Source organism: Callithrix jacchus, chromosome 12 (assembly GCF_049354715.1).
Source record: "Callithrix jacchus isolate 240 chromosome 12, calJac240_pri, whole genome shotgun sequence".
Taxonomy (NCBI): domain Eukaryota; kingdom Metazoa; phylum Chordata; class Mammalia; order Primates; family Cebidae; genus Callithrix; species Callithrix jacchus.
Window position 1 is genome coordinate 82,095,061 of NC_133513.1, and position 144,179 is coordinate 82,239,239.

At 39.5% G+C, this 144,179-nt stretch overlaps 1 protein-coding gene across 2 annotated transcripts; it reads right to left on the minus strand.

Moving 5' to 3' along the window:
- Positions 1 to 6,078: 6,078 nt before the first annotated feature.
- Positions 6,079 to 100,775, minus strand: SLC16A12 (solute carrier family 16 member 12). Of its 2 annotated transcripts, XM_054243078.2 has the most exons (8): positions 100,322 to 100,775; positions 99,340 to 99,463; positions 28,738 to 28,983; positions 19,315 to 19,418; positions 16,783 to 16,926; positions 14,251 to 14,830; positions 11,857 to 12,116; positions 6,079 to 8,767 (listed from the first exon to the last, which is right to left on the minus strand). In XM_054243078.2, exons 3-8 carry the CDS (start codon positions 28,845 to 28,847, stop codon positions 8,505 to 8,507), a joined length of 1,461 nt encoding a protein of 486 aa, XP_054099053.1. In that variant the 5' UTR covers positions 28,848 to 28,983; positions 99,340 to 99,463; positions 100,322 to 100,775; the 3' UTR covers positions 6,079 to 8,504. The 2 variants fall into 2 exon arrangements, with proteins under 2 accessions (XP_054099053.1, XP_078202101.1); XM_078345975.1 differs by lacking the exon at positions 16,783 to 16,926.
- Positions 100,776 to 144,179: the final 43,404 nt, after the last annotated feature.

The window sequence follows — 144,179 nt, forward strand, 5'->3', positions numbered from 1 at the left end:
TGACCTATGAGTTATGGGTAGCCATAGGTCTGGTCAGGAAAAAGATTCCGGTCAGAAACATCTCCTGCACCTGGCCAAACCCTGGCACAAAGATTTCTTGTTAAAACAGTTTGTGCAATGCCTGTAACTGAAACCTCATCTTTTCATGTTTGGGGCATGTGCAATCCACCTTTTCCCAACATTCCAGGGCTCCTTTGTGTGAACAGCTCCTCTTCCCTGGGGTTTCCATTCATTTGTGCACAACAGCTATTTAATTAGGCCTATCTGGATTGAACACAGTAGTATCTTTTTTTACATTCAGGCATCAATCAAAAGTTTGTTATTTAATATCTTTTGATCAACTCTTCTCTTTTCCACTTTTGTCCCCTTTCTGAAACCTACTCCATAAAGGCCAAGGCTCCAGAGCTTCTACTATTTATGTGACATTTCTAACAAGGTGTCCTGTTTAGACACACTAAATTAGGAACATCAAATGTAACCTGTCTGTTCTAGACTCAAGAGCAATTTGCACCCAAATGAACCTGTACCCCAACCCTTCAATCAGCCCCACTATTGCTAGTGTTACAATTCTCCTTAGCAGTTTTTTCCAAATTCATTTGTTCTTTGCACTCATTTATTCATTCACCAAGTATTCTTTGAATGCCTGCTCTGGGTCAGACACTGCTCTAAATAATGAATAAGTAAGTATGATCCCTATCCTCAGAAAGCTTGTGGTTTTGTGGAGCAGATGAAATTTTAAAATAAACACACACATCAATATATATGATTGTAACTAAAAGATGTTCTTTGAAGGAAAATAACAGTGCTATGAGAATGTGGGTGGTAGGGGCAGGAGAGGGATGTATAATTTAGATGAGGGCAGTGATTAAAGATGGATTCCTAGGGCAGTGACATTTAAACTGAGGCCCAAAATATGAGAGGAGAGTGAACACAGGGATTAACATGTGCAAAATGCCCCAAGGTGTGGGGTAGAAAGGAGAGGCTTGGTACTTGGAGGAACTAATAGAAAAACTGGGCATTATTCATAGTTTCGGCTTCCTCCTGGTTTAGGCTTGGGAGGACACAAATGTACAGGAATTTATCCATTTCTTACGGGTTTACTAGTTTATGTGCATAGAGTTGTTTGTAATATTCTCTGATGATGGTTTGAATTTCTGTGGAATCTGTGGTGATTTCCCCTTTATCATTTTTTATTGCATCTATTTGGTTATTCTGAAGTTGAAGCAGCAATTAAAAGCCCACCACACAAAAAAAGCCCAAGTCCAGATGGGTTCACAGCCGAATTCTACCAGACACACAAAGAGGAGCTGGTACCATTTCTTCTGAAACTATTCCAAATAATTCAAAAAGAGGGAATCCTTCCCAAATCATTTTATGAGACCAACATCATCCTGATACCAAAACCCGGCAGAGACACAACAAGAAAAAAAATTTCAGGCCAATATCCATGATGAACATAGATGCAGAAATCTTCAATAAAATACTGGCAAGCCGATTGCAACAGTACATCAAAAAGCTTATCCATCATGATCAAGTAGGATTCATCCCGGGGATGCAAGGCTGGTTCAACATACACAAGTCTATAAACGTAATTCACCTCATAAACAGAACCAAAAACAAAAACCACATGATTATCTCAATTGACGCAGAGAAGGCCTTTGACAAAATTCAACAGCCCTTTATGCTAAAAACCCTCAATAAACTCGGTATCGATGGAACGTATCTCAAAATAATAAAAGCTATTTATGACAAACCAACAGCCAATATTATACTGAATGGGCAAAAACTGGAAGCATTCCCTTTGAAATCTGGAACTAGACAAGGATGCCCTCTCTCACCACTCCTATTCAATATAGTCCTGGAAGTTCTAGCCAGAGCAATCAGGCAAGAAAAAGAAATAAAGGGTATTCAAATAGGAAAGGAGGAAGCCAAATTGTCTCTATTTGCAGACAGCATGATAGTATATCTAGAAAACCCCATCGTCTCAGCCCAAAAACTCCTGAAACTGGTCAGCAACTTCAGCAAAGTCTCAGGATACGAAATCAATGTGCAAAAATCACAAGCATTCCTATACATGAATAACAGGCTTAAAGAGAGCCAAATCAAGAATGAACTGCCATTCACAATTGCTACAACAAGAATAAAATACCTAGGAATACAACTAACAAGGAATGTAAAGGACCTCTTCAAGGAGAACTACAAACCACTGCTCAATGAAATAAGAGAGGACACAAACAGATGGAGAAACATTCCATGCTCATGGTTAGGAAGAATCAATATTATGAAAATGGCCATACTGCCCAAAGTAATTTACAGAATCAATGCTATTCCCATCAAGCTACCAATGACCTTCTTCACAGAACCGGAAAAACCACCTTAAACTTCATATGGAACCAAAAGAGAGCCCACATAGCCAAGTCAATTCTAAGCAAAAAGAACACAGCAGGAGACATCACACTACCGGGCTTCAAACTATACTACAAGCTACAGTAATCAAAACAGCATGGTACTGGTACCAAAACAGAGATATAGACCAATGGAACAGAACAGAGGCATCGGAAGCAACACAACATATCTACAACCATACAATCTTTGATAAACCTGACAAAAACAAGCAATGGGGAAAGGATTCCCTGTTTAATAAATGGTGTTGGGAAAACTGGCTAGCCATGTGCAGAAAGCAGAAACTGGACCCCTTCCTGACACCTTACACTAAAATTAACTCCAGATGGATTAAAGACTTAAACATAAGACCTGGCACCATAAAAACCCTAGAAGAAAATCTAGGCAAAACCATTCAGGACCTAGGAGTAGGCAAGGACTTCATGACCAAAACACCAAAAGCATTGGCAACAAAAGCCAAAATAGACAAATGGGACCTCATCAAACTCCACAGCTTCTGCACGGCAAAAGAAACAGTCATTAGAGTAAATCTGCAACCAACAGAATGGGAAAAAATTTTTGCAGTTTACCCATCTGACAAAGGGCTGATATCCAGAATTTACAACGAACTCAAACAGATTTACAGGAAAAAAACAAACAAGCCCATTCAAAATTGGGCAAAGAATATGAACAGACACTTTACAAAAGAAAACATACATGAGGCCAACAAACATATGAAAAAATGCTCATCATCACTGGCCATCAGAGAAATGCAAATCAAAACTACATTCAGATACCATCTCACGCCAGTTAGAATGGCAATCGTTAAAAAATCTGGAGAGAGCAGATGCTGGAGAGGATGTGGAGAAATAGGAACACTTTTACACTGCTGGTGGGAGTGTAAATTAGTTCAACCATTGTGGAAGACAGTGTGGCGATTCCTCAAGGCCTTAGAAATAGAAATTCCATTTGACCCAGCAATCCCATTACTGGGTATATATCCAAAAGACTATAAATCGTTCTACTATAAGGACACATGTACACGAATGTTCATTGCAGCACTGTTTACAATAGCAAAGACCTGGAATCAACCCAAATGCCCACTGATAATAGACTGGATTGAAAAAATGTGGCACATATACACCATGGAATATTATGCAGCAATCAGAAATGATGAGTCTGTGTCATTTATAGGGGCATGGATGAATCTGGAGAACATAATTCTCAGCAAACTGACACAAGAACAGAAAATGAAATACCGCATGTTCTCACTCATAGGCAGGTGACGAACAATGAGAACACATGGACACAGGGAGGGGAGCACTACACACTGGGGTCTATTGGGGGGAATAGGGGAGAGACAGTGGGGGAGGGGAAGCTGGGGAGGGATATCCTGGGGAGAAATGCCAGATGTGGGTGAAGGGGAGGAAGGTAGCAAATCACACTGCCACGTGTGTACCTAGGCAACTATCTTGCATGTTCTGTACATGTACCCCAAAACCTAAAATGCAATTAAAAAAATAAATAAAAAAGATAAATAAATAAAATGTTTTGAAGACAAAATAAAAAAGAAAAAGAAAAACTCTGCACTAGAGTATAGTAGAGTATGAGGGATGAAGCCTGATGGTGGGAACTACACCCTGAGTGACCTTATAGGTCCAGGGTAGGCACCAAATTCTCATACCCTGTAAATTCTGTGATCCTGAAATAGGCTTTGCTGTTCCCCGTTTGAGCTTTAGAAACTTAGGGTCAGATATCTGGATTCATCCACCTGTACTTGGGCCGAACCTCAGGTAATCACACAGAGGCTCCCCACATCCTTTCTCCCACTCCCAAACTCTTCCCCACCTTGACCCATATCCACACCCTGCTCTGGCCCCAGTTGCAAAAATAGGCTATCCAAGAATGAACATAGGTTTTCATCTTTCCTAGGACAAGGTCCTTGAACTCTTCCATCATTACACTGGTCAATGAGAAAAGACCTAATTTGCCATCACAAAAGGAACATTTTTATGGAAAAACTTGAAAAGGGCTGCATTAGAAATGCTAAATCTAAAGCCTTTTAATGTCAAAAATAAACTTTCTTATTTAACTCTAGACCAATCTTAGGTCCCAGATTCCTCAGAAGGACCTCTGACCCTTAAGCAATTAAGAGGAATAATAAGAGTAATAACGATCACTCTCATCTAAACCTCAAAATCTCTTGTCATTGGATTGACTCTCTTGGGTCATGAGAGAAAATAAAAGGCCCTTTTCGCTTAATTTAATGCAGCTCTAGACCTCAGGTAGACAGATCCTTAGGGTGCTGGGAATACGAGGAGAACATGTTAATCTTCAGTTGAGACACTCAAAGCCCATAGCAAGAAAGGGCCCCAATCAGCTTTGTAAGTAACGATGTGGCTCATTAATAGGTGATACTAACCACACGTGTCCCCCATTAGCATGAACAAATTATTCTTGCCAGTTCAGTTATTCCCTGACAGCTGAAGGAAACATGTGCTGCTCACATGTTAATTTATTTCAAATTGCTTCATCAAGGGAGAGGATAATTGGTAGATAATTGTAGATGTGGGGGGATCAGTACGTTGAGTATACTATTCATTCTACTTTTGCATATGTTTGAAAAGTACCATAACCATAATGTTTTGCCTTAAATGTCAGTCCTTTTATCATTATTTAACAACTTCCCACTCCCCCAACCAAATAGTTTTCTATGCTATGTGACAAAATCTCAATTGTCTGTCATTGGCAACTGAGCTAGCAACAGATAAAAATCTACTGTTTGACAAAGTTATAAAAAAACTCCTTTTTTAAACTCAAACTTTCATGTGTGAGAAAAGATACTCAAATGTCGACTCTTAATTTGTACTCTTTCATTTTCAATAAACAATTTCAGAATTAGACCTACTGGGACCAGGAAGGGGAGTGCCAAATAGACATTACCATTCTCATTATCACAGCAATGGTGAAGGCACTTCAAAAAGAACTCAACTCCTAACTGAGAAAGCCTGACTTTGGTAATGTGGAAGACAAACAGTGGAACTAACTCACTTTTGGGACAAAGTATGCTTCCCAACCCTCAATGCTCCCCAAAATAAGCCTGGATCACCCGCTAACTCTAAATGCTCTTCAAAAGAAGGCTGGATCAATCAACAGCAAATTAAACCACTGAGCTTGAAAGGAATGGTTTTGATAGAACCTCTTGGGAAAACTCTTGGAAATCTCCAATCTAGAAACTTCCTTCAATATTGATTAGAAGATTGAAGCATAATCCACAGGATTTTATCTGCCCACGGGAATGTCTGTTTCCAAACAGATTCTTGAACCCACATAAGATGATCCAAGTAGGCACAGGGGAAGGATACTCGCTTCAGCATCAGTAGCATCCCAGTTTTACAGGATTTCACACTAGAGGAATGCAGTGGATGCCGAGCTGTGGGAACTGGTGCCTCAGTTTCCACATCTACAAAATGATAATAATAGAAGTCACTAGGGGGGTTAAATGAGACAATGCATAGGAAGTGCCTGGCACAATAGCTCGCACATTGGAAGAACTCAATAAAGACTTATGGTTTTTGTAAATCATTTAATTACTTACCGCATCTTAAAATGCTGACCACATCTTAGCATGATCTAGACAGGTCCACTCACCATGCAATCCAAACCCCTTGTCCACGGGAAAAATGTCTTTCCAAACACAGGACAATAAACTCATTTTATTTTGCTTTTGAAATAAGAAAATATTAGCATAAATATTTCATCTATTAATGAAAGTGCAATCTGAACAAAGAGCCCAATCATACAGTGTATCTACAAAGTTAGATCATGTCTTCCACTTTTCTACTCAGAGAATTCCAAAGTAGAACTTACAGTAGTAGAAAGAAAAATTTAAGATGTAAAATTATCCCACTACAATTTTGTTCTTGATTCCACAAAATACACCATTCCCATGAATTTTTCAGGTTTGAAATAAACAGTATAGGCACATGGAACGTTAACAGTAAGATTCTGTGTAGAAGTATAAAAGAGTAGACCTTAAGATGTACATTTTTCTTACTGTTTTTCTAAAAATACTGCTTCAAAAGAGAAAGCAAAATGCAAATCTACGCATGTTTAAAGTCAAATCTCCCATACAAAATCTTTAAAAGTTCTTATCATTATGCTCATTTTTCATAAATACTTATAATACTTCCAAGGAATTATATTGCAGAACCACATACACAAAATTTTGTTGTGATTATGATGAAAAAATATGTATAAGAATACTTGTAACTATTTATATTGTTTTAAATCTTGAGGCTTGAAAATTCAAAAAATGATATTTAGGGCAAAGTGCTATTCCAAACAGATATAACTTCATTGCAACTTTGACTTTTTACAGATATTTTCCAAATACTTTTAAAATTGCAAATGACAAAGTCAATGGGGTTCAAAACTAAATTCTTAAACTGAGGAGAAAACAGATAACATTTACATTTCTCTTTTTAAAATAACTGTGAAATACTACCGTTTTCTCTTATCAAATCAAGTCAGTATTTCATTCTGAAAGCAAGGTATTAACATGTGATTTTATGAAATAAATCCAGGGATAGGCAAGCTCTCTTGCTGAGCATACACAGTAACCCAGGATCTTCCTCATTGCTGTTTTCTTTACCCCCAGCACTTGTGAGGCCTCATAGGAGACAGTGGATTAAATAGCCTTCAGGATCAAAACAGTTCCTTGACATTTGGATTTTAAACTATAGAATAATTAAAATTGATTGCATAATTTGCCCCTTTTTTACAGGTGTGACATGATGTGGGATTCAGGATAATAATTCTTCAGACTTAAAATGGTTGGAGTCAAGCTGGGGGATCTGGACATTTTCTTCCCTCCATCCCTTCCCTCTTCAATCTGAAGACTCAGAAATTATCTATCCCAAACCATAGAAAAGTAGAGTATTTGAGGGTGAATAAACTTCTAATCTAATAAGTAGATTTCTAATTATTATCCATAAAGAGATGAAAAGCAGTGGACAATGGAACAAGAATTAACACAGGGAGAAAATAATCTCACCTTTAGAATATCTCTAGGATAATATTTTTCAGATAACTGACCCCCTCCAATCCTCTTTTGGGCAATGATGAAACTAAATGTCTGATCTGCAAAGAAAACTCTCACCAGAGACCTGCTGATTCAAGAATTCAATTCCTGCCCAATTGGAATACTGCCAACATTTTTTCATCCTAACAGGAATGTGTCTGCAGTTTAAGATCTTTTTCTCTAAAGGTAAAAAATGAGAAGTTTTGGTATTGTTAACATTTCAGGTAAGATTGAGAGGTTGTCCTTGTGCCTTAGTATGTTCTGCTAAATTTAGAGTATTATATGTGATGGTAACAAAGGTGAGAGCTTGGAACTCAGTTTTAGGAAAAGAGCTTTCAGTTTTCCAGTGGACAATTTCAAATAGAACTTACCAGCCACCCTTTAAGATCTATTCCAATCATGGCATTCCATGATTATTTAGATTCTCAAAGTGGTGTCTACCCATGAGCAGAGGCAAGGGCTGGCTGGAAGACCAAGAGACAAAAAAATGAGTTTCTTTCTATACTGGTCACCACCTTTTTGAAGAATCTCAAGTATCCTTTAACAACCCCAGGTAAAACCCTAATGAGAAACTCCATCATGAAAAAGGTATGGCATCTTCACTCTCCACCACCACACCCAAGCTGACCTTCCTTCTCCAAATCAAACGAGGTAAGCAAAGTGACATATTAATGTTTCCATTTTCTTTCTGAGGAGGGAACATGAAGAGGCTGAGACTGGATGAAATCTGCCCTTGAAATTATCCCTAATTACAGCTAATTATATCAGTTGTGTCCTTACATTTCTTCTAGAGCCATGCTCATTGACCAAAAGATATGAGTTCAGTTATGAGTACAAATCCCAAAGGAGAAGCCTCTGGGCTAGTCCAGCTTTCTTTATTATGTGCTTTTTTCCCTTATAAATATTAATATGGTAATGAAACAATAATAATTTCCTTGGAAGGTAATACTTCTGCCAAAATAAAAAGTTTCAGAAACATGAAGAATCTGGTGGCTCCACCTCACTCAACCCTGAAGATTCTGGGGCTCGAGGTCATTGGTCACGTGGGACTGTAACCAGGCACTGTTGTAGCCACAGACTCCCCATGTTTCTGATCTAATTCTCTTGTCACAGAATAAGCCACTGCTCCATTGGTCCATAACTGCAGCTTGGGATCAGATTCTTTGGCAATGAACTGCAGCTGGGTTTTTCTCATTCTCTTTACAAGTCTAGCAAAGCCAAGCAACACAGAGCTAAATATCATTGAAAATCCACAAAGGAGGAATGCTGTAGTGTAGCTGCCAGTGGTATCTACCAGCCATCCTGTAACAAATAACAGCAAAATTATATTGTTGAGCTGAAAATTCAATTGTTTACCCACTCTCAAATCCTATTTGTGAGGATAATAGTGGATTGATAGCAACGCCAATTGTAATTTTGAGACAAAAAGTAGGTCACCTAAAAATATTGTGCAGCAACTGAAAAATACATTGTTTTCCAGGAAAACTTCTAAAGTGAATTGATTGTTGTTATGTAAAGTACTTGGAAGAGCATCATATACTTGGTAGTCACAACATAAATATTAGTTACTATTAACTCATGAAATCTGGTAGAAAGCTAAAAGTAGCATCATTTAAATGATTAAAGTTGGAATAATTTAGGGTGTTAAGAGAATGTATTTGTACAAAATGCCAGTAGTATTCACAACACCCATACACTATTTTGAGTAACATGACATGCTTCAAAGCAGAATCCACATTTTCAACTGGATTCAGTCCTTATACTCTATCCAGTTTGAAAATCTGAACTTTGGGCCATTTCAGAAGTTGCAAGTGCAAAGTAGCTTTTTTTCTTTATCTTTATTGCAAGAAATTAATCTCAATATCTATCTCAACTCTAAATTTTGAGGAAAACCAGGGCACATGACATGCAAAATAGTAGCCACAATGATTAGAAAACCAGTGGGGTAACATTACACTTTGTCAGGCAATTATTTTATAATAAACAAAAGGTTTTTTTTAATTCCTTCAAACTTTTCTTATCTGTCAAAAAAAAACTCATCAGAGAAGTATATGGTTTCTTCTCTTACCCACTTCACATCCATTCATCAAAAACGGCATGTAGAAATTGTTATAAGCCCCACAAAATTTCCTGAATTTAAACTACTCTCAAATATTTTAGTTATTGTTTGATTTACTTGTGCATTTCTATAGCGCCAAACAGATAAGACTGCGTAGAGAGTTGCCATTTGAAAGGTAGATAAATAAGAAAATGGTACAATAAGAACTCGTGTCTTAATCCTCTCATTCCCAGTAATGAATATAATGTCTGATTTGCTAGTAAAGGCCATGGACTGAGGAAAGGATTCATGAATCCCAATTTCATTTGTGTCCTGTGTCCTTTGACAGAATGACACTGTGTCTAAAGGTTGGTGAACACTAAAATAGGCTATGGAGGGAGGGTGTGGTAACATTTTGGGGACAGTTTTCAAAAATAGAGCATTAAACATAAAGATCTATATATATCATGGAGTTTAAACTGACCAGGATTTTTCATCTGCACCAGTCAAGTGGCCACATTTCCCCTAGTTTGCTGTGTTTATTCCACCCAAATTGCTGGATTTGGAAATAGCCTGCAACAGTCTATTCACAATAATAGCTAATAGCAGAAACCCTGCCTTCCTCAAAAAATTTCCTGCCTTCTTTCTAGGCAAAGTTTTGGGTTATTTCTCTTTTGCCTGTCTGCAGAGCCCTTGTTCACTCTCTCAGTTTTAATCTAGGCAGATAGTAATGTGGAACAGTAATTCTCACTATTTACCATGCATGAGCATCACAACAAAGTTGGCTGAAAATGTAGATTTCTGGAACTCATCCCGAACATTCAGAGCACAGGTGGGAGTGTCAAGGAATCTGCATTTTTAACAAGGTTCCTCGGAGACTCACATGCAGGTGGTGTAGACCACATGCTTTAGGAAGGAGAAACAGATTCCAACCTGTTTACTGCTGTCTCTCTCCAGTATGATAAACACAATGGTAGTTATACAAGCAATAAATATTTGTTGAATTACTTATTTAATGAATGCAATAAATATTTGTCAAATTATTTGCTTAATCATGCTTTACTCTATAGCATTTTAGAGTTTATAAAACATTTTAGGTGCTTTATATGATGACTCCCAAATCTATATACAAATCAGGCCATCCATTAAAGCTCACATTTCAGCCTTAAACAGCTCTATTACGCATTTTTACCTGTATATTTCAGAAATTTCAACATATCTAAATACCATATTCATTATTTTTCAGGCAAAGCCACTTTCTTGCATTTCCTTATTTTTTCAACCATGACATTATTTTCTAAGTCATCCTTGACTTCTTTCTCTCATTCACCTCTGTATGCTAAACTCTGCTGAAATTTTTTTTAACTTCCTCCTTTCCCCCAGAGCTCATCATCGTTTCTGCTGCAGCAGCCCTAGCTCAGGCCTTTATCAGCTGCCTCCTAAACTATTAGAATGGAATCTTAGCTACCTCTCTCCTCAGTTACTAGATCAATTGCTAGATCACATTTTCTAACACATACACTTTACCATATTATTCTTTTACATGAAAACTTTACTACTACCTATAGTCTATGAAGAATAGAGCCCAGTTCCTTTGTCTGGCACCCAAAACACTCCACTATGACACTGGCATTTATAATTTCAGCCTCATCACCCATTTCCCCCTGTTGGAATCCTTTTCTCCCACAAGACTTCCCTCTGAATGTACCCTACTTATTTATGTATTTATTTATTTATTATGTATTTATTTAGAGACAGAGTCTCATTCTTTTGCCCAGGCTGGAGTGCAGTAGCATGATCTTGAATCACTGCAACCTCTGCCCCCCAGGTTCAAACAATTCTCCTGCCTCAGCCTCCCGAGTAGCTGGGACTACAGGAGCATGTTGCCATGCCCAGCAAATTTTTCTTTTCGTTTTAGTAGAGTTTGGGTTTCACCATGTTGCCCAGGCTGGTCTTGAACTCCTGAGCTCAGGCAATCTGCCTGCCTCAGCCTCCCAAAATGCTAGGATTACAGGCATGAGCCACCACACCCAGCTTGCCCTATTTATCTATATAAGGCTAAACAATTGCTCCAACCCCCTGTTCTCATCATTAATATGGAAAAGAATCAGGACCCTAATTTGGGACTTACTCTTTCCAGGTAGGCTAAGGTTCCTACTTGGTTGGAAAAAGATTATAAAACAAGGATGTAGGTGGAACCATGATGGTTTTGGGGGCTCTTTATATCCCTTTTCTCTTTCACTTTTCCCCAACTTTCTTGACAATCCTTCTCATTGACTGCATGTGGGTTTGCTGTTTTCACATCAATATGCCGAAGAGAAGAGGTGATTGGGGTTTCTCTCTGGAAACTTACCTGCAATGGGTGGGCTCACCAAATATGGCACTGCATGAAGGAAGTACACCACACCAAGCGCTGATGACAAAGAGGTGGTCCCCACTATCTCTGCAGTCACTACTGGGATCAAGGTCACGTAGGCACCATCAAAGTAGCCAAAGGTACAAGAGAAAGGCACGAGCAGAGGGAGACTTTGAAGCATTGGGAGGCAGAGATAGCAGAGCCCATCCATTCCCACAGCAAAGAGGTAGCAAACATACTGGTAATTCTTCAGACACCTGTAGATTTGAAGAACAAAAATGAGTACAAGATGTACACATTCTGTAAAAGAGCTTTAGAACAACTGCTATGCAGCAGTAAGCCTTGCAGTTATTAATGGAGATACTGTTCCCATTGAACATTATCTATGCTGTCTTCACAACCTTCTTTCATGCAAATGCAAGAATTCATCTCTCTAGGAAGCATGGTGTGGTAGAAAGAATATATGCTCCAAAATTAGAAAGGCAGAATATTAAAACTAGTTCTACCACCCACTGCCTGCCTAACTCAATTTCTTTAGCTATAAAATGGAAAGTTTATCTATCTTATAGGGTTACTCTAAAAGTAGTCATGAAATAACATGCAGAGCAGGGGTGTCCAATCTGTTGGCATCCCTGGGCCACACTGGAAGAAGAATTGTCATGGGCCACACATAAAAAACTAACACTAACGATAGCTGATGAACTAAAAGAAACAAGAAGTGGGGGTGTGCATAAATCTCAAAATGTTGAAAAAGTTTACAAATTTGTGTTGGACCATGTTCACAGCTGTCCTGGGCTGCACGCAGTCCATGGGCCGCAGGTTGAACAAGCTTAATGTAAAGCATCAGGAGGCTAATTTTCCTAGAAGTCTACCATATTACAGGCTTTTAGTTATGTTATCCATTGGTATCTGGCACATCATAGATCATAAATACTCAATAAACCAAGTGGTTACACAAAGGGGAAACTGTAATACAAAGACATTAAAATGATTTGCCAGAGATGATGGAGGTCTTGGAATAGGACAAAGTCTTATTTCAAGATTTTCAAAGTGCAATTTTCCCTATAACTTCAAACCCATCTATGATATCCATTATTTCGAAGACTCCGTATAATGTCAGCTTCAGCAGCTTATGCTTTACATTTTTCTACCCAAAGCCTCATTTGAACCTCACAAAATCATATAAGGTCAACAGGCAAATATTGCACTAGCTCATTTTATAGATAGAGATCATTGAGGATATGAGGGTTAGGTGACTTTCTATAAGTCAGTGTTAATAAGGAGCAGAGCCAGCTCAAGAACTTAGGTCTTGTATGCCTCAGACTAGACATGCCTCCATTAGACCTACACCTGGCTGCTTCTTGCCGAGTTATTTGATTGTGAAAATAGGTACCCTTTGCTCTTCTCCTTCTTCTTTAACAATTAAAAATGTGGAATTAGTACTAAATATTATATTCATAACACTGGAGAATGGCAGTTGGGTTCTGATTAATTACCAAAAACATAATTTGTAAGAAGCTACATGATGGTATTAGCTCTGCAGGTCACATCTCAAGTGTGAATAGCTCATCATTTAGGAGAATATGAGTAGCTTGCACTCTTCAGTTCAAACAGATGAGCATTTACTGAAGAAATTACTTGGTAGATTTCTTATAACTTTGGTTTCTAAGTGTACAATTACAAGGAAATTATTTGCAGTTTGCACTGTCAAACATAAATATGAGACTACAAATAATGTGTTATCATTGCACCTGATCCTCCTGCCTGAACTGGATTCTGCTCCTTTTTCCATTGCTAGTCAATCTGGAGTGGTTCAAAGAAACCAGCACCACCACACCCAGCCAGAAGTTGTCTTGCTTGAGGACTGACTTGTCTTGGGATGGAATTAAATCTACCACCAGAACTTGTTGTTACCCTAAGCTTCTGCAATTGAGACACATCTGGCCCATGCCTTTTTTTGTATTACCTGTGAACTAAGAATGTTTTTTTATTTTAAAATGGTTGGAAAAATCAAAAGAAAAATATTTTGTGACACAAGAAAATTATAAGAGAAATTCACCTTTCAGTGTGCATAAATAAAGTCTTATTGGAACACAGCCACTCTCTTTTGTTTGCATATTGTCTGGGGCTGTTTTGTACTACAACAGCAGAGTTGGGTAGTTGTGACAAAGAACACATGGCCTACAAAGCCAAAAATATTTACTATCTGTCCCTCTATAGAAAATGTTTCCAATCTCTCATCTAGAAGAACCAGCAAGGGAGATGCCTTCAGATACTGCAGACTTGTTAACATTATTCAGACCTAGGTATTCCACAAGGTAAGGGGCTGAGGAGAAACTCAAGGCTTAAAGTCCCCTGTTTGGGGACCAATTGTGGTTTCATGAATTATACCTTCTGTTGGTCAGCCATCCAAATGTGATGTTGCCAATAATGTCAATCACTCCAAGTATGGACATAAGAAAAGCAGCTTGCTGATGACTCACTCCAACACTCAAAGCATAAGGCACCAAGTACACAAAGAGAGGGCTGCAGCCATAAGCCATAAACAGAACGGAGATGGCCAGCACAACAAAGTCTGACATCAGTAAAAACCTATACTCCTGCTGCAAACAGCAACAAAGGCAAGTCTGTGCCCATTCTTTGGTCAAAGATGAATACGGAGACACCCGCTTAAAGTCTTCTTTCTGAGTTCTACAGACATGGCTCTGTTCTGGAGTTGTGTGGTCCTCTTTAAGAGTAATTGGCCTCATCAAGGCACCACAAACACAGAGATTCAAGACGAAGCCCCCGAGAATGAGTAAGGCTCCCCGCCAGGCAAACTGTTCAATAAGGAGCTGAACCACAGGAGCCAGGATGAAGGTGCCAATGCCACTTCCTGACATGGCGATCCCATAAGCAAGGGCTTTCCGTCTGTTGAAGTACTTGCCAACCATGGCAATAGCTGGAGAGTAACAAAGTGCAAATCCAAGACCTGGGGATAAAGAGAACTCTATGAGTGCTGGTGTACCAAAACAGCCAACGGGAGAAAATATCTCAGAATACAATTATTTTATTAAAGAGAATCTATATTTCATTAAACTCTTTTAAAGCTGCTTTTACGTCAAGCTTAAAATGAGTCTCCCTTCACCAGTCATTCACAATTTAGAAAATGTAGGATATATACGATTTTCTTCTTAGGGACAGTACCCTTAAGGAAATACGACTTCATAAACAAAATCAGATGAGGAACATGAAAATCATTATACAAACTAAATTGGAATTCACTAGAAAATTTGGATAATGCCAACCAAGGAAACTGATCCCTCCTCCATTTTTAAACTTAAATTATCCAGACAATTGCTTAAACTCTTCACTGCCTATTAAAGACACAACACTGATAATCTGTGACCACTCTGGAATTTGGATTCAAATAGCATATATAATCATGAAAATTCCAGGGTAATTTTACAAAGTTGGGAAACATCATGCCAATTTTATATGTGAACATAGCCATGTATATTTTCATATGTGAAAATATCTCCTAAGGTCAGTAGACAAATGTTGATACTCTAGAAAACTTTTTAAAGACCTTCAACTTTTGGGCTGGGTGCAGTGGCTCACGCCTGTAATCCCAGCACTTTGGAAGGCTAGGGCAGGCAAATCACTTGAGCTCAGGAGTTTGACAATAGCCTAGGCAATATGGTGAACCCCACCTCTGCAAAAAAAAAAACAAAAAAAAAAAAACTACAAAAATTAGCCAGGTGTGGTGGCATGTGCCTGTAGTCTCAGCTACTCAGGAGACTGAGTGGGGAGGATGATTTGAACCCGAGAGAGAGAGAGGTTGCAGCTGAGATTGCACCAATGCACTCCAGCCTGAGGACAGAGCTAGATATACCCTGTCAAAAAAAAAAAAAAAAAAAAGTCAAGTTCTATTACTTTTTAAGTAAAGAAAATTTGAAGGGCTTTGAGCCTGGATTTTATGGCAGCTAGAATGTCAGAGAAGGAAAAGGAGAACCACCTTCAGAAGCTCCTGCTTTCATCTGCAGTTCAGGGTATCCAGCAACCCAGAGTTGCCTGGACCCAGAGGGGTTTCTGGATGTGGGACTTTCAGTGTTAAAACCAGGACAGTGCATGGTAAACTGGGATTCATTGGTCACCATAGCAGCAGTCAGGATCTTTGGGGTTTTTAGGGGTGGATGTACCTTCTTTAGCTAACACAGCCAAATTTATAGACTCACTATGAGGTTATGTCATTTATAGACTTGATTCATGCCACACCAATCGCCCAAAGCCCAGGCAGGAGTTGGTGCTACTTTCCACACCCCTTTGAGTGACGGGCAAACTCTTACTAAAGTCCCTCCACCCAACTCATCTTGTTACTATGCAGTCCCTGTAAGTGTGATTTATTGAATGCACATGTTGCCTTTTTCCCACGGAATTCATTATAATTTGCTAAAGTGATACTTCCATAGCATTGAGAAAGAATGTGTAATATAAGAATATTCACAATAAAGGGCTTTTTAAAATTAGAAACTCCCATTTATTGGACAGTGGTATTTCTTATAAAGTAGGAGCAATGCAGATTGACCATCAATAGTATTTTAATGTCTTGGCAATAGCTGGAAGAATGACCATTGCTGAAAACTCATGTTGCCCTGGGTAACATGTTGTTTCTTCTGAATACAGAATCTCAGCCATACACTAATTCCAAAGAGAAAGCTGTATTGCTTTTACCATCTGTCTGAATTAAATTGGTGATGCATTTTCATTAGGGTAGTGTAATCTCATTTCCAGCTCTGTTTAACTGCTAGGTAGGTAGACACAAGCTAGGTCGACTAAATTATGCATTTAACAAAATGAATATTTTATGAATTACTTTTCGTTGATGTGCTTGGCAACCCCTGGTTGGAGTGGGGTGACACAGGGAGTATAAAGTGCCCTTACCGGTAAGAACTCCCAGAGTGAGGTAGAGATGCTTCAGACTTGTGGCAAATGAGCCCAGGATGAGTCCAGTAGATGCAAGCAAGCCACCCAGCATGATTCCCACTTGACAGGATAAATGGTTACTCACAACACTACCAAGTGGAGCTTCAAAAACAATAAGAAATAGGTTCAACAGAAAAGGCTTGAGGGTACTGTGAAAACCACCCTTTTAATTCTGCAGCTTTGGAAACTAAGGCCCAGAGAAAGGAAGTGACTTGTCCATGGTCCCATAGACAATAAATATCAGAGCTGGAGCAGAACTCAAGTCTCCTGACCTGCATTGCAGTGCTCATGCCTCTTCATTCCATCATAATGGCAGGATGGTAGGGTGTTTTTTAAACAGTTGATCAACTTTCTCTAAATTACACATCACTTGCACTGGGTTGTTTACTATAGTATTGATCATATACCATTAGCAATAATGGTGACAGTTAATTGGTGGAGAAAGAAAGTGGACAACACCATGTGACCAGCGGTGTTATGTGGCAAAAAACCAGGGCAGAGACAATAGACAAAATTCACAATCTGGCATTGCTTTCAGCCTTCAGCATGCCCTGTGGATGAGATATCAAAGCCCAGAAAATCTAAGAAAAATGCTTCACGCCATGGTGACATTTTGGTTGGTCTCACTTGATTTGTGACTTACCAATGTATCAGAATAATGTTGACTTCAAGGCTCATAGAATATTAAGAAAAGCTAGAAAAGGCCAAAAAGGAACTGAAGCTCAGGGGTATATGGAATGCCCAAGGTCACCAACAAGAGCACCTAACACCAAGTGTGAGGTTATTTAGCCCCCTTACTCTTTGAGTCTCTCACACTAATGGCAGAAGTGATGCGTGAGGAAGGCATGTGACTTTCTTTCTAAGGAAAAATTCATGCTGACATCAATAACTCTTAGTAGCAAGATCAGAAGAGCTGATTCTCTGGGTGTCTGTAGAGTATGATCACTTTTGTATCGATCAGACTGAAATTGGGAGCCAACTCAACTGTTCATCACAGAGCAGATCTGTTCCCACTGGGTGTCCCAGATGTGATTCTGCAGACTGACATCCATATTCTGAACTTTAATGTTCTAATACTATGTCACAAAGTGAGTAGATGGGTATATGGTAACTGCGTACAACAGCCATCTTGGTCTTTCATAGAATTTAAATATGTTGCTTCTGACAACCCTCCTCAAAGCTTCACATAGTCATTATAATCATATTGGTCACCTAAGGTCATTTCCTCCAATTTGGGAAATTATGAATGTCCTCCAAAAGATAGCAGTGAGGGAAATGAATCACCTTTATCTTCTGAGAAGACAAACATGGCTTCTTTGGCATGCTGATACAAAGGCTGTGAATAATGAGACCCTGAAAATCAAGTGGTTTTTAAAAAAAAAGACAGATTCTAAAACTCAAATATATGTATGATTTTTTGATCTCTTAAGACCTTCTTATTAGTTGAAAGAGTTGAGTTGATTTAGCCTTCTCATGAAACCTGCTTTTAGTCTTAGAACTGCTCTCAGCTTCCTCCAAATCAAATATACATTTCAGTACAATTCAACTGATACCTGAGTATATGCATTTTTTTCCAAAAAGAAATGCAAGTCAGTACCTAGAATGGAATAAAATGATTGTGATGAGTTACTGAACATAGGTGTTATTTCCCTTTTGCCACTAAAACATGGCTTGAGGAGATGAAAATTTCCTAAAATACTCAGAACTCATTTAAATGAAAAGATTGAGCCTAGGCTACAAACAATTTGATTCATTCTTAGAAACTCTCTAAGACATCAATTTAATAATGTTAGTTTGAAACTTATTTTTTAAAAAGTCAGCTTTGTTGTCCTCTACTATATAGATGGAATGTTAATTCCATACATTTCTAGAATATCCTACATGCCGTATCTTCAGGGTTTCCTGAATTAAATCACAGCTATAACGAATATGTGAATATGTTTATCTCATGACTACACAATTCTATCCTTCCCCAATACTTCTCTAAGCATGAAGATTTATACATGAAAAAGATGAAATCCATTAGGGGAAATTTCAAACCCTCAGAAAGGGAACAGAATGCAATCCAAGACTTAAGATGTGATACAACACTGTTGGCACCCATTGAAGGAGCTTATACAGAAATGGCTCATGGCACTATCCAATAACTATATAACTGGATAATGAAAAGGCCATAGCATTTGGAAGAGAGAAGCCAATGCTTTTGGAAGAATACACTCTAAATTGCTTCCAAAATCAGAAATAACCAAATCATATATGTTCTTTTGAGTGTATGATGTAACTGGTCTACCTGACATCAGCCAAGACTATCAATTACAAGAGCAAGTCTGGTTGGCTTTGGATGAAAGTAGGATTGGTCTTTTCTCTATATCATGTAGTTCTGGCCAGTTTTTAATGTATCCCTTCTACTTAGGAAAACTAGTCATCAAAGTCAGTGGAACTTCATTGTCATATACAGTTCAAGCGTGGCCAGTAATAAATGATACTCACCACAGAGCATGGTCACACAATCTACAATGGAATGGATCCATGCCGTTTGTGCATAATCCTGAGTGAAGTATGTCTGGAACTCCACAAAAAAAATTGAGATACATCTGAAAAACACAATGCAGGCATTTTACACAAAAAGTGAATGAGTATGTATTTGAGCCAGAACTTAAAATGTTTGGTTCTATTAGCTGTTCCTGTCTCCAAGGGTTTTAATTGTTAGACTATAATAAGTGGGAAGTCAGAAGTTGACTATTTGGGTCATGCTGAGAACAAGAACAAGTGTTCAGCCAGCACAGGGGCTACTAAAGCCAAGCCTAAGGAAGGTTTTATGGAAACAAAGTCAGTTCAAGAACATGGATTCTTATTTATTTCTGTGTTTTGCCAATGACTGTAACTTCTAAGAGGTTGTTATACAAGTTAAGATTTGACAATAAGAATTATATATCACCAGCAATGTCACTTTTAGGATTTGTATAAAGAAAATAATCAGGTGATGATGATAAATAGCTGATATATATAGAGAGAGACAGGGAGATATATATATATATATAAGGATATATTACTCTGGAGAACTAATTTAGTCCACAAAATTATATTTATATATATGTATGTATATAAAAGAATATATTCTGTGGGATATAATAATAGATATATAAGAGGCTATATTCTGGAGTATAGCCAAATATCACAACCAATCTAACTGTTCATCAATAAAGGACTCATTAAATAAATTATGGCCTACCAATAAAATAAAACAGTAAATCTTAAAAATGATGATGTTGATCTGTATTTATTGATTTGGAAATAAATTTGCAATATAATGTTAAGGGAAAAATAAGTTACAAAATAGTTCATATAGTAAGAACTTATTTTTGTAAAAATAGTTTATGTAAATAGAAAATTTCCTGAAAGCATTATACACTAAAAATGTACATAATACATTATATGTAAATGGTGAGACTAGAAATGATTGTTTTAATCTTTATTCAGCATTTTGAATTGCTTTACAATAAACATGATTTCTCCTGTAACCAGAAATGTGTATATATGTGTGTGTATGTGCAGAGAAAGAGAGATATTTTATTGAAAAATAGATAATTACTTAGAGAAAGACCTGTGAACCAGAAGCAATAGTTTGCATCCCTGTACAAGTAGGAAGAGGCTTATGTGGATTAGCATGGTGTCCTCATTCAGGCAAGAAGCTTTTAGATCCCAGTGATAAAAGGGGAAGAAATAAGGCCTGTGGCTTTGGGATGAAACAAGAGGTTATTAATTTCTTTGGAGCTAAGTTCCAATTAATCCATAGAAACCTGTTATTTTCACCCTCTCTCTCCTCTCCAGTTGCTGCTGGGTGTGAAAGTAGGTGGGAAAGAGCTTGGAGAAGAAGGGAGAGAACATAAACAAGACTGCTGTTAGGCAAGGCCAGCTTATTGGGCGTGCAGCCTGCATATTCACACAGAGCCTGGCACTTAGAAGCACAAAACTTGATTTAATGCTTGGCTGTCACTGACTGAACTTAGTAATTTTATATTTGAATTTGTGTTTCATAAGTGCAGTGCAATAGAACAATGGAGACTTCATGTGAGCAGAGGAGATACATGCAATATGTGTTTCTGCAGTTCTGTGATGCACCATTCACACATAGTGTTAGAGATGATCCATAGGCATAGCATTCTGCTAGACCCATGATTCAAGTGAGTTCAATTAAGACTCAAAGCCAGTATCAGGTAAGTGTGTTACATCTACAACTTAATAAGCTTGAGGATAGGGAAAGAAGTGTCTACCTGCCCCAAGATGCTTTCTAGTGTGCTCTCCCAACTCTCACATTCTTTAGTCTCAATAGTTCAGGCCTCCAGGAAGGTGTCCATGACCACTCATCTCTCTTTTTTCCACTCTTATGTGTTTCAACTACATGCTGGACATTTATCACACTGTGTGGCAATTCCCTTTGTACTTGTTTATATTCACTAGACTGTTACCCTGTGACAGCAAAGACCATGTCTGTCTTATCTCACACTGAATCCCAAGTATCTAGTATACTACCTGTCCTGTACTTGCTGTTCATAAGGGAAGCAAGCCAGGAAGGAAAGAAAGGAGGAAGGGAGGGGGGAAGGATTAAAGCTGGTAGAGGAAGTGACTAAAAGACAAGGATATGAAAATGGTTGAGTAGCAACTTCAAGAACTATGAATGAGAAAGGAAAGAAGGAGGAAGACTGGATGGTAGTTATATAGGAACGTGTGGCTAGGTGAGGTAAAGTAGGGACGTGAACAAAATGAGTGTTGTATGCTGTGCGAGTAAATCCACAGATGGCGATGCAGAAGCTGGAGATGTAAGAGGAACACGGGATGTCTAAAAGAAAAGGGCCCCAGATGATGATGTTTTCAAATTATAAATCATAATCTCCTCTTTTCACTAAGTTGTTTTTGGGACTTAGTATTTATGTAATCATGTCTGTCCTTTGTCACTTTTTTAAAAGCTTGCTTTGTTTTCTGCCTGCTGGTTTTCTTATATGACTTCATTAGTCATATAAGTCAAACTTTAGATATACAGAAATCAAAATTAATACCTGAAATTCTTGTCTAGACATGCAAGCAGGCTTAACAAAGGCAAACTTTCTAATAACCACATACAGGCTTCTGAATGATTGTGACATTCATGAAATATGGGACAAATACTGTATCACTTCTTATCTGTTCTCAAAGGGGAAAAGCACCACAGAACTTTTCAAATAGTAGTTTCATGATCTTAAATAAATGAAATTTTATTGGGAGCATTTGATCATCTTACTCCAGAAGTTATGTTTGTTATTTTGGTTGTTCTTTGGAATATTTGGGCAATTACAGGGGAGCAGAGCTCTGATCCCTGATCCTCACCCTAGGTAACTGAGAGTTTTTGATAAAGCTTCTTAATCCCTCAGGGCCTCAGTTTCCTCATCTCTAAAATAAGCATTTTGGTAAAGAAGACTGTATCAGTCAGAATGGGCTGGATTTTGCTGTAGTAGCAAATGACTCCTAATAACTTTCAGGGTTTGTAGGCTCTGTTCATAAGAATGTGGAGACAAAGTTATCACCAAATTTCACCTGTTATGAAATGACATTCTCAAAGATAGCTTCTCCCAGGGGGCAACATGCTTGCTGTCTCAATCTTGCCACTGTGCTGTAAAATTTTGCTCTGGCTTCTATACAGTGAGTGCTGACAACATCTGGCATTTCATAAAGATTTTTCTCTGGTTGAGAAAATTATCCACTAAGTCAATACAAGAATTGATCTACTGGGCAGTACAGCCTAGTGGCTAAAATTCTGCCACTTACTAACCATGGGACCTTAGACATGTTCTTCAACTGATGTGTGTTATGAGGATTAAAGGATTTAATTCATTAAAAAATGCTTGAAGATGCCAACAAGCACAATGTAAGTGCTCAGCTCAAGTGAGCAATTATTTATGGGAATTCAACTATTGTTAAGAGAGTCTGAAAGAGCTCCACAATCCCATAAGATTCTAGATATCTAAAGTAACTAAGTTGATTTAGACCCAGTAGACTTAGAGAGAAATAGGTCTCAACCCTGGAGTGGAGACAAGGCTTTGGACATTTACGCCAAACATTGCTTTTTAAGTATCAACTCCAACTCAAGTAGTCAATCCATGGACAGAATAGCCTGCAATTACACATGAAGTGTGATTATTTTTATTTTTATTTTATTTTATTTGAAGTCTGGGTTACATGTGCAGGTGTACAGATTTGTTACATAGATAAATGTGAGCCGTGGGGGTTTGCTGCACCTATTAACCCATCACTTAAGTGTTAAGCCCAGCATGCATTACCTATTTTTCCTGATGTTCTCCCTCCTCCCACTCCCCACCCCAGACAGGCCCCAGTGTGTGTTGTTCCCCTCCCTGTGTCCATTTGTCCTCATTGTTCAGCTCCTACTTATGATTGAGAACACCGAGTGTTTGGTTTTCTGTTCCTGTGTCAGCTTCCTGAGGATAATGGCTTCCAGCTCCATCCATGTCCCTGCAAAGGACATGATCTCATTCCTTTTTATGGCTGCATAGTACTCCATGATGTATATGTACCACATTATCTTTATCCAGTCTATCAATGATAGGCATTTGGGCTGATTCCATGTCTTTGCTATTGTGAATAGGGCTGCACTGAACATATGTGTGCATACATGTTTATGTTTTAATAGAATTATTTATATTCCTTTGAGTATATACTCCATTATGGTATTGCTGAGTCAAATGGTATTTCTATGCAAAAATTGACAAATGGAATCTAATTAAACTAAAGAGCTTCTGCATAGCAAAAGAAACAATCATCAGAGTGAACAGACAACCTGCAGAATGGGAGAAAATTTTTGCAACCTGTCCATCTAACAAAGGTCTAATATCCAGAGTGTACAAGGAATTTAAACAAATTTACAAGAAAAGAAAACAAACAACCCCATTAAAAAGTGGGCAAAGGACATGAACAGACACTGCTGGAAATAAGACATTTATGCGGCCAAGAAACATATGAAGAAAGCGCAACATCACTGATCATTAGAGAAATGCAAATCAAAACCACAATAAGATACAATCTCACACCAGACAGAATGGTGATTATTACTAAGTCAAGAAACAACAGATGCTGGTGGGACTGCAGAGAGATAGCAACACTTTTACACATTTCATAGGAATATAAATTAACCATTGAGGAAGACACTGTGGCGATTCCTCAAAGATCTAGAATTAGAAATACCATGAAGTGTGATTCTTTTTTGTTGTTGTTTCAAAATAGGGAAAACTATTTATTTGGGCACCCACACACACACACACATACACACACACACTTACAAATGGTTGACTTCCTTAATATATAAAGCATTTCTATAGAGCAAGTATAAGAAAACAAGCAGAGAAATCCAAAGAAATACAGGCAAAAATTTGATATGGCAATTCTTAGAAGAAAAAATATGACTAATGAATATATAAAATGGTGCCTATCCAAATGAAGTGTGATACTTAAGGGGACCTCTGTAAGAGGAATTTGGAGACATTTATTTCCTTGGTACTATGACTTCTCATTGCTGATATGACAGCTCCTTGTATATTAAGAGGTTGCCCATGTTAAGGCAATGATTCCCATAACCAAGGCGGTTGTTTTAAAAAACACGTCTTGTAATACAGCTATTCTAAAGGATAAGCTGCAGAGTTTGCATCTTTGTGTGTGTGTGTGTGTGTGTGTGTATGCTTGCGTGTGTAGTGCGTATTGAGGGGCAAGTAGAAGTGTGGTATATGTCTAAGAATAGGTGAGGAAACTAGTTACGTATTGGAAAAAATAATAGTGGTTTCTGTGTTTGTGAGCATGTGTGTGTGTGTGTGTGTGTGTGTGTTTCAAGAGTCAATGGATTATGACTGTATGTACAATAACAAATAAACAAGATGAGAAGAAAAAAAAAGAATTCCAGTCCAGGTTTGTCCTACTAGACAAAAACAAATGTAGGCAAGTCAATCTTTCTGAGCATTAGTGTTCTAATCTCTTAAATAGAGGGTGAATAAATCACAAGGCTCACATGAGACAATGTGATTGGGAGACTTATCTTAGTCTCTCAGCCAAAAGCACTATGAGAAGCTCCACAAAAATGCAACTTTATCATGAATACTCAAGATTCCAGTATGATCCCTCCTTCTAAAGCATTGTGCCCACTTCTAGAACTCCCTCATCATGGGAATGATGGAAGCTTATACATGAAGGACCAAGATGAAAGGGATTCCTTTTAACTCCATGACTTCCTCAAACCCAGAACACAAGGCTCATAATATAGGTAAGTTTTATAGACTCATAATCCAGACCTCTTAATGTCCAGGGAGCTGTCATATCAGTGATGAGAAGTCACGATGTTAAAGGGATGATTCTCTCCCAATTCCTCTTACAGAGGTCCTCTTAAGAATCACACTTCCTATATGGCTAGCCAGTTTTCCCAATATCATTTGTTTATTTTTTTAACTATACTTTAAGTTCTGGAGTACATGTGCAGATCGTGCAGGATTGTTACATAGGTATACACAGGCCATAGTAGTTTGCTGATCCATCCCGCCATCACCTACATTAAGTATTTCTCCTAACGTTTTCCCTCTCCAATACCACCAACCCCTGCTGTCCCTCCCCTAGTCCCTCCACCCCCCAACAGGCCCCAGTGTGTGGTGTTCCTCTCCCTGTGTCCATGTGTTCTCATTGTTCAACACCCACTTATCAGTGAGAACACGTGGCCCACCACCACTTATTAAACAGGGAATCCTTTCCCCATTGCTTGTTTACATCAGGTTTGTCAAAGATCAGATGGTTGAAGATGTGTGGTGTTATTTCTGAGGCCTCTGCTTTGTTCCATTGATCTACATATCTGTTCTGGTGCCAGTATCATGCTGTTTGGTTACTCTTGCCTTGTAGTATAGTTTGAAGTCAGGTAGTGTGATGCCTCCAGTTTTGTTCTTTTTAATTGGGATTGTCTTGGCTATACGGGCTCTTGTTGGGTTTCATATGAAATACTTAAAATAGTTTTTTTCTAATTCTGTGAAGAAAGTCAATGGTAGCTTGATGGAGATAGCATTGAATCTATGAATTACTTCAGGCAGTATGGCCATTTTTACAATATTGATTCTTTCTATTCATGAGCTTGGAATGTTTTTCATTTGTTGGTGAAAGTGTAAATTATTTCAACCATTGTGGAAGATAGTGTGGCAATTCCTCAACAATCTAGAACCAGAAATACCATTGGACCTGGATATATACCCAAAGGATTATAAATCATTCTACTATAAAGATACATGTACACATATGTGTATTGCAGTACTGATCACAATAGCAAAGACTTTGAACCAACCCAAAAGCTCATCAATGATAAATTGGATAAAGAAAATGTGGCACATGTGCACCATGAAATACTATGCAGCCATGAAAAGGGGATGAGTTCATGTCCTTTGCAGGGACATGGATGAAGCCAGAAACCATCATTCTCAGCAAACTAATACAAGAACAGAAAACCAAATACCACATGTTCTCACTTATAAGTGGGAGTTGAACAATGAGAACACATGGACACAGGGAGGGGAACATCACACACCAGGGCCTGTTGGGGGGTGGGAGGTTAGGGGAAGGATAGCATTAGGAGAAATACCTAAGGTAGATGACAGGTCCATGAGTGCAGCAAATCACCATAGCACATGTATACCTATGTAACAAACCTATATGTTCTGCACTTGTGTGCCAGAACTTAAAGTATAATTTTTTAAAAAAGAAAAGCATCACACTTCAACTCGGCATGGTGGCTCACGCCTATAATCCCAGCACTTTGGGTGGGCGAGGTGGGTGGATCACCTGAGGTCAAGAGTTCGAGACCAGCCTGATCAACATGGTGAAACCCCATCTCTAATAAAAATACTAAAATTAGCCAGGCATGATGGCAGATACCTGTAATCCCAGCTACTCAGGAGGCTGAGGTGGGAGAATCGCTTGAGCCCAGGAGGTAGAGGTTGCAGTGAGCTGAGATTGTGCCATTGCACTCTAACCTGGGTGACAGTGCAAGACTCCAACTCAAAGAAAAGAATCACATTTCATAGTATTTTTGGCTCTAGGTCTGTGAGGAATTAACACACTGTCTTCCACAGTGATTGAACCAATTTATATTCCCACCAACAGTGTAAAATCACTCAGCATCAATTATATTATTTTAAACAATTCTGTAATTTATTATGACACATAATCTTACTGCAGCAAATATAAACATCTTGTTCTATCCTGCATTGTATCTTCGTTATGGGAGGAATATTGATGCCTGTATTGATGATGCCATCAAATAATTAGGCCAAATTATTTTCTTGTAATTTCTCTGCTGTCAGAGGAGAGAAATAAAGATTTCTATTTGAATGAAAGCACTTGTAGAGGAAAGAGCTAACACATGTGGATTTCCAATGCATATTTACTCCAGATATAAATGAGATGGATGAGTCTTAATGTACATGCAACTTACTTAAGCATATTCAACACTGTGACCTTGGAGAAAAGAAAGAGGGAGGAGAGAGCAGGCAAGAACGAGAGAATCCCTGTATCTATGCTTTCACTCTCCTTCAACCTAGAAGTCAGCCTTCACCACAACAGCCAAAATGCAAAATAAAGCAAAATAATTTAAATTCTAGGTTTTAAGCTTCTAAAGGCTCAGTGAGCCCTAGGGAGCCAAGGAGTTTTCCAGGATTATTTTGGCCTTGGTTGAATATATACCCTAACCCTGCGTAAGATTAACTGTGTGATATGTTCACATATCCACTGTAAACTTTATGATCATACTCTTGTCACCTGGCACCGCTTTTCCTCATCCCTAGACTTAAAGCCACATCGCACCATTATGACGATAATCTCTTGTCATTAGTTTACCCATAGTGTTTTACTTGATTTATGAAATATAGATCACACATGCTATCAGCTTTGTAAAACTTCAGTGAATAAAATCGATCTTAACTTACACTTATCAAAATGACAGATTTAAAAATTCTGGAGAAAGAGACTTGCAGAAATGATATTACCCTCCCCTGGAGCTATGCCAGCTTTAGCTAACTTACCTTTCTGGGTGTGCAGTTGCCAATAAAATCCTCAGAAAAGTGATTTCATTATGAAAATACTGTAGGACATATCCCATGTTGTTTCATATGTGATTAGTTTTGAATATTACATATTAATGAAGAGTGAAAAAGAAATACATGTTACATTATTTCCACATCTCTGGAGCTGCTTATGAAAATGAATGGCTGGAATAGTCACAGCATTGGTCTAAAAATGTCCTAAGACTCCAGGTTTAAGTACCAGATATTATAGAAAACACCACTATCTGGGACTCCTAAGTGCCAGAGAATCACATACTTTGCAAAGAAAAAGATACTTGAGCAGTCAACAGAAACACACACACACACACACACACACACACACACACACACACACATCTTCACAATGACAGCTTCGGAAACAGAATGAAGCAGATTTAAAAGAAAATACAGGGCTGGCTGCGGTGGCTCACCCTGTGATCCCAGCACTTTGGGAGGCCGAGGTGGGCAGATCACGAGATCAGGAGATCAAGACTATCCAGGCCAACATGGTGAAACCCCATCTCTACTAAAATACAAAAATTAGCTGGGCATGGCGGCACATGCCTGTAGTCCCAGCTACTTGGGAGGCTGAGGCAGGAGAACTGCTTGAACCAAGGAGGAAGATGTTGCAGTGAGCTGAGACCACACCACTGCATGCCAGCCTGGTGACAGAACTAGATGAAAGAAAGAGAGAAAGTGAGAGAGATTGAGAGAAAGAGGAAGGAAGGAAGGAGGGAGGGAGGGAGGGAGGGAGGGAGGGACGGACCAGGTCATCTTAGTAAGTCAAGAAGAAAATTCTACCTACCTTGTGACCGCCCGGGTGCAGATGGTAACAAGAAAACAGCCAGCCACAATCATCCAGCCCCAGCCTCCATCTGGAGGGGAGGTAGACCGAGTTCTATTTACTTTTGCCATGGCTTTTCTTTTTTCTTCTTTTCCAGGTTGCTCCAACAGCTAAGTTATGATGTTGGAAGAGTTTGCTGTCCAGTGACTTCCTGTTGGCATTCAAGGTTGGCATAGAGCACTACCTGGCACATGGGTTACTCATCATCTAAAACCAAAAATCAGGACATATTTATATCTTTTTGCTATGTTCAAATGTTGATTTTTTTTCACTTGGTAAAAATTGATCATTACTTTCCTATTAAATATGATTATTTGTAACTATGAATACTAGACTGTGGCAGGCCATTTGTTGTTCTTGGTACATGCTTTCTTTTTTAAAAATTTAATAGAACCTCTCAAATTTTAGTCAAATACATGTCTACTCTATTTGATACCATTTTTTCTAGCCTCTCTTGAAGACAGTTGTGGCAGTAAAGTGTAGTCTCCATGAAAGGGATGTGAGCAGAAGCATGTGTGCCACTTCTGGTTCATCAACTCCAAGGCAAAGGTACTTTTCGAGGACTTCCAGCACCCTCTTCCGACAGACTGGAAGATGGATGTGGACATAAAAGCACTGAAACCACACAGACCAGGACATCAGTCTAGGGGCTGGCAGCGCTACAAGACAGAAGCAGCCTGGGTCCTCAGATGACTCTGGGGAGACCTGCCCTCCTACTCTGTACTCTGCACATCTCTTTACTGTTACACAAAAGATAAACAAGCATCCATTTTATCTGTGCCTCTGTATTTTGGAGTCTCTCCATTACCACAGCTTATTCCATCGCCTAATTATTATACTGAATGAGTCTGACAGCAACTTCTTACCATTTTTTAAAATGCTATAATTTTTAAGTGTGTAATTGAAGTACAAATAGAATGACAAATAAATGAGACAAAGTATAGAGCCCAGAAGCTAGTATATAATATTTTAATACAATCTAAATAAAATTTTAAATATCAGTAAAGAAAAAAAGTATTATTCACCACATTCTGTCCAACTCTCCATTTAGCTCTTGACCTTCCAGATAAATTGATAAATGTAGAAAAATAAAGAAGTAGTTAAAAATCTAGGTGAAAATATAGGCAAATATTGATCTGTTCTCTAGATAAGAGAACTCCCGGCCGGGCACGGTGGCTCAAGCCTGTAATCCCAGCACTTTGGGAGGCCGAGGCGGGTGGATCACGAGGTCAAGAGATCGAGACCATCCTGGTCAACATGGTGAAACCCCGTCTCTACTAAAAATACAAAAAATTAGCTGGGCATGGTGGCGCGTGCCTGTAATTCCAGCTACTCGGGAGGCTGAGGCAGGAGAATCGCCTGAACCCAGGGGACGGAGGTTGCTGTGAGCCGAGATTGCGCCATTGCTCTCCAGCCTGGGTAACAAGAGTGAAACTCCGTCTCAAAAAAAAAAAAGAAAGAAAAAGAGAACTCCCTGAGACCAAGATTTTAAAAATTGTTAATTTGTCTAAATTAAAATTTGATATATCTGCATTAAAACATATGATTAATAGACAAAACCAAAAGGTAAGCCACAGGCTTGGAAAAAAACATTAGCAATACATACTTCAAGGAAGTAATATCCACATTCATTCATTCAACTGTAAATATTTACTGAATCCCTAACATATGTCAGGCACCATTTTAGGGCACTAAAGATTCAGTAGTGGTCACAATATACAAAGCTCCTTGTGGTGGGCAGACTCTAAGGTACCCCTGTGGTCCCAGCTCTGGTTGTTCGCATCTTTATGTAATCCCTTCCCTTGACCATGGGAGGAGCTGTGACTTGCTTCTATCCAACAGAATATGGCACCTGTGATGGGACCTGGCTCTCATAATCACGTCATATTACATAAGACAGCCTACTAGCCACTCTCACCCTCCCACTGACCTTGAAGAAGCAAACTGCCATGCTGCACACCTAGGAGAAAGACATTTGTCAGGGAACTGTGGGCAGCCTGTAGATGCCAAGTACAGCCTCCAACAGACAGCAAGAAAACGTGAAGATCTCAGGGCCTTTTGTTTTTCGCTTCTTCACCAACATTCCAAGTGAGCCTGGAAGCAGATTTTCCCTAACTTAAGCCTCCAGTTAAGGACAGACTCACTGACACCCTGACTGCAGCTTTGTGATACCCTTAGCCAAGGACCCAGATAAGCTATTTCTGGATTTGGGCCCCACGGAAACTGTGAGATAAGGTGCTGCTTAAGGTATTGCATGGCTTGTCAAAGAGGCTGCTAAATTACAGTCAGCGATGAATTTTTTGAGAGGAAAAATAAGAGTTTCAACACCTACTTTTTCTACAGAATTGAACAAACTACCCAGTTGCTTTTATAATTTTGTTGTGATCACTGGAAGAAATCTTAACATTAATTAAATGAAATATCATTTCAACTATGACAATGTATGGATTATTTGATGAACAAAGACTATGTACCACCTACCACCTGATAAGTTATGGGCAAAACAAGTTGTCTAACAAAAAAACATTTACTTTAAGACCACAACTTTCTCAAGAAAATGGCTTACAACAGAAATTTGTAAATGTGCATCTTTGAAGCCACTGGAACAAATTGGTGGCTTGTGATTTCAGAGAGTGCATACAGAGCAAGGGTAATGAGGCCAAGGTAAAAAGAATGATTCCCACGCATATCACTTAGTTTTGCTCTCTTTGAAGCCTTAGGCCTCCATCTTCATCCTGTCAACCATTCCATGACTCTGGGGAGACTGACAAACGTGATCAAGTAGACAACTTAATTTTATACTGAAATTATAAATCTATAATATCAAAAGTATTGGGAGACATATACTGGAATAAATACTAAACCTACTGACAAAGAGAAAAATAAAAGTTATCATTGGAAATGATAATATCACTAAACACTGGCCTGGTGATTAGTAATAGCCAAAATGCTGGTGTTGGGGCTAAGTGAAAATAACAATGATGGAGAGCTGCTGTTTACAAAGCACTTGCCACAGGCCAAGCTCCTAGCAAGCATCACTATAGACAGTATCTCATTTAATCCTTACAAGAACCAAAAAGAGTAGGTATTTTTTATCCTTATAGGTAAAGAAACTCAAGTTAAAGAGGTTAAGTAATTTGCTTTATTATTCTTTACATAATGAAGCAGCAAAAATGGGCTATGAACCCTGGTCTGACAAGGCCAGTTTTCCTAACCAATGTCCTGCACTGCTACTACATTTCCTAATTCCTTTGTATAAATTCATAAGCATTTTTGTCTAATTATACACACAATTCTTGCTGATGACACACCGGGAGAATGATGTGAATTACAGCCTGACATAGCTATAAATGCAATTATTTAAATGGTACCATTGGTATATCCCTGAACCATGCTTAGTCACTGACTTGACAAGCCATGGAATTTCAGAGCAAAATTAACCCTCTAAAGGTGTCTCTAACACTCTGGAGCTTCAGAATAAGTTTCTTCAAAATATAACATTGAGTCATAAATAAGTAGCTTTAACAATCATCTACTTTCTTCCCCACAATGAAACACTCAAGGAAAAACTCTTATTTTAAAAGATCTGCCATACCTGTATTTTTGCTTTCACACATAGCCTGCTGCAGCAGACAGAGTGGTAGCCTATCTCTTCCTCTATTCCATCATAACCCTGGCTTTGTTCAGATTTAACTCTATCTGCTGTCTCCAGTGGCCATCTGGGCCCAGTCCCTTGGTTCAGAGAATGGGTTTGGATTGGTCTCCCATTCCAAGTCAGTCAGTGATGAGGCACAAAATGGGAAGTAATTCTAGCCAATGAGCTATGAAGAGAAGTCCTCTGGGAAATGTTTCCCTGTTCTTAAGAAAAGACATGAAGAAGAAACAAGCCCCTCTTCTTATAGATTCTGGATGTGATACCTGGATCTACAGCAACCAACTCTTAACTATGAAGGACACTAACTTGAGGACAGTCAATGAGCCAAGACCCAGATGAAAATAACCTGGGACCTTCAGTGTTGTCACTGAGCTACTGAATTAATCAATTCTGCAGCCACCCTCTCTAGCCTGTTAGGCAACATAATAGATTCTACTTTTTTTTTCTCTTTAGATTCTACTTATTGTTGGGATTAGTTGAGATTTCTGTCACTTCTGACAAAAGAATCCAAACCGACACATTAGCTCCAACTGCATGTCATCCGGCACCATGATGTCACTTTGGTGACTTGAAACTGACCATGTGGGAGTATTTATACCACAGGAATCATAAATGGGTAAGCTACACATCAAAACTTTTTAGATCCCCTGAGAGAACCAGTTGTTAAACATTTATTAGCACACCACTGCAACTTCAGAGTAATTTAAGGTATATATAGCAAACACTGCTATGAAATATTAAGGCAAGCCAAAGACTAAGAAAGAGTTTAAGTTGCTAGCTAGCAACTTAACCCTAAGGTAATTTGTCTGTCTTCTAAGGCAGAGGTTGGCAAACTACTATTCTCAAGCAAAATCTGGCAGCTGCCTCTTTTGGCAAATCAATTTTATTGGAACACAACCATACACATTTGCATTTGCACACCTATTTACATTTGCCTTTGCACACCTATTTACATTTGCCTTTGCACACCTATTTACATTTGCCTTTGCACACCTATTTACATTTGCATTTGCACACCTATTTACATTTGCCTTTGGCTGCTTTCAGGCTGCAGTGGCAATTAAAGTACTTGCAACAGAGAAAATGTGGCTCACAAAGACTAAAATATTTAGTATCTGGCCTTCTACAGAGAAATTTTGCAGACTTCTTCTAGAGAGAGATGTTACACTAATCTGCAGAATAAAATGCCCATATTTGGGAGGATGAGGTGATATGGATATGTATGACTATGGTGGCTGAGTGGCTTTGTGGAACAGCAGCATGAACCAGCAATCCAAGGAAGATCTGGGTTCTGACTCCCCATCTTATGAGTTACATGAATTCAAGCAAATTAGTCTCTGAGGCTCAGGTTACTTATTCATAAAATGGCGGTAATAATATTACTTTCACAAAATGTTGTATATATGTAAATGAGAAAAAACATGAGGAATATGTGACACAAAAATGTAGATATTATTTGCCATGTGATTTAAACTCTTTTTATTTGTTCATCGCTCATTAATTCAATAGCTATTAACTGAGTGTACAATGTGCGCCATAAACTATTCTAGGAGCTGGGCTGTGAGTATTGCAAAAAGAGACAATACCCTGCTTTCATGAAGCTCACATCCTAGTGGGACAGGCAGTTCATAAACTGTTGAATAATGGCTTCTGAGCCTCAGCTTCCCTATTTGTACAGAAAATTACCTTCTGTCTACTTCACAGAATCAGAGTTACAGTCCAATGAGAACACCCACAAACCGGCAGCAATGAGCAGATCAAGCTTTATTATGCCTACAGTGTTTTTTAAACGTTTACATTCGTTGGCACTTGCAAATATCAGATATTATCCAAATTTCCAAATTCTTTTGAAAAATCACAAGCTCTAAAAAGATGCTGGGCTGTATTCCCTTGTAGCAGCCATCGGATGGGGCCAAGCAGCAATGACCCCTTTCAGACAAAGCCTGCGCTTCCACTTTCCCCCAACTCTGACACCCTGTCCTGCACATATTTGTGTGCAGTTCCGTGTGCTTCACTGCCAGGCCCTGGAGGCAGTAAGATTTTCAACTTCTTCCCATACTGTGCTGACATAAATCAGTGCTTTTTAAACTGTGAGTCATGTTTATGGCACACTTTATGCCTAGCATCCTCTCTTTCTCTCAATTCGAATAGAACCAGCATTCAAGTGTCTACCTTACACCCGTGACAAACACACACAATGGAATAACTGACCAATTGGACACAATTAGCTGCCAAGTGTTATGATGTGATATAATCAGTTGCACCAGTAAAAAAAGCACAGTTTAGAAACTTCTGCCTTCGTATAGTTCTAGCTTCTTCTTAGGCTTTTCCATTTAAATAACCCCCAAGGTTGAGTCGTTTTCCAGTGTAAGACTATAAATCCACCTACCTATAAACATCCAGTATAAGGACTGTCCTTAGTTCTACCCTGTGCTATGAAAGAACACTGAAACAGCCAGAGCTGTGCAACAGCCCCTTTAAAAAGCAACATAGTGTGATGGATCATGAATTAAAAGGTATCCACATTCTTTCAATGGCAATTCTATTTTTAGGAGGCCATCCTAAGAAAACAATGTAAGAGAAGCCACTATGGGCAAAAAATAATAGCTGCATTAACTATAATATGTAAAACAGAAACAACTTAAATATTTAACAACTAGGAAGTGTCTGAGAATTGTGACGTTCAACAGAAGAAACAGTACACAATTCATTACAATTGTAAACACGAAGACAATATTGTAATATGGAAAACATTTATGATGCAATATTAAGGACAAAAACCCTTATATACTTTGTGAGGGAAGCTATGTAAAGCTTATGTCAAAGTTGTATGCTCGTAATTGTCACAAAGAGTGGAAGAATATGTAAAAAGAAATATAACTGAGCTGGTATGATTCAGTTATTATTCATTTCCAAAACTGTGTTAAATATTTTACATATAATTTTCTTAAGTAGAGATTTCAGCTTTTTTTCCTGCACTGAACACAAAAATCTCTCTTGTACGGTTTCTCAAGGACTAAAAATAACTATCATTTATTGATGTGGCACATTGAAAATGAGGTGATTATTCAGTAGAGAAACACTGTAGGCAACAAGCCCCTGGCAAAATAAAATGTCCTGTTTCTTTACAAAAATATCATTAATTTTCATTTTGTTGCTGCGAAACTCACATGATTCCCTTTTTATTTGTTCCAGGTGAACATCCTGTCTTTGGCATATCCACATGTAATAGGTTAAGAACTGATTTGGGAAGATAACTCAAAAATGCAATCATATAAATCCAAGTAAAGCATTTAGATAATCATCCCAAGATGGTGATAGCATGATCAGCCATGTTCTGTTGTAAATCAGAGTCAACCTGGGTAAAACCACGGGAATAGGAACATCCTCATGGGACTGTTTCCCATGAGGGTAGGGAGAAACAGCCTCTCTGCAAACATCTGTATGCAATACTATTAGTAACAATTTCTCATGAATAAACACACTTGATCCTCACAACCCTCAGAGATAAATGCTATCTTTCCCTCTTCCTTGATGGTGAAACAGGTGTAGGCAGACTTTTGACAGTTCCTGTGGGCTTCACCTGCCAGGCTTCTGGAGGCTGTAAGATTTTCAACTTCTGCCCATAATGTCCTAACGTAAATCAAAGCTTTTTAAAGAGCCATGTGAGTCACATTTATGGTACGTTTCATGGCTAGCACCCTCTCTTTCAGAGAGAAGTGAAAGGACTCCCCTGACAACACTGCATGTGGGTGTAAATGGAGACAAGTAGCTCTGGCTGACTTTGGGTGGTGCACTTGTCCATCTGCCCTGACATTTCAAAATTGTTATTGGCATTTCTGTCAACAAGATGTCCAAGCAATGCTAACACTTAAGCACCATTCATGTGAGTGACCATGACAAACGGAAGGAGGGAGAAACTGACAAGGTTATCACAAGGGTATACGGCTGTTCATAAAACAACACGTGTGAGTGTCTTTCAAAACAGGTCATTTAATAGATTTATACGTATTCAGAAGAGATGTGCAGGTTAGACAGGGCGAACCTTGTTTCCTAGAGACTTTGAAGCAGCCTGCAGTTCTCCCACAACATTAGCCTGAACATTCTTGTAAATAATTAACCCACCTGATATTAGACAAACATAATGGGCAGGGCTTTTATTAAGTTAATAGTATTGCTGCCAGGTGTGGTGGCTCACATCTGTAATCCCAGCACTTTTGGAGGCTGAGGTGGGAAGATCATTTGAGGTCAGGAGTTTGAGACCAGCCTGGTCAACATGGTAAAAACCTGTCTTTACAAAAAATACAAAAATTAGCCGAGTGTGGTCACACACGCCATAATCCCAACTACTTGGAAGGCTCAGGCATGAGACTCGCTTGAACCCAGAAGAAGGAGGTTGCAGAGAACTGAGATCATGCCACTGCACCCCAGTCTAAAACTATAAGCTTGGGAAGCATTTACCATCTTGTAACTCTTCATTTTACTAATCAGCCTCCAATTCATATTATTTTGACATCAACCACTGATGAATTCTACTCATCAAATGTATGATATTCTATATCCCATTCTGGCTTCAGAAAAAAATTCTGGGATGAAAGAAGCACTACACAATAATGTTCTTCTAATATTACTCCTTATAGTGTAAGTTGAGATATAGTCTCAATTTCACCTTATCCTCTTTGCTTTAAAAAATAATCATTTGCAAAAAAAAATTCCTGCTAACATTCAGTAACCTTGCAGTAAAGCACTCCATTTGTGGGGCAACTCTTGTGTTGCCCACAGTAGTTTTCTAGAGAGGTTCCTTTTATCAGTAGAAAACTTACAAATTTCTTATAGTCAGTAAGCAACTAGAACAAAGGAAAGTGTATTCCTGGAGCCACTTGTTTCGGAAGGCCCCAACATTGGCTTTCTCTTGTTCTTTCCTTCCTTGACTCCTATTTCCAGCACCTTTACCTTTAGTAGTACTCTTACTTATAAATTGGTCTGTAGCCACAAAAGAGATAGGGTATGATGAAAAAATACCAAGAGTGGGCATTTGGGCTGAGTCCCAGTGACCCTGTATGAATCACTTCCTCTCTGCTGCTATTTCCTCATTAATAAAATCAGGATGCTGAGTTACTGATGTCTGTCTTCTAAACCAGATGACTATTAACTATACATTCAGTTAATGTAAGTTGCCTGGTAGAGGTAAGCACTCTCAGTAAACTCTAAAAACTTTACTCTTTGTTATTACTTAATAACTCTTTAAAGGTGGAAACAGTTCCTCTTTGTTATTGCTTAGGAATTATGAAATTTGCCAGTGTCCTTTTTTTATAGGCATTTCTAAAATATTCCTATACTACAGGTAATATTTTAAAAAATATCTTCTGATGTATTGCCCCTTTCTGGTAAGCCAGGTTCTTTTAAATGTTCCTTCTTGTCATTAAGGCTAAGTCAAGAAGCCTATTGCTGTAGGAATGAGAAATAAACCCCATCCAGAATAAACGTGTCCACAGCAAGGAATCATGAGATTGTGTTATAGAGGACATTCCCACCACACAGAAAGGGAAAGTAGAAGCCCACCCTGAGAGGAAAGGGAAACCAATTTTAAAGGAATGGTGATGAGCTGCCCAGGTTTCTCAGGGACGATGTCTCCTATTCCCTAAGTCTTGACCAAGGACAGATATGTGATATGGTGAAGTGATAGTTTCCCATCAGCCTAGGTAGTTGAGGGGGAAGCTCCAACAAGGAGGCCTGTACTATGTGTCTCGTGTGTAACTGCAGGAAGACATAACTTCACTGGTCCCCTGTGTCTAAGCAGTGAGAAACAGAGTTCCCACTGACTGTCCTTCACCTCCTAGGTGGCACAGAAGTGATGGGGGGATTCTCCCATGTCCTCAATGGAGACATGGAAGATAGCTGAGATGAGAGCCAGGGCCAAGGCAAAGGGAAGAGGAATTCCATGGCAAATGTGCTGAGCCAAATGGAAATTATAGGTGATCCCTCAGAAGTACAACAAGGCCAGGAGCAGGGGCTCATACCTGTGACCCCAGCACTTTAGGAGGCTGAGGCGAGCAGATCACGAGGTCAGGAGTTAGAGTCAAGCTTGGCCAAGGTGGTGAAACCTCTTCTCTACTAAAAAATACAAAAATTAGCTGGGCATGGTGGTACACACCTCTACTTGGGAGGACGGGGCAGGAGAATCACTTGAACCCAGTAAGCAGAGATTGCAGTGAGTCAAAATTGCACCACTGCACCCCAGCCTGGGCAACAGAGTGAGACTCTGTCTCAAAAAAAAATAAATAAAAAGAACTACAACAAGAAACGTGGGGAATTCCTCCAGGCCCTGGCCATACAGAGAACACAAACTATAAGTTCCCAATAAAGTAAACGATGAGGACAGAAGCCAGCACCTGGAGAGCAATAAGATGAGTTTCACCATATACAGATATTCAGGAGACCAGCAGGATGCCCAGTAACCAGTACTAGGAAAAATTCTGTATAGGCCAATGAGAACTTAGAAAACAACCAGAGGAACACACGAGTTCTCCCCTAGACCAGAAACACTCATGAAGAAGGAAGAATGAACACAAGAGAAGGGAGAAAACCCTAATAATCAGAGTAACTTCAGATTTGGCTGAATAATAGCCAAAGAAGGCTGATCTTAGATGAAAAATACTAAACTTGTGAAGATTGTTAAACATTTTCAAATTGAGGTATAACTTACATACGATAAAACATACCCATTTTAAGTCTACATTTCAAGTTTTGACAAATGTATCACTCATGTAATCACAACCACCACAATCAAGACATAGAACATTTTCATCACCCCCAAACATTCCCTCATGCTCCCTTGCACGTACCACCACACCAGGCTAATTTTTGTAGAAACGAGGTTTCACTATGTTTCTCAGACTGGTCTCAAACTCTTGGGCTCAAGCAATCCTCCTGCCTCAGCCTCCCAAAGTGCTAAGATTATAGGCATGAGTCACTGCACCTGGCCCCAGCAGTCTTTTTTTTTTTTTTTTTTAAATAGAAACTAACAAGCTGATTCTAAAATTTATATGGAACTGTACATGACTTATAAATGCCAAAATCATTTTAAAAAGAAAGAACAAAGGTTGAAGACTTATACTAACCAATTTCAAGATGTATTCTAAAACCAGAGTAATTAAAACAGTGTGATATTGGCATATTAAATTAGTGGAACAGAATAGAGAGCTCATATACAGACCTACACATTTATTCATATGGGAAAAAATGAATCTTGAGTCTTATTGTCACATTTTATTTTTTTGAGATGGAGTTTTACTTTTGTTGCCCAGTCTGGAGTGCAATGGCAAGATCTTGGCTCACCACAACCTCCGCCTTCTGGGTTCAAGCAATTCTCCTGCCTCAGCCTCCAGAGTAGCTGGGATTATAGGCATGTACTACCATGCCCGACTAATTTTGTATTTCTAGTAGAGACAGGGTTTCTCCACATTGGTCAGGCTGATCTGCCCAGCCTCAGGTTATCTGCCCACCTCCGCCTCCCAAAGTGTTGGGATTACAGGCGTGAGCCACCATGCCTGGCAAATCTTGAGTCTTATTGTCATTCTTATACAAAACCTATAGATAGAAGATGTAAACATAAAAGAAAACTATAAAACGTCTAGGAGAGAATAGAGGAAAAAAATCTTTATAATTTGGGGATAGCCAAAGGTTTTTTAGAGAGGACTACAGTAGCAAAATAAACTCCCCACTCTTGCCTTCATTTAAAATTGAGGCTTATGAAGAAGTGATTTATTACAGCAACAAAGAAGTTGTAATTTGTTTTATATCTATATTGTTATATGAGTAAGTTTCAACCCTACTGCAACTCACTAGAGAAGATTTCTAAATGAACTCTACTGTTGCCTCTGCAGTGGGGAGGTACTCTTTTAGGATACAACATTTGTGCCTCTTAGTGTGTCCCATTTGAAACTCTTTGATCTAGACACCTATTTCTGTCTCTGTAGAAGCAAGAGGGAAACACAGATAATATTTCTGACCATGTAAACTCAGTGCCCTCAGCCATAATCTGTTTGCCTGAGGATTGCCTGGTCCTTGAAATCCTCAGCAGAAGCCACATTCAGCCTATTCATTTGACCATCTCCTTAGCCAAATATCAGCCTCACTCCCAGCCCATCACTACCACACACACCTACCCTATGATACTATAAATTCCTTATGACTCACTGAAAAACTAAGACTTTATATTGTTTTACATGCTATTCCCTTTACCTTCAATTCCTTTCTTCCTCGCTTCCCCACCTGACTTACCTATCACTCCTGATTCCACCGCTTCTGCCTCTGAAAACAGATATCTCCCTCTTCCAGGTTTTTGGAGATCTCTGTGTATGCCTTTTTTGGCATTTATCAAATACATTCTTGTTGCCTATTTACCTGTCTGTCTCTCTCCTATTAGGCTCTTTAACTCCCAGAGCAAGTCACCTTTGCATCTTCCCCCAATTCTCCTCACTTTACCCAAACCCAAACAAAATACATGTGTGCACGCATACACACACACACACACACACATGCAAGCAAATACACTGCCTGGTTCAGAATAAGAGCTCACTCAATGCCTAATAAATAAATGAAATAAGTTCTGCCTATACCAGGGAGAAGCCCCTCAAGACACAAGAAATAAAAGCATAAATAACTGTCACTAGTTTTTTTTATAAATTTATCTATAGTTTCATTAAGACAAAAACTGACAGTGTAGTATGTAGTTTACATTTAAACAGTAGTTTTTAAATGGCCATTTAGCTGAAAGAAACATGGAAAGCACTCTATCTTCCTCAGAGAGATCTAATCTTCACACAGCAGGAAAATCAGCCACTGTAACTAGAAAATGAAGAGTATTTAACACAATCAGCTTCTGTCTAAACAGCGCACATCAGAACATGGCATTCATGTCACAGAGGTACCAGCACTTAGAGCTCTATTGTCTGACGCTGGGAACACACAAAAAGCCACAAAGTAATAACAGTAACAATGATTACTATTTAGGGGCCCTCCATCCACCAGGCTTTGAATTCACTGCTACATATATGTTATTCCATGTTATCTTCATCTCAACCCTGTGAGATAGGTATTATAATCTCCATTTTAAAGACAAAGCAAGGAATGCTCTACCCAAGATTCTACCAAAGGTCTAACTTCAAAACTTGTGCTCCTGCATATGATGGTCTCTCCCTGGCCTTTAAGCTGTGTCTTGGTAGAAGCCATACTGCCATGTTGGATGTTGTGGTCCCAGCAACAGTGCCTGGCATCTGCTAAATGTTGTTGCTAAACATAAGCCTCTTGCACACATTGAGAGGATGATAGATTGCCTCCCAATCACTTCACATTTTATTACTCCCTCTTAACAAGAATTCAATATCTGCCTCTACCCAACCCCAGTTAATATCCTGGCCTATGGCTAGGAAACAGAGAGGAAACCCTGTGAATTAAAGGGCAATTTTCCAAGTGGGCGAGAACTCCAACATTTCTCTGCACAGCCTTTACAGCAGTTTAGCAAAGGGTTCCAGCTGGTAGCCTTACAGACTTCTATCCCGGGGGCAAACTCGAGTTCCAAAGGGACAAAATGTGGGAGGAAGTTAAAGAAACCCCTCACTCTCTGCTTAGGCTTGTGGTCTCTGGCCCAGGCACCCAGTTGTTTTCATCCACTTAGAGCCTCTGGGTCCTGGAGATGCCTTCAACTGGAAATAGATTTATTTATTTTTATTGTTCAATGACATTACACATGTGGCATGAGACAATATATATGTATTATTCTAGGTGAAGAGAGACTAAGACTGCTTTTTTTGATTTGCTTATTTTTCCTTTCTGCTTCTTTCTGCTTAGTCCTCAAACAGATCCTGGTAACAGAGGAGTAAATAATTACTGACTTCAACCAGAAATTTTTGGATGTTTGTCAGAGACCTTCGGGCACTAAACTGAAACACTGACCTTTGCTAAAGAAACTGCCAAAGCTTCTACATTGTGTGTGATGCTTTGAGGACAGGAACACTTTACACAAGACTTAGAATAAACAGCAGAGTGATTTATACGGTATTTGGTCTACAGAAAAGAAGAAAAAGGTACAACTCGTGATTCACATACGAGGCAGAGAGTAGAAAGCAAAATTCTTTCCCACCCTTTCAGCTCCTGATCCACAGAGCCACTGATTCTAGGCAACATCAGAAAAATGCTTGTTTCTGAGTTGTTGAATGTGCAATTCATAACGAGGAGCTTGCCCCCAACTACATTTTCTGCAGTAACAGGGTTCTGCTACGAAGTTGGGTGTGCTGTCTGTTATGAAGTTGGTGCTCAATACTTGTGTAGTTCCATGAATACATTTTGTGTCTAACTCAGTGCCTTGCAGAACTCTTTTATTCTAATTTTATAGAATGGTATGGTATTATTAAGTCAGATTATATCAGAGGCTTCTTCGCTGCAAAGGAGAACCTGGGAATTTGAGATGCATTTCACAGAGTCTTTTTGTTTGTCATCAGAGGGCCTACTACTGAGAACGGTGCTGTTGTCCATACCACAATATTTCCCTCACTCTGTAATCACTGCCATCCGCCATGCTTTTGAAATGGGAGGGCCATGAGTCCATTATTTTCGTCAGCTAGAAATTAACCCCTCATGTCATGGAGTACTATGGAGAACTGGTGTTTGCAAGAGAGGGCAGGCAGAAGAGCACAGTTCTGCACTCAGAGTGTGAGCTCCCCAAGAGCTGGGACCCTGGACGCTCCCACTCCCCACTGTGTCTCCAGTGCCTGGGATCATGCCTGGGAGAGAACAGGGACTCAATAAGTAGTTTGTGAACAAACTTCCCAGTTCTGTAGTTCAGGATAATTTCTCAAATTACACAGGGAAACGGTACAAGGAGCTTGAGGAATGGGAGCAAGAAATTACCCATCCTTTATCTGTTTATCCACCATAACCAGCCTTGCCAGCACTGGGGTCATAGAATCCTAACTGAATACATCTCACTGGGTACACAGGGGTCATGCCTAGGCCTGACCCCAGACCAGGCCAAAGGTGGAAACACAAATTCACTGGCAGGTTTTCCCCTTCTTTCTGCTTTTGCAGAGTGAACCGCAGGAGGGCTCACCTACAGGGCCTGGCGCTCAGCCCACCGTCTGCCCCACATCACACAGGCCATCAAATTCCACAGGCCTGTAGAGATGTTTATTTTTGTGTTCTGTAGACTCTGCTCACTGCTTGAGCCACAGCAGGTCACACAAAGGACAAGGTGTTGCCAAGGCTGAGAATGTGGTGTACTCTTTTTTTGTAAGACCGGGGACTTGAATTTCTGCTGTGAAATGAAAGAGTTAGAAACGATTTTACAAAAATTCCTTCAAGATACGGATGGTCATTTTTGTCCCTATGAAATAGTTATTGTTGAACCAGTTCATTCCACCTCCCTGTAGTTTGGAACCAAAGAAAGTTTGATGAACTTTTTAACAAAGGCCTTGGAAGTAATTCCCAGATTCTTTGCATGTGAGTACAATCTGTACATTTTAAAAAATGTCCTTAGCCAAACACAGAGATAGTTAGATTCTTTTTTTTCTTTTTTTGAGGCGGAGTTTCGCTCTTGTTACCCAGACTGGAGTGCAATGACACGATCTCGGCTCACCGCAACCTCCGCCTCCTGGGTTCAGGCAGTTCTCCTGCCTCAGCCTCCGGAGTAGCTAGGACTACAGGCGCGCACCACCATGCCCAGCTAATTTTTGTATTTTTAGTAGAGACGGCACTTACACATTTGAAGAATTGTATAACTGTGTAAGATATTCTGTCCACCAACAAAATTACATGTACATATGGATTTACAGTCCCTGAACTAATTAATTCTGTTGTTCCCTCCTAGGTCTGAGACTCCCCTCCCGGATTAGAAGTCCCCTCTGTTTATTAAGAGTAGGACTTGGTGCCTTGGAGAACATAAGTTCTTTCTGGTTTACTGGGTATATGATTCAAGGAACTGGGAAATAGGGAAGACTTCAACAAAGACATAGTTTATAAAGGTGTGAGCAGTGTTAACAAAATCTAACAACACTATGTCATGATAGTGTGGGAGAATAATAGTTACATCAAGTTGAACTTCATAAAGGAAGCAGAGTCCCTTGGGCCTAGTAACAGTGGGAAACTATTACCACCTCTAGACTTAAGGGGGTACAGGGAGAGAGCAATTACTGGAATCTTGGAGAGTTGATGTAGAAAGTCCCAGTTAAAGAGAAGCAGTCAGTCCACAGGATCTGATGGTGAAAGATCTAAGGAAGTAAACACATCAACCACACCTCCTCCTGCATTCCAAGTCTCAGAGGTGACTGAACCCAGTGGGAGCCCAGCTGACACGGTTTACAAATGTTTTCATCCTCCCAGGTCAGAGAACGGGGTGGAAGTGGATGAACAGTGAACCTGCAGGGGCAAGCAGAAACTGTGTTGGATGCCAGTGTGACCCGTAGGCTTGCCATGCAGCACTCTAGGGTAAAACATCAGGTCAAGTCCTGAGCTCACTCTGGGCTTTGCCTTTAAACTAGATCAAGTTGCTGATGTCTATCAACTCAAACCTTCTGGCATTATTTCAAAGATGAAACTCGTCTGTGAAACCAATCTCCTGTTTCACTGCTCAGACTTAGGCACTCCCTTAATTTCACCCAACTATCATCTTTAAATGAACAACCCTAAAATCTGCATCTCTGCTTCCGGTCTTTCTCCCAAGTTACAGACTCAAATTTCCAATAGTCTGCAAGGTACCTCAAACTCTCACGTCCAAAAAAGCACTGGATAGTGCTCTCACCATTTCCAACTAGGAATGCTAGAAAACTTTGAGTCATTCTGACTCCATCTCAACTCTCCTAACAAGAGAATCCAACTCTTATCACTTATTTTTTTGTAATCGCTTTTACATCTGCCCTCCCACCTTTATTTTCCATTGCCTTGTTCCTGAACTGAGCCTGAGCCTGTCCTAGCCTGGCTTGTTCAATCCTGACTCTACCTGTTACTTATGGGCTGACCCTATTTAGACTTCTCTGCCACTTAGTAATCGTGAGCTGTCACTTAGTGCCTCGGTGCCTCATTTCTTTTTGCAGGATAGGCCCATATTTAGCACCTACAGCTGGGGACAAAGACCTCCTTTTCCATGATTCCATAGGGTGAGGACTCCAGAAGAGTTAACACTCCTGGCTCTTCTTCTCACTTTTTTCCATAAGAGGGGTTGCTTATCTGTTTCCTTGGGAGACATAACTCCACACACCCACCTCACACTCTTCCTTTTTTTTTTTTCCATATGGGATCTGCCTACTTGTAGAGAGGCTCATCTTCCTCAGCAATTCCATGCTATAAATGAAACAGAGGTAGGTTCCCTTGCAAGGAGGCCTGTGGTTGTTTAGGAGCTGCCAGTGACTTCGATTTGGCTCTTTGTCATGAGCCACGTATTGCAACCCTACTTGGCTAGTAGTTCCTAAGCCTCATTCCTTAATAATCAGTATTATTAGCTTTTAGGGTGGTGTTTTGATTTTTATCTGTTTGATACCTGATTCTACCTCTAAATTGGCTTAGAACTTAAGGAGAATGTGAATGTTTTTAATCAGTCCTTTCAAATCCCAATTCCTACCCCATGGAGTTATTGAGAAAATGAAATGAGGTAACCCATATTATGTCACAAAGCAGAGGTCCTGTCCATAGTAAGCATTCAAATAAATGTTAGCTATTATTACTATTGTTGTTATAGACTGCCCCCGTGAGCCTTACATAAGGGACAAAGGATTTAAAATTTCAATATCCTATGATTATTATGATTTTTATATCATGATAGTGTTAGACAGTAATAGTTACATCAAGTAGAACTTCATAAACTGCAAAAGAAACTCTATCACCATTCCCAGTCCAAAGACTTCACATAGAGGCATTTACATGTGTTCTGAGGCTGGGTGTGAAAACTGTTCTGAAAGAGAATTTATCTGAGAAGGAGGCTTATATGAGGCCCTTTAGGACATGATGCAGCTGTAAATAGTAACACAACATGGCTCAGAAAAGGATTTTTAAAAATCAAAAAGAAACCCACATTCCTCTGTCAAGACATCCCTCTCTCAATAATTCCAGGTTGTTTGTATTTGTTTGCTTTTTGCCATCTTACCCAACATCCAGTTATAATACTACTCTTTGGGGCCATTAAAACTGCTGCAAATATGAATACCACATTACATTTTAAAGCACATGAAACAGCGCCCTTGGCAGGAGGTCAGACATATTTGGCTTTGAAACTCTACTCTTACAATTACTAGCTCTATGATATTGACATGAAACTTAGCTTTCTGGATCTCTCCTGCTGTGTACATTCCAGTGAAGATTTCCTTTTAAATAGGGCTTTCATGAGGGTTAAATGTCAAAATACATATAAAAGCATCTGATACCTATTAAAATATTCACACATTAACAAATATTAATTTCCTTGTATATAATACCAGCAAATACATTTTTCATCTTCATTTTTTTCTTTCAATAATTTTCCAGACTACAAAGAGACTGTACACTCCAGTAACTATACAGGAGCATACAGTAGGTACTAAAAAAAATGCTTAACTAAGTTATTACATATACAAGTTACTAGATCAAATAGTGACATGATTAAAAAATTAGTAAATAGATATCTTCATCATCACTGAAAGTACATATATTTCTTTTCTTGAAATATCAAAAGGAAAAACAAGTCAAAGACAGACCCTGTGTCTTCATCTTTCCAAGTCAATTTTCCCTTATGCTATGCAGGCAACACAGAAGAGTTTAAAATGGAGTGAGGGAGGCTGGCAAAAGGAAAATAAGAGAAAGAACTATAAATACAAGAAATACCATGTTCCTTGAACATTTAAACTAAAAACTAATCTTCACTTCTTTGCAGTGTTTAGTTAATTCTTTATTTTGAACTTTCACTGAAATTCTTTACAGGCAAATATCTGTGTCTATGTTCTCTTTCCTGCTTAAAGATTTTTCCTAAGTTGTACAAAAATGCTATGTCTAATCCCTGCACTATTCAAAGCCTCTATAAATTACAGCTCTGAGGACTACAGCAGCACACAAAAATGCCCATCTCTGTTGGGACGTTAACTCTAAATCATAACACAAAATGTACGTGCTATGAGTACAACTGTAGAAATACATATGCATAAGGACAAAATAAGAAATGAATGAACCAAAATAGCAAATAGCTGTGTGAGGAAAGTGAGATGATGAATGAGCTCTTCCTGTATTTCCCGAATTTCCTAGAATACTCATGCTCTTTTATACAAAGTAATAAAGCCATTTGTACATAGTGGCAATTAAGTGTGTACATTTTATTCTTTTCCCACTTAACATCAATTCGCATCACCTTTTCTATATTCTTGGCATAGTTGACATTTGCCTATATATATATATGTATATGTTTGCCTATATATATCATATATATAGATTTGCCCATATATATAATGTTTATGTTTGCTCTCTTTATTTAAACTTACTAAGATTTTGTTATTCCACCAATACCTGAGAGTTTTGCCTTTGAAAGTACCTTTCTTCATACATGGATTGAAGGTTTCCTCCTCATTTTTTATCTGCCCAACAAGCTAAAAACAAGAATCTATAGGTGGAAAGATAAACCTGTATGACTATTTTTTTTAAGGTTGGCTACTATCTAATTGACACTTTGATTTTTTTCCTTTTTTTATATTTGAGTGTGTGTATGTGCGTGTGTGTGTGTGTAAAACAAAAAAAAAGCGTATTCCAACATGGTCTTTCACTCTAATTTTCAAAATTGTTTTCCTTTTACAAAGTGATGCAATATTTGATGAATAAATAACATGGAATGAAAAAGTCCACTTTAGGACAACTGCACTAGACAGGATGAGGATGCAATGTTCTTTCTCATGGCATTTCAGGCTCACATGAGGAAATCATTCTCTTTTTCTTTGATAAACTTGTTGATGGAATGCTGACAATGATAAAATTGTCTTCACCAGGAGCTAGAAGAAAAACAAGTTAATATTTTCAGGATAAAAATAAGTAAAGGCTTGAGTTACCCTGAATTGTTTTAGAATCTTTGACTGAGATAGCCCAAACAGAGAAAATAAATGTTTGTGAATTTCTGAAAAATAATCATGTTTATCACTGAAAACTACAGTTTAGACTGTACTTAATGATTTTTTGTCTTAAATCCGTACTCCTCACTTAGAATAGTGTGTCAAATAGTACAAATTCAGTTTACTTTGGATTCTCATTTCTCAAGAACACAGCAGAAAAAGGCTGAAGTATAGCTACAAACTATGGTATAAAGTTAATACACATTCTTAGAAGCATTCCAAAGGCCAATGTAGTCAATGTATTTTTACTATAAATTCTACACTAACAAGTTTTATGTTATGGGTTTTAGACCCATCAACAATAAATTTTAATCACAGTGTGGCAAAAAATAGTATTCAATGTATAACCAAGGATGAGAAGTCATAGTTAAGACTCTAATAGAGGCCTGGTATGGTGGCTCATGCCTATAATCCCAGCACATTGGGAGGCCAAGGTGGGCAAACTACTTGAGCTGAGGAGTTTGAGACCAGCCTGGGCAACATGGTAAACCCTGACTCTATAAAAAAAATACAAAAAATTTAGTCAGACTACAGTGTGCGCCTGTAGTCCCAGCTACTAGGGATGCTGAGATGGAGGATGGTGAGCCAAGATCACACACCACTGTACTACAGCCTGGGTGATAAGAGTGAGATCCTGTCTCCAAAAAAGAGAGTCTAATAGAATGGACAAAGAAAAAAGAAGAAAAAGACACAAAATTTAGCACAGTGAAGTCATTTTGTGGAAAAAGAAACACATCAATATGCCTTCTTAATGCAGAGCTTCCCAACTGCTGAGCTGGGCTCCAGGTGTGACATGGATCTGTATTAGTCTACTCCAGCTGCTATAACAAAACACCAGACACTGGGTGGCTAAAACAGAAATTTATTTTCTCAGTTGTGGAGGCTAGAAGTCCATGATTAAAGTATCAGCAATTCAGTTTCTGGGGACAGCTCACTTCCTGGCTTGAAGAAGGCCACCTCTTTTTTTGCAACGTGCTCACATGGCCTTTCTTGAGTGCATGTGCATGTGTTAGGGGAGAGGGGATATGAGTTCTCTGGTGCCTCTTCTAAGGACACTAATCCCATCATGGCCTATCCTTATGGGACTCCTTTAACCTTAATTACTTCCTTTGAGGGCCTATCTCCAAATACATCACGTTGAGGGTTAAGGCTTCAACATATGAATTTGGTGGGGACACAAACGTTGAGTCCATAACAGGACCCTCAGCTCATGGGAAGCTGGGCAGAGCTTCTGGTGGCCATACCTTGGAGTCACCAGGGCCAGTAACAGCGTCATGGTTTACTCCATTGTGGTTTAGAAATATTACGGTTTTTGAGTTCTGCCTTCCCAAGAGACACTGGGAAGCACTGCCTTATCAAATTGAATACATCACTGCACTGCCAACCATTATAATAATAAATCACAATAACTCCCCCAAAAATCAAGAAAATTAGCTGGGTATAGTGGCACATGCCTATAGTCCCACCTACTTAGGAGGCTGAGGCAGGAGGATAGCTTCAGTGTAGACTTTGAGGCTGTAGTGTATTATAATCATGCCTGTGAACAGCCACTGCACACCAGCCTTGGCTAAATCCTGATAATAGTTAACGCTTAAATAGCATTCACTATGTGTCATGCCTGCTCTTCATGCTTTTTACACATGTTCACTCATTTAATTCTCACAAAAACCCTCTGTTACATGACATAATACTGTGGTCAGGTGCATAGTCTTTTGGCATCAAAATGCCCGAGTTCAAATCTCAGCTTCTGCATTTCTAGCTGTGTAAACTGTGTCATCTTACTAAGTCTCGGAACCCAGGTGTGGTGGCACATGCATGTATTCCTCAGGAAGCTGAGGTGGGTGGATCTCTTGAGGTCAGGAGTTTAGGACCAGCCTGGGCAACAGAGCAAGACACTGTCTCAAGAAAAAAAAGTTACTAAGTCTTTTTGAATTTCAGTTTTCCTCATCTGTAATATGAAGATAAATATACAAAGGTATAATTCCAAAAAGTTCTGGGCACAAACCCACAATTTTCCCATATATTGGCAGTATAATCATTTGGTTACAAGACCTAAACTACTTATATATCTCTTAGTAAAATATTCTTATGTTCTATTGCAGAATATCTTATGGTTGATTACCAGGTACTTCTTCAGATCCTGCTAGAGGGTTATAAATATCTGCTTTCCATACCATAACAAAAAATCTGGTCCTAAGGATTTCTGAAAAGAGTTTAAACTCACAGTTGTGGGTATTTAGTAAATTAATTTAACTAACACACTTAAATTTATACCTGGCACATCCAATGAATGATATACAAGTGATAATAATTATTATTACTGCTGTTATTATTACTGCCATTGTGTAGATGAAGAAATGAGGCAAAGAGAGATCCAACAGTCTCTCCAAGCCACAGCTGGCATGCAGTATGATGAATGTGAGCCTAGACAGTCTAGCTCCAAAGCCTGTGCTCTTAACCACTGCACTGCTCCATCTCCATAAGTTGCATACATTTTATTATTGTGTAATATAATCTAAGAAGGCAATGCTTCCTTAAAATATTTTTAGAATTTTTTTATATAAATTGGAAACACTAGGTACTTAATGGAGTATGCGCTCAGATACTAGGAAAATTCTGCTCCCCGGGGTGACTTCTTCTCTGGAGGAGGTAAGCTACAGCCATGTTTATGATACCTGCTCTGCACCTGCCTGGCCCTGCCGATTGTACCAGGAGTCTACACATCATCCTGAGGAACCAATCCAAAGGTTGAATCAAATTCTGAGATTTTACATCATTGGAGCGGGCAACTGAGTCAAGCTGGAGCTCAGAGGAGAAGCACAGCAAGGCTGGGGAGCCACTTTCTACCCGTATACAGAGCAGCTGAGAACCAAGGGAACAAGGAAGCAGTTTCCTATGGATCAGTGGTTGTCAACCATGGTCAATTTGGCTCCCCAGAGGACATTTGGCAATGTCTAGAGACATATTTGGTTGTCACAGTCAGGGTGTGCTACTGGCGTCAAGGGGGCAGAGGCCAGGGATGCTGCTGAACATTCTACAGGACATTCTGAAAAATGAAAGAAATTATCTGACCCAAAATGTCAACAATGACAAGGTTGAGAAACTCTGATATAGACTTAGAGCAAGAAAGTATGTGGCATCAACAAGAAGGTGACATGGAGAAGTTAGCTGCATTGGCTCCAGTGGCTCCCTGGGTCCCAATTCCAGCTGCTTGTGACATCTAATGGCTCACCCTGCTCCAGGTGCCCTGAGGTCCTTTATGGCCAATGTTCTTCATGTCCACATACCATTCCACAAAAGTTCTCCATTTCCTAACAGCAGTTTAATAAGTTTATGCTACCTGAAACCAGTGATGCCTGAGATAGGTTTGGGGGTGACGGGAAGAGGGATTCAGGCAGAGAGAGGAGTGTATTAAACACACTGAGAGGGCATGTGGAGAAATACCAAGGGAAAGGGGAAGAACGATGCAGGTGAGAGAAGAAATGAGTCAGGGCAAAGAAGCCCCAATAAGCATAGTGTGTTTGTGTGCAGCAAGGAGAGCAGCCTGCCTAGATCAGCAGGTACACTGGGGAAGTTAAAGAAATTAGAGGTAACAGTTTTTAAAAATGCCTCAGTACATACAATTATAATACAGGCTCACATATCTGTGACTATACTAAGCCTAATTCATCCTTATAAAATTCATGCATATATGAAAAGTACCTTTGGGAATATATACTTCCTGGGTAAGCCATCACTACAGAGTGGAAACTTTGCCCTATCAGTAAAATCCATGATTAGGTATGTTCAACAAGCAGCATTTTCTGAAGCTGTGAAATAACCAAAAAGAGGCAGATATCCCTGGCATTTATGGCAATCAGCCAAAACAGTTTTTAATCATTAAGCTCCTTGGCTCCCTATTCTATACTCTGGGGAAGATGACTCGTATCTTGTAAGCTTGGAAGGCAGTGAGCTCACTGCCTGGTACTGAGGACGATCTGGGTTGTATGTAAAAGCCCCACATAGTGTACTCATTTTCTTATCTAAAAAAAGAAAGAAAAAGACCACAACAACTGAACATTGGCCTCCCTGCTCCACCACTCAGTCAGGACATTCAGCATTTACAAAAGTATCATTAAATTTAGAAAGTCAAATATATAAGTAAACTATGTGATTGTGACACGTGATAGAACCTTCTCTACAAAATATAGTAAAAAGTTAGTCAGACACAGTGGTATGTGCCTGCTGTAGTCCCAGCTGCTCAGGAGACTGAGGTCAGAGGATCCCTTGAATCCAGAAATTCAAGATGACAATGAGCTATTATTAAGCCACTGCACTCTAGCCTAGGGGACAGAGTGAAACCCTGTCTCAAAAAAAATAAAAAGAAAAAAGAAAGAAAGAAAAGGAGAGAAAAAAAAGAAAGAAGTAGAAAGAAGTATAGAAATAGAGACTAGGAAATGAATATCACAACAACAGGGACCTCCCAGGTACCTTATTTCTCTTTTCTCTCCTTTGTTTTCCAATAAAGAGAACTGTGACTCTTTGAGGAAAAAGTTGATTTTCTGCTTAGTAAATCAAAGGTTCTAGATCAAAAAGCAATAGACACAGAGTTCGGAAAGAGATGTGTGTGTGCTGGTAGCAAATCAACCCCAAAGGTCAAAAGACACTCCAGGACAAAATTTGAAACTGTGGGACAAAACATAAAACCCTTCACTTCCAATAGGCAGTGCTTCAAAAGGCTAGTGGACAATCACAAGCATTCCTTTTTATGGCTGACTGAGAAGAAAGCTGTCAGCTTTGTGGAAGCCATGGGAAGGGTCAGATTCTTCTGAATGAAGACAACCATCCTTAGGCAAGGCAACAAGCCTTCTCTCAGGGGAAATCACATTTAGCTCATTAATAGGGTGTTTAAAGGAAATGCCCAGAGTGGTATGGCAAAAAGAGAACTCAAAATTTTAATTTTGCAGATTAACATCATCATAGTGTACCATCTCACACCTTGTCAGAATGTCTATTACTAAAAAGTCAAAAAACAACAGATGTTGGCAAGGATGTGGAGAAAAGGGAACACTTATACATTGTTGGTGGAAATGTAAGTTAATATAACCTCTATGGAAAACAGTATGGAGATTTCTCAAAGAACTAAAAATAGAACTACCATTCAACCCACCAATCATACTACTGGGTGTTTACCCAAAGGAAATTGTTGGCTAAGCATAATGGCTCACACCTATAATCCTAACACTTTGGAAGTCTGAGGTTGGTGGATCACCTGAGATCAGGAGTTTGAGACCAACCTGATCAACATGGAGAAACCTTGTCTCTACTAAAAATACCAAAAAAAAGAAAGAAAGAAAGAAAGAGAACAAAATTAGCTAGGCCTGGCGGCACATGCCTGTAATCCCAGCTACTCGGGAGGCTGAGACACGAGAATGGCTTGAACCTGGGAGACGGAGGTTGCTGAGATCTCACCACAATACTCCAGCCTGGGCAACAGAGCAACTCTGTCTCAAAAAAAGACAAAGAAAGAGAGATTGGTATTTCTTTGTCAAAAAGACACCTGCAGCACTAATCGCAATAGTAAAGTCACAGAATCAATGCAAGTGTCCATCAACAAATGATTGGATAAAGAAAATGTGATATGTATATATGACATTTATTATGCCACATTAATAAATACATATTAAATATATGTGTGTATGAACAATAAATACATATTTTTATCTATATAGACACACATATAAAACCATGGAATACTACACAGCCAGAAAAAAGAATGAAATCATGTTTTCTGCAGCAAAAAGGATGAGGCACACTAGAAGCCCAAACCTCACCATTACACAATATATCCATATAAGAAACCTGCACATGTACCCCCCAAGTCTATAGAAATTTCTTTAAAAGATTCATCAAAAAAAATCTCTTAATCTTAAGGAGGGTTTTTTAAATTAATCTTTTACAGAATGAATAGCAGCTACTGTTTTTTCAGCACTGATTTGTGGGTCAGTACTAAGGAAGTCATGTGCATTATGGTCATTTGGAAGAGGATGTAGGTGCCAGCTCTTTGTTGGTGGAACTAAACAGCATGGTACCACACCTTGCCCAGCAGAATTTCATTCTCCTTTCTGAATTAATTCCATACCTATAGGAGTGCTAATAAGGACTTAGGAACCAAACTCCCTCACCCTCAAATTGATAGGCTATGGGAGAGGTTCAGTGAACCTCAAATAAGTTAACTTTAATATATTGGATCACTCCAATGCCTATGCCTAGGATAAAAGCAGCAGCAGCAATGACTAACTTATAATAGTGACAGTTTATCACCAAACGATGCCTTAGAAATCTGTAGATTGCGCCTCTCTGAGCAGTTTGAGGGATTCTCAAGGACCATCCCCCTACCTTGCAAAAGATGTTAGAAAGAAAGATAGACCCTAGAATGCAGAGACCACATTGTAAACTAGACAGATGCTATGCACAGAGATACTGAGATCTGGTTAGGATTATTCTGCATAATATAGGATAAGTGGAGGATGTAGTGTGACAAGAGTCAAAAAGAAAACTGACGTATCACGGAAGTGACTGGGGGGTGGCTTTATCAGAGCTAGCCAGTGCAGTGTACAGCTTTGGGGAGAGTTCTTTCATGATGAAAGAAAGGGTGATCATACTTTTTGTACTTGTACACTTTACTTTTAAGTAATCATCTCTAGAATGTGGGCATATTATAACACATCCATCATTGTGAAAAATCTCATCATTGTGAAATTACTGTTGGTATTGTTTTCATGGTGCAGTCATTTAAATAAGAAAACCAAGCTCACCATTTTATAGACATATTAACACTATTTTGACCCCAACATTACTGCTCAATTTGGTCATCAATATCACACACTAGACTTGGTTCACAATGGCTTTTTGATGTTTCTGAAAATCATATTCATCTTATTGGAGACTGGTCACTGCTAAGGATTATTTTTTATATACCACAGATTTAAAGTAATTTTATGTTATTTGTTTTTGAGACAGGGTCTTACTCTGTCACCCAGGCTGGAGTGCAGTGGTGTGATCTAGGCTTATTGCAACCTCTGCCTCCCAAGCTCAAGGATCCTTCCACCCCAGCTTCCCCATCACCTGGGACTACAGGCACATGTCACTGCACCCAGCTACATTTTTTGTGTTTTTCATAGCGACAGGCCCTTGCCATGTTATCCAGACTGGTCTTCAACTTCTGGACTTGAGGGATCCACCTGCCTTTGCCTCCTCAAGTTCTGGGATTATAGGCATGAAGCACCATGCAAGTCCCTGAAGTAATTTTTTAAAATGAGATCTTAAAATTGTGAACTAGGATAGCTTGACCTTAAAAACCTAAGGTGAATATTTTTAAGAGGATAATATCATTTGGAATATATTTCATACTATATTTTTGAGTCAATATTTTATTATATGTGTTTATACCTGTAAACACACATTAAGATCTGTTATTTCAAATAGGATGAAAAATGGTGTAAAAATTAATGCTGATTAGTTCCTAAAGCTATCTCTAATGTCCTTTGAGGATCAAAAATGTTATCATAGTCACTGGTCAATATCAATGGGAAACAGGAGCAAACTAAACAATGTATTTCTCCTGTACAAAACATTAGCATCCACAATGCTACATAAACTCTGTTCACTTGAAAATGTTTAAAAAAATAACAATTTCTGAAGGGTCAAAGATAGATAACTATAGTAACTCAAGATCTGAAGGGTCTTTATATGAAAAGGAATGTAAAAGTAGGACTTTTCTTCACTAGGCAAAGAAATGAGTCAAAGACGAAGGGACTTGAAGATTGTAAAATCATGATGAGCAGATAATGGTGAACCTGGACTTGCAATCAAATTTTAGAACTTGCTGGCAACTCCTGGAGGAGGTCATGTCGGTTTATATGTAAAACGGTATTCTGTGATTCTCAAATCCTCCGATACCAACTCCATGTCTAACAATTCAACTCAACTCTGACGCTGTCTGCCTGAGTTAGCGTCAGATCCCCCAAGTTAAGGGGCTCGGTCTCACAAGACTGCCCCTACTTCAGACACCAGTCACAAGTCTGAGCCTCCCTTCTCACTTCTGATCGACCAGCTCTAAATCAAGGGTTCCCACAGCCTCCTCAATACTTAGCTCTAATGACTCACAGAACTCAGGGAAAATCTTTACTTATGTTTACTGGTATATTACAAAGGATAGAGCTCAGGAACAATCAAATGAAAGAGATGCATAGGGCAAGGTATGGGGGCCGGGATAGGGAGCGCAGAGCTTCTATGCATCCCAGCCTCCTAGCACCTCCATGTGTTCACCAACCCAAAAGCTCTCCAAATCCTTTCAGTTAGGATTTTTATGGTGGCTTCATTAAGTAAGCATGATCAGTTAAATCACTGATTATTTCAGATAAACTCAATCTTTGCCCCTTCTCTACTTCTGGAGGTAGTGGGAGCAGTTGCTGAAAGTCCAACCCTTTAGTCATGGGACAACCAGTCTCCCATCCTTAGGGCCTTTTCAAAAATCATCTCATTAACAAAAGCTCAGGTGTGGATGAAATTTGCTTGTTATGAATAACAAAAGATAGTTTTCTCACTCCAGAGCTATTTCAAGAACTGGAGACAAAAACAAATAATATAACAAAAGATCCCCCTATCACTCATGTTAACACTTAGGAAATTCCAAGGGTTTTAGGGAACCAAGTATATATTTCTTATTTTATTACATGAATCCTCCCATGAATAGCAACTGTACTGCCACCCCTACTCCCCATGAGGCAAAAGATGTGTGAGTTTCTCATAGGCCAGCTTCAGAGCTTTCTGAGGAAATAGCTGCCTGGAGTCATTATAATCCTGCCCTTTTAAAAGGGCCTGCTGGCAGAGGGGATGGTTTCTAACAGCAAGGATTCATAACCACAAGAGAACCAGAAGCTGAGTTGCCACCAGCCAAAAGAGATGTACTACATGTCTCACAGGTGTGTGCCTAGAAAGACAAGCAGGGAGCCTTCCTAAAAAAAATAAAAATAACAAAACATAAAATCACCTACTACAAAAAAAGTTAACAAGTACACATACCAAGTAAGATTGTGCCCTATTTTCCTAATCTCCTCTCCTACTAAGCCAGACCGTAGAGGAGTTTTTTAAAAATTAATTCCAGAAAGCTGGGAAAGAAGAAACATTAAGCTGGAAAAGAGGAAAGGATCATGCCTCCTTCTCTCACTACAGACAATTTTATAGTGGCCCTGCTGCGGGAGGGGGGAAGAATTGACATGAAGTTAAATTCTAAGTTTCTATCATGTGTGTGGGTTAGATATTTTAATTTCGAATTGATACTGTGTTTGTGACTTAAAATGACCAGAGGACGGCCTGTTACTTAACAATGAACAGAAAGCCATGGGACCTGTCCAAGTGTTCATCCAGGGATGGGGAAGGGCTGTTCCCACTGAGCAAATTTTAAAGGAAAAGTAGGAGTGTAAAAATAAAGTTGCAGTTTTACTATACTCTGCAAATGATGCTTGTTCAGCATACGGTAGGCACAGAAGGGAGAAAAACATATAGACAGGAACTACTAAAAAAAAAGTATGCAAGTCATCTCCAGAGGCAATACCAACTTAAGTATAAATAGATTCCAGAAAAGTTTAGATCAATTCATGGAGAATATCAAAATAAGCTATGACAAGGAGGAAATATTCAGAAGATGTTGTCACACTTAGAGGCTGACATGATATCAATGTTCTCTCACTGGCTTCCTTTGTTTATGATGTCATACTCACAAACAAACAAAAAATCAATTTCAATGTTTTAAAGCTGTGCGAGTCTTAATTGATCATAACCAATATATACCAAGACAGAATAATCTGCCATGAGTACTACCTCATTGACCAAAGCATTTTAAACATGGCACTATAAAGATGATGACAAATGTATATAATTACCTACTGAAGGTTATTATTGATCTTCCCTTGAAATTACCCTTTATTGTACATGGCCCGAGATAAGAGCAGTTTTTTAGGAACACTAATGGGACAACTCACTTATGCTTAAAAGGACTGGTAAAAAAAACTAGCTATAAGTAATTTATTTGGGCAAGACTGTACTACTTAGTCATAATTACATATTCATAAAATAAAATAAAAAGGACAACCTGCATTTGTTGTATAGTACCATGGAGTTTACATTAATTCACAAATATTACTCTTTTTAAGTCTCAGACCAATCTGGTATGGAAGGTAAAGAAGGTTAATAGTCATCTCCTGCCTTTGTCTGCCCAGCATCTACACCCTTTCCTTTAGGAAACAACACCTCAGTATTCCCATTCTCAGTTCAAGCTCCTTGAACCTACCTCCTCCTGGGGAGGCCTGGCCAATCAGAGACATGTCTCATTCAGAGACTTGTGAACCAAGGTAGACCAATAAGAGTGAGCAAATAAGACATCTGCTAGGACAACAAGGAAGATGTGGCTTCTTTTCAAGGGGTTCCCAAGTCACAGACAAAGTGAGCTTCGGATGGCCATTTTTGTCTTTACTAAGCCAGCCTAGGAAAGAGTTAGAGAAATACGTGTTGCTGAAATTGTTTAAACATTTGAACTCAGCTATATGTAAATCCCACCCTGAGGGTCTCTGATAAGGGAATAAATAAATTTGCTTTTTACTTTTTGTCACCCTGAGTTTAATATCTGTCACTTGCACCCTAACATCCTAATTTTTAAAGTCACTGTTATTCCTGGCTTCTAAATATGGTCAGGGCTTATATGATTGTCCAAGACCATGCAGATATATGCGGTTGAGCCAGAATGTAACTCCCAGTCCACGGTTCCTCTACCTTCCTCAGCTTGGCTCCCCTTTCCACATAGTTATACTACCAGGCCTAAACAAATGCATTTTTATCTCTTTTTGCCCAAAGACCTAAATAAGCAAATGGGTCAGGAGCCGTGTTGGAAGCAGAGTGATAAACAGAATGAGTGTGTATCATTAAGCAAATAAATGAAGGGCTCTTACTAAAGTAATCTGGTCAAAGGGAACTATAAAAAAAAATCAGTCATCGGTTCCTCTAATGCTAAAAGTTTTAAAAGCCTGTGGAACTGAATGATTGTGAGCCACGGTAACATATTAGAAATAAAGAAAATTGAAGTAATTATATTGGCCCCATTCCTGTTAGCAAACTAATTTAATCACCTGCACTATATTTTTTCTTCAAGAATTATAATACAGTAATGTTTGGTATTGAGTTTTTCAATTATCTAACATAAAAGTGTTCTGGTAAGATTATTAAATAGAGGAAATGTTTTAAATCAAGCAAGAAATCCATTGGTCCACCATCAAAAAGAACATGTAGCTAGTTCATTAATAAAAACATGTGCTCTATTTCATACACACTGCTGACAGGAGTATTAACCGGTCCAATTGTTTTGGAGTGACATTTGGCAGTATTTATCAGAAGTTTCAAATGTACTCAACTTCTGACCCAGTGCTTCTACATTTAGGAATCTGTCATATAGTTAACACTTCCCAAATGCTCAGACATGTTCATATAAAAATGCATTAGCATTATTTGTAACTACGAACATTGGAATATGTTTCCATTGGCAGGGAATCAGTCGTGTGAGTTGTACATTCAGCTTCCAATTTTATACGGCAGATTGAGCACACATGTTTATCTCTCCTCCTAAAACATTGCTGATAATAAAGGAATCAAAGGAAATAAACCACAAGGATAAAGAGAACAGGAGAGAACATAACACAAACAAAAGATGTCAACCACATTTTGAAGCTGGAAAGTGAATGAACAGATGGTATCTGATTTAGCAAAACAGAGAACATTGAAACCTAATCCAACAGGGAAGGGAGATGGTGAGAAGGAAGCCAAACTGCAGAACCCCAGAAAGACTCAGGAATGAAGGAACAGAAGATTTCTAAAGACAGCAAGTGTGGGATGAAGCTAAAAATAGGACTGATGGAAAGTTTGTAGAAGTTCCCATCCCTCAGACAATCAGCTTTCCCCTCCCTGGAAGAAAACTGGTATTTAGTCTGTGGAAATGCTACATACTGTTCTTGGAGATAGCAGATATGGTAGAAGTAATGAGGGAAGGCAAAGCACCACACAAAAACAAGGGGATTAAATGAATATCATACTGAATGGTGAAATGCCCTGTCCCAAAACTCTGGTCCTATTTTACTCTAAAACAACTAGGAACCTTCACTCCTGTAATCCCAGCACTTTGGTAGGCCAAGGTGGGCGGATCACTTGAGGTCAGGAGTTCGACACCAGCCTGGCCAACATATAATGAAACCCACTCTCTACTAAAAAACACAAAAATTAGCTGGGCATGGTGGCCCACGCCTGCAGTTCCAACTACTTGGGAAGGTGAGGCAGGAGAATCGCTTGTACCTTGGAGGCAGAGGTTGCAGTGAGCCAAGATCACACCACTGCACTCCAGCCTGGGCCACAGAGCAAGGCTCCGTCTCCAAAAAAGAAAAAGTCCACACTGGGAACCAGGTCTCTAGTTTCCATGCAAAACAGACCAAGCTAAGACAAAAGGTGTTAACCCCTGGGAGTGTTACTCAGAAACTACAGATCCTCCTTGACTTATGATGAGGTTAATCCTGACACCTCTATCAAAAGCTGAAAATATCCTAAGTTTAAAATGAATTTAATATACCTAACTCGCTAAAAATCCTAGCTCAGCCTAGCCTATTTTAAACATGCTCAGAAACTTACATTAGCCTAAAGTTGGGCAAAATCATTTAACACAAATCCTATTTTATAATTAAGTGTTGAATATTTCATAAGGTATTGAATACAGTACATTTTAGAGTACAATACCAGTTGTTTACCATCATAATCACAGGGCTGACACAGCTGTGGCCTGCTGCCTCTGACCAGCATCATGAGAAAGTTATCTTACTACACACATATATCACCACCTAAAAAAAAGGATCAAAAGTCAAAATGAGAAGTGGAGTTTCTATTGAATATGCATTGCTTTGGCACCATTGTAAAGCCAAAAATTCGTAAGTTGAACCAGAGCTGTTTATTCTACATGCAACTGGCCAATCCACAAATGCTTCCTTTTAATCAGCTTCTTAATGTCTCATTCTGAAATAAATGAACCAAAGATCATCAAATAATTAAGAAATTATTAATATAATTAATAATTATTTTAGCTATTAACATAAGAAGTGAGATGGCAGCTTCAGGAAGGGAAAGAAGTAAATTCAGAGGAAATATGGACAACTCAGGCCATGAAAGGACATATAAGGACATGAAAGAAAAATTCAAGAAAAAAAAAAACTAAAGTAAATATCTTCAGAGAGGTCAAGAAAACATAATGCATAAATAAAATAAGAACAGGAGGCTATAAAGAAAGAAATATTTGGAAACTAAAAAAGAATGCTTGGAATTAAAATATGATAGTGGAAACTGAAAATTTAATGGAAGTATCAGAAGAGAAACATGAAAAAATAACTCGTAAAGTAAATAAGAACAGAAAAGATGTAGAATATTAGAAGGGATAGGAAAACTGGTGAATTCGTTCAGAAGAGTTAACATTCAACCAACAGGAGTCCCCAAAACAAAGGAAACAAGGGGGAAGAAATGACAAAAGAAATGCTAGAAAAACATACCCGACATTTGAGTGTCAAGTGAAATTACTGAAAAAACCCAGAGCCACCATTCACAAAAGTCGATTTCAGCTGTTATACAACTACATATGAAAGGCAAAATAATTAAGCTTTCAGAAGCTAATATCTTCATGATTTGTGGGTATGGAAAGAATTCTAAAACAAGGTTCAAAAAGCTCCAATTATAAAGGAGAAGAACACTGTCACATTTGGCTACCTTAAAATTAATAATATCAAAAAACGTTACTAAGAGAGTAAAAAAGCAAGACAGAGAGAGGAAGATGATATCTGCAACATGTATAACCAACAAAGGATTCTTATCAAGAACACAAAAGGAACTTTTATTGATCAATGTGAAAAAGACACTCCAAAGAAAAAGGACTTTGAAAGGCAATCGACATGAAAGGAAATCCAGTGGCTAATGAATCCATAAAAAGATGGTCATTTTTAATCAGAGAAATGCAGTTTAACAACACAATGAGAAAGTGTGAACCTGAATATAAATTATGGGCTTTAGTTAATAATAATGTATCAATATTTGTTCATCAGTTGTAATATGGGTACCACACCAATGCAAAATGTTAAAGAAAGGGAAAACCAGAGAGTGGGGAGTGGAGACAGACACAAAGTATATCTGTGCTTTCTGTTTGTAAACTTAAAACTGCTCTAAGAAATAAAGCCTATTAATTAAACACATACACACACATGAGATATCCTACAAACACAGCAGATTGATTTTGAAAGCAAGTTTCTTTATTCTTGGTTTTATTTATTCTTTAATAATATAGGTAGAAACAAAGAAATTCAGTAACATGTCTTATTTATACAATATATAATAACATATACTATTTATACAAACAAAAATGTATATATTTTAAAAACTGAACTACTGCGATTATATATTTTTTGGACCAAATTGCTGAGAACTCAAAGATCAGGTATTTTCAGAAGAAAAAGAAAAGCACAGTGGTACAACAGGGTAACTGGAAAGCACAGAGGAAGAACTACACATAGTGTGGGGGGGAGAGCACTGAATTAGGGCCTCTGGAACTTGAATCTCCCTAAACATACCTAGCAGGTTAGAGGCAGAACAGAATTAAACATACATAGCAGTTTAGAGGCAGAACAGACTTAAACTCAAGTATCCTGTCTTCTAATCTAGCATACATCCTCATCATGTTATTGCTATCCTCTGGGCAGTTACTGATTAAAAAATTAAAAGGGGTAGACATCAGAAAGAGAAAAAAAAAATGATGATTTCATTAAGGGCATGTCAATCTTCATTAAAAAAAGATTCTTTCTAATAAAATATAAACCAACATTTCCTATTGAGGTCTCAGAGCTGTATTTTATGTATGTATGTATGTAATTATTCCTCCAATATCTTAAACCATAAAAGTACACAAACTACATGAAATAAAGTTTAGAAGTAAGTACAATTATTTTATCTACCTCTGTACTATTTGAAAATTTAACAAGAAACAATTACTACCATTATAACTAGTAAAAATAAAGATAGTAGGGGCCAGGTGTGGTGGCTCATACTTGTAATCCCAACACTTTAGAAGGCCAAGACAGGCAGAGCCCACGAGTTCAAGACCACCCTGGGCAACATGGTGAAACCCAAACTCTACTAAAAATACAAAAATCTAGCCCAGCATAATGGTGTGTGCCTGTAGTTCCAGCTACTCGGAGGTGGGTGGGGTGGGAGTATGTAAGGTGGGAGGATGGCCTGAGCACAGAAGGTGAAGGCTGTAGTGAGCCCTGATCATGCCACTGGACTCCAGCCCAGGCAACGAAAAGAGACCATGTCTCAATCAATCAATCAATCAAGTAACATTACTAGTTAAATTGATTGAGATGAATTACATTAACTATGATTCCCTGTTGATGTACAATTGGCTGAAATAAAGATACTGGCAAGGGAATCTGTTCCAAAAATTATACGAACAAATGAAGTTGAAAAATAACATATGATTTATCTCATTTTTATCAAATATGTAAAATATTTACAAAACACACTTATTTTAAAATGTTAAGAAATAGAAAGGGCAGTCATCATCAGAGAGTTTTTGCAGCTCTGACTCGGAGAGACAGAACAGCTTAAGGAGGCTCACATTATGAATTTTTCAGAACCACTGCAGGAATAAATCAAGAAACCCAAGAGGACCCACAGAACCTCTGAAGGAGGAGTATTGCTCCCTCAGGACCTGAGAGACACCCCAAATACTGTGCTGGTATCCATGACTGACAGACCCACAGATGGTCCACATCACAGGACTCTTTGCAGACAACTCTCAGTATCAGCTGGGAGCCTGGTAGACTTGCTGGGTGGCTAGATCCAAAAGAGAGATAACAATCACTATAACTAGGCTCTCAGGAAGCCACATCTATAGGAAAAGGAAAGAGTACTACATCAAAGGAACACCCCATGGGACAAAAGAATCTGAACAACAGCCTTCAGCCCTAGATTTTTCCCTCCGAGAGAGCATACCCAAATGAGAAGGAACCAGAAAACCAATTCTGGTAATATGACAAAACCAGGCTCTTTAACACACCCCCAAAAAATCGCACAAGTTCACCAGCATGGATCCAAACCAAGAAGAAATATCTGATTTACCTGGAAAAGAATTCAGGTTAGTTATTACACTAACCAGGGAGGTACCAGGGAAAGCCAAATTCCAATTTAAGGAAATCAAAAAAACAATACAAGTGAAAGGAGAAATATTCAAGGCCAGGTACGGTGGCTCATGCCTGTAATCCTAGCACTTTGGGAGGCCAAGGTGGGCAGATCACCTGAGGTCAGGAGTTCAAGACCAGCCTGACCAACATGGAGAAACCCTGCCTCTATTAATAAAATAAAATTAGCCAGGCATCGTGTCGCCTATAATCCCTGCTACTCAGGAGGCTGAGTCAGGAGAATCACTTGAACCCAGAAGGCAGAGGTTGCAGTGAGCCAAGATCATGCCATTGCACTCCAGCCTGGGCCACAAGAGTGATACTCTGTCTCAAAAAAAAAAAAAAACTTTAGGAAACAATGGACATACATAGTACAGAAATGCAAAGTGCTCTGGAAAGTCTCAACAATAGAATCAAACAAGTAGAAGAAAGAAATTCAGAGCTTGAAGACAAGGTCTTTGAGTTAACCTAATTCAACAAAGACAAAGAAAAACAAATAAGAAAATATGAACAAAGCCTCTAAGAAATCTGGGATTATGTTAAATGACCAAACCTAAGAATAATCAGCATTCCTGAGGAAGAAAAGAAATATAAAAGTCTGGAAAATATATTTGGGGGAATAATTGAGGAAAACTTCCCCAGACTTGCTGGAGAGCTACACATACAAATACAAGAAGCACAAAGAATACCTGAGAAATTTATCACAAAAAGATCATCACCTAGGCACATTTTCATTAAGTTATTTAAAGTTAAGATGAAGAAAAGAATCTTAAGAGCTGTGAGGCAAAAGCAGAAGGTAACCTAAAAAGGAAAACTTATCAGATTAACAGATTTCTCAGCAGAAACTTTAAAAGCTAGAAGGGATTGGGGCACTCTCTTCAGCCTCCTGAAACAAAACAATTATCAGCCAAGAATTTTGTATCCAGTGAAACTAAGCTTCATATATGAAGGAAAGATACAGACTTTTTTAGACAAAGAAATGCTGAGAGAATTCACCACTACAAGAACAGCCACCATTACAAGAACTGCTAAAAGGAGCTTTAAATCTTGAAACAAATCCTGGAAACACATCAAAACAGAACCTCTTTAAAGCATAAATTTTGTAGGACATATTCTACAAAAATACAACTTAAAAAACGAAACCAAAAATCAAAAAATCAAAGTATACAGGCAACAAATAGCATGATGAATGAAATGTTACCTTATATCTAAATACTAACATTAAATGAAAATGACCTGAATGTTCCACTTAAAAGATACAAAATTGCAGAATGGAAAAGAATTCACCAACCATTTGCTGTCTTTAAGAGACTCACCTAACACACAGAGACTCATATAAACTTAAGGTAAAGGGTTGGAAAAAGACATTTCATGTAAATGGATACCAAGAGCAAGCAGGAGTTGCTATTCTTATATAAAACAAAACAAACTTTAAAGCAACAGCAGTCAAAAAAGACAAAGAGGGACATTATATAATGATAAAAGGCCTTTTCCAACAGGAAAATGTCACAATCCTAAACATATATGCACCTAATACTGGAGCTCCCAAACTTATAAAACAATTACTAATAGACCTAAGAAATGAGACAGACAGCAACACAATAATAGTGGGGGACTTCAATACTCCACTGACAGCACTAAACAGCTTATCAATACAGAAAGTCAACAAAGAAACAATAGATTTATACTACATCCTGGAACAGTTGAACTTAACAGATATATACAGAACATTCCACCCAACAACTGTAGAATATATATTCTATTCAACAGGGCATGGAACTTACTCCAAGATAGACCATATGATAGGCTACAAAATGAGCCTCAATAAATTTAAGAGAATTAGAATTATATCAAGCACTGTCTCAGACCACAGTGCAATAAAACTGGAAATCACTCCAAAAGGAACCTTCAAAACCATGCAAATACAAAAAAAATTAAATAACTTGTTCCTGAATGATCATTGGGTCAAAATGAAATCAAGATGGAAATTAAAAAAATTATTTGAACTGAATGATGATAGTGACACAATCTATCAAAATGTCTGGGATACAGCAAAGCCAGTGCTAAGAAGAACATTCATAGCCCTAAATGCCTACAGCAAAAAGTCTAAAGAGCACAAACAGACAATCTAAGGTCACACCTCAAGTAACAAGAGAAACAAGAACAAACCAAACCAAAATGCAGCAGAAGAAAGGAAATAACCAAGATCAGAGGAGAACTAAATAAAACTGAAACAAAGATAAATACAACAAAAAACTGTTTCTCTGAAAAGATATATAAAACTGATAGACCATTACCAAGATTAACCAAAACAAAAAGAAAGAAAATCCAAACACTCCCAGTAAGAAACAAAACGGGAAATATTACAACTTACACTGCAGAAATATAAAAGATCATTCAAGGCTATTTACGGGCATAACCTAGAAAACCTAGAGAAGATGGATAAATTCCCAGAGAGACAACTCTCCTAGCTTAAAGCAGGTAGAATTAGAAACCTACCAATAACAAGCAGCAAGATTGAAATGGTAATTTTAAAAATACCAACAAAAAAAATGTCCAGGACCAGATGGATTCACAGCAGGATTCTACCACATTCAAAGAAGAATTAGTACCAATCCTATTTACGCTATTCCACAAGATAGAGAAAGAGGGAATCCTCCCTAAATCATTCCATGAAGCCAGTATCACCCTAATACCAAAGCCAGGAAAGGGCAAAACCAAAAAAGAAAACTACAGACCAATATCCCTGATGAACATAGATGCTAAAATCCTCAATAAAATACTAGTTAACCAAATCCAACAACATATCAAAAAGATAATCCACCATGATCAAGTAGCCAGTATCTTGATCGGGATGTAGGGGTGGCTTGACATACACAAGTCAATAAATGTGATACACCACATAAACAGAATTATAAACAAAAAGCACATAATTCTCAATAGATGCAAAAAGAGGCAGTTGACAAAATCCAGCATCCTTTTATGATTAAAACTCTCAGCAAAATCGGTGTACAACGGATGTTCCTCAATGTAATAAAATCCATCTATGACAAACCCACAGCCAACATTATACTAAATGGGGAAAAGCTGAAATCATTCCTGCTGAGAACTGGAACAAGGATATCCACTCTCACCACTCCTCTTCAAGATACTACTGGAAGTCCTAGCCAGAGCAATCAGACAAGAGAAAGAAATAAAGCACATCCAAGTAGGTAAAGAGGAATTCAAACTGTCACTGTTTGCCAATGATATGATTGTTTACCTGGAAACCCTTCAGAAAGCTCCTAGAACTAATAAAAGAACTCAGCAAAGTTCCCAGACACAAAATTAATGTACACGAATCAGTTGCTCTTCTGTATACCAACAGCTACCAAGCTGAGAATCAAATCAAGAACTCAATCCCTTTTACAATAACTGCAAAAAAAAAATACTTTATGAATATACCTAACCAAGGAAGTGAAAAACCTCTACAAGCAAAACTACAAAACATGGCTAAAAGAAATCATAGATGACACAAACAAAAGGAAACACATACTCATGTATGGGTAGAATCAATATTGTGAAAATGACCATACTGCCAAAAGCAATCTACAAATTCAACACAATTCCCATCAAAATACCACCATCATTCTTCAGAGAATTAGAAAAAACAATTCTAAAATTCATATGGAATAAAAAAGAGTCCACATAGCCAAAGCAAGACTACGGAGAAAGAACAAATCTGGAGGCACCACATTACCTGATATCAAACTATACCATAAGGCCATAGTCACCAAAACAGCAGGGTACTAGTATAAAAATAGACACATAGACCAATGGAACAGAATAGAGAACCCAAAAATAAAAACAAATACTTACAGCCAACTGATCTTTAACAAATAAAACAAAGACCTAAAGTAGGGAAAGGACACCCTTTTCAACAAGTGGTGGTGGGATAATTACCTAGCCACACATAGGGGAATGAAACTTAATCCTCATCTCTCACCATATGCAAAAATCCACCCAAGATTAATTAAGAACTTAAATTTAAGACTAGAAACTTAAAAATTCTAGAAAATAACACAGGAAAATCCCTTCTAGACATTGGGTTAGGGAACGATTTCGTGACCAAGAACCAAAAAGCAAATGCAATAAAATCAAAGATCAATAACTGGGACTTAATTAAACTAAAGAGCTTTTGCATGGCAAAAGGAACAGTCAGCAGAGTAAACAGACAACCCACAGAGTGGGAGAAAATCTTCACAATCTATACATTTGACAAAGGACTAATTATCTAGAATCTACAACAAACTCAAACAAATCAGAAAAAAAAAAGATTCCCTGGGCTAAGGATATGAATAGACAATTCCCAAAAGAAGATATACAAATGGCCAAAAAAACATGAAAAAAGGCTCAACATTACTAATGCTCAGGGAAATGCAAATCAAAACCACAAGGCAATACCACTTTACTCCTGCAAGAATGGCCATAATGAAAAAAATGAAAAACTAGTAGATGTTGATGTGGATGTGGTGAATAGGGAACACTTCTACACTGCTGGTGGGAATGTAAGCTAGTACTACCCCTATGGAAAACAGTGTAGAGATTTTCATAAAGAGCTAAAAGTAGAACTACCATTTGATCCAGCAATCCCACTACTGGGTATCTACCCAGAGGAAAAGAAGTCATTATTTGAAAAAGATATTTGCACACTCATGTTTGTAGCAGCACAATTCACAATTGCAAAAACCAACCCAAATGCCCATCAGTTAATGATTAATGAGTGGATAAAGAAACTGTGATATATATATGTATTCCATAATACATAATAGCATTCACAGTGACCTGGATGACAATGGAGACTATTATTTTAAGTGCAGTAACTCAGGAATGGAAAATCAAACATCATATATTCTCACTTATAAGTGAGAGCTAAGCTATGAGGATGCCAAGGCATAAGAATAACACAATAGACTTTAGAGACTCAGGAGAAAGGATGGGAAGGGAGTGAGGGACAAAAGACTACAAACAGGGTGCAGTGCACATACTGCTCAGGTGATGAGTGTATCAAAATCTCACAAATCACCTCTAAAGAACTTATTCATGTAACCAAACACCACCTGTTCCTCAACAACCTATGGCAATAAAAAAAATTTTTTTTTAAAGAAAGTAATACCCTATTACCATTTTATAATGAAAAAGTAATAAAGTTTTTATTTTGAGATAAGAAAAATAGAAATAGAAAGGGCAAATTAAGACAAAGACATAAAACAGAACTAAGGAGGCTATTAATTCATATTAAAATCAATCCACTTCTACAGGGAGGCCACAATAGTAGGCCTTAAAATTTGTAGCACATAGACTGTAAAGGAAAACCCTGTCAGTTACAACATTATTCATAATATCCATCACGTAAAGACAAACCAACTGGATTAAAGCCACTTTTTTTCTAACAACAATAATAGTGAACACTTACTTTGTGCTTACATATACATTGCACCTGCACCATTTATTTAATCCTCTCAACAATACAAGAGGATGCTAAAACTATCAGTGCCATTTTATCAATAGCGACATAAAGGCACACGGAAGTTAATGATGCACCAGGGTCAACACAGGTGTTCAAACCAGTCCTGGATTGCTGAGTCCAGATACTTGATGCTGGATTTCAGTCAGAGTAACTTTTAACCACTACAGTACCTTCCTAATTCTTCACAAAAAAACTGTGTGATATAAGACTAACATCCTCACCATTCTTACAGCAGGTACAGTGACACATCTTGGAGGACTTTTTAGGTTGGACTTTAGGTATAAAGTTGGGTAGAAGGAAGCACTCCCTGCTTAAAACTCCAGGGCTGGGCCACAGTGGCTCACGCCTGTAATCCCAGCACCTTGGGAGACCAAGGCAGGTGGATCATGAGGTCAGGAGATCAAGACCACCCTGGCCAACATGGTAAAACACCATCTCTACTAAAGATACACAAAAATTAGTCAGGCATGGTGGCACACACCTGTAATACAGACTTGGGAGTCTGAGGCCAGAGAATTGCTTGAACCCTGGAGGTGCAGATTGCCGTGAGCCAATAACATGCCATTGCACTCCAGCCCAGGCAATGTCTTGTTCGTTACAAAATGATTAAGAAATGGAATTTTACTCTCATGCCTTCCCAATACACAATTTTCTCAGCTTCAACTTCCATCTCTATGAGGCCTCAAAATTAGTCATCAGATTTTACCACCCTTTTCCATAGCTACACAAAATAGTTCAAGTTCAAACAACTCTGAAAGTCCCTTTTCCTTTGCTTCAAATTCTTGGCCCTGCAACTAAGCAGGCAGAATCATCCTGTAAAAACAAAACAAAAAAGTCTCCCCTAAAAGTTCACTGATCATTGATTAAAACAGTCAGTCTCATGTAAAGAGTCCATTAACTAGTTGCAAAGAGGCTCTTCACTAATGCCTTTCCTTTATCACCTGTTCCCTGGTTCATCAAGCCCTCTAACCCTAAAACACAAACATACTTCCAACCCACCCTTTCAGTAGGCCCCTAATCAAATACAGAAACTGAAAGAAAAAATATATATATAATATTCTACCGTGGACAACCCTTATTTTCATAAAGGTAGTAATTGGCTCTAAGATTTTCTGCTTTTTCAAAATTGGTACATATGGAATCATTATTGTTTTTGATGCTAACATAAATACTTGCCATGAGCCTCAAAAGTCTTCAGAAAACTACAGAATATACAGTGTCACAGACTAGGAAGAAAGTACTCTCTCTCGTGTAGTTAACTAAGATGACCAGCCAAAATCTTGGTGAGTGAACAAACCCAAAAAGGAGATTTCTTTGTGCTAAAAACCAAGATGGGGGAGGAAGGTGGATGACAGCAGTGGAAAGACACATGCTGAGGCCTGATTACAATGTTGTGAGAGTTTAATCCACTGCCAACAAGCCCTGGTTCTGCTTCACAGGGCAGAGGAACATGCAGTTTCAAGCACCAGAACATCATCGGAGGGACCCAGGGTACAGAGTGTGCCGGGCAGCATAAGTCTCAAGTCAAGAAAAATGAGAACCCAGGTGAAGGATGAGCAGACAGAGCAAATGGAAGTTGCTGTCAACTTCTGAATTGATGCAGCTCAATTCTGAGTGTCAAGCATTTTTAATTACACGTGTTATACATCCTTGATGCAGAAAAAGGAGAAAATAGAGCAAAAAGACAATAAAAATCATCCACACCTGCCACCCAAATAGGTACTACTTTTATTTGGAATAAATACTTTGAAAAAGTATTTTACATACTTATATATGTATTTCAATATATATTTTAAAAAACAAAACTGTGGCATCACATTCCTTACAATGGCTATTATTTTTTAAATGAAAATAAAAAGTGTTGGTAAGGATGTGAAGAAAGTTGAACCCTTGTGCAATACCGGTGGAAGTGTAACACCCTATGAACAGCCCCTATGAAAAACAGTATGGTGGTTCTTCAAAATATTAAAAATAGAATTACCTGATCAGGTGCAGTGGCTCATGACTGCAACCCCAGTACTTTGGGAGGCCAAGGCAGGTGGATCACTTGAGGTCAGGAGTTTGAGACCAGCCTGACCAACATGGTCAAACCCTGTCTCTATTAAAAACACAAAAATTAGCCAGGCATTGTGGTGTGTGACTGCAGTCCCAGCTACTAGGGAGGCTGAGACTGGAGAACTGCCTGAACCCAGAAGATGGAGGTTGCAATGAGCTAAGATTGTGCTACCGCAGTCCAACCTGGGTAACAGAGCAAGACTTTGTCTCAAAAAAACAACACAACTAAACAACAAAACCACAATTACCATAAGATCCAGCAATTCCACTTTCAGATATATACCCAAAAGAATTAAAAGCAGGGACTCAAACAAATCTTTGCACACCCATGTTTATAGACACATTATTCACAATAGCCCCAAAATGGAAGCAAACGAAGTGTTTATTGTTGGGTGAATCGATAGACAAAATGTGGTACATAATATATTTTTCGGCCTTATAAAGGGAGGACATTCTGATATTATATTACACAATGAATGAAGCCTGAAGACATTATGCTAAGAAAAAAAAAAAGCTAGTCGCAAAAAGACAAATATCGTATGATTCCACTTATGTGAGGTCCTTAGGGTAATCAAACTCATAGACATGAAAAGTCGAAGGTGGTTGCCAGGGGCTGAGGGAAAGAAGAATGGGGACTTAGTGTTTAATGAGCACAGAGTTTCAGTCTGGGAAAACGAAAAAGTTCTGGAGATGGATGGTAGCAATGAATGTACAACAATGCAAATGGTGAACGTACTTCTAATAGAGTGAGAAATATTTGGTGTCTGTACTCTGTCACAACGAATTTTAAGAAAACCTCAAGCCTTGTAAGTGATGTTTTTTTTTGCACACTAATGAGATGACTAGTGGCTGGGAGCTCCTGGGCAGCCTCAGGTTGGGGGCTGGTTGCAGGGATTAGAGGGTTGGAATTTTCAGCCCCAACCTCAGCCACCCTTGACCTTAGGAGAGGGAATAGGGCCTGGAGATTGACTTAACCATCAATGGTCAATGAATATTGCCTATGCAATTATGCCTCCACTAAAATCCAAAAGGACAGTGTTCAGAGAGCCTCCAAGCTGGTGAACAAGAATTTATCCACAAGCCAAAGGTCTGGGAGAAGCGAAGCTTGAGAGCCTCCTAGACCTTGCCCTATGCACCTCTTCATTGGGCTGTCCATTTGCATCTTTCAATATATCCTTTGTAATAAACTGCTAATCTAGTAAGTAGATTGTTTTCCTGAGTTCTGTGAGCCATTCTCACAAATGATCAAACCCAAGAGGGGCTTGAAACCTCTGATTTATAGCAGGTCAGGTCAAAGTATGGATGACAACCGAGACTTGGAATTGGCATCTTAAGTGTGGCAGTCTTATGGGACAGAACCCTTAACCTGTGGGATCTGCTATCTTAAGGTAGATAGTTTCAGAACTGAGTTAAATTGCAGGACACCCAGGTGGTATCTGTAGAGAATTCGATGACTGCTCAGTGTGGAAAACCCCCACACATCTGGTGTCAAAGTCAAGTATTGAGAATAGACTAGAAAGGAAAACAGTTTGTTTTTCCTATTGACTACTTACTGACACAAAATTATACCTTAGAAATGGTTAAAATAGTAAATTTCATATTATGTACATTTACCATAATTTTTTTTAAAATAAAACTTTGATCATTTTATCTACATTTGTTCCTTTCACATAATATGATACTATGGATATATATCTATGTTAATAAATGTACTGTCTGATCATTTTAATGCTTGCAAAGTATTTGATTGTTTGAATACACTGTAATTGACTTCACCAGTCCCCTATTGTTGGACAGTTAGGTTGTCTCTGATTTCTCTTTCCCAAAAAGATGTGTGATTCAATCATGTGATGTATCAGGTCACACTACATTCCCGATGGTTCTTCCTTTAGACTCACTGTGGTCATTCACAAATATTTTTAAAATCTGACACTAAAATCAGAGAATATCATATTTCCTCACCATTAAAAATATTTATCAATCACTTGCATTCTTAATAACAAATATAATGATTAATACTTAATATAAAATATTTATAAAATGTACACCTTGAAACATCACAGAGGATAAAAAGTTAGACTTGTTACTAATCAAGTGGGACTTGATGGGTAAAATTTAAAATATTTAGCAAGAGGCTGATAATGCTGAGAAATCAGAGATCAGTAGAACAAGGGTTTAGCCAAACCAATGCCCACCAGCTGACAATTAGTCCTGACCCCAATGAAACCCTTTAACCCAGGAATATGTGGTTAAATGGGCATTTTTAAGTAAAACTTTCTGGAAAGGTCCTATATTTTGTTGGTTGTCCAAAGAAGGACAAACATATTTGGGGAAAGAGAAGTCAGACTCTGGGTAAACAGAAGTGTGATATCCCTGTGTGACCTCTAGATGGACCTGTTAGATGAACTGGTCAAGAGCCCAAGAGAGAGATCTAGTGTCCAGATGTATACTTGGAGGTCAGATCATTCAGTTGGCAACTGAAATCCTAAAGAGCAGGGCTTCTCAGAGTTTCCTAGGTACTGCCTGTTAAATGGCAGATTCAGACTCAGCAGTTTGGGTGGAATCTGAAATTGACATTTCTGATAAGCTCTCAACTGACACCTTTGCTGGTCTACAGACCCTAGAAGTAGCAAGGTGTCTTGTGGGTAGCTGGAAGAAAAGAGAGATTAGGAAGGGTTAGGAAAAGAGGCAGTTACAAGGAAATTGAGAAACTGTGGCCAGAAAGAAGCCCAAGAGAGCTTGGCGTCACTGAAGTCAAAGAAGAAAGAAATGAGACTATCAGAGGACTGTGCCTGTCTTGGCTCAGGTTGCTAAAACAAAGTCCCATAGGCTAGTGGCTTAAGCCACAGATATTTGCTTTTCTTAAAGTTCTGGAGGTTGGATGTCTGAGAACAGCGTGCCAGTATGCCTGGGTACTGGTGAAGGCTCTCTTCCTGGCCTGTAAACAATGACCCTCTAGTTGTGTGCTTGCTTACATGGCCTTTTCTCAGAGCATATATGGGGAGAGACAGATTTTTCTCTCTTCCTCTTCTCATCTGTACACTAATTCCATCATGAGGGCTCCACCCTTGTGACCTCATCTAAACCTAATCACTTCCCAAAGGCCCCACTTTTAAATACCATCACATTGGGGGTGACAGTGTTTCCCCACTGTTTATAGGGCTTAAACATATAAATATGGGGGGAGACAGACCATCAATCCACAATAGTGCCCATTGTACTTTGTAGAGATGAAAAGGGTCAGGCTGAGCACAGTGGCTCATGTCTGTAATTCCAGGACTTTGGGAGGTCAAGGCAGGCGGATCACCTGAGGTGCGGAGAATCGCTTGAACCCAGGAGGCAGAGATTGCAGTGACCCAAGATTGCACCACTGCACTCCAGCCTGGGCGACAAAGCAAGACTTCGACTCAAAAATAAGAAAACGAAAAGGGGACTGTTAGGTGCTGGGCAGCAATTTCAGTGGATGATGTGATTACATGAGGGCACACGTATTTCCCAAGACCACTTCTGTAATACGTACAGCCTGCCAGGACTCTCAAATCCCTCCACTAGAATATCCCCACATCTGGAACAATAAGACCCTCATTTAGCAGAATTAATGTGCTCCTAGTTTCACATGCAAAGAGGCTCCTGAAACAGGAATCCATGCCACAGACATCCATATCCTCCGTATTCACTCATTTGCTAAAACACAGTCACTCAGGGTATTGAAGTCAATGTCAGAGGGCTCTATTCCCCTCCAGCCGCCTGCTTTTTCTCTCTCAACAATGACCCATTTTGCCTCACTTTACAGGCACAGCAGAAGTTCCACTTGTTGAAGATAAGTGCAGTCCCAGATGCTTCTTATCCACGTTTTCCCACAAGAAGCTCAAGAAGAGGCATATGGTTTCCCAGGTCCAAGCTCCCAGTCTTATTATAGTGATCTCATCAGAGTCACAGTGCAGAAAGCCCTGCTTGTGTTGCCCAAAGAAAACCAGGCCTGCAAGAGCACCCTCTGTACTCTCCAGCCCGGAGCCATAGAATTCATGACTGTGGCCTTGGTAAATCACTAAGTCATCATGAATTAACCGCAGAAAGCCATCACAATCAGTACCATAACAGGAGAAAGAAATGGGATTTTTCACAATGAGCTTTTATTTTCAATTAAACAGCAAGACTAGAATTAAATAAACCAGGTACTGCCTTGCAGAGCCAGTAATATAATTATGGTCATTTGGGAAGTTATAGCACCAGACCAAGCAGAATGCCAAAAATAAACTACCTCTACTTATATTATATAGTAAATCTTATTTATGCAGAATCTTAGCTGTGTGAAAAAGGCCTAAAAATTAACAAAATCTAAATCCATACAATTTACTCACAGGAACACACCAGTGTGTCTGACTCATTTACTCTTATTAGTTCTTTGTTTTCTAAGGCAGCAGCAGATTAGAATGTAAACTCCGAAAGGCAGGAATTTTTGTTGATTTTGTTCACAGATCTATCCCTATCACTAAGAGCGGAACTTAAGTATCTGTCAAATGAGAGATTGAGATATGTTGGTGAGAGAATGAGCCCTGACGCATCTTCTCCAATTTGGCTGTGGTCCAGTCCTTCCCAATGATGTCACCACTCAGCTACTTCATGCTGGAGGCCCCAAAAACATCTGTCTTTGCAACTTCTGGTTTAAATGCTGTGCCAGACCATTAACTTGAAAATAGAAACTCTAAATAACTGATGAGATTTATTTTAGGAATGTAAATACTTTCTCTGTGATCTTGTTTCCACTGGTGATTTGGTTAGCACCGTGTTTTTACCTGGCAAGGCAAATTCTTTCCTACCAGACTGTAAACTCCTTCAGACTGGGTATTAGGGCAAATTGGCTGAATTAAGCTGGAAAGTGAAATTTTAGCTCAGTTCTTAGGTTTTGCACCCTTTGCTCCTTCCAAACTGAACTCCATCTGGACAGGAATAGAGTGTCTGAGTAATCGCTTTTTTGATGCTCTGATGCTACCGGGCAAACTGTAGGCACTCAATGGCTTCTTGGTTTTCAATTTGAATGGCAACACTTCTTTTTGGACTAACATTCTGTTGCAAGAGTTTTCTGGCCCTACTGATATTTCAGCAAGGGCCAGGAATCCACTAAATCCATAGTAAGCAATTGATTCTTGCTAAGGTTTAATTTAATAAAAATTCAAATGTTTAAAAGCCATGTTTGCTTGTTTGTTTAATTTGAAATAAAAATTGTACCAGTCATGATGGCTCATACCTGTAATCCCAGCACTTTGGGAGGCTGAGGCAGGATGATCACTTGAGGCCAGGAGTTTGAGATTAGCCTGGGCAACATATCAAGACTCCGTCTCTATGGAAAAATTTTTAAAACTAGCCAGGTGCAGTGGCATGTGCCTGTAATCCCATCTACTTAGGAGGATAAGGCAAAAGGATCCCTTGATCCCAGGAGTTCAAGGCTGCAGTGAGCTATAATTGTGCAACTGTACTGCAGCCTGGGTGACAAGGTAAAACCCCATCTCAAAAAAGAAAGAAAAAGAAAATAGCTTATTAAGTTCTATGGGGAGGTGGGCAGGGCAATAGGACAGAATAGAAATGTACATTCTTACTATAAAAATGTACTTTCTCACTACCTAGAATACCACTGTTTTTTTTTTTCTTTTTCTTTCTTTTTTTTTTCTTTTTTTTTTTTTTTTGAGACAGGGTCTCACTCTGACACCCCAGCTGGAATGCAGTAGAACAATCATAGCACCTTGTAACCTCTCCTGGGCTCAAGCAATTCTACTGCCTCAGCCTCTCAAGTAGCCAGGACTACAACCACATGCCACCTACCTAGATAATTTTTTTTTTGTAGACACTGGGGCCTCCCTATGTTGCCGAGGCTAGTCTCAACTCCTAGCCTCAAACAGTCCTCCTGCCTTGGCCTCCCAAACCCCTGGGGTTACAAGGATGAGCCATTATGCCTGTCTCCAACTTTATTGAATAGAGGAATATCACTACATTTTAAATCAAGAAGTTCCTGTCTGGGCATCTCTGAGAAATAATGACACAGGGGTGGTTGGCAGTAACAACACAGCTGTGCAGTTTTCTCATTCTCAATATTTATATAACACCTTACAGTTCATAGGAGGTAGCGCTCTCCCAACTATTCTTCAACAAAGTGATTTCCATATTCCCACAGTCCTAGAATAACATAAACTGTGAGTTATCCCTCCATTACAACTTTTCAAGAAAAAGGACAAATTAAGAAACACTACTATATTAAATATATACACCTAAGATGCCAATCACATCTTATTTCAGAAACACTGAAATGAGGAAGGAAAAAAGGGCACCTTAGACTTGGGGGAAACAGACTAGGTGTCTAATCTTGAAGTGACTTGCTCAAAGTCACTCAAATGATTTACCCGCAGAACTAGTGTCAGGGCTTCTTCACTCCTTTCATGCAACAGCAGCTGGGCACCAATAAGCGCAGTCACAGGACAAACAGAGATAAACAAGAGGCAGTCCCTGGGCCTCCGGAATCCCTGCACTGGTAAGGGGCTCTGTTCTCTGCTTTTTAAATCAAGAAGTTATGTCAGATCCCGTATACGTAGGATAAGTTAGGAAAATCCCTTGAACCCAGGAGTTCAAAGCTGCACTGAGCTATAACTGTGCCACTGTACTCCAGCCTGGGCGACAAAGTGAAACCCCATCTCAAAAAAGAAAAAAGAAAGAAAGAAAAAGAAAATAGCGTATTGAGTTCTACGGGGGATGGGTAGGGCGATAGGACAGAATAGAAATGTACATTCTTACTACCTACCATATCACCTTTTCTTTTCTTTTTTTAGAGACAGGGTCTCACTCTGACACCCAAGCTGACTTCTTAAGTGGGAAGTCAGAACAGTGCAGGCGGAAAGCCAGCAAGCACAAAGAGCTCTCCATTCCCAAAAGGGTTGGCTGTCAGGACTCTCTGGCTCTCTCTGTTGCTGTTAAACTTCAGCGTTTCCTGGTCCCCAGAGCCCAGCATGCCACAAGCCTCACCCAGGTAGGTCCTGGAAAAGATAAGCTGCACCCTACCCCCAGCAGCTGTTCTGTCAGCCTGGAGAGAGGCACAGCTGGCTTCCTTAGGCAATTTGTACATGAAAGGAAGGTGGCCTGGGAGCACACCAAACTGTTCACAGTGCAAGCCTGAGGGATGAGAGGCAGTGGAGGGAGCAGTATCCCCTTGATTCCCTTCTCTAAATTATGGATTATTTTAGAGGTAATTTTAAAAATTCAAATCTGGAAAAAGAAACCAAGAAAAGTGAAGAACATGCAAGTTGGATTTAGAAAGATTAGGGGTAAAATCCAGGCTTTCCCATTGACTTGCTGTGTGACCAGGAACAAGTGCCCTCCTGGGCCTCCATTTTCTACATACTCATAGGGTTACTCTGGAGCCCTCCCACAAGAGCACTCTCTTTCCACCTTCCCGACAATCCTGGTCACACTTGTGGTCACTGCTGGTGGACCCTTATATGGCAGGGGTGGTCCCACTTTCTGCTTTATCCTATTATCATATCTAACCCATTAGGGACTTAAAATTACCTGGGGAAATGTACAGGCAGAAAACAAAATATAAACACTCAATATACATTATATACTAAATATACACTATGATCACAACTATGATATTTTTAAAATATATTTTAGAATAGTGGTGGTTGCTACATAGATAGCTTCAGCATCAGTATATCTTAGGGCAGGTAGGAAGAGTTGGGGAGAAGTATTTCAGGAATTGTTGAAAGAATTATATAGGACATTCAGTTATACAAATGAAAGTCTTGTCACTTTCACCACAACTCCAAAACCCATATCCCATATTGATACTGTATCACAAACATGGGAACAAAAGACACTGGGGCCTACTTGAAGGGGCATGGTGGGAAAAAGGTGAGGGTCAAAAAACTACGTATCAGGTACTATTCTCACTACCTGGGTGAAAAAAATCATTTATACACCAAACCCCACTGACACAATTTACCCATGGAACAAACCTGCACATGTATCCCCTGAACCTAACACAAAACTTGAGAAAGAAAAAATACTCCATCAGCAAAATCTGGTATCTCCCAATTCTTTTTCCCTATCAATTTCCTCATAAATTGTTTGAGAATAAAGTAGGAATCCCAGCGTGAGAACCAGAACTATGAATAAAAAGCAGATGTGCCTAAATATAGGCCCGCAGGGAGTGTATATATACACAGGAGCAGGAAGCCTCTTGAGAAGGAACTCAAACCAACGCAAGGATTAATTCAGATGCACAAGTTTAGTTTCCCCCCAAGACTTTATGAACTAATAGGCAGGAATTGATGTGGACTGGATTTCCTCAAGTTTTAGTACAGGCTGAACCATGGAAACACCATTTTTATTGTCATTGCAGTGGGTAGAGGGTCCAAGGAAAAGATTGTTACATGGCAACAGAACAATTCAGATTTTCTGGAAATCTTTTATGATTCCAGACATATAAAACATCATACAAAGGCCAGGCGTGGTGGCTCACACCTGTAATCTCAGTACTTTGGGAGGCCAAGACAGGTGGATCACAAGGTCAGGAATTCAAGACCAGCCTGGCCAACATAGTGAAACCCCAACCATACTAAAAATACAAAAATTAGCTGGGTGTGGTAGTGGGTGCCTGTAATCCCAGCTACTCAGGAGACTGAGGCAGGAGAATTTCAGTGCCAGGAGGCGGAGGTTGCAGTGAGCCAAGATTGTGCCACTGCACGCCAGTCTGGGTGACAGAGCAAGACTCCATCTCGAAAAAAAAAAATCATACAAAGAGAAAAATGCATATTTCTAAAATAGCACTACAAATATATCATTGCCCCCTCCAAAAAGCTTCCACAAACCAATCAGGCAATCTATATAAAAAGAAGTTCAATCCCTTTGACCCACCTACCAAAACTGCTTCAGGAAAACTATCATTAGAATACAAACCAAAAACATGGAAAAAGTTCATGTCGCATTATGCTCAAAGCAAGGCAATTTGCAACATCAAAAAATGATGTCCCCTACCTTGTAATTTCAAACCTCACTGACAGGTCCCGTGGTCACTAAGCCTCAATACAATACAAATTCAAGCTTGACTTCATGAGGTTCAAATTAGCCAATACATATTCAAGAACTCAATAAGCATTTGTAAATCCCTCAACTATTTCAAAAGCTTAAAAAAGCAAAAAGCTCATATTTCAGAAAATAAAAGTAGAGTAGAAACAAAAGCATCAAATGTTTTAAAAGCACACATACACTTGTGTTTTGGAAATCACCTGTGCAATGAGCCCTGAACTAGTTAGCAAATGACAGTCCCTGGTAGAGAGAAGAGCAACTGTCCAAGGCCCCATGGCCAGCTGCCACTACTTGGTTATACAGGCCAAAAAAAAAAACCCTGGGTGAAACTGAACCCGTACCTGCTCTCTGCTCCTGCCCTTGAGCCTTAAGGCTTCAGATCTCAGCTTAACTGAAATTGGAAATAAAGTACTTAGTAGAGTACCTGGAGTATGATCATTGCTTGCTATGTGCTTAGTGAGTAATAAAGGGAATGCAGTTAAGCCTCCAACCAGTGCCTGGAATATGTACATGCTCAGTAAATGGAAGTATTGTTGTCCTTATCATTATTTTTACTATTATATGAGTAAGTCACATTAGTATAGCAACTCAGAGTTTATGTAAAGTGCTTTCAATCCCCACAACAATCTTGTAAGAGAAAACTGAGGCTCATGGAAGGTGGTAATCTGTCCAAGTTCGTGCTGCTATCAAATGCTGAAGTTGGGGACTTGAGTGCCAGCCAAGTCTCCTTCCCCTTAGTAAGGCTGTCTGAATCTGACAATAATGCCTTGTCTCTGCCACGGACATTGTGCCTGATCCCATTATAACTGATTCCAGTCCAAGCGAAGCCAGTCCAAGCAGAGGTTTCTGTTCTTTACACCCAAAACACCCTACCAAGTATATTTTATACTCATAGCACTTATGGATCAGACTTAGTACACATATTCTATGCCTGAGCAATAGCTCCATATCATCACATGTGGGGACTTTTTTTTTTTCTTTGTTACCCAGGCTGGAGTGCAATGGCACGATCTCGGCTCACTGCAACCTCCTCCTCCTGAGTTCAAGAAATTCTCCTACCTCAGCCTCCTGAGTAGCTGGAACTACAGGTGCATGCCACCAAGCCCAGCTAATTTTTGTATTTTTAGTAGAGACGGGGTTTCACCTTGTTGACCAGGATGGTCTCAATCTCTTGACCTTGTGATCCACCCGTCTCGGCCTCCCAAAGTGCTGGGATTATAGGCGCAAACCACCACGCCCAGCACATGTGGGGCTTTCTAAGCTTACATCAGATCTAACTTTGATTTCCTAGAATCCTACATGGACAGAGGAGAAAAAGAAACAATGGCATGTACAGCTGTACCAAGGAAACACATATTACTGGTTTCCCATCACATGGCTAACTAGAGAAGCAGAGGACACCACACTGAGTCCCACTAAAGCTTCCGGCGCCTCTCCCATGACCCCCATCCCCACATGTCATAACAAATTTCCACATCTGGAAGCCTGATGATCTTCAGCTGCCTCTCTGTCCACAGAGGGTCACATTACACATTACCAGGAGAATCTTAAGAAAGAAGGAGGAGGAGGAAGAAGAGGAGGAGGTTTCATCAGGGTATTTAGTCTTTTCTTCCAATTGTAATTTGGCTAAAGCATCCAAAGTTACCTGTTGGACATATGTTGTTTTTCCAATTCATACTTCAAGTTCTTTTTCAAAAACTGCAATGCAAAATACAAGCTATGCAACTGTCCTTTGACAACACAATGTTCTATTGAAATTATCAAGTGGACTTTATTGTACGTCAGAAACCAGCTATCCTTTTGTATGTTTCCCTATTAGTGTCCACACTTGGGTTGCGTCCTCCTAAAGTCCAGACCATCCTTAGAACTACCAAGCACCATCCTCCAATGAGAGGCAAAGCCCAGTCAGCAGCTATCCAGCAGCTCTGCCATTCTCAGCCTCAAGCTTGGCCACCTCATGTCCCACAGCATTCACCTCCAATCCATTTCAACCATGCACTCCCAGAGCTGCACTACCTAACTATCATCACAAATGCCAGCCCTCACTTCTGAAATCTAGAGTTTTACTGAGAATTAAGTATCCTTCTTGAATCCCAATGTTAATCCTCCAAACGTCTCCAACTCCCTCTTATTGTACCTGGTTTCAACCCCTTGCACCTTTCTGCCCATTTGTGTGCCACTTTCGCCCATTCCGTTAACTGGTCCTGCTCTCTTTTCCCTCTTCTTGGCTGCTAGACTTCATGATCCATCATTTTAATTACTCTTTTGCTAGAAGCACCTCTATTCCAAACTACTAATCCCCAATTCTGCATCAATCCAAACACCCAAACATTTCCACTCCTATAACTGGTAAGTCAAGTTTTGCTAGAGGAAATCTGTTAATCTTGGAGATTAATGGCAAAACATAATTATGAATTCCAACAGAAATTAAGTGCTTGGTGTGACTCAGCAACAATATATTGCACCTGTTCCTTACACACTGGTTGTTTGAAATCTTAAGTATTCCATGAGCCCCTCATTTGCAGCAGTACAGCATGATGGTACATAGCTTTGCATCCTGGTTCTGCCTCTTAGTCACTGTATAACCTCAGAAAGTGACTTAGCTTCTCTGTATTTCAGTTACCTCTATTGTAAAATTAGGACAATTCCATCTTCACAAGGTTGTGGCAAGAGTTTAGTAAGTTATCTACCTAAGGTATTTTAACAATGCTTGTGATATAGAAAGTGTCCAAAACATGTTAGTTACTATTTTGTAGACAGAACTGAGGCCATTAGATGGGATTTTCCTCCATTTCCTTACCTTTCTTTCAGTTTATTTTCCTCTATTTCCTGTTTCTCCAATTTATTCTTAACCATATTCATCCTTGTTTTTTTCTTCCTCTTTCAAAGAAAGACTTGTCACTCTATATTTAATCTTGCCAGCCAGTATCCCTTCTTATTTTTTCTACATTTTGAATCTTAGCCTATAAATTTACTCATGTGTCTCTTTTCTTGAAAGCAGGAAGGGAGATTGTGAGGGAAAAAAGAAGGGAAGAGAAGGAAAAAGCAAGGAAGAAAACTCCTTTTCAACCTTACCACCCTTTCTGGCTCTCACCGATTAGTAGTTTCTTCCCTTCACAAACACAGTCTCTAAGGATTGTCTACACAGACAATCTCCTCGCTTCTCCCCATTCCCACCTCAATGGAAGGAAATTTGCCTCCTGTGTCCTCCACACCACTCAGGCTGTTTTTGATATTATCACCAATGACTCCTAATTGCCAGTGGTTACTCTGGCATTTTTAATTGGCCAGTCTCTGTAGAATGTGGCATATTGACCTCTCTGTCATTACTGAAACTTGTTCTTCCCTGAGTTTCCATGATAGGAGTCTCTTTTGTTTATCTTTCCTTCCTACAGACCACTGCTTCTTAGTTTCTGCTGCTAGATTCTCTTTCTCTGACCACTCATTATATGTTGTGCCATCATTCATTCATTTATTCAACAAACACTCTACCAAATGTCAGGTACCATGATGGCTGCTAGGATCAGTTAAGGAGATGCAGTTGAAGCACCACTCCAGGCACTATTCACAGTGCAGACACACTACACAGACATATAAATGACACCATCCAAAGTTGTGCAATGGCAGTGACGCTATAAGGAAGATACAGTCCTTGCCATCTTGTTGGACCAGTGAAAAATACCAAAATATCGCTAGATAATTAGAGAATCAAACAAAAGGTGCAATGACCGAGAGATGCCCTGGGTATAGCGCGAGCACTCCTAGTTATTCTCCACAGTTCTTTGGCCTGTTTCATATCTCACTCTTTGCTTTTCCTCAGGTAATTACACTCAGACAAGTGATCTCAACAGAGCTGCTTAGTTTGATGATACACAAATTTGAGTTTCTTTCCCAGAATATCAAACTTTCTACCACACCTTTCTACCACATGCCTTATAGGGCACCAAGAACCAGGAATATAAAAATAAAAAATAAAAGTCTTACCATAAGGCATTAATCTTGTTTCCCATCTGCACCACTTTAACAGACCCTCTGGGGCCTTTCTTCAAACCCCATTCAGAGTTATCTGTGTGAAACACAAGCTAATTTTATCACCAAATCCTCATTCCCACTCACTCCCTCGTTCAAAACTGCCAAAGCAAAATCAAAACCCCTTGGCGGTGTGATGTATGAGACCCTGATGCTCTCGCTCCTGCCTGCTCCTCTAGCCTTCTCCAGCACCCTGGATACACACATTCCCTACCCGTCAGCCATGCCACACCACCTGAAAATGAACGGTGTTTTCAATTCCAAGACAATTCCCACCTCAGGGCTTTTGAACCTGTTGCTCCTACTGCCTGGAAGATTCACCCCTTGAATTTCTACATTTCTTAAATGTTTTGACCAACTTCAGCTATGTTAAGTGCCTCTAGCTCTGCACTCCCATAGCAGATGATCACTTACAGGAGTCATTCCAATGCTGTGATACTTTGTACACACAAGTGTGTGTACAAAGACCCTTCCTCAAAGACCTTCCATCTCCTGGGAAGTGTCTTCTCCAGAAAAAGGGCAAGCCTTTGAGGAAGATCCCTGTCTAACAGATGGCAGGGCCTCAGTACATGTTTGCCTGGGAAGAGGTAAACTCATGAAATTATTTATAGCATTGTTTAATCACAATATTTTTGTTAGAGACTTTAAAGGTAATTAATTCTATTTCATCTAAATCAAATGTCTCTTTTACAGCTTCTGCTTAAAGCTGTTAAAAGCTAAACTGAAACTTTACCTTAACAGAGCCTGCATTAGCAGTCAATTAGTTATACTACCATCACAAGAATTGACAAAGAAAGCAGAATATGGCAGGAAGATTCTGAGATGACAATTTGGGTCCATCAGTTACTGACCAATACTTGAAAATTTAGTTAGACCTTCATCTGTAATAAAATCAGAATATATGGTTGTCTAACTTTTATATTTTTTTGAATGTGGAAGATAATGAAAGAAATCAATCTCAGCAAGTAAAAAGGGAAGGAAAAAATGTGTGGGGCTTAATTTTTGATAAAATAACCAGTCCTTAATCACTGGAACACTTTAACTATCAAGTAAAATAATTTTAACAAGTATCTTATTTATAAGTATTTATTTGTTCTTTACCTAGGTACTCTGCCTTTTCCTAAGAGTGTTTTTGAATTTTTAATTAAGTTAATAGCTGTTGCCACGTGATCCTTGTGACTACATTTGTCAAACAGCTGGCTGACATTGAGGGCACAATCTGTGTCAATAAGAGAAAATAAGTTACAGACCCATGTGGAATGGGGATTGCCCCTAAACCTCCATGGGATCACACCCAAAACATAGCAGTCACTATTCTAGTTCCACAAGGGAGAACTAAAATAGGGGGGAAATGTCTGGATTTTTAAAGTTAAGAAATAATGATATTTATTTTTTATTATTATTATACTTTAAGTTCTGGGGTACATGTGTAGATCTTGCAGAATTGTTGCATAGGTACACACATGCCATGGTGGTTTGCTCTTTCAATTCCCCTGTTACCTACATTCATCATTTCTCCAAATGTTATCCCTCCCCAACCTCCCCACACCCTGCTATCCCTCCTCTAGCCCCCCACACCCCAGTAGACCCCAGTGTGTGATGTTTCCCTCCCTGTGTCCATGTGTTCTCATTGTTCAACACCCAATTATGAGTGAGAACATGGGGTGTTTGGTTTTCTGTTCTCGTGTCAGTTTGCTGAGAATGATGGTTTCCAGGTTCATCCATGTCCCTACAAGGGGCATGAACTCACCCTTTTTTATGGCTGCATAGTATTCCATAGTGTATATGTGCCACATTTCTTTGGTCTATCATCAATGGGCATTTGGGTTGGTTCCAGGTCTTTGCTATTGTAAACAGTGCTGCAATGAACATGCTGTGCATGTGACTTTATAATAGAATTATTTATAATCCTTTGGGTATATATCCAGTAGTGGGATTGTGGGTCAAATGGCATTTCTATTTCTAGATCCTTGAAGAATCGCCACACTATCTTCCACAATGGTTGAACTAATTTACACTCCCACGAACAGTGTAAAAGTGTTCCTATTTCTCCATATCCTTTCCAGCATCTGTTATCTCCAGATTTTTTTAATGATTGCCATTCTAACTGGTATGAGATGGTATCTCAATGTGGTTTTGATTTGCATTTCTCTAATGACCAGTGATGACGAGCATTTTTTCATATGTTTGCTGGCCACATAAATGTCTTCTTTTGAAAAGTGTCCATTCATATCCTTCATCCACTTTTTGATGGGGTTGTTTTTCTTTTTTTTCTTATAAATCTGTTTCGGTTCTTTGTAGATTCTGGATACTAGCCCTTTGTCAGACGGGTAGCTTGCAAAAAAATTTTCACATTCTGTTGGTTGCCAGTTCACTCTAATGTTGTTTCTTTTACTGTGCACAAGCTCTTAAGTTTACTTAGATCCCATTTGTGTATTTTGGCTTTTGTTGCCATTGGTTTTGGTGTTTTAGTCATGAAGTCCTTGCCTATGCCTATGTAGTGAATGGCATTGCCTAGGTTTTCTTCTAGGGTTTTTATGGTGTTAGGTCTTATGTTTAAATCTTTAATCCATCAAATTCACACATAACAATAATAGCCTTAAATGTAAACAGCCTAAATGCTCCAATCAAAAGACACAGATTGGCAAACTGGATAAAAAGTCAGGACCCATCAGTGTGCTTTATTCAGGAGACCCATCTCACATCTCACATGCAAAGACACAAATAGACTCAAAACAAAGGATGGAAGATTTACCAAGCAAATTGAGAGAAAAAACAGCAGGGGTTGCAATCCTAGTCTTAGATAAAATGGACTTTAAACTAACAAAGATCAAAAGAGACAAAGAAGGGCATTACATAATGGTGAAAGGATCAGTGCAACAAGAAGACCTAACTATCCTAAATATACATGCACCCAATACAGGAACACTCAGATACATAAAGCAAGTTCTTTTTTTTTTTTTTTGCCAATCAGTTTGAGCTTATGAGGTTGCTCAGGTTAGCCTTGAATTGATGACCTCGCCTTCGCGAGCGCCATAACCTCCGGCGGGAGCCACTTTGGACCCCATAAAGCGAGTTCTTAATCACCTACAAAGAGACTTAGGTTCCCACACAATAATAGTGGGAGACTTTAACACCCCACTGTCAATATTAGACAGATCAGCAAGACAAAAAATTAACAAGGATATCCAGGACTTGAATGCAGATCTGGGCCAAGCAGACCTAACAGACATCTACAGAACTTTCCACCCTAAAACCACAGAATATACATTTTTCTTAGCACCACATTGCACTTACTCTAAAATTGACCACATAATTGTAAGTAAATCATTCCTCAGCAAATGCAAAAGAATGGAAATCATAACAACCAGTCTCTCAGACCACAGTGCAATCAAATTAGAACTCAAGATTAAGAAACTCACACAAAACCACACGACTACATGGTAACTGAACAACCTGTTACTGAATGATGACTGGATAAACAATGAAATGAAGGCAGAAATAAAGATGTTCTTCGAAACCAATGAGAATGAAGACACGACGTACCAGAATCTCTGGGACACATTTAAAGCAGTGTCTAGAGGGAAATGTATAGCACTAAATGTCCACATGAGAAGTGAGGAAAGATCTAACATCAACACCCTATCATCAAAATTGAAAGAGCTAAAAGAGCAAGACAAAAAAAACCTCAAAAGCTAGCAGAGACAAGAAATAACTAAGATTAGAGCAGAACTGAGGGAGACAGAGACAAAAAAAAAAACCTTCAAAAAATCAATAAATCTAGGAGCTGGTTTTTTGAAAAGATCAAAAAATAGACCACTAGCCAGATTAATAAAAAAGAAAAGAGAGAAGAATCAAATAGATGAGTAAAAAATGATAAAGAGGATATCACCACTGACTCCACAGAAATACAAACTACCGTCAGAGATTACTACAAACAACTCTATGTGCATAAACCAGTAAATTTAGAAGAAATTGATAAATTCCTGGACACTTACACCCTTCTAATACTAAACCAGGAAGAAGTTGAATCCCTGAATACACCAATAACAAGGTCTGAAATTGAGGCAGCAATTAATAGCCTACCAATCAACAAAAGTCCAGGTCCAGACAGGTTCACAGCCGAATTCTACCAGACGTATAAAGAGGAGCTGGTACCATTCCTTCTGAAACTATTCCAAACAATACAAAACGAGGGAATCCTCCCTAACTCATTTTATGAGACCAACATCATCCTAATACCAAAACCTGGCAGAGACAACTAAAAAAGAAAACTTTAGGCCAATATCCATGATGAATATCAATGCAAAAATCTTCAATAAAATGCTGGCAAACTGAATCCAATGGCACATCAAAAAGCTTATCCACCATGATCATGTAGGCTTCATCCCAGGGATGCAAGGCTGGTTCAACATATGCAAATCTATAAATGTAATCCATCACATAAACAGAACCAAAGACAAAAACCACATGATCATCTCAATAGAGGCAGAGAAGGCCTTTAACAAAATTCAACAGCCCTTATGCTAAAAACTCTCAATAAACTAGGTATCGATGGAACGTATCTCAAAATAATAAAAGCTGTTTATTACAAACCCACAGCCAATATCATGCTGAATGGGCAAAAACTGGAAACATTCCCTTTGAAAACAGGTACTAGACAAGGATGCCCTCTCTCACCATTCCTATTCAACATAGTATTGGAAGTTCTAGCCAGAGCAATCAGGCAAGAAAAAGAAATAAGGGGTATTCAATTAGGAAAAGAGGAAGCCAAATTGTCTCTATTTGCAGATGACGTGATTGCATATTTAGAAGACCCCATCGTCTAGGCCCAAAATCTCCTTAAGATGATAGGCAACTTCAGCAAAGTGTCAGTATACAAAATCACAAGCATTCTTATACACCAATAATAGACAAACAGAGAGCCAAATCATGAGCGAACTCCCATTCACAATTGCTACAAAGAGAATAAAATACTGGGAATACAACTAACAAAGGATGTGAAGGACCTCTTCAAGGAAAACTACAAACTACTGCTCAAGGAAATAAGAGAGGACACAAACAGATGGAAAATATTCCATGCTTATGGTTAGGAAGAATCAATATCATGAAAATGGCCATACTGCCCAAAGTAATTGATAGATTCAATGCTATACCCATCAAGCTACCATTGACCTTCTTCACAGAACTAGAAAGAACCACCTTAAACTTCATATGGAACCAAAAAAGAGCCCACATAGCCAAGTCAATCCTAAGCAAAAAGAACAAAGATGGAGGCATCATGCTACCAGACTTCAAACTATACTACAAGGCTATAGTAACAGTATGGTACTCGTACCACAACAGAGATATAGACCAATGAAACAGAACAGAGGCCTCAGAGGCAACGCCAGACATCTACAACCATCTGATCTTTGACAAACCTGACAAAAACAAGCAATGGGGAAAGGATTTCCTGTTTAATAAATAGTGTTGGGAAAACTGGCTAGCCATGTGCAGAAAGCAGAAACTGGACCCCTTCCTTACACCTTACACAAAAATTAACTCCAGATGGAAACGTTGATATTTCTCAACATAAAATTATTTCTCAAATAATTTTATGTCAAAAAATGCCACAACAGCTATCTGCATTGCCAAATCTACTAGGTAACCACTCAAGTTTATCCTCTCATTGTGCACTTTAACCTGCATGTAGAAGGGGCCCCAGTGATTTGTGCAGGATGCAAGGTTTTCAAAGAAAGGATAAGCATCCTTGGCTGGTTTCTAAGCCCTGTTCTCTGACCTCATCACACTATACACACACACACAAACACATACACAAACACAAACACACACCACACACACACACACGCACACGCACACACTTTTGGCAGTTATGTATAACTGTTGTGGGGGAGTTTTAAAATTAAAATATGAAATGCAAACTTCATTGACCAAAATGCGCATTGGGTTAACGTGAGTACTGAGAAGGGTACTTAGCCCAGCATAGCTATTCCCCAGATGTTTTTTTCTTTTTTCTTTTTTCTTTTTTTTTTTTTTTTTTGAGATGGAGTCTTGCTCTGTTGCCCAGGCTGGAGTGCAGTGGCACGATCTTGGCTCACTGCAACCTCCATCTCCCGGATTCAAGTGATTCTCCTGCCTTAGCCTCTGGAGTAGCTGGGATTACAGGCATCCACCACCACGCCCAGCTAATTTCTGTATTTTTAGTAGAGATGAGGTTTCACCTTGTTGGCCAGGCTGGTCTCTAACTCCTGAACTTGTGACCCGCCCACCTCAGCCTCCCAAAATGCTGGATTACAAGGGTGAGCCACCATGCCTGGCCTATTCCTCACAATTTTATCTTTGACCCAACTCACCTCTCTCTAAAACTCTCCCAGGGAGACATATGACTTGAATTGAGTCCCTGTACTGATAACTCCCAAACTATAGTTCTTGCCCTAAATATCTAACTGCTCATTTGATTACCTCTCCCCACGGGCAGCAAAGTTATAAAGTCAATAAAACCAAAGTTTTCCCAGGTTTTTCAACACAGATGCACAGTAGTGGCTTGAAACAATTAGGAGCTGTCAGAATATAAACCCAATTTGGCAAAGAAAAGGAAGCAGAAACTTAGAAACGTGGCCCAATCACTTACAAACTTGCTTTGGCCAAGAAATCCTTTGTTCAAATAAAATCTTACATGGAAACCAAATATGTGAAATCAAAAGTAGCACACCTGCTCAGATAGCAGAAGGGGCCACCAGAAAGGAGCCCAAAGCTGAAAGCTGAACATCTGTTTACCACCCATTGCCCTCATGCCCTGTAACAGCTCCGGAGGTGCTGCCTCACACTCCCAGAAATTTGCAAAATACAGTTTAAAATCTACCGGCCAAAAACCCACTAAGATACTACTTTTTATTACAGAATCAAGAGTTAAAGCACAATTTGGGAAAGCCAACTGGTAACAGTGGGTGAGAAGTTCCATGAGCATTAAAACCAAATAAGAACAAATGTCCTAAAAAAAATCCGGGGCTGAGCGGGAGCTGGTGGCTCATGCCTGTAAACCCAGCACTTTGGGAGGCCAAGGCAGGCAGATCACTCAAGGGCAGAAGTTTGAGACCAGCCTGACTGACATGGTGAAACCCTGTCTCTACTAAAAATACAAAAATTAGCGGGCATGATGGCAGGTGCCTGTAATCCCAGCTACTCAGGAGGCCTGAGGCAGGAGAATCTTTTGAACCCAGGAGGTAGAGTTTGCAGTGAGTTGAGATGGTGCCATTGCACTCCAGCCTGGGCAAGAAAGTGAGACTGTCTCAAAAATAAAATAAAAATAAAAAATTAAGCGGCTGGCATGGTGGCTCACATCTATAATTCCAGCACTTTGGGAGGCTGAAGAGGATTGCTTGAGCCTAGAGTTTAAGACCAGCCTGGTAAAACATAGTAAGACCCCATTTCTACAAAAAAACACAAACAACAACCAAAAAAATTAAGTTATCTTGGCATGGTGGTGCATACCTGTAGTGCCAGCTACTTTGGAGGCTGAGGCAGGAGGATCCCTTGAGCCTACTAGTTCAAGGCTGCAACGAGCCATCGTTGATCCACTGCACTCCAGCCTGGGTGATAGTGAGACCCCATCTCTTAAAAAAAAAGCAAAAAAAAAAAAAAAAAAAAAACAGGAAAAACAAAAGAGGTCAATTCTGAGTAGAAGCAGTCCACTAGATCAGTCTTCGGAATCTGTATCAGTCACCTCACCACACTTTCTCAAAAACAACAAATCCTAATGACAAGGAAAATCCTAAGATTAATCATACGTTGTTGAAGTCACATAGGGCAAGGGTTAAACTCCTATCTTTCTTATATAAGAGTCCTATATAATATCTTTCTTATATTAAAGTCAGGCCAGGCATGGTGGCTCATGCCTGAAGTCCCTGCTTCTTGGGAGGTTGAGATGGGAGGATTGCTTAAGCCTGGGAGGTTGAGGCTGCAGTGGGCCCTGATAAGTCCACTGCACTCCAGCCTGGATAATGAAAGGAGACCCTGTCCCAAGAAAACCCCTTTTATTTAATTTGATACAATTAAATAAAAAGAGAAAGTTTTCAGAGAAGGTTTGAGCATTAAGGTTGACAACTCAATTTAAAGAAATACATAATAAAGGACACATCTATAAGTATTTTAGAAGAAACAGATTATTATTTACCCATGTCATACCAAAATCATAAAAAACTTAAAGCTATTTTGTTAATTAATTCATTGGCTGACAGTAATTATACCAATTTGATTGATTTGGTTGCTTTGACATTTTATAAACATATGCTTAGTGAATTCCACAGAGAAGAAAAAAAAATCACTGAACATTTATTCAACTATTGGTAACAGCTTTCCATATAATGAATGGGCCCTCTATAGAGAAAATGCAAAAAAAGAATCCATAGATATGTTAAGAAGATACGACAACAACATGAAATTTTGTGGTTCAGTAATTTTTTTTCTAAGGAAGCATAAAATTATTATATATATATATATATATTTATATATATATATATATATCTCCATAGTTTCTCAACCTGGCTGTACATGAGATTCACCAGGGAGATTTAAAAACTGCTGATACCCTAACCCTGTATCCCAGACCTACTGAATCAGAGTTTTTCAGAGTACTGGTACCAGTACTTTCTTCCCTTCCTCAGGTGATTTTAATGTGTAGGTGGGGTTGAGAACCATTCATACAGAGTCTTCAATCAACTGATTTATGGATACTAGGTTGTCAGGTGTCAACCTGAACAGACCATTTTTTTATATATCATTTGTGCCTGTGAGTTTGGGCTACCCCTATTGATAACTATTTAATAATGATAGTGAAGGCTGGTTTTTGATAGTTGCCTGGTTGAACTATCACTGCCTGAAGAAGCAGCACTCAGTTCTCCCTTAAGAGATTTAACTTTGTTATTTGTAAGTGTGAGTTTTTATTTTTTTGGTGGCTCCTTCACGGGCTGTGAATGTGGTTGCTTTGAAGTTACAGGTTCAGAGAGCTGAAATTGCTGTTTCAAGAAATACATCTGGTTTCAGTAGATAAATATGAACTCACTCCCATGGAAAGTATTCCACCAAGAAAAGCTGAATTACAAAAACAATACCAGTTGGCCCCAAAATAAGTACTTGTGGCTCTAATTTATAATATGTCAAATAAACCACAAAATGATTAATTGTGCTCAAGAATATTTTGAAAAAAAAAACATAGTCTACAAATGTTTGGGGTGATAAATTTTAAGTATTAGTAGAGTTAACATTTTATGTTGCTACTTTGCTTACATATATGAACCGCGGAGCCAGAAGATGGTGTTGGGCAGAAAACAATTGCTGATTTTTATGGTGATTTGGAAGTTTGAAAACTATGTTCCAACTTCCTTTACAGTCTTAAGTGACTAATGCTATATCTATAAGAGACTCATGAACATGGAATTTCTCTCTAGATGCAGAGATGAGTTATTTTCAAAATATACAAGATACCCTCAGAAATGGAAACATTAGAAGCTCTCTGCAGTAATCAGAAGTCAGGAAAAGCAGAGTCAAAAAGTTGATACAACATATTTCAAACATTTTGTTTCAATTAGTATCATAAACAAAAAATTCATTCACTAATCTTTGGCTATTGGGTCATGATTGGAGTTCTGTGTTATTTTTCTTAGTTAACCCACATCCAGATCTCCTGCTTCCATTTCTTAAAGAGGAGCAGGACCTTACCGGACCTTTGAAAAAACCTGAATGCAAAATCATTCTAGATATTTTTACTGTGCTCTTCAAATCTCTTATCACTGTGCCACACCTAAGTACTAATTTGCTTGTTCATTTGCTTTGTAAAAAATTTTATACTCTTTTTTTAAAATTGAGATAAAATTCACATAAACTTCACTATTTTAATATTTATAAGTATACAGTTTGGTGGTTTTTATATATTTGCAATGTTGTCCAACCACCACCCCATTATCTAACTCCAGAACATAGCCCTCGCCCCAAAAGGAAACCTTGCACCCATTATCAGTCACTCTCTATTTCCCCTACCCCACTTACCTGGCAATCACTAATCCACTTTTTGTTGATATACATTTGCCTATTCTGGATATCTCATATGAATCATACAACATGTGGTCTTTTTATCTGGCTTCTTTCACTTAGCATCATGTTTTCAAGGTTCATCCATGTTGCAGCATGTGTTGATATTGTTTTTTAACATTGCTTACTTTTATGGCCTCATATGGCAATCAACTTAGTTTGCACAGAAATACATTTACATTACACAGAAATACCATTCTTTGTTTAGCATTCACATTACATCAGTTTATGCAATATTTCATTAAATCACAAAATTACAATTGCATCCCAGCACTTTGGGAGGCCAAGGTGGGTAGATCACCTGAGGTCAGGCATTCGAGACCAACCTGGCCAACATGGTGATACCCCCGCTCTACAAAAAAAAAAGAGAAAAATTAGTCGGGCATGGTGGTGGGTGCCTGTAATCTCAGCTACCAGAGAGTCTGAGATGGGAAAATTACTTGAACCAGGGAGGCGGACATTGCAGCGAGTTGAAATCATGTCACTGTACTCCAGCCTGGGTGACAGACCAAGACTCCGTCTCAAAGAAAAAAAAAAAATGCAATAGCAAAGTACAACTGGCATAAACTGGACTATGACCAAACACCACTGCAAGCACGCACCTGACCTAGTAATAGGTACCAATTTATTAAGATGATAGCTATTTCCCACAGTCGTCTCTGTCTGTGCAGCAACCAGGATGTGTTTCAGAGGGGAAGGAGAGCATTGGTTAACTCAATGAGTTGTTTCAGTGTTGGGCAGTATTTCATTACCCAGAACAGAGTCAGATACATGCAGAGGGGCGGAGAGTTGATAAGTGTCTATTATACAACCCAATACAGCCTCAATTGGTTCTCAAGAGGAAGTCTTCTATGTGTCTTCAAAAAGAGGCAAGGATGTGCTCCCATAAAGACAATTATATCCTCTGCCTCTATAGAAGATTTACCATCTTTCAAGAAGCAAGTCCAATGTGCCCTCCTCTACAAAGTCTTCCCTAACCCTCAAATGTTCACAGTGCCTGCCTGCTCTCTCTTCTTCCTTTTAACTCCCAGAGTACTTATGCACCTCTTATGGTAGTTAAAATTGGTCTGATAACTAGTCATACAATGTCCTCTCTTCCATACCAGGTTGTAAGCTACATCAGAGGCATGTTCTATGTCTTTATACCTCCTGCTGTCACCAGCACCAGAAAAGAGATGCTCAAAACACAATCTTCACACAAATCCTTACACAAATCTTTTAATAAGGAGTTGTTCAATAAATATTCATTAAATTAATAAATGAATGAGCACATGAATTAAATAATTAATTACATGCAACGTCTTACCTGGCTATAGCAATTCACCCTACTCGTCAATGTACAGTAAATGAAGGAAGGATAAGTATCTAATCGGGCACAGTGGTGGGTGAATGAAGGAAAAAAATCAACTGTACTGGGTGCCTAGCATGGACCAGAAATTGTGACTCTTCTCTAAATGTTCAACAGACACCACCTTCAAACAGGACATTGTTAGATAATGACACTTTCTGATGTCCTTTGATGTAGAGAGAAAATCTTTCTGTTCAAAAGCCCTCAACGTCTTCAACTATGTATTTAGTTTTCACCAATTAAAGTATACCATTTCAACTTTTTATACACACTGGAAAGGTACTCATAAGAAAATAGCTTCCAAATTGGCAATTTTTAAAAGCAAAGCAACTGGTTAGGTGAGGAATGCATAAACAACCCCAAAAGCTGCACTGAATACTTTTCTTTGGCTGTATATGACTGAAAAACTGCCAAGTTCATTTTGATAAGCCTTTGTTAAAAACAATAAACATGACTGAGCTTGCAAACCATGCTGTTTTGAAGAAAAAGCAATTGAGAGAATTAGGAAATGCTTAAAACTAGAATGTCTGATTAAAAACTACGGTGGAAATGGATTTACCAATAAGTCACAACACGGTGTGGTCTATGAATGTGGAGGAAAGTGGGGGACAAAATGTAAAGTGAGACAAAATAACAACAGAACACCATCTTCGTAAATAAATAAAAAGCCACATCTTACAAACTAATTTAGTCTCCAATACTAATATGGTACTTAAGAAAACAAATCATCCTGTGCTTCAAGTTTAATCACCATAGTGATGTCCCTGTAATAAAGGAAATGGAATTTATTTGACTCCAAATGAACATAGATTAAATAACCAAATGTGGAAACTGTTATTAACTTACAGTAAAATGTCAGCTCATAAAAGTCAAAGTAACTTCATCTGAATTTGTTTGCTTTTTTTCCATGATTATAAGGTTCTCAGAATCAAGGAATTGGAAGGCAGATAATTTGGATCACTTTTGTTTATTTTCCTGCTTAGGTAAAACTGAAATTCTCTTGTATCTGCCTAAGAAATTCTGGGGAAATTCTACTGAATAAATTGTAACTTGAGCTCTATAGAATCAAAGTTCTTTGTTTTGTTCATTGACACATCCCAAATGCTCAGAACAGCACTAAGCACACAGTAGCCACTCAATAAATATCAGCTAAATTGAATTACATTGAAAAATACACTGTGCAATGCAATGTTAAATAAGTCAGTTTGAAATTCCTTTCTTTGCTCTGTTTGGATCATAGTATTAATCACAAAAAAAAAAAAACAATCCTCGTCCTCATATAAACCACTTCAATGCTATAATTCATGTCTTTATCTCTCATCAATCATTACCAGAGAGGATGCTGAGAATCAGAAAAGACTCCGAGGACAGATGAGGGTAGACTTACTCCCATCTATTTTGACTACTTTTCTTCTTTGGGCAGTTACCTGAGATGTATCTGCATATTCATCATATAAAAATAATTTTAAATGTTACTTAAAATTAAAAGTTTGCATCTTTAAAAATCGTGCCACAAAAGCAATTTGATTAAATCAACTTCTCATCTATTTCAGAAGATCATCAGTTAAAAAAACAAACATAAAAAGATAAGAACAGGAAACTGATATGATTAGGTGATGCTAGTCATATTATTTTTGTTCAAAATGCCTAGAGGCAATATGCCTTGGAAAACCGAATTAGGTGGATGTTAGCATTGGTTCCATCACCGGTTAACAGTGTGAATTCAGCCAATGCTTCCCAACCTGGATCTGAGCTTCCCGGGCTGTAAGGTGAAGGGTTTGAACTTAGTAGATGGTCTCTAAAGCCTTTCCGTTTCTAAGTTTCTCTAAACTCTGTAATTACAAGTGATCAAATCCAGTTCACCTAATTACTACCACTACTCTTTTACATCCTTCATTTCTTCAACAGTCGGTCATCTTGGGAGTGGGGTCAAACAAAATTAGCCACAGTTTGGCAAGACATTTATGGAGGGGGAGCGACAAACTATGCAGGGGCAGCTAGCTGATGATTTTAAATGTTAGTGAGTTTGGACACCTGTAGAAAGAATGTGTTTCTGAATTTGAAAGGCCAGAAGTTTTCCCCCTGGGCTAAGCTGGTGGTGCCGCAGGAGTGCACAGCTCTGAGCAAAGAAACAGGTAGGATGAACTAATTAGAGGCTCTTCCAAATGGGAGTGTTTAACCAGTGTCCTGGCAGGACCTACCTGACTCCACATTTAAAAAATATATATATGGCCGGGCACGGTGGCTCACCCCTGTAATTCCATTACTTTGGTAGGCTAAAGCGAGCAGATCGCTTGAGCCCATGAGCTCGAGAGCAACCAGGCAACATGGTGAAACCCTGTATCTGAAAAACAACAACAACAAAAAAAAACTAGCCGGGCATGGGGCGTGGTGGTGTGTACCTGTAGTCCCAGCTACTCCGGAGGCTGAGGCAGGAGGATCGCTTGAGTCGGGGAGGCAGAGGTTGCAATGAGCTGAGATCGCGCCACTGCACTCCAGTCTAGGCGACAGAGCAAGACCTTGTCTCTAAATAAATAAACAGTATAAGAGGTTTAGAATGCTGATGTGTGAAAATGCAAGACTAACCAAATAGCCTCAGGACTTACTGGAATTGTGCTTCGCAATTTTGCTACCAACGCTTTTTCGACTCCAAAATACAGGTATCATTGCTTTCTTTGTGGACAATAAGCAACTGAGAAATTGAATTCAATCCACTGAAGATTTTGAAAGCCGGTGTGTTTTCAATATAACACACATGGGAAATAAATAGTATTGTCTTAGGCGGGGGACAGGGGAGAGATTTTTTAAATGTACTAAAAATATAAAATCCAGAAGAAAGGCGGTCTCTATTCCACCGAGAAGTTTGCATTTGAAAACCACAAGAAGTGGAGATAACAGTCGCTCGTTCCCCAGCCACCTGCCCAAAAATGCCGCTGCAGCGCAGACCCAACCCAGACAGGGTAAGTGAGCACGTGTCTCCCTCCCAACCCAAGCTGCGCGCCGAAGCACGCAAGTTAGGGTCCCAGGTTCCCGGCGTGTGATGGGAGCTAGGGTAGAGGAGAATGGGGCGTCCCATCCTCCTCCAGCTCCAAGGACAGCCCCAGCGTCCCGCCGTCCCGCCGCCCTTCCTCGAGGGATGCCCTTGTCACCTGAGCCACCGCGCCCTCTGCACAGCCCAGTTGGGGAGAGGGAAGAGGGGGAGCCGGGGAAGCTTCTTGGCCCGAGTGCTGGGGATCCAGGAGCCGGAGCCGCCTGCCAGACTGAACCCGGGACAGCCCAGCGCTCCAGCGCTCCGCAGCCGTCCCAGACCGTGCAGACACCCCCTCCTTGCTCCTCCCGCCCCCCGCCACACCCGAGCTCAGCCCAGCCCCGCCGCGTCCTCACCTCGCCCGACCACTGCAGCCCTGGCGGTAGTGGGCAGACAAGTCCCAGAGGTGCACCCGCAGAGCCGCGTCCCTGCGCGGTGGCCCCTTCCCCGGCCCCGGGCGCCGCTATCCGTGCTTCCGTGGGGCGGGGAGCCGACTGGGCGGAGGCGCCAGCGGGGCTGGGGCCGGGGGCCCAGCGGGCAGCACCGGGGGAGGGGAGCGTGGCGCGGAAAATCCCAGTGCTCGGCCTTCAAAATGCACCGGCTCATACAGCTCCGCCAGTTCTACCGGGGACTCAGCCAGGCGGGCGATGGGGATTTAGCGCGGGGATCCGCTCTAAGTGCCACGGCTGGGCGAGGGGTGAGGGGCGCAGTGGAGGAGGGCATCTCGCGGTTATGTAATGCACCAGCTCTCCGTCTCCCCAGTCAGACGTCTCTAGGACTGCCGGACCTTCCCCAGGAAGAGCTATGAATGCCCCTGACCTAGGCTAGCCGAGGGAAGCTCGATGTTCCCAAAAAGAACTTTTCCCCGCAGGGTCAAAGAGCAAGATCTCGAGAAAAAGTACAAGTCCTTCTTTAGGTGTATCTGGCAGGGATCCGGACCCTCCTAGCCAGTCCTTCCCATTTCACAGCTCAGGAAACTGAAGCTCCAGAATGCTAGTGAAAAGTGTTGTCTTCTGTAGTCAAAAGGACCTGGGTTCAACACGCCTGAAAACCACATGACCTTGGGCAATTTAACTCTCTAAGCCCCAGTTTTCCCTGTAAAACAAAGGATGATAGCGCCCACTTCATGTTGTTGCTGAGAGGATGAAATGAGTGAGATGTAGGCGCCCAGTACATGATACAATTCCCCAAACGTTGACTCAAAGCCTAAAGAGGCAGCTGCCAGGACGTACCCTGCGTGTGACAGGTTGCAGATGAACTTTCTTGTCAGAAGCAAGGCCTCTGAACTGACAAGGTCTGGTTCCAATATCTCGGAGTCTACATCTTCATTTCTTCAAAAGTGGCCAGTAGACCAACAGCGAGGTCATCACCTGGGTGCATGTTAAAAATGTGGAATCTCAGGCCCAACCGCGGAGCCTCGAAGTCAGAATCTGCATTTTCAGCAAGATTCCGTGGTGATTTCGTTCTATGTCAAAATTTCAAAATAAATTAGACTTTTTGGATTTTGTTTTCTTTTGCTCCGCTTTGAGACGGAATCTTGTCCTGTTGCCCAGGCTGGAGTCCAATGGCGTGCTCTCAGCTCAGTGCAATCTCTGCCTCCCAGGTTTAAGGGATTCTCCTGCCTCAGCCTCCCGGGTAGCTGGGATTACAGGTATCTGCCACTGCGCCTGGCTATTTTTTTTTTATTTTAGTAGACATGGGGTTTCACCATGTTGGACAGGCTGCTCTCAAACTCTTGACCTTGTGATCCACCGGACAAAGAGTTACTGATCAACAGTAGGGAGCATTTGCCACAGCACCGAATTTGTGTTTTTCGTTTGTTTATTTTGTTGCTGCTGTTGTTTTAGAGAAGGAGTCTCATTTTGTTTGTTTTTGTTTTTGAGACGGAGTTTTGCTCTTGTTACCCAGGCTGGAGTGCAATGGCCCAATCAGCTCACCACAACCTCCGTCTCCTGGGTTCAAGCAATCCTCCTGCCTCAGCCTCCCGAGTAGCTGGGACTACAGGCGCACGCCACCATGCCCAGCTAATTTTTGTATTTTTAGTAGAGACGGGGTTTCACCTTGTTGACCAGGATGGTCTTGACCTCTTGACCTCGTGATCCACCCACCTCGGCCTCTCAATGTGCTGGGATTATAGGCGTGAGCCACCCCGCCCGGCCTTATTTTATTTGTTTTTTAAAGAAGGGCTTTCACTCTGTCTCTCAGGCTAGAGTGCTGTGGTGCGAATCGAACCACATTGCTCATTGCAGAATCGAACTTCTAGGCTCAAAGGATCCTCCTGCCTCAGCCTGGGTGAGCACTGGGATTACAGGCATGAGCCACTGTGCAACCCAGGGTGTTTTTAAAATAGTCTAGTAAATTCCTTTCTCATTTTACCCTCTGGCTATTTTTAGTCCTCCCCCTCCTCTCAGTTTCCTGCCCTTTAACTATAAATCTGAATTTAAGTCCTATTTTCACTTGCAAAAAACCCTAGGTTAGATCTAAGTGAATAAATATTTAAAACACACAACAGAACAAACAAATACAGCATGTAAAAGAAATCATTAGCATTGAAAATGAACCTATAAATGTAGAGACTGCCATGAGCGCTGAACTCTCAGCTGTGAAGGTCTTTGGGTTAAAGGCTTTGAGTTTCAGAAAAATGCTTCTTTTAGTTAAACATTGTTTTGAGTGGCAAATAAGTCTCATTTTCTGTTTAACTAATGTAGGACAACAGTTGTAAAAGTTTTGAAGAATAGGACACCACACAAGGCTTCCTTCCGTCTAAGTCACCACTTATAGAGGCTCTAGCAAAGACCAAAGCAAATACTATGTTTACTCTATTCAATGCTGTGTCATCGATGTTGTTGTTTTATTAGAAGAGGTTCAGATTTCATGTGTCTGATTCTCTCTGACAGAATGATTTTCATCCTTTAAGAGTTCAGTAATTGTAGGTTGATGATTGTGATGGTAAGTGCAATGTGTCCAGGCAGTGCCAGATATAGACAGGTCACTTCTGTGTACCTACCCCTTTGGGGTTCCACATTCAAGACCTGCCATAGCTGCTGACATGGGAGTGGGCAGCATGGAAGTTGAGGAAAGGGAGATGGACAAAGCAAAGCAATCTCCTTTCACTGAGAATGGAAGATTGGGGAAGCCAGGAGAGGTGAAGAAAGTTGGACTGCTATCGCTGTGCAGAAGAAAAGCAAAACAAAGGTGGAACCCTAAAATCCAACCTAGAAGGAAAGGGAAGAAGCAACAGTTCTTCCAAACAGCACTGTCCAACAGAACTTTCTGCATTGATGGAAATGTGCTATATTTGCACAGTCCCAACATGGCTATAAAATGTGGTTATTTACATTTTAGTTAATTAATTATAATCATAATTGAAATTCAAGCTTCTTGTGTGTATTTTGCCTTTTTCTTTTCTACTGCTAGTCTGTTGCACTAATCACCTTTCAGATGCTTCATACCAAGATGTGGCTAATGTCTACCATACTGGAGAGCACTCAAAACATTTTCTTCATCACAGAAAGTTCTACTGGAAAGTGATGCTTAGTAGATGGGATTTTGGTAAGGAAATGAGCCCAGATATCCAGCTTTCCAAGTCCTAGCCAGAACCTCATCTGTCTGAAAGATATTACTTAATCGAATGAAAATTAAACCTTCATCATTGAGTCCTTGTGAGAACCAAAATGAGTTAATCTACAGAATGTATTTAATTCAATGCCTTGCATATCATAAGTGTGTAAAAAAATATTAATCCTATCAGTATTAATAGTCTTTTAACTTAAAAATATTGGAGAATGACAAAGATTTTTTGCTTGGCCAAACTTTAGTCAGGCTCCTGAGCCTCCTTCTAAGACCATCTGTGTATTTCCATGTAAATTTTAATTTATCAAAGAACTCAGCTAAGTCAATTTGGCAATAACCTCCTTCCCCCTAGACAACTGATCATCCAAGTGTTCCTCATTCTCCACTGTCTTCCAGATGCTATCTAATCACCTTGGCCTGTCTTTAGTAAGAATCCTATTAGGTTAATTTAGCTAGAATCCCATACCGTGTTCCTTGGCTATAAATTCCCATTTCCCTTTGCTGCATTCAGAGTAGAGCCCACCTCTCTACCCTACTGCAGGTCTTCATTGTAGTGGTTCCTGTATCTGTCTCAATGATCCTGAATAAAGTCTTCTTTACCATTGAATAATTTTTTTTATGTCAATGAATATTTTTTTCTTTAACAGGGACATGGCATTATTGGTACGTCATTATTAATTAAGCAACCTTCCCTGATGTGGTCAGCTGACCTGGTACCTCCACATGCATTAATAGTATGTTCTAACTCCCTTCCTCTTCTTCCGTACTCAGAATTGAGTACTATTTGTACTATTCTGGCCTGGAGGCACAGCATATTTTGTCAAATCCCTAGCGTTTGTAGCCAATAAATAACAAGTGTGTTAACTAAAATCCTATTGCACCATGGTTCAGTGGAATTAATTTTCAGATAGGATTCTGAGAAGCCTGACACCTTAGGGTACATCCATTATGAAAGGAATTGTTTGTTCCTGTTATTTGGTTAAACAAGAATTTGTGGACTCAGCAGAGAAAAACAGGAACATTGGCTACAGATAAGTAATATTTGGGGTATCCAGGTCAAAATAGAAGCTACAGGAAGGTTGGAGATTGAGGACGAATCCTTGAGGCTTTTGCCTAAACAGAATTTGAAATTTTATTCTCATGACTAATTACGCTTTTAGGATTAACTACAAACAGCATAAATAAGAAGCAAGTATTTTACATTGTCAGTTGTACAGATTAGGGCAATATATGGAAAGGGAAATAGTGAAATTTTTTCCTTACACACCAAGAAACAAATTTTTGAAGAACTGCCTTTTTAAACTCCTGTTCAATTGGCTTCTTTAATAAGATCATGTCCTGTGGGCACCTTTCAGATTCTTTCTTTCCTTTCTCTCTTTCTTCCTTTCTTTCTCTTTCTTTTTCTCTCTCTGCCTTCCTTCTTTTGTTTCTTTTTCCCTTCCTTCCTCCTTTCTTTCTCCTTCTTTCTTTTTATTTTTTCCCTCCCCTTCCTTCCTTTTCTTTCTCCCTTCCTTCCTTCTCTTTGTCTCCCTCCCTTCCTTCCTTGCTTACTTTCTTCTTCTTTTCTCTCTCTTTCCTCTTTCTCTCTCCTTCCTTCTTCTACCTTTCTCTCTTTCCTTCCTTCCTTCTTTGTCTCTTTTTCTTTCTTTCTTCTTTTGTTGCTTTTGAGACAGAGCCTCACTCTATCACCCAGGTTGGAGTACAGGGGCACCATCCCAGCTTACTACAGTCTTGATCACCTAGGTTCAGGTGATCCCCCCACCTCAGCCTCCCCAATAGCTGGGACTACAGCGCCCACCATCACCCACTGCTAGTTTTTGTATTTTTTGTAGAGACGGAGTTTTTCCATGTTGCCCAGGCTGATCTCAAACTTGGGGGCTCAAGTGATCCTCCTGCCTTGGCCTCCCAAAGTGCAGGGACTATAGGCATGAGACACTGTGTCCAGCCCAGAGTCCACTTTCTTTTCATCTTTTTTGGTTCCTTTTTCAACAGTCACTCTTTTCTATGAGCATTTTCTTATCATTTAACCCCTATTTCCACAGTTCTTTCTTAATGTGTATCTCCATCTCAGCCCCATGACTATAGCTAATACCTGCAGTGTTAACACAGCAGCAGTGCCTTTCCAGTTCTGACCTCCCTCTGAACTCCAATTCTTTTTGCCAGACACCCAGTAAATATTTTTCCTTGCATTCTCCCTATACCATCATTTCATATTTTAAAATATCAGGAACTCAAGTCATCACTACAATCTGCTCTTAGATCTCAACAACTTTCAAGGTTCTCTTCTCCAATGTCACTTAGTCTCTGGTGCTAACATGCTCTCATTTACTATGACTCGAAGCTATGTAATCATTTCAACCCATTTATCTTTCTGGAGTCATGGTATAACTGAAAGACATTGAATTTGAAATCAGAAAACCAAAGAAAAATTTCATTTCTGCCATTTTTTAGCAGGACAAACTAAGCACATTTCTTAACATTCTACCTCTCAAGCCTCATATTTCTCTTCTATAAATTAAAATCACCAATACTATTCAAAAAACATGGATTGAGGCTGGGTATGATGGCTCATGCCTGTAATCCCAAAATTTTGGGAGGTTAAAACCAGAGAATCACTTGAGGCCAGGAGTTCAAGAACAACCTGGCCAACATCATGAAACCCCATCTCTACTAAAAATACAAAGATTAGCCAGGCGTGATGGTGCGCACCTGCAGTCACAGTTACTTGGGAGGCCGAGGCATGAGAATCACTTGAGTCTAGGAGAGGGGGGTTGCAGTGAGCTGAGATCACACCATTGCTTTCCAGCCTGTGCAACAGAGCGAGACTCTATCTCAAAAATAAAGAAAGAGGAAGGAAGGGAGGGAGGGAGGGAGGGAGGGAGGGAGGGAGGGAGGGAGGGAGGGAGGGAGGAAAAGGCATTCTAGACCAGCCCAGGCAATATAGTGAGACCCCGTCTCTAAAAAAAATTTTTTTAATTATCTGGACATGGTGGTGAGCATCTATAACTCCAGCTACTTGGGAAGCTGAGGTGAGAGGATCTCTTGAGCCCAAGAGTTCGAGGCTGCAGTGAGCTATGAATGTGCCATGACACTCCAGGTTGGGCAACATAACTGGACCCTGTCTCTAAAAATAGAAAATAGAAAATAAAGGATTGAGCAGTTACATATCCCAGTCTCTGTGCTAATTAGGTTAGACATTCAAGGTCTGCGCTACTGATATTTTAGGCCTGACAGTTCTTTGCTGTGGGACTGTCGTGTGCATTGTAGAACATTTAGCAGCATCTTTTGTGTTTACCCATTAGGTGCCAATAGTAATGTCCTAGCTGTGACCATCAAAATTTTTTTAGACATTGCCAAATTTCTCCACTGGGTTAGGTTGTGCAAACTTTTATGTTATTATTTTCTGAAGTATGTTTGATTTTATTATTTTGTTTCTCCAAATTAAATTTACTAAAGTTATGTAATTTTCATAATATTAAGAGCAATTCTTTGGGGGGAGGGTTGTGAGGATATTTATTGATATTTTTTAGTTCCTGTGACATCCCAGGGGTGATCATGCCTTTCTGTCTGGGTGCTTCGAGGATTACATGAGATGACAAATAAGAGCGGCTGGCATAGCCTGACCCAGGTCACTGTTTGCAGAATGTGGGTGTCTACTCATTCATGAAGCTCTGATCTGAGAAGGTAAGGTATTCTGTGAAGATCACAGGTAAAAGATCGTTTTTATAAAAACATTCAATTTAGATTATATTGTTATGAATTATTATATGCTAACATATTATTTTTGAATGTAAACATCAATAAAGCAAATTTCTTCTGTTGTATTTTCTTTCTTTCTTTCTCTTTCCTTCTTTCCTTACTTCTTTTTTTTTTTGAGATAGAGTCTCGCTCTGTTGCACAGGCTGGAATGCAGGTACGCACCATCACACCTGGCTAATCTTTGTATTTTTAGTAGAGATGGGGTTTCATGATGTTGGCCAGGCTGGTCTTGAACTCCTGGCCTCAAGAGATCTGCCCACCTTGGCCTCCCAAAGTTCTGGAATTACAGGCATGAGCCATGGTGCCTGGTGTGCTATATTTTCTTAATAGTTTTATTTCCCTATCTATTGTCACTGATCTCCAGACTCATCTTCCCTCATGCATGGCTCACTGGAACTACTACACTTCCATTACTTTTGCTTCTCTCCCCACCCAACTATATGACTAATTTATTGATACTGTACCTTATATTCTTTCTACTGGAAACTCTGACCATTCCTATTCCCATATTTACTTCATCAAAATGGGATTCATTTGCCACTTGGTTGGCCAAAGTCCTCTTCCAACAGCTTTCCTATCCACTTTTAATATCATGTTTCTCAACACTAACAGGCATCCTCTGTCACACCCTCATTCTTGTTCCGTGAAGCCACTGTGCACATTCCTACCCCTGTTCCTTCACCCATACTCTTTCCCATGTCTGGGCTGCCCCTTCCTTTCTGTCTTCTGCCTATGGAGATCTAACAGCATCATTGAAGGTCCAATTCAAATCCCAACTTGTACTGATATCTGTAACTTCCCTTGAAAGGGAAATTACACAAAAGATAATTAATGGTTAGAGAGAAGGATAGACAGATGGATAGTTACATGGTAAAGCAATATAGTAAAATGTTAAATCTAGAATCTAGGTAGCAACATATAGGTATTAATGGATAATTTTCCTGACTTTTTTCTGTTTCAAATTATCATAATAAAACAAAAATCATTTAAAACTTAAAAATAAAATAAACATCTCAATTTCTTCACAAAGCCTTCCCATCCAACTCTAGTGATAGTCATTAAGATCCCAAGTTTATACATCAGGCAGATTTGAGTTCAAGACTTAGCTCCCCCTCTTGCTAGCTGGGTGATTTGGGGCAAGTTGTATAATAACTGAGAACTTCATTTTCCTCATTTATAAAATGAACATGATAATAACACTTCATAGGTGTTTGGAGGCTAAATGAGATTTGTACTTATGAAATGCTTAGCTGGCAGGGTGCAGTGTCTCATGCCTGTAAACCCAGCACTTTGGCAAGCTGAGACAGGAGGATCACTTGAGCCCAAGAGTTTGAGATCAGCTTAGGCAACATGGTGAAAACCTGTCTCTACCAAGAAGCAATGTAAAACTTAGCTGGGCCTGGTGGCACACACCTGGAGACCCAGCTACTTGGGAGGCTGAGGTGGGAGGATTGCTTGAGCCCAGAAGGTCAAGGCCTCAGTGAGCCATGATCGTGACAACTGCACTCCAGCCCGAGCAACAGAGCAAGACCTCGTCTCAAAAAAAAGGTGGGGGCGGCAGATAAAATGCTTAAAGTGCTTAGCACAATAGCTGAAGCATAGTAAGTGCCCAATAAATTTAGCAGAAAATACAAATACTCCTCCCTTGAATGCATAGAGTGTAAGCTATTTGATGGCTGTAACTCTCTCTGTCTCATTTACCACTCCACCTATGTCTACAGAGTAGAAACTTAATAAAGCTTTGCAGAATGAGTGAATGTTCATTGTATATCACCTTTGTTGTTTACGTCTGTTGCTATTCCTCTGGGAGACTCATTCAGTTGGTATTTATGAAGCATCTCCTATGAACGAAGTCAGCAGCCACGAGCAGAACCATTGTGGCCCCACACCTAACCCAATACTTTATCCCTGAAATCAAGTTTCCCCACCTGAGCGCTGCTGTGCAAGTTGGGGGTTCTCTGACCACTTAGGGCTTCTTCTGGGAATATATTTGGGATAGAAATAAATGTTTATGTGGAGAATGGACAAGAGAGAAGAGTTACTGGTGTTGTCTCCCAACCAGATGTGGAGTATGAAAACAAGGAGGTGACAAATTCCCGATGGTCTGACCCAGAGACTTTATGACCTACCTTTTTTGGATCCCATTGGATCAGTTGGATCTACTGGTTTTAATAATGCTGACCTTAGTTTTCCAGTTAATTTATTTAAAATCTTTTCAAATGACTGCTCAAACTTTTATCTCATTATTTTCTGAAGTATGCATTCAGTTTTAATATTCTGTTTCTCCAAATTAAATTTAAATTATTTAATTTTTATAATATTAAGAGCAATTCTTTGCAGGGAAGGTTGTGAGAAAATTTATTGAAATCTTTTAGTTCCTATGATATACCAGGCCCTGTGTATGTATTATTTCATTCAGTTCTCAAAATACCTGTTTCCAGTTGAGAAAAAAAATGGCTCAGAGTGGTTAAGTGAATTGCCCAATTATCAGGCAAGTAGTAAACAGTGCCTGTTTATGAAACCAGGTCTGTCTAACTCTGAGGCAGATTTATTGTAAAAATAGCTGGGTTTTCTCTACCACCACTGTTTTCATATCCTTTGCAATGTGACTTTGTAGCTCATTCCATAAAGAACAGGGCCTATCTCCATACTCCTTAGTCAGGCATCATCTTGTGATTGCTTTGGCGAGTAGGGAAGAGAAATTATCGTGGGCCAATTCTGAGTCTAGACCTTAATGGGTTATACCTCTATCTGGCTCTCAAGTCCTGCACTGCTACAAGAACAAGCCTCGGCTCTGGCCTGCTGGATGAGACGACATTGGGGGCCAACCTGAGTCACCCCAGTTGAGCCCAGCCAAGATCAGAAAAACTATCCCCACAGCAGGCTGTAGGTGCACAAATTAGCCCACTGAGACCAGCTCAGATCAGCAGAATCACCCAGTTAACCTACACACTTATGTGCAAACAAAAATGTTTATTGTCATAGCCACTGAGGTATGATGATTGTTTGTCATGCAGCATTATTCAATTAAGAGATAACTAATATAAATTCACACTACCAAACTCCCTAAACTAATCAGCAACTTCAGCAAAGTCTCAGGTTACAAAATCAATGTGCAAAAATCACAAGTATTTCTTTACACCAACAATAGACAAGCAGAGAGCCAAATCATGAATGACCTCCCATTCACAATTGCTACAAAGAGAGTAAAATACCTAGGAATATAGCTAACAAGGGATGTGAAGGACCTCTTCAAGAAGAGCTACAAACCACTGCTCAAGGAAATAAAAGACAATGCAAACACATGGAGAAACATTCCATCCTCATGGATAGGAAGAATCAATATTGTGAAAATGGCCATACTGACCAAAGTAATTTATAGTTCAGTGCTATTCCCATCAAACTACCATTGACATTCTTCACAGAATTAGAAAAAGATATCTTGAATTTCATATGGAATCAAAGAAGACCCTGTATAGCCAAGACTATCCTAAGCAAAAAGAACAAATCTGGAGGCATCATACTACCTGACTTCAAACTATACTACAAGGCTACAGTAACCAAATAAGCATGGTACTAGTACAACAGACACACAGACCAATGGAGCTGAACAGAGACCTCAGAAATAATGCCAAACATCTACAACCATTTGCTCTTAGAGAAATCTGACAAAAACAAGCAATGAGGAAAGGATCTCCTATTCAGTAAATGTTGCTGAGGAAACTGGCTAGCCATATGCAGAAAACTGAAACTGTACCCCTTCCTTACACCTTGTACAAAAATTAGCCCAAGATGGATTAAAGACTTACATGTAAAACCCAAAATCATAAAAACTCTAGAAGAAAACCTAGCCAATACTTTGCAGGATGTAGGCATGTGCAAAGACTTTACAACAAAAATGCAAAAGCGGCCAGGCACAGTGGCTTATGCCCATAATCTCAGCACTTTGGGAGGCCAAGGCTGGCGGATCACTTGAGTGTGAGAACAGCTTGGCCAACATGGTGAAACCCTGTTTCTAGGAAAAATACAAAAATTAGCCAGGTGTGGTGGCACATGCCTGTAGTCCCAGCTACTCAGGAGACTGAGGCAGGAGAATAGCTTGAACCCAGGAGGCAGAGGCTGCAGAGAGCACTGCACTCCAGCCTAGGTGACAGAGTGAGACTTCATCTCAAAAAAAAAAAAAAAAAGGCCAAAAGCAATAGTAACAAAAGCCAAAATTGACAAATGAGATCTAATTAAACTAAATTTCTTCTGCATAGCAAAAGAAATATCATCAGAGTAAACAGGCAACCTACAGAATGGGAGAAAAACTTTGCAATCTACCCATCTGACAAAGGTCTAGTGTACAGAATCTACAAAGAACTTAAATTTACAAAAAAAAAAAAGCATCAAAAAGGGCAAAGAATAGGTACAAACACATCTCAAAAGAAGACATTTATGTGGCCACAAACATATGAAAAAAAGCTCAACATCACTGATCATCAGAGAAGTGCAAATCAAAACCACGAGTTACCATCTCGCACTAGTCAGAATGGTGATTATTAAAAAGTCAGGAAACAATAGGTGCTGGCAAGGCTGTAGAGAACCAAGAATACTTTCACACCGTTGGTGGGAATGTAAATTAGTTCAACCATTGTGGAAGACAGTATGACGATTCCTCAAGGATCTGGAACCAGAAATATCATTTGACCCAGCAATCCCATTACTGAGTATATACCCAAAGGAATATAAATCATCTTACTATAAAGACACATGCACACATATGTTTACTGCAGCGCTATTTACAATAGCCAAAAATGGAACCAACCCAAATGCCCATCAATGATAGATTGGATAAAGAAAATGTAGTACATATATACCATGGAGTACTATGCAGCCATAAAAAGGAATGAGATCATGTGTTTTGCAGGGATATGGATGAAGCTGGAAGCCATCATCCTCAGCAACCTAACACATGAACACCAAACAAAATATCACATGTTCTCCCTCATAAGTGGGAGTTGAACATGGATACAAAGAGGGGAACAACACACACCGGAGCCTGTTGGGGGGTGAGGAGTGAGGAGAGGGAATTTAGAGGACCGGTCAATAGGTACAGCAAACTGCCATGGCACATGTATACCCATGCAACAAACCTATATGTTCTGTACATGTATTCCAGGGGTTTTTTTTAGAAGAAAGAATTTTTTTTTAAAAATCACACTGCCTACGGATCTTGAATATACCTCATAAGACAATAGGGAAAAAAGTTTTTGCAAACACATTATCAGAAGTCTTTTTTTTGTAGAGTTTTTTTTTGTTTGTTTTTTGTTTTTCAGACGAAATCTTGCTCTGTCGCCCAGGCTGGAGCACAGTGGCATGATCTCGGCTCACTGAAATCTCTGCCTCCCAAGTTCAAGCAATTCTCCTGCCTCAGCCTCCTGAGTAGCTGGGACTACAGGTGCCCACCACCATACCTGGCTAATTTTTGTATTTTTAGTAGAGATGAAGTTTTACCATGTTGGCCAGGCTGACCCGGAACTCCTAACCTTGTGATCCACCCACCTTGCCCTCCCAAAGTGCTGGGAACACAGGCGTGAGCCACCTCGCCCATCCTATAGTTTTTATCCTACTATTATAATCTTTTCAATTATTCTGGGGGGAAAAACCATTTCATTAGCAATATGTTAGAAAAGAAATTATTTGTGTTTAATGAGCCAATTTAATGAATGACTAAATTGCAAAGTGAACTACAATGCATGGCTCTCTTTCATCTCTATACTAGCTAAATCTAATGCAAATAAATCAACCACAATTCCTGAGTATCTAGTCTGTACAGGCCCTGTGCATAGTGCAATGATGTTTTAAGACATGGTGCCTATCTTCACAGAATTTACAATCTAATTCTGTGTATAAGTAGCCATGCAAATGACAAAGATTTCAAAAACACCTTTACTATAACCTTGTAATAAGAAAAGGTGTGTCATCACTTTGTTTCAAAAAAAAAAGGTACATTATTATTTTGATATAGGAAGTCAACCCTTGCTAGAAAACTTCAGAGAAGAGGAGCAGGCCAGGTGAGGGCTCGCACCTGTAATCCCAGCACTTTGGGAGGCTGAGGAGGATCACGAGTTCAGGAGTTCAAGACCAGCGTGGCAAAACCCTATCTCTACAGAAAAATTTGCTGGGCATGGTGACATGTGCCTGTAACCCCAGCTACTAGGGAGGCTAAGGCAGGAGAATCATTTGAATCTGGGAGGTGGAGGTTGCCGTGAGCTGAGATGGTGCCACTGAACTTCAGCCTGAGCAATAAAGCAAGACTCCGTCTCAAAAAAAAAAAGGTGGAATGCTTGAGAGAGAAGCTGGCAAGGTGAAGCCTGACTTTATAGGTGGGGCTGGAACGACTTCTTGGAGAATTTCAAAAAGCAGGAAGGAAAGCAGTCTGGTTATATTAAACTGCAGGTACTAATACTTGCAGTGGAAAAGTGCAAGGTGTATTTGTCAGTGGGTAAATAAGTCATTTTGATGAGAATGGAGAAAATCAATCGGACAAAGTGACTGATTAGATATGGAGTGAAAGAGACATGAGAAGTCTGTGTGTCTCCAGTCAGCAGGATGGTGATCATTAACAGAGAGAGAAAATGTAGCAGCACGTGAACTGTTCAATACTGAACACGTGGATCTTGAGGTGGAAGTACCCAGCAAACAGTTGAAAATTCAGGTCAGGAACCAAGGGTAAAAGTAAAGGTTAGAGGTATGCTTTGAAAATTTTCTGTGCAAAAGAGGTGGGATGAAGCCCAAGTAGCAGGCCTAGGACTAGACCTTGGGGAATGCCTGGAATGTCTAGTAGGAGAAATTAAAAAATGCACTAGCAACCAGGCGCAGTGGCTCATGCCTGTAATCCCAGCACTTTGGGAGGCTGAAGTGGGCAGATCACTGGAGGTCAGGAGTTCGAGACCAGTCTGGTCTCTACCAAAAATACAAGGATTAGCAATGCATGGTGGCAGATGCCTGTAATCCCAGCTACTCAGGAGGCTGAGGCAGGAGAATCACTTGAACCCGGGAGGTGAAGGTTGCAGTGAGTCAAGATCGTGCCCCTGCACTCCAGCCTGGGTGACAAAGCAAGACTCTTTCTCAAAAAAAAAAAAAAAAAAAAAAAGAAAAGGAAAGAAAGACGCACTAACTGCTAAGCAGGATGTAGCAAGTGTCACATGAATTGCATAAGTGTGAAATGCAATTTAGAGAGTGGAGAGGGATGTATAACAGCAGAGGGGAAACACTGTCTTTCAAGTGAAGAATCAGTGATAATGAGCAGGACCTGCTCCCAGCAGGACCAGGCAGGTTTTACAAATCATTGAATGGGATGGTTGGTTGGGCTGGGCTGTCACCTGCTAACAACAGAAACACCAGTGGAGACTGGTTAAACTTATTTGGGAAAAAGGCATAGCCAGCTTTGTTTGGGGCTGATTTACCCTTTCTGACTCTTGGTGTTGATCTTCTCAATGAATTAATTTGCAAGTTTCTGCTTCACCTTTATTTTGATAAATTCAGAAAGTGCAAATTCAAAGAATATTTGATCAGGATAAAGCCAATACAAATAAGGCATGCAGATAAAGGAACAATGGCTAAATCCAGTTTGTTTTTTGCAGTAAGTATACCTCTCAAGGGATACACCAATTATATGTACAATGCCCTATTGCGCTGCTTCCTTCAACAGAGACACATTTACACACTCGTATTAATTAGTTCTTGTGTTTATAGATGATTCTATAGTAAGATTATTAAGAAAGTAAAATTCATCCTAACAAGAGGAAGAACTACCCAGAGTTTCTAGCCATGTAAATAATAAACATCAGTTTTTTTTCTTATTTCAGTTGTGTGTGAAGAATGGAGAAGCATAAAGTGAAAAAATAAAAAAAAAGGCTACCTTAGTGGTCTTTGTTTCTTTCTTAAGTTTATAAAAAGAAGCCATATTCTGTCAGCCAACTGCTTGCCAATTGCTTTAGGGTGTTTACACCTAATTCTAAGGTTAGCTGAAAGCAGTGTGTCTACAGTTCTTTAGTCACCAGACACACCTTTATTAACCATTCTGGTCTCATCTTCCCCCACATGCTCTGCTCCCGGAACATATTCAGCAGCCAGCATTGTAACAAGCTTTCCAAGTGGCTCAGCATTCTAAAATTTGAGAATCATGACCTAAAAACTCTAGGAAGACCCAGGGTAGCCAGAAGAGAGTAAGATGCCCCAGTAGTCAGGATCCAGTCTTCCCTCTTTCCTTTCTCCCTCTTTAAGTAGAGAACTCTACTTCATGGTTTTATTATATTAGACTTTCATCCATTCCATTCATCAAGCCAAAAATCTAGAAGTCATCACTTACCTCCCACATCAATCCATCAACAAGTCCTTTCAATTATCTCATCAAAATCCACCCTTTTTTTCATCTGCACTTCGACAACACGCCGATCCATTTTGCCACCTCCTGTTCCCCACTCGTGCAAGTCTCCTAACTGATCTCCTTCCCTCTGCTCTTAACCTCTTCCTGTCTGTTCTCCATAAAACACCAAGAATGGTTTTCTCAAAACTTAAATTAGCACAATGGCTCACACCTGTAATCCCAGCACTTTGGGAGGCCGAGGAGGGTGGATCATTTGAGGTCAGGAGTTCACCAGCGTGGCCAACGTGGTGAAATCCGTCTCTACTCAAAATACAAAATTAACCAGGTGTGGTGGCGCCTGCCTATAATCCCAGATACTCGGGAGGCTAAGGCAGGAGAAATCACTTGAACCCAGGAGGTGGAGGTTGCCAGCCTGGGCAATAGAGCAAGACTCCATCTCAAAACAAACAAACAACAACAAATTAAATTAGACCATATTGCTTGCAGCTTAAAACTTTTCAACAATTCCCAGAGCGCTAAGACAAAACCTAAACTCCTCTGACCATGGCCCATAATGTGTCATGACCCTGCCGCTGCCTTGCTCTACAGCATCTCATCATGCCACACTCCCCATATGTCCCTATACTTAGCTGTGTTGGCTTTTCTCTGTGCACCAAGCCAGGGATGCAGAAGGCTTTGCCCTTGCCTTTCTTCTTGCCTAGAAAGCTCTTCGCTATTTTTTGCAAAGGTCTCAGCTTAAATGTCACCTCCCCCGGGGGTCTTCCAAGGCTATTCTATTTAAACTCAGTCTCCCTCTACCCATTACTCCCCATTTTAGTCCTTTTTGTTTCCTTTATAATGTTAATTGCAACTTGCATTTTTTGTTGCTGTTTCCATTGATTTTGTTAACTAAAAGCTTAGTGAAACCAAGAAGGTCTCTATCGTGTTTACCACTGTATCTCCAGCACTTAGTGAGGTACCTGGTATATATTAGGAACTCAATTATTGGAGGAATGAATAAAAGGATCCGAAGTTTTCAAGGTGTGGAAGTCCATGATGCAAACAAGTTAGAAAGGTCCATTTTGGATGGAGAGAGGGTGTGTATTCCAGAGTTAAACTCTGTTCCAAAGTTATATTGGTAACCAGTGACCAAAAATCCGCAAGTTCATTTGGGCATGGTGGCTCACACCTGTAATCCTAACAGTTTGGGAAGCCAAGCTTGGTGGATTACTTGAGATCAGGAGTTCAATAGGGCAAAACCCCATCTCTACTAAAAATACAAAAAATTAGCTAAGTATGGTAGTGCATACTTGTAGTCCCAACTACATGGGATGCTGAGGCATGAGAATTGCTTGAATGTGGGAGGAGGAGGTTGCAGCGAGCCAGTCACACCACTGCACTCTAGCCTGGGCAACAGAGTGAGACCCTGTCTCAAAATAAATAAATAAAAATTCTCAAGTTCATTGCTCTTCCAACCCAGTGCAGATGGAGCACATTGTTGTTGGGAAACTTCTATAAAGCTGATATGGTTTGACTGTGTCCCCGCCCAAATCTCATCTTAAATTGTATTCCCGTAATTCCCATGTGTTGTGGGAGGACCCAGTGGAAGATCATTTGAATCATGGGAATGGTTTCCCCCATACTGTTCTCGTGGTAGTGAATAAGTCTCATGAGATCTGATGATTTTATCAGGGGTTTCTGTTTTTGCATCTTCCTCATTTTCTCTTGCTGCCACCATGTAAGAAGTGCCTTTTGCCTTCCGCCATGATTCTGAGGCCTCCCCAGCCATGTAGAACTGTAAGTCCGATTAAACTTCTTTTTCTTCCCAGTGTCAGGTATGTCTTCAGCAGCAGCATGAGAACAAACTAATACAAATGCTAAAAGGTTGTCTTACCCTTTTGAAGAGAGAGATTTATTAAAGTTCATCTGTAAATATAAATATATTACAAGAAATGCAAAACAGCTTGAGCTCTTTGGGGAAGAACACCAATGAATTATAAAGCATGTGTTATTAATACTTATTATGGTTATATTAAAATTTAAATGAATCCCATATAATCTCATTTTTAAATTATAGGCTTCTGGCCAAGAACATTACGACAATCTATTTTGGAGTTAGGCATCATCTGGACAGGATGTAGGGTGGTAGCACTGAATTAGATTTGGCTGCCTGCTGAATATGGCACAACTGCACATTGGATTTCTCCATGAATTGAGGTGGACGTGTGAGAGAGGGAAGTGTGTGGTACTAGGAGGGGTGTGTGAGTACATGTGGATGATGAGAATTAGCTCTAAAGTCCCTTTCAATTGTTTCTGGCTCTTCAATTCCAGTTAAGCCAATTCAACTCAACTAAACAAACAGTTATTGAGAGGCTTTTGAGTGCCAGGAAGTAAATGGAGTATGATAACGAACAAGATGGATCATAGACCCTGCCCTAACACAATCTGAAGGCAGTGAGATGTGAGCCAAGACTCAGCAAAACCAGATGGTGATATCTGCACTTGGATTTCCTCTCAGAATGTCAGTTTTACATGGGAATTAGCCACGTGTAATGAACAATCAAAGAAATCGTACTTTCTTAAATGCTACCAAAAATTTTTATTCCCAAATTCCAAGAAATGACCATTGAAATGCATCAGACCCGGAATTTGAAGCTCCAACTGAATTCTCTTGAATGTACCTCTGTCCCTTCATTTGCCTGAGCTCCTTCCCCATACCTACACATCTGTTATGTTTTCTATGTGATATTGAACCATTTTTACTAATTTAATGGTAAAGTCCATATGCACATCTTTTATTAGATTTAAGAAATAACAGAATGCCTGACTTGCCCAGAATTTCTTGTGATGTTTCCCTGCAGCTGTTTTCCAGTAGGCTGTTGTGTCTGTAGTTACTCACCTTTGATAGCACCATCTTGTAATCCATTACAGTCAGACTGGTACATTTTTTGTCTTCTCATTAGCCCCTCTGTGACAATCAACATTTTTCACATCAGGTGCTACACTCATTGTTCATATAAATCACAGGCTATTAAATCATCTCAGCACCAATATTGCCCATTAGCATGATTCATTTCAATCCTAAATTAAAGTTGACAGTAGTTGTCTCAATAGTTCACAGACTTTTCTCCACATTTTGTAGCTACTTGATGACTCAATGAAAAGAATACAGATTTTGTGGCAACACTGGACAAGTTATTAACTGCTCTGAGTCATTACCTCATCTGTAAAATTAGGGGATTGCATTAGGGTAGGGGGTAAACTGCTAGGCAATGGAACAAGTTTAATTCTCAGTTGAGCTTGGATTGGCCCTTACAGCACTTTAAATATTCTCAAAAATTGGTAACCTTTTAAAATTGGGAGATATCCCAAAAACTCCAGATTTCTGGCTTCTCTTAAAAAAATCAACACCTGACTTCCCTGGAAAAATCAGGCCTCAGAAAGTGCCTGCCTCAGTTGCACATTCTTCTCACATTCACATATGCAAGTGAAGAAGGCATTACTAACCCACCTCATTTCCCTTCTGATAGCACCTGAAGATGGCTATGACTCAGGCCCTGCTCCTGGTGATATCTAACAGAAGATTTAAAGGAACCAGATCTATAGAAGAAAGCTCTTTTAATGGCCAAGAAAACCCTTTGAGGAAACAGGACAGGAGACCTCACTGATATCATCACTTTGGTTGTTGCTCATGTTATCATGTGTTGTTTAATATTTATCACAATTTGGTTTGAAGGTTTGTTTTTTAAAATATTTGAGGGTGTGAGAAGATGGAGGATAAGGTGGTTTTCCTTGTTCCCTCTGAATCCACCTCTCCCAGAGCTGTTTGTTCTATTTGGTGACTTTGAGATGACATATGTATGAGTGTGTGGTGGGGAAACAGTCTTACTTTTGGTTGTTAGAGAGAAAAAGAGAAGAAAATTGGAGGTTGAGCTGATGAGAAGGGAGCGCCCTTTACATTGGATACCTGCTCTTTGCTTAACAGCGGGCTGCAGCTGGCCCACTTTCTCTATTTATCTTATCTATATGGTCCCTCTAGCCATCTGAATTTCCAATAGATCATGTCTAAATCTCCTTTCATCTTCACAAAGCTAAACATTTCTAAGATAATATTCCAAGGGTGCTGAGGCTCCGCAGGCAGGTATGTCCCTTTCCCTGTCCTGACAGAATATCCACAAGTACAAACACTGTTTGTCCATACCTGACCCCTGCCTATCTTCCTAACTTAAATTTCTAGCACCCAGATAAACCCCTAGCAGCTAGAAGGTAGTCAATAAATATTTGTAGTTTTCAGGATTGGCAATTACCTTTGGAAAGGGTCCATCATGATTAACAAAGCAAATTAGTATTTTAGAGGACACGGATAATCACCTGAATTGCCATCTTTTTTTTTTCCAAGATACCGGATCTTGCTACATTGCTGAGGCTGGACTCAAACTCTTGGGCTCAAGCAATCCTCCTGCCTCCCCTGCGGAGTAGCAGGGAATACAGGCACGCACCACAGTGTATTGCACAGTGCCCTACAATATAATTTTGTCTTATGTTTTCCAATAGATAGGGATAATGAGCTTAAGTTGCTTTGGTTTAAATGTTTTGTTGCTTAAACTTTCTATTAACACCCGCTGGGTACAAATACAGTTAGGCTTTTGGGTTTTATGTTTATTTCTAAAGAAAGGATATGTATCATATAATATATATAAATATACATGTGTGACTCAATGAAAAGAATACAGACTTTGTGGCAATACTGGACAAGTTATTAACTGCTCTGAGTCATTACTTCATCTGTAAAATAGTGGGATTGTAGAGAGGACTCAAGATGGCACGGTGAGAACAACCCAGGATTGAAGCTCTTGGTGAATGCGTGGAGAGGGTGAGTCAGGGCCACATTTCCAGACAGATCTTTGTTGCCCACAGAACGGAGAAATTCCCAGGTATAAAAGAGATGCAGGACACCAGGCAGAGGTTTTGGCTGGTGCAGCTGGCAGCCGGTGCGGCCGGCAGCCAGCGCTGTAGTGCAGCAGCGCTACACAGAGCTCCGCACAAAGCGCACTGGTCCGGGTGCCCTGTTGAACTGGCAATCTGAGACTTGAGAGGGCTAAACTTCAGACTGAATGGGACATGGACAGTGAGCCAGCCCAGGAGATTCCAGGGAAACAGCGTTTGGGGTAGCGCAGTGGGACAAACAAAACAGAGATTTCGAACTCTCCCGGTGGAGAGGTTGCCTGAGGGCACAGCTGAACCCAGAACGGTGCAGCTCCGTGGGGGAGGGGCGTCCGCCATTACTGAGGCAATCCACCCCTGCTGAGGTACACCCCCATTGCTGACACAGCCTGCCGTTGCTGAGGCAACCCGCTACAACAGAGAGACTCCGCCACAGGGCGTAGCCCGTGGCAGCAGGGCAGAGACCGCAGCAGAAGGGCAGAGCCTGCAGCAACAGGGCGAACCTCACCCCAGCAGGGCGGAGCCTCGGCAGGCAAATAGTGACTAGACTGCCTCCTAGCTGGGCAGGACAGCACAACGGACCCTTGCAAAGAAAGCCCCAACCCCCTCAAGACAGAGCATCTGAGAAAAGAAGGGTTTTTTTTATGAGTTCTGTTGCAGCAGAATTAAACATAGCAGCCTAAACAGCCATGAATGAACAACAGAGCTCACAGCTCAGCACTTGAGCTCCTATAAAGTACAGACTGTCTCCTCAAGCAGCTCCCTGACCCCTCTATATCCAAAAGACTGACATTTGGCAGGCATCATTCTGGGACAAAGATAGCAGAAAAAGAAACTGGTAGCATCCCTCACTCTTCCGCAGCTGCTATAGGTGCACTCCAGACAAGCAGGGCCTGGAGTGGACCTCAGCAGTCGTACAGTGGAGGGGCTAGACTGGTAGAAGGAAAACCAAGTAACAGAAATACTTCATCATCAACAATCTGGGCGTCCACTCAGAGACCCAATCGAAAAGTCAGCAACTAAACAGACGACAGGTGGATAAATCCACAAAGATGAGAAGAAACCAGCACAAAAAGGAGGAAAACACCCGAAACCAGAACACCTCGCCTCATAGAAAAGACCAAAACTCCTCACCAGCAAGGGAACAAAGCTGGACGGAGAATGACTGTGACAAAATGACGGAATTAGACTTCAGTAGGTGGATAATGAGAAACTTTTGTGAGCTAAAAGAACATGTTTTAAATCAATGCAAAGAAACTAAGAACCTTGAAAAAAGATTTGAGGAAATGATAACAAGAATGGATAACTTAGAGAGGAATATGAATGAATTAAAGGAGCTGAAAAACACAATACGAGAACTTCGCAAAGCATGCACAAGTTTCAACAGCCGATTTGACCAAGCAGAAGAAAGAATATCAGAAGTCGAAGATCAACTCAATGAAATGAAACGATAAACCAAGATCAGAGAAAAAAGCGCAAAAAGGAATGAACAAAGTCTCCAAGAAATGTGGGACTATGTGAAGAGACCTAACCTACGTTTGATAGGTGTACCAAAATGTGATGAAGAGAATGAATCCAAGCTGGAAAATACTCTTCAGGACATTATCCAGAAAAATTTCCCCCACCTAGCAGAACAGGCCAACACTCAAATGCAGGAAATACAGAGAACACCACAAAGATATTCCTCAAGAAGAGCAACCCCAAGTCACATAATCGTCAGATTCAACAAGGTTGAAATAAAGGAGAAAATACTAAGGGCAGCCAGAGAGAAAGGTCCGGTCACCCACAAATGAAAGCCCATCAGACTCACAGCAGATCTTTCGGCAGAAACACTACAAGCCAGAAGAGAGTGGGGGCCAATATTCAACATTCTTAAAGAAAAGAACTCTCAACGCAGAATTTCATATCCAGCCAAACTGAGCTTCACAAGTGAAGGAAAAATAAAATCCTTTGCGAACAAGCAAGTACTCAGAGATTTTGTCACCACCAGGTCTGCTTTGCAAGAGCTCCTGAAAGAGGCACTACACATAGAAAGGAACAACCAGTACCAGCCATTCCAAAATCACACTAAATGCTAAAGAGCATCAACATAATGAAGAATCTACAACAACTAACGGGCAAAACAGCCAGCTAGCATCAAAATGGCAGTATCAAATTCACACATAACAATATTAACCCTAAATGTAAATGGACTAAATGCACCAATCAAAAGACACAGACTGGCAAATTGGATAAAATTCCAAAACCCATCAGTGTGCTGTATTCAGGAAACCCATCTCGCATGCAAGGATACATGAAGGCTCAAAATAAAGGGATGGAGGAAGATTTACCAAGCAAATGGAGAGCAAAAAAAAGCAGGAGTTGCAATTCTCATCTCTGATAAAATAGACTTTAAAGCAACAAAGATCAAAAGAGACAAAGAAGGACATTACATAATGGTAAAAGGATCGATACAACAAGAAGAGCTAACGATCCTAAACATATATGGACCCAGTACAGGAGCACCCAGATACATAAGGCAAGTTCTTAATGACTTACAAAGAGACTTAGACTCCCACACAATAATAGTGGGAGACTTTAACACTCCACTGTCAATATTAGACAGATCAACCAGACAGAAAATCAACAAGGATATCCAGGGCTTGAACTCAGACCTGGAGCAAGAAAACCTGATAGACATTTACAGAACTCTTCACCCCAAATCCACAGAATATACATTCTGCTCAGCACCACATCACACCTACTCAAAAATTGACCACATAATTGGAAGTAAAGCACTCCTCAGCAAATGCAAAACAACTGAAATCATAACAAACAGTCTCTCAGACGATAGTGCAATCAAGTTAGAACTCAGAATTCAGAAACCAAACCAGACCACACAGCTTCATGGAAACTGAACAACTGGCTCTTGAATGTTGACTGGATAAACAATGAAATGAAGGCAGAAATAAAGAAGTTCTTCAAAACCAATGAGAACGAAGACACAACATGCCAGAATCTCTGGGACACATTGAAAGCAGTATCTCGAGGAAAATATATAGCAATAAGTGCCCATATGAGGAGAATGGAGAGATCCAAAATTGACACCCTATCGTCAAAATTGAAAGAGCTAGAGGAGCAAGATCAAATAAACTCAAAACCCAGCAGAAGACAAGAAATAACTAAGATCAGAGCTGAACTGAAGGAGATAGAGACACGAAAAACCCTTCAAAAAATCAATAAATCCAAGAGCTGGTTTTTTGAAAAGATCAACGAAATAGACAGACCACTAGCCAGATTGATAAAAAATAAAAGAGAGAACAATGAAATAGATGCAATAAAAAATGATAAAGGGGAAATCACCACAGATTCCACAGAAATTCAAACCATCATCAGAGAATATTACAAACAACTCTATGCACATAAACTAGTAAACCTGGAAGAAATGGATAAATTCCTGGGCTCCTGTGTCCTCCCAAGCCTAAACCAGGAGGAAGCTGAAACTATGAATAGACCAATAACAAGGTCAGAAGTCGAGGCAGCAATTAAGAGCCTACCACACAAAAAAAGCCCAGGTCCAGATGGGTTCACAGCCGAATTCTACCAGACACATGAAGAGGAGCTGGTACCATTCCTTCTAAAACTATTCCAAATAATCCAAAAAGAGGGAATCCTTTCCAAATCATTTTATGAGACCAATATCATCCTGATACCAAAACCAGGCAGACACCCAACTAGAAAAGAAAACTTCAGGCCAATATCCATGATGAACATAGATGCAAAAATCTTCAATAAAATATTGGCAAGCCGATTTCAACAGCAAATCAAAAAACCTTATCCATCATGATCAAGTAGGATTCATCCCGGGGATGCAAGGCTGGTTCAACATATGCAAGTCCATAAACGTAATTCACCACATAAACAGAACCAAAAACAAAAACCACATGATTATCTCAATTGACGCAGAGAAGGCATTTGACAAAATTCAACAGCCCTTGATGCTAAAAACCCTCAATAAACTCAGTATTGATGGAACGTATTTCAAAGTAATAAAAGCTATTTATCACAAACCAACAGCCAATATCATAGTGAATGGGCAAACACTGGAAGCATTCCCTTTTAAATCTGGCACTAGACAAGAATACCCTCTTTCACCACTCCTATTCAATATAGTACTGGAAGTCCTAGCCAGAGCAATCAGGCAAGAAAAAGAAATAAAGGGTATTCAAATAGGAAAGGTGGAAGCCAAATTGTCTCTATTTACAGACGACATGAGAGTATACCTAGAAGACCCCATCGCCTCAGCCCCAAAAATCCTGAAACTGGTCAGCAACTTCAGCAAAGTCTCAGGTTATAAAATCAATGTGCAAAAATCACAAGCATTCCTCTACACCAATAACAGACTTAAAGAAAGCCAAATCAAGAATGAACTGCCATTCACAATTGCTACAAAAAGAATAAAATACCTAGGAATACAACTCACAAGGAATGTAAGGGACCTCTTCAAGGAGAACTACAAACCACTGCTCAACGAAATAAGAGAGGACACAAACAGATGGAGAAACATTCCATGTTCATGGTTAGAAAGAATTAATATTGTGAAAATGGCTATACTGCCCAAAGTAATTTACAGAATCAACGCTATCCCCATCAAGCTACCATTGACTTTCTTCACATAACTGGAAAAAACCACCATGAACTTCATATGGAACCAAAAGGGAGCCCACATAGCCAAGTCAATTCTAAGCAAAAAGAACACAGCGGGGGGCATCACACTACCGGATTTCAAACTATACTACAAGGCTACAGTAATCAAAACAGCATGGTACTGGTACCAAAACAGAGACATAGACCAATGGAACAAAACAGAGGCATCAGAGGCAACACAACATATCTACAACCATACAATCTTTGATAAACCTGACAAAAATAAGCAATGGGGAAAGGATTCCCTGTTTAATAAATGGTGTTGGGAAAACTGGCTAGTCATGTGCAGAAAGCAGAAACTGGACCCCTTCCTGACACCTTACACTAAAATTAACTCCAGATGGATTAAAGACTTAAACATAAGACCTGGCACCATAAAAACCCTAGAAGGAAATCTAGGCAAAACCATCCAGGACATAGGAGTAGGCAAGGACTTCATGACCAAAACACCAAAAGCATTGGCAACAAAAGCCAAAATAGACAAATGGGACCTAATGAAACTCCACAGCTTCTGCACGGCAAAAGAAACAGTCACTAGAGTGAATCGGCAACCAACAAAAATGGGAAAAAATTTTTGCAGTTTACCCATCTGACAAAGGGCTGATATCCAGAATTTACAAAGAACTCAAACAGATTTACAGGAAAAAACAAACAAGCCCATTCAAAATTGGGCAAAGGATATGGACAGACCCTTTATGAAAGAAGACATATATGAGGCCAACAATCATATGAAAAAATGCTCATCATCACTGGTCATCAGAGAGATGCAAATCAAAACCACATTGAGATACCATCTCACGCCAGTTAGAATGGTGATCATTAAAAAATCTGGAGACAACAGATGCTGGAGAGGATGTGGAGAAAAAGGAACACTTTTACACTGTTGGTGGGAGTGTAAATTAGTTCAACCATTGTGGAAGACAGTGTGGCGATTCCTCAAGGCCTTAGAAATAGAAATTCCATTTGACCCAGCAATCCCATTACTGGGAATATATCCAAAGGACTATAAATCATTCTACTATAAGGACACATGAACACGAATGTTCATTGCAGCACTGTTTACAATAGCAAAGACCTGGAATCAACCCAAATGACCATTGATGATAGACTGGATTGGGAAAATGTGGCACATATACACCATGGAATATTATGCAGCAATCAGAAATGATGAGTTTGTGTCGTTTGTAGGGACATGGATGAATCTGGAGAACATCATTCTCAGCAAACTGACACAAGAACAGAAAATGAAATACCGCATATTCTCACTCATAGGCGGGTGATGAAAAATGAGAACACATGGACACAGGGAGGGAAGTACTAAACACTGGGGTCTATTGGGGGGAAAAGGGGAGGGCCAGCAGGAGGGGGAGTTGGGGAGGGATAGCCTGGGGAGAAATGCCAAATGAGGGTGAAGGGGAGAAAGGAAGCAAAACACACTGCCATGTGTGTACCTATGCAACTGTCTTGCATGTTCTGCACATGTACCCCAAAACCTAAAATGCAATAAAAAATTTAAAAAATAAATTGTGGGAATGCATTAGATTAGGGGGCAAACTGCTCAGCAATGGGACAGATTTAATTACCAGATGATCCTGGATTGGCCCTATATATAGAATATATATTATATATATATTCCATGCAGCAGTGAAGAAGAAAGAGTAAGACTGAGCCTGCTTTCCTAAGACTACTTTTAAATAATGCACTTGCAGAAAATCAAGTTTCTGAATGGAGCCAGGGTGAAGATAGGTGGGAGAACACTACCCCCTTGTGTTTACTATTGGAACTTACATTACCTCTATGTGCTGATGACCTGTGACAGGGTCACTGCTTACAATGCACCAGGCACTCCTGGTAAGGGCTAGAGAGGCAACGTTGAACAAAACACGTGGGGCTCCTGCGATCTCAGGAGATAAGACAACCATCAATTAAATTATCTATTAAACACAGAATTTTCAAGATGCAGTAACTTGGAGGAAAGAATGTAGTGCTTTGAAAATTATTCAGCTTCATCTCGGGCCTCCCAAGATGGCTAGCATCACATAGATCAATTTATTGAGCGCTTTCTACCCACGCACTGTGCTAAGCATTTTTTATGCTTCCTCACTTTTAATTCATGCTCTCAAAAGCTATGGGTGGGCGCAGTATTGATAAATAATTTTCAGACGATCACACAACCAGTAGGTGAGGGAACTGTGTGACTCAGTCACTCCTAACCACTGAAACAAAAAGGGGAGAAGAAAGCGATTGCAATACTGTTATATATTCTATCTATATCTATCTATCTCTCTGTCTGCCTGTCTAGGTCATCCACGGTTCCTGGCTCATGACTCCCATAACCCTTGTTGTAATGCTTTAGGCTTCAGAAGCAGGCCTTAGAAAACAATTTTTTTCTCTCTCTCTTACCATTTCTTGCCCTCTTTTCACCTGCTCCTTTTTCTGCCCAGTGCAGGAACTTTTTCTTGGTTTCTGGAGCTGGTTTCTGACCTACCTTGTCTGATCGTAGGTCACAAGACCTCCATTTCAGAAGTGTTCCTGCCCCATACCATGAAGGAAGGCATGGTGCAAAGAGAGACCAAGAAGAATCTGAACAGACAGGCCCTGCTGGGTTACCCCACTGAGTCTGTTAGTATTAGCTCATACTCTTTATTGGATTACATTTTAACAGGTTGTCCATTTTCATTCATGCCTGTCCAATGAGGTCTCCATAAAGGCCCAGGGAACAGGATTTGGAGAGCTTCCAGGGAGCTGAACACGTAGAAGTTCCTGATTGGTGGTTCATCAAGGCTGCATCTCTTTTCCCATACCTTGCCTTGTGCATCTCTTCGTCTGTATCCTTCATATCTTTTATACTAAACCTGCAAATCTAAGTAAGTCTTTCCCTGAGTTTTGTGAGCCACTCTAGCAACTTAACTTAACTCAAAGATGGAGTCACAGAAACCCCACTTGAAGCTGGTTGGTCACAAGTTCTAAAGGCTGGGACTTTCAACTGGTGGTATTGGAGACTGAGCCCTCAACCTATGGGATCTGATGTTATCCCCAAGTGGATACTGCCAGAATTGAATTGGAAGATACCCAACTGATGTCCACTGCAGAACTGATTATTTCTTGGTGCGTGGGAAGAAACTCACACACATTTGGTCATAGATGTCTTCTGTGTTGCTTGTTGTTGGTTGAGAGAGTAGAAAAAAAAGCTTGAGTGAGTTTTTCCAAAAATAACAACCTAGAATACTATAGCAGTGTTTCTTAAATATGGGGAATGTGTGAATAAAATATAAAGAACTTCTTTTAGATTTCACTATCATCACCTCCTAGGGCCAACTTAGATTATTTTAATCATAAAGCTGGCTGCTTATGCATGTATTAAAAGATTAGGTATGAACTCTGAATGCTTTTAGCTCTTACAACCAAAAAAAGGTAGAAGTTAAGTATGAATAGAACTATCATTCAACAAAATGTTCCATAATACCTTCAAATTAACAGCAATGATGTGATATACTCATTTAAAAATAACTCTATATGAGTTGCCTACTATATGTTAGGCCCTGTTCCCATCAAGGGGATGCAATGGCAGAGACAGACAACAAGTAAATAAGGAGTGAAATATATCATGTGGCAGTTGGAGATAAGTGCTATGGGTAAACACAGCAGGGATGAGAGAGGGACAAGGCAGTTGTCTGGGGCCAGGCATGGTGGCTCATGCCTATAATCCCAGCACTTTGGGAGGCTGAGGCAGGCAGATTACCTGAGGCCAGGAGTTTGAGACCAGCCTGGACAACATGGTGAAGCCCCATCTCTACTAAAAATACAAAAATTAGCTAGGTGTGGTAGCTACTGTAGTCCCAGCTACTTGGGAGGCTGAAGCAGGAGAATCACTTGAACTTGGGAGGCAGAGGTTGCAGTGAACCAAGATCACACCACTGCGCTCTAGCCTGGGTGACAGAGCAAGACTCCATCTCAAAAAAAAAAAAAAAAGTGTGGTCCAGGGCCAGGCCCGTAGTGGCTCACTCCTGTAATCCCATCACTTTAGAAGGCAAGCAGATCACTTAAGGTTAGGAGTTCAAAACCAGCCTGACCAACATGGTGAAACTTCATCCCTACAAAAAAATCCAAAAATTAGCTGGGCATGGTGGCAGGCACCTGTAATCGCAGCTACTCGGGAGACTGAGCAGGAGAATCACTTGAACTTTAGAGGCGGATTTTCAGTGAGCTGAGATTGTGCCATGCTACTGTACTCTAGCACTCTAGCCTGGGCAACAAAAGGAGACTTCTAAAAAAAAAAAAAAAAAAGGTGTGGTCCTGGAGGTGGCATTCACACAGCAACCTGAAGGAGATGAAGGAGTGTGGCTGTGGCCATCTGCAGGGAGAGCACAGTAAGGGAGACCAGGGCAAAATGAAGGCACCCTAAGTTTGCTTCATTAGTGTGCTTATGATTTTGGAGTATACTTGAGGAAACACAAGGAGGCTGATGCAACCAGGGCAGAAGTTCAAATTCTACTCAAAAAATGAAGAAGAATTAGAGCAAGGGCAAAAGCTAACCCAGGTAATGATGATTGCTGAAACTATCTCAGGATTATCTCCTACAGCTGCCCAAGGCAATGTTACTTCCTATGACATGGCTCTGTTGTCTGGGAAGACACCCACAGTCCTTGATCTCCTGTCGAGAAAATGAGCAACATGGACACACATGGAGTGGATTAAGGGGCAGAAAGATTTATAGGCAAGAAAGAAGAGACTAGCTCCCCTTATAGAGGGAGGAGGGCACATGCAGGGAAAGCAGTGGTTTATGTTGGGTGACTGGAGGAGGTGGTGTTTAATGATTTGACCAGGTGTGTCATGCAGGTAGCCCATCAAAAACCTGACCCTCCCACCTTAGCCTTTTATTATGCAAATATGGCTACCTGGCTGGTCGCCATGACACCTGTACATGTGGCAAAAAAGAAAAAGTAGCAGGAACCGCAATATTGGGTGGACCTGGCTCTTAGCCATCTGCATTTGCATATCAATACTTGTAGGTCCAGTTTTTCAGGAGGCTTTTTGTTAAAAGAAATGTTTTGGGGGCTGCTTTTTTATTAAACAAAAAAGCCTTACTGAGGACTCTTACCCTCTGTAGCTGCCTGAAATAGTTTTTAATAACTCCTGTAATGCCTACATACAGAACCTTTTACAGTTCTCCAAGTAGATTGTGTTCTTTAACCCATCCATGCCATCTCTGTCTACCTAGGCAGACTCCTGTTATACTTCAAGTCACGCTTAATTATGGCATTCTCTGGAAAACTGGCCCCCATCCTGATTAGACAAGTATGCCCTTGTAGCACCTTGACATCCTATGCACAACCTATCCTAGTGTCCATTGCACTGCATTCTAGCTGGTGCTTTACTTCTCTATCTTGCCCACTGAACAGCAAGCCTCTTGAGGACAAGAAAGTTGTTTCTTCCTATCTCAGTATCCATAGTACTCAAACACTTGCATAGACACAAAAGATAATTAAGAAATATTTATTGAATGAATAAATAGCATTGGCAATCACTCATAATAATGCCAACTCAGATTTTAGTACCCCTTAGCATCCTTGCACATGATACCTGCTAGCAGTTCTGAAGGGTCACTAGATGCCAGGCACTGAACTGAATTAGGCTGTCACTGGTTATTATCCATTATCTTCCAACAAGCCTACAAATTAGATGTTATTATTCCCATCTTCAAATGTAAGAAAAATAAAATTGGACAGGTTAAATAGCAATATGCCACCACCTAGACCCAGGATTTTAACTTAGATCTCTCTAAACCCTGAACTACTCCAAGCTGTAAGTCAGAAAAATGTAAATTAGGAACAGCTTATGGTACACTTTTTAAAAATTTTTTGATAAAATCTGTTAGAGATTTAGAGAAAACCTTTTCACATTGTATTTACATTGCTTGACTTCATTGTGGATTTTCAAGGAAGAATGATTGAAGGATACCTCAATCGTTCAGCCACAGTAAAGAGTTTGGCATAATTTGAAACAAAGGAATACATATAGGAAGCATCTAGAACGGCATGAAATGATGGCAAAGAAGACCATGGACCTATACAAATGTTACTAATCAGGAAAACATTTATAAACCACTGTAGAGCTTCTGTATTGTTGAATGTTATCCCATTTTTTTATATATGACATAGAACAATATTTACATATATGTACGCTGAAAATAGATCCAAAGAGTATAAAACAAAATGTTTTGGTTATTTCTGAGTTATAGATTTTTTTTCTGTGCTTGTCCTCATTTACTAAAGTCTCCACAATTAAAAAAAAAAGAGAGAGAGAAATCCATGATGAGCTAGGAGTCATGGTGCACACCTGTAGTCCCAGCTACTCCAGAGGCTGAGACGAGATGATTACTTAGGCCCAGGAATTTGAGACCAGCCTGGGCAATACAGCGAGACTCCATCTTTATAAACAAAGAAATAACAAAAATAAAATGATTGTGATAAAACTTATAATAAGAAAATAAACCTAGTTAAAAGAGAAGCAGAAGATCTAAACAGACACCTCACCAAAAATGATATACGAATAGCAAATAAGCCATTGAAAAGATTCTCAATATCATAAGTCGTTAAGGAATTGCATATTAAAACAATGAGATACCACTACACATCTATTAGAATAGCTAAAATCCAAAACTCTAACAGCACCAAATACTGACAGATGTGAAGTAACAGCTGTCATTCATTGAAAAGCGCAAAATTGTACAGCCACTCTGGAAGATAGTTTGGCAGTTTCTTACAAAATTAAACATACTCCTACCATATAATCCAGCAATTGCACTCCCTGGTATTTACTCAAATTAATTGAAAATGTATGTCCACACAAAAACCTACACACGGATGTTTATAGCAGCTTTATTCATAATTGTCCAAACCTGGAAGCAACCAAGATGTGACTGCATAAATTGTGGTACCTCAAGACAATGAAATATTGTTCAACACTAAGAATAAATAACTTGTCAAGTCATGAAAAGACATGGAGGAAACTCGATGCACTTACTAAGCAGAAGAAGTCAATCAGAAAAGACTACATACTATGTGATTCCAACTACACAATGTTTTGGAAAAGGTGAAACTGCAGAGAGAGGAAAAAGATTAGTGATTGGTTGCCAGGGCATATGGGGGGAAGGGATAAACAGGTGAAGCACAGGGCATTTTTAGGGCAAGGAAACTGTTCTGTATGATGCTGTAATGACAGATACACGTCATTGTATATTTGTCCAAACCTGGAGAATGTACAACACCAAGAGGAAACCCTAATGTGAACTATGGACTTTGGGTGATAATGGTGTGTCAACGTAGGCTCATCAGTTGCAACAAATGTGCTACTCTAGTGGGGAATGCTGATGGTGGGGGAGGTTTTCAGGGAAGGAATATACAAGGCTCTCTGTACTTTGCACTCAATTTTACTGTGGACCTAAAATGCTCTTTAAAAAAATTCTATTAAGTGTTTTTTAAGACCATGATGAAGAAGTCTGGTAGTTAAAATCTTGAGGAATGCAATCCAAGAATTCCTATGCTTGCTGTATTCCTTACCATTCTGGGAACAGAAATATTCATGATAATAATGTGCAGGTGACAGCAACTTTAAGAGATGCAGGAGAATATGCTTCAGGATTTCAGTATTTGGAAAGGACAAATAAGTAATCATCTCAGAGAAAAAGATTTAGAAAACTACCTCATGTGACGTCAGACTTCAGTGTAAACTATTAATCTTAACAAATCAGCTGGCTAGGCTGGATGGAGAGCAAAGATCTATAGAAATTTCCATTATTTCTGTAAACCAAAAAGTATCTGAGACAGGTCTCAATCAATTTAGAAAGTTTATTTGGCCAAGGTTAAGGACACGTGCCCTGGAAGCAGGTTTGTGCCTTTCTTCAAAGATGATTTTGAGGGCTTCAATATTTAAAGGGGAAAGGGTGGATTTGGGGAAAGAGGAAGAAATTTTTTAAAAGGTATGGGTAGGTAAAAGACAAATGGTTTCATTATTTTGAGTCTTTGATCAGCCTTTGACCAAATACACAATTTACATGTGAAAGAAGGGTATAGATAAATAGTCACTTATGCCTTTGTCTAGCTCAGTAAAACTGCATTTTCACACCAGAGAAAGCAACCAGATATGCGTTTGTCATTTGCCTCAGGTGAGTGGAAGGATGACTTAAGGTTCTATCACTTGTGAAGATAGCTTCCGTGTTTTAGCCTTCATACCTGGGAAGGTAAGCTATCAATTTACATTGTCAGGGCGAAATTCAACAGAACCATTTTGGGATAAAGATCTTGGGGCTGACAAGGAATTTCCTAGTGAGCCAGTTGTGAGGGAGGTGTGTAGTTTTTGAAGATCTTTGAAGCTATCTTGTTTAGGAATAAAATGGGAGGCAGGTTTGTCTGGCACAGTTACCAGCTTGACTTTTTTCCCTTTAGCTAAGTGATTTTGGAGTTCCAAGATTTATTTTCAATTTATCAGTTTATAAGATCACCAAAAATGTTTTATTTAACATCAGAATGAAGATAGGGAATAAGAGCACAGAGTTACAAGAAAGAATTCCACACATCCTTAAATTTGGACAGTTCTCAAAAGCATTCTCTGTAAGACCACATGATCATAGTATTCCTATCAGAAAGCTTTGAGCAGAGAACAGTCTTTCCTAAGGCCTCAGCACCCAAAATCTTATGCCTTAAGACCATCAAAGGGTTGGAATGTGTGATTTTGCCTTGTCTGTTACTGAGAGCTTGTCTATCTGGGTAATATTAATCATACTTAACATTTTGTGGAATATATACATTTGTCATATATTGTTCGATTTATTTTCCTTGCAGTCACCATTTAATTTGCAGAATGACCCAGTGAGGTGAACATTAACATTGTCTCATTTCACAGGTGAGGAATCAAGGTCCAGAAAGATTACTATGTAACCAGGTGTCAGTTTGTAAGCCAGAAGACAGTTTGACCACTGTGTCATGCTGTCTCTTAATGACAACAGCTAGCTCCAGGGCTTCCAAAAATCATTCCACAGGTGGTTCATTGGGCAAGGTTGCCCCCCAAGAGGGTGTGTGGGAACACATATCTAGTCCTCACTCAACTTGCCAAACTACCAGCCTACAGGGCTGCATCTGCCTGGTCTTTACCTACCCAATTAGCCCAAAAGTGCTGCAAGCCAGGTGCTGAACTGACAGCTTTGTGTACATTGTATCATTTAATCTAGGTGTTCCTAGGTCTCCACCATCTTGGTTTCAAGTTCCCAGTACTTCCTACACAATGCAAAGAACTCTGTATTGCTTACATTTTGAGAAACTTACATCATTTGAATTATTTGTAAAGCTCACTATAAATACCACTCCTTTGTTTTGGTTTTATCTGTCAAAGAATGCTTACAGATGCTAATTTCTTGGGCAACTTTAAAAAAATTATGTCAACTAGGAGAAAATATGTAACTTTTAAGTAGGCTGGTAATAATTTTAAAACATAAACTATATAAAACCTAAAATATTCTGCATTTTGCCATTAATGGCAAAGACTACAATTACTTTTGCACCAACCTAGTATTTATTTATTCATCTATGCATTCAGCAAACACATTGTATTTTTTTTTTTTTTTTTTGAGGGCCAGGCACTATTATGTAAGGAGAATTCTCTAAACAATAAAACTATTTTTTCTCTGAAGAAACTTCTGGTCAAATAAGAGAGAAATACAGGAAATGGAAGGCAGTTATTTGTTCATCATTATATACTGATTTAAGGCTTACAGTATTTCAAGTATTGTGCTGAGCACTGAAGGTGCAAAGAGGCTCTGGATCATTATCACCAGATGGAACAAATGCTTTTGATACTAAAATGTATTTTCAGTCAAGTCAAAGTAAAATTTCTGTAACTTCCTCACAGAATCTTCTCAACCTACCCTCTCCTATGGTAGTCTTGGAGGGATGCTCAAATTGGAATTGCTTTTTAAGTTGTTAAAATTATTATAAGCCCTGGGCTTATTTATACTGCCTACCTTAAGTAGAAAAAAACATCTTGGGTAGGCACAGTGGCTCACACCTGTAATCCCAGAACTTTGGGAGACCGAGGTGGGTGGCTGACTTGAGGCCAGGAATTTGAGACCAGCCTAACCAACATGATGAAACCCCATCTTTACAAAAAATACAAAAATTCGCTGGGTATGGTTCCACACAACTCACCTGTAGTCCCAGCTACTTGGAAGGCTGAGACATGAGAATTGCCTTGCGCCCTGGAGGTGGAGGTTGCTGTGAGCTGAGAACATGCCACTGCATTCCATTCTGGGCCACAGAGTGAAACTCTGGCTCAGAAAAACACACATACACAGCAAAAAATCTTATGTGTGATAAATACTAATGAGTGCAATTTTTAAATTCTCAATGTTAGTAACAATTAATACAGTGCTTTCCAGATTACAGTGCATTCCCATAGACATTATTTCATTTGGTACTCATAACCTTGGAAGGAAGGTGTTATCTATTTTCATCACTTGCCAAAGTATTAAGTAAGCCCAGCAAGGTTGAGCAACTTGCCTGTGGTCTTTTAGCTAATCTTGGTTTAGAGAGCCAGATCTCTAAACCAAGTCTCACATAGCACAGTGACATTACAAAATCCTCTACAAAGTATTAATATCTTGTTTTCCCAGTCTTGATGGAGGTATTATTATTCATTGGCAGCTTAATTTAAAAATATTTATATTATAATTCTTTAAATATGAAAGAGATAAATATGACAAAACACATATAAGAAGTATTATCTACTTCTCTGGAAATCACCATTGCCTGTAACCACATGTAATGCCCAGATCCATGACATATTGTATGCTATAGAGTCAAAGAATCCAAAATTTTTCAGGCATCAGTCGGCTTTGCAGTCAAAGTAGTCCTTGAACTGATATAATTTTATAATTTCTTTTAGTTAATTCCATTAACCAGTATGGGCAACCCAGGAAAGTAATGTCGTCTAGCAGTAAAATCAGGGCAGATGTAATATACCTGCAATAAATGACAAAATTATAGAATAATTATTCAGCCATAAGGAAGGCAATAGTGACACATGTTACAATGTGGATGAACCTTAAAAACACTGTGATAAGCAAAAGAAGTCAGACACAAAAAGTTACATATGATTCCATTTACATGAAATATCCAGAATAGATAAATCCATTGCAACAGAAAGCAGACTGGCACTTGCCAGGAGCTGGTTGAAGGGGAAAATGGGGAGTCAATGCCAAAGGACATGTTTTCTTCTGGGTGACAAAAATGTTTTGGAAGTAGACGCTTCAAATGTGCTAGATGTTGTACAAGATTGTGAACATACTAGATGCCACTGAATTGTTTGCTTTAGGTACAATAAATCTGTAGGCATGTAACTTTGTAATATCTATATTTACACAAAACATAAAATAAACCATATTTGCCCTGCTGTGTGTTAACTAAGGCAATGTTCTAGGCGCTACAAAAAAACAAAAGACGAAGCTGTGAAAGTAGTTTCTGTTTGTAAAAGACTGAATGGTGAAGAATTGTAATGTAAATAATAATACTAGAAGATAGAATGTGGTAAGTGGCACAAAGGAGATAAAAGATAATTATTCTGGTCAACGGGAGATGGACACAACACTTCACAGTGGGGTTCAGGCAGGTGGTCATGCAGGAAAGACTCCAGGAGAAGTGGATTCTGATCTGGAGCTTGATGGTAACCAACACACTGTATGGAGAACCTCAGCTTAAAATTCCATGTCCAGGCATCAAGCCCAACAAAAGTGTGCATCTCTTTGATTCCTGTTCTAGCAGCGAGATACAGGCACCGATATTCTGAGAGGCAACACTCACCTCGAGGGCACTAGGCAAGTGAATTCCCACCATGCTGCTTTGACTGAGAGCTAGGGGTAATCTGTGGAGTTTTTCCATGCAGAAGAATTCAAAATAGATTGTATACGGTGAAGCATAACTCCCCACTCTTTAAGTGTAAGTTGTACATAGTCACTTCCCTCCAAAGGGCACGGTATGGAAAAAAAAGAAAAAATGGAAACTTTACAGTGGAGGAACTTGATAAATACTAACTCTGCCAAGTGGCCAAGGTCAACATCATTAGTGATAAGTCAGCTTGATAGTTTGTATCCTTGACAAGTGATAAAAATGTCATTTCTGTGGTGTTCCTCCACAGAATTGATAATTCCCACTTAATCATGAGAAAACATTAGACAAATCCCAACTGAAGGACATTCTACTAAATGCTTGCCTAGTACTCCTCAAAACTGTCAAAGTCGTCAAAAACAAGAAAAGTCTGAGGAACTGTCACAGCCAAGAGGTGTCTAAGAAGACATGACAATCAAATGTATTACGGTTCCCTTGATGAGATTCTGGAACAGAAAGAGGACATTAGGTAAAACTTACAGAACTTTCAATAAAGGAGGAACTTTTGTTAACAATAATGTATTAATATTGTTTCATTAATTGCAACAATTCTATCATGCTAACTTAAGATGTTTGGGGGAACTGGTGCAACTTTTTGGGACTCTACTATTGTCACATTTCTTTTCTAAACCTAAAACTGCTCTAAAATAAAAATCATTTCAAGATATATATAAACACAAAGTGAAAGCATAGATTTGTGTTAAATTCCATGCGTTTAAAGAAATATAATTAGTATAAAGAACACCTAAGCTCATCTTAATTTCTTGGCATATGAAACCACTTTGTATTCACCTCCTAACCCTTTGTCCTCTCATAACCTATACTGAACTTCATGTTCATTAATCCTATGTATGTTATATATTTCTAATGTGTAGGTATATCATAACCAATTGATAAAGTATTAACATTACATATTTCCATGAATACCTATAAGTGCAAGTGAATAGAAAAAAAATGAAAACGTATTTGCTGCACTGGCATCAGTGCTTACTTCAGGGAAGATGGATAGTGGAATAAGAGTAAAGTGGAACTCTCATTTGACATCTTATTATTGATCTGTTTCAAGGATATTGCATTAATTTCATAACTTTTAAATTGGCAAGACATAAATATAAAGAAATATGGTTTAGTCACGTCATCCTTCTGCTCCAAAAACCTTTTACAAGTTTTCTTCACCACACACAGTGCCCTGCAGCCAGAAGCTCTCGTGTAATGTTTACACATGCTGCAATTTTATTGGCACTTACGTCTAACATTCTTTCCTGTCCATTAATCCAGTAGCTCTCAACACTGATTGCATATTACAATCACTTGGGGAGATGGAAAAAAAAAACACTCATACTGACAACCTGGCTTCTCTCTCGGAAAATTAATTGGAATCTCTGCAGGTAGGGTCAAGAGATCTGCATTTTCACAAGTCCCTCAAGTATCTTCTATCCTCTTTAATGGCCATATCACAGGCCAAAAATTTAAGCAGGCTTAACTTGCCACTTGATGGAAGCCATCTGGATGGTTCTCGGACTCATCAGCAAAATAAGTATCCTGTGTTGTGAGAAAACTACTGATTGCCGAATGGGAAAAAAGTGCTTGAAAAATTAAACGATGTTTATTTTTGTAGCAAATACAATCTTGTAGATAGAATGTGTCTAGGTAAAATATTTGTCAAGCCCTTTATATTGTCGAGTGCTTAATAGGCTCTCAAGAAATATCTTTTGGGTGAATGGATGAATAAATAAGTGAGCAAAAAATTTACCAGTGAGCCCAAATAAGCTAAGGAAAGTCTAACTGAAGGAAACATCATCTGTTCAAGATTTACTGAATATCTACTATGTTCCAGGCCCTGTGCTAAATCCTAGAATTTTTGAGTTTCCACTAAGACACACATTTTTTGGTCTTTAATAGCTGAAGGGAAGGAAAGAAATACTGGCAACATGCATTTTGCCTGCAAACATTCCCTTATTCTTCTAATCTTTTTTATGAGGAAAATGAATTATCACAGTACAGGGATATGTGCCAATGCTGTCTCTAAAGAGTGAGAAAATGACATAAACATCCCAAGGAGAGGACAGAAGAGCTGAAAGAGGGTGGGAAGCTGGAAGACAATGTCAGGCAGCAGAACCCTAACATGTGACCTCCAGCCTAGGGTTAGATATTTGGCAGCTAACACTCACTCTCCTTAACAGCTGTACACGCCTTTGGAGTCATTAATTCTGAATTAGCATTCCAAGCTTTCCGTTTGCTCCACTAAGACCAAAGCAAAAGAGGATAAATTATATTTAAGTCCCCTGAAGCTTCAAATCAGCAACACTTTAAGAAAATTCAAATAGACAGTTTTATCATTAATACACAGCGCCAGGGTGCTCCTGCCATCTGTTTTAAACTACAAGTGCTACAATGGCTATGTATTCTTAAATAAATATTTGAACCAGCTACCAAGATGAAGCTTTATTAACAGCACATTTTTAAAGCATATAGTTTCAACTTTGATATGTAACAGAAGTATGAAGATTTTCCAAAAGGCTAGAAAGCCTTTTTAAAGTAGAATGAAATGTAAAGGTCAATTATAGAACTGTTTTGTTTCTTTACTAAAAACAGAAAAGTTTTCCCTTTTTAATTATGCCATTGACTTCTTTATGATAATGTTACAAATCATTATCATAACCTTGACTTGATTTTAACACAAAAATGTGGTGTGGTCATATGATTAGAATGTTCTTTATAGTCCCAACCTTTTGTTCATTAAAATGCCAACTTGCACTTTTGAGAGAAGTGCTCTCTGTCTTCTACCCTACTTCCCATGTCATTATCTTCAGGAAAGCAGCAATTATTGAAAATAAAGTACTGGAGGATGGAGGAAACAAAAAAAAAAAGATAACCACTAAGCAGTGTTGACTTTCTGAAAGCAGAATATGCACCCCAAATCCTTAACAAATACCTCTGTTCTACGGATCATATGAGTAGCTAGCCATTAGAAGAGCCACTTGTGACTTAAAAGAACTCTGAATCCTGGCTCAAGTGATGGGATTAGCTCATCTTAAAATCATTGAGAGATTTTTGTGTGCCCTATGTTTACTCTTGGTTTAAGTATAACAAGCAAGTGTTAAGAGGTGTTAATTGCAGGAAATACTACAAGTAATAAAAGCTTACTTTGAATAGAGTTCTAATTATAATATGTTTATTAATGGATAAGGTAGAAATAGCAACCTATGAACACGCATTGCAGCTAAGTCTACAAAACAGTGATGTAGACAGAGCTGTATGTATGTATCTTTCTGGTGAAACAATTTATAAAGCTTAAGCTTTCAAAACCTTGCACTTTCAGAATATAGTGTGTACAGAGCTTTAAAAAGTGGACTTTAAAAATGTATATTTCCACTTCATTATCAACTCACTTAGTAGGGAAGAAACATGTCTCTTGTTCTGGATAAATAAAATGACCCTAGGGAGAAAAATTTTAGCAATTACATGGTACAAGCTGAGGAAGATATATTTTAACAATAATTTGTATAATACAATACAGGTTTTCCAAAGTAATGTGGTTTTAGGATATAGACATATCCTGATATTCATCTAAGATACTTGTGCATTTATAGAGCTTTATAAAGAAGTCTAAATATCTAGATGAATAAGTGATTTTGTAGTCATCTGGGAATTTTGACATTTCAGAGCCTGAAGAATTTAAAATAGCCCCTCTCCTATTTTCAATTCATGGCAAGCACTACTAATTTTTAAAAAGAAGTAATGACTTTCTATTACTTTTAATTTGAAATTTGGGAGAAATGTAAAAACATTTCTTAAGGTAATGAGAGGGACTTGGATTCTGCCAACCAGAGATAGAACTGGGGACTAAACACAAAGCTGAGCTCATGAAAACTGATTAATATATAGCTGTTGAATTTAGTAGGCCTTTCATGGAATGGAGATTAACAAACAGGGTTTAGCTTAATTTCTGTCAGGAGGAACTTTATAAAAATGTTTTCTACCTGTTAGAACAGGGGTCCCCAACCCCTGGGCTATGGACCAGTACCTGGCTGTGGCAGGTTAGAAACTGGGCCCGACAGCAAGAGGTGGGTAGCAGGCCAGGGAGTGTTATTGCCTGAGCTCTGCCTCCTGTCAGATCAGCAGTGGCATTAGATTCTTATAGGAGCGCAAACCCTATTATAAACTGCACATGTGAAGGATCTAGGTTGCACGCTCCTTATGAGACTCTCTAATGTATGATGATCTGAGGTGGAACAGTTTCATCCCAACGCCATCTTTCCCCACCGTCTACCCCATCTGTGGAATGTCTCCCACAAAACTGGTCTCTGGTGCGAAAAAGGTTGGAGACTACTTTGAAACTGTGTTTTTGGTCACGGATCTTTGTTGCTGTTGTTGTTGGAGATAATTTGGAGATTCCTAGATGAAGAAGGGCTACATGATTGCAAGATATGATTGCTTTTTCCTCATAACCCAAAATAATTCTGCCACGACACTGCCTCTGCCATTCAGCATTCAATATAATGGTCTATTTGGAAGAAATAGAAATATTTTCTTTGCAAGTTGTCCTTACAGTTTCCACCGTGGGCCAGGTGCAGTGGGTCATGCCTGTTATCCCATCATTTTGGAAGACTGAGGCAGAAGGACTGCTTGAGGCCAGGAGTTGAACACTGGGCAACATAGTGATAGCCTCATCTCTACAAAAAATAAAAATAAAAAAATTAGCCAGGTGTGGTGGCATGTCTGTAGTCCCTACTACTTAGGAGGCTGAAGCAGGAGGATTGTTTGGGTCCAGGAATTTGAGGCTGCAGTAAGCTGTGATTGCACTTCTGCACTCCATCCAGCCTGGACAACAAAGGGAGATTTGTCTCAAAAAAAAAAAAGTCTAACGTGGTTGCTGGACACTTCAAAAATGCAGCCCGTAGCATGTGCTTGTAGTCCCAGCTAGTTCAAAGCCAGGAGCTCAAGCTTGAAGCCCCAGGAGTTCAAGCCAGCTTGGGCAACATAGCAAGATCTTATCTCTAGAAAAAAAAAAAATGCAAAATGTTTATCTGAGCAACCAGAGATAATAGCAGCAGTAAATTCAGGCTGATGTTATAAAGATGTCCTTTGTCACTTCTATACTTGGAGGGAGAAAAGTGGCTCACCTGAAATGAACTCCAGACAATCACAGAGAAACTGCCCGGTTAATAGATTCTTTCTTTCCTGCAAACTAAACTCAGCACATTGCCTTCCTCACATTAAAGGAAGTACAGGATATTAGAAAAATGTGGGAGCAGAACAGAAACTGAAAACTAGACTACGAAAGTGTGCTGGCAAAAACCAGTTTCAACCTAAAGTAAGGGACACATTTGCCTCTATTGTTTTAAGGGGCTTCAGTTATCATGCTGTACACCTGGTTGAATGACACCTACATGGTAGAATCATTTTGAACCTAGAGACAGCAATTGGGCTGGTTTAGTCAGTAGTTGATCAGCACATAATGCTGCTTTCCGCTAATTGGGCACGGCCTGCCATAGAATCAAGAAGGGTTATTTGAAGTGTGGATATACTTTGGAATGCTATTAGTGATCTATTCTTTAGGACAGGCATGGGTCTTCACAATAGACTCAAGTATTTCTTCCTAGACAAATTTTAAGTGTTTAAGGATCATTTGGAAAGGTTTATTTAAAAATGCTTTTGGGGCCCCATTGTAAGAGATGGATTCAGTGAGTCAGGGCAAAAGCTCCCTAAGAGACATTTTAAACAAACACTTCAGTTTGTTCTAAAGCAGGTGGGCCTAAACTACACTTTAAGACATCCTTTATTAGAAGTTTCTCTCTGAATAAATCCCACTTGAATCTGAGATGTTAAGCAATCATGCTGAGCTAAATTATTAAAAAAAAAATAGGATTCTATTTAAAAAGGAAAGCTGTATTTACTTACACAATTTCCAGGGATTAAAAAAAAATGAACAGGAATAAAAATAACTCAACTCTTCTCTTTTTTTTTGTTGGGAATGTTTATTTTTTTTATTGCATTTTAGGTTTTGGGGTACATGTGCAGAACATGTAAGATAGTTCACATAGGTAAACACATGGCAGTGTGTTTTGCTGCCTTCCTCCCCTTCACCCACATTTGGCATTTCTCCCCAGGCTATCCCTCCCCAGCTCCCCCTGCATGCTGTCCCTCCCCTATTCCCCCCAATACACCCCAGTGTGTAGTACTCCCTTCCCTGTGTCCATGTGTTCTCATTGTTCATCACCCCCCTATGAGTGAGAATGTGCGGTATTTCATTTTCTGTTCTTGTGTCAGTTTGCTGAGAATGATGTTCTCCAGATTCATCCATGTGCCTACAAACGACACAAACTCATCATTTCTGATTGTCCTCCTTTCCTATTTGAATACCCTTTATGTCTTTTTTTTGCCTGATTGCTGTGGCTAGAACTTCCAGTACTATATTGAATAGGAGTGGTGAGAGAGGGCATCCTTGTCTAGTGCCAGATTTCAAAGGAAATGCTTCCAGTTTTTGCCCATTCAGTATGATATTGGCTGTTGGTTTGTCATAAATAGCTTTTATTAATTTGAGATATGTCCCATCAATACTGAGTTTATTGAGGGTTTTTAGCTCAATAAACTAAAAGGGCTGTTGAATTTTGTCAAAGGCCTTCTCTGTGTCAATTGAGATAATCATGTGGTTTTTGGTTTTGGTTCTGTTTATGTGGTGAATTACGTTTATAGACTTGCACATGTTGAACCAGCCTTGCATCCCTGGGATGAATCCTACTTGATCATGGTGGATAAGCTTTTTGATGTGCTGTTGCAATCGGCTTGCCATTATTTTATTGAAGATTTTTGCATCTATGTTCATCATGGATATTGGCCTAAAGTTTTCTTTTCTTGTTGAGTCTCTGCCGGGTTTTGGTATCGGGATGATGTTGGTCTCATAAAATCATTTGGGAAGCATCCCTCTTTTTGGATTATTTGGAATAGTTTCAGAAGGAA

What these genes read in the sequence shown, in the direction of transcription:
- SLC16A12 (XM_054243078.2), bottom strand. Translation starts at nt 28,847, where the DNA reads ATGGCAAAAGTAAATAGAACTCGGTCTACCTCCCCTCCAGATGGAGGC. An exon ending in TGCACCCGGGCGGTCACAAG is followed by an intron (nt 19,419 to 28,737) that starts GTAGGTAGAATT and finishes TGTGTTTTTCAG; the next exon opens with ATGTATCTCAATTTTTTTTG. An exon ending in TTGTGTGACCATGCTCTGTG is followed by an intron (nt 16,927 to 19,314) that starts GTGAGTATCATT and finishes TTGTTTTTGAAG; the next exon opens with CTCCACTTGGTAGTGTTGTG.